Below are 115,251 nucleotides of genomic sequence, written 5' to 3'. Positions count from 1 at the left end.
GCAAACACATTCACAGACAACATTTTATGAAACATTACTGTATTTCTTTCTTAAAAGATAGTGATGAATCAGGACATTTAAGACAAAGACAAGCGTTCATGATGTAGGCACTCTGTGAACAATTTCAACGTATTTGTGCTGTGTTAACTGAGAGACAACTGAGACTGCTGGATACAAAATCTCTCCAAACAAACAAATCAAAGTTACCATTAAAAATAAACGCCACACCAAATACCATGTTGAAAAATGTGTATATTTAAAGGGAAGTAACACAGGATCAGATATATGGTATCTGATTTTGTCATAGTCACTGCATTTGCAAGCTGAAAAATGAAACACAAAAGGTTTCTTATTTTACTTTCTCTTATGTTCTGCAAATGAATAAATACCAATCCAAAGAGTAAATTCTTAGTTTTACTATGAAAAAGATATCACACTGTAAAGTTCAGTGCTGAAGGCAAATGGTTATTTTTACATTTCTGTTACCCAAAAGAAAATTTTATGATCTCCTCCAACTGCACATAATGGAAGAGTTCTGTGCCATGTCAATCCAGATCCTACAGCTGCAGTACCAGTAAGAATGGGCTTAAAGAAAAAAAAAGGGAGAATATCAGTACAGCTTACCATGTACACCACATATACCAAGTTGCATGAACAAACTCCCACTTACGTAATACTCCTTAAAAAAAAATACAGTTAAAATATATCAGAAATGAAACTGAAAAAACTGATTATCGTTTCCCGTGTTCCAGTAGCTGCTTACTATACTCAAGTAAGATGTAGCAACATCTTTCATTATTTTTATGATCATTATTATTTTAAAGGCATGCTTTCAAACCTAGAAATCTTTTTAAATAAATTACTTCCTGCTATTTAAGCATACTCACAACTAACTGGTATGATTGGAGATATCTTTTACTGTAAGCTCTGCAAAAGTATACTAACTTCAGCAAAATCAAAAATACTCCCTAGGCTTGACATGCACTTGATATATTTCCATGAATAATATAGTTAATTCAAAGCTGAAAAATAAACAATCTGATTTTTGCATTTTTAGAATTAAAAATACTGAAAAATTTATTAAATAACAGGCTACATATGTTCCCCCCCCCCCCCCTTTTGCATAAATGAGACAAAGCAAATAAGTAGATCAAGCAGCCTTTTAAATAACAGGTTAAGTATGGTGTGCAGTTTTTCTATAGCATGAACACCAGACAATAAATCAAACCAATAGGCCCAGAAGCGTTTCTGGATGGCTTTGGCTATTTTTTAATTGTAGCTTTTAGCTAGTTATGACTTTGATTTGAAAAGAATAGATGCAATCCCATCCAATAGCTGAATTCAGAAGTTTACCTGGGGATGTCCTAAATGATGAACAAGGAGTTGAGTAGTTGTCTTTCCTGGATATCCAATGGTTGCAAACAGACTTTCATTCACATGGGACCACCTATGAATAAAAAGAGTATACCTTTCAAATATCCCTATCAGACTACCAGAAGCACACACAATCTGGAGATTTCTCACTTGTTAATTGTGTGAAGCCATCAGATATTCCATTGACAACAAAGAAACTCAGAGAAATGGCTTGTAAATGGTTCACTATCAAAACCCCTCTGTGCATGTTATCGTGTAACAGAAAAAAAATCATGGGTCATTCACAAATTCCACAAAGCTTATAGACCAGGTCCCCCTAAAAATTATTTAGGAGGCACAACTGTCCCCAAACTCACAACTACTTGATTATACATAGATTTATATTAAAAAGAAAAATCACACAATAGAGACAACACTTATACCTGAATAATCTGGCTCGATCAACGTGGACAGGTCTCTTATCCTGTGGGTAACTAAAACAGACATTCCATGTAAAAAACTGTTCTGCAAACAACTACAGATCATATTGTAAGTATCAAAACAATTATTTTAAACACGGAAGGGGAATATAGTGTCTACACTTTGTGAAGAAGTTGATGGAAAAGTTGAGCTTTCCTGCAGCTTACATCTCAGTTTGGAGTAGGAAAACTGAAGTAATTAGTGACTTCATGATGTTTCAACAATTATGTATTTATGACTTAGAATGACATGTTAATAAACAAACTTTACTATGAGATGTAAGCAGGAGAGATGCTGTCTCAAATGGACAAAAAGAAACACCATGTTATTTTAACAGATAGAAGCATGAAAAAGAATGGCAGGAACTGACCTGAACTGATTTTGTAATTTCTGATGAATATTTAGTTATTAACTGAATAGGTGATGTAATACATAGTGCAATTAAATGCTATACTAGCAAAGTAGACACATCTCTTCATGTGCTGGTTAAGGAACAAAGAAAGAAATAGCTCCTACCTGGAACGAGCGATATCCCAAATTAGCCAATCACTTCCAGCAACTGCTCCAATTTTAAGAGTATTCTTCAAACACCAGTCTGCTGACATCAGTGGTGCTTGTTCACACTCAAGGGAGATAATGGCCTGGTGTGTAATTAGATCATAGAATCGTATTGTTCCATTTTTCTCTGCTACCATCAGCTGTAAGAGGAAATAACAGAACCTTGTAAACTTAGCATTCTTAATCTTTTCTACTCTATAGTGAATCTAGAATACTTTCAAGGATGTACTAATATTTGGGCTTTAAATAAGCATTTTTAATTATACTCCTATCACACTGTACAGTGATTACATAATTTTATCTATATTTATGTATACATACATACACGTATATATGTTTTGGTGCTTAGAAGCACCAGTTCTCAACCATTTCCTGTTCTGAGTACAAGGAAGTGACTAACAGAGATTTTGCTGTTCAAGGAACAGACACCGATCGACTTAACGGTAATATCTGGATTCACGCTTACTGATTTTGTATACCAACTAAGCTGCCCAATAGCAAACAAAGCAGCAAGCATTCAATTTTGATGCCACCTGAATCAACAGTTCTCCCAGTTTTCTTAGTAAGGACCGTATATTGGTGGAAAGCATAAGGAGAATACAGATTCTTGCTCCCTGTTGCTATTTAACTATTCTGATACCCGATTTGACTGCTTTTTTTTCCCCCTCTGTTAGAAGCGTGTGTTTTCGTGGTAATCTGAAAAACTATGTGTAGCTACTTAAGGCAGTTACTGACACAAAAGAAATCCTAGATTGCAAGGACTAGACCATTAATGAAGCTGAATAATTTGGTATATATCAACAGACTAATCCTCCCTGGTACAATAAACAGATAAGTACAAAATCATAATTTTTTATTTGATTTTTCAGCACGTTTCACATATTCCAAGCAAGAAAAACAAAACAAAAAATCTCTTGGTAATTTCACAGATATTTGGCTTGCTTTACAGGAGCCTGTTATTGGGGAGTCTTGTTACCGTGACTAATGAAAACTTCTCTCTGATAACAGTAAGTTAACATGCAATCAACAGAATAGTAATCAATGAAGTATGTCATCATGAAAGAGTATTTCTGATAAGAGGGAATGAGGGACTGAGGGTAAAACAAGAAGAAGGAACGTGAGAAGTTACTTATAGTGACTTCACATTAGCAGATCCTACCAATACCCGATTATAATCATAGAACCACAGAATCACAAGGTTGGAAAAGACCTACAAGATCATCTAGTCCAGTCATCCTCCTATCACCATTACTACCCGCTAAGCTATTAAATCATATCTCGTAGCACCTCATCCAGATGCCTCTTGAACTCCACGAGGGATGGTAACTCCACCACCTCCCTGGGCAGGCCACTCCAGTGCCTGACCACTCTTTTTCTCTCAAAGGTTTTCTTTATATCTAATCTAAATCTCCCCATGCGCAACTTGTGGCCATTTCCTCGGGTCCTATTTGTTGTCTGGGAGAAGAGGCCGATCCCCTCCTCAAAACAACCTCCCTTCAGGAAGTTGTAGAGTACAGTGAGGTCTCCCCTGAGCCTCCTCTTCTCCAGACTAAACAATCCCAGCTCCCTCAGCCACTCCTCATAAGACTTGTGCTCTAAACGCCTTATAATGTGCACAGGCTCCCCAAACTTAAGCCTTAGCATAGGATAAAAATTCATAGTTTAGAGAAGTACATCCTCCTGCTATTTTAAAGGTGGTAGTGATGAAGAGCTGCAAATCACAACCTTAAAAGCCTCTTCAGGATGCCAACAAACACTCATTCCAGGAGAACGTAAAACAAAACGGGCCTTCTCATTTCCTTCCAAATCCCAGATCCTAAAGAAAAAAAAAAAAGTATTAAACTATGTATTGGACTGCTAATACGTTAAAATTTGTGCCTCAAAACATTCAACAAAAGAAGTGACCAAAACAAATACTGTTTGTGATTTATCACTTCAAGAAGAAAACTATCTGATAGAACATGTAGAATGAAATGTGCAGATGCTTAACACTTGTGCATAAAAGTCAGTAAAAGAAGCCAGTGCTGAAGATAATGTATTTAAAAAAATGATGAACTGGACACACACCCTCTATATGAAAAGCCAGCATTCAAATAATTTGACAAGCTTAGTTGTCTAGGCATGAAAACTAGATGTACTTTCTCTCTTTATTCATAATTCAATATTGCAGCCTTTGTACTATGGCTCAAGTAACAGACAACACCACAAAGTGGGAAGATCACTGTTGGTCTAGCTGATACAAGCAGCCTAGAATTAAGTACCAAGCAACTTAAATCGTCCACATTACCATGAAAAGGATAAGATGATGCACTAAAGTATTTTGCTTATGCAGTACTTGCATTTTCCTTTTTTTCCCTGATAGGACAAGACTGAATAATGGAAATACAAGAAACTGAAAATGAAGCTAAGGCAAGCATAAGGATTTGTGGCAGAGGTATGCTAGACTACAAAAGGCCTTGGCAAGCTTTCAACAAATAAATCATGTAAGTCAGTTTAGTCTTTTCCTTTAGAAGCACCTGTGGTATGTATAAGGTAGAAATATATATATACACACAATATTAAGTAAAACAGACAACAGAAATATGGATTGACAGGGAAGCATATGTTGAAACACCAAAGCTAGATTAGATGACGATTGGATTTTCTTCGGACACATTCCACATGTGCGTCACTGAGCCGTGAAGCTACTGGGTTTATAAAAATGTAACAAAACCATGTAACAGAGACTATTTGCCTCATAGCTACTGCTCAAATGCCTCTTTTCCTACAAAACCAGCATACAGTTGTGTCTGTCAATTTCAAGCACAGGGCTGTACATCATTAAATGCATTTTCACATGCAAATATATACACCTATCCTTCCTCATTAACACACAAAACCTTAGAAATGGTCAAGTTTTGAAGCACAGTGTTCTGCTCAGTCTTCAGAGTTAGATGAGTGGCTATGTACTATTATTGTTGATTCTAAAAGATTTTTGCTGACTTCCTCCAGACTTTTTCAGTTTATACCTCACCAGGGTGCATAGAGCACTATATTTTAGAGATTACAAAAAACTCTTAAGTAATACATCCTAAGTCTAGACAAAATATATGGGAACAAAGTAAGTCTGTTTAACGAACGATGTTATTTTCTTATGCCAAACCACAACAGATCAAATATTTGTTTTCTCTGTAGAAAATACAGTCTCTAATCTTGAAGGATCAGTGTCCTTATTAAAAAAAAGTCAAAACAAAAACCTGACAACTGTTTAAAAACTGAAATATCTACTTGATTAGGTAATTTAGAAACAGACAATACTTTCTTCTATTGCCAGAAATTTTGCCTTGTAGATTTGTCCAAGTCAAATCAACACTTTGCGTGTGTATTTACTGTGCAGGGAGAAAATTATGATATAACAGAAGATGGTGAATCATTTTGGCCAAAGGAGAATGCCATCATGTTTCCTTCCCTGAAGCGATTGAGGTTATTAGGTGCTAAGACAGAAATTTATGCTTTCTACCTCCCTAACTTTGTTATTTATAAAATGCTAAACTAGTATCTCTTTTTGTCAGAATGTTGAGATTGTTAGTAACATTAGAGAAAGAAAGGAAAAAAAAAGAATAAATGCCCCACATATATTTCCTTTTCATTTATTGATAAATAACATGGTATCATTTAGTTTTGGAAAGAAACAGCCAGTACACATTGAAACAGATCCCTGACTGAATCCATCAAGTCTGTGTTGTTATGGAAAATTGCAATTACAAATACATTTAATTCACACTTCAAAAATATTTCTTAGTGACTAACACAAGTTAAAATCTGCAAAGACCAAAAAGTTAGCCAAACTGAGTTTTTGGTTACTTGGTAATAACCAAATCAGCTACAGATGCTATAAAAACCTTCCAGTTTTCTCCACATTCCTATCACATAAATCTATCTGTAAAGACTGAACCTCTTCGTTTCCATTCAAACCCCATGAAACCTCACTAATATTACCATGTTTCATACCAAAACAAACTACTGTCTATTTTTCCCAAAACATTTTTATTTTTTTGTACCTCTGCATTACATCATCCTTGTATTGATCCTACCCACTCCATCAAGTATTATTGAACAGACTTATTATTGGGTTTGTGGGTTTGTTTTTTAATAGATAAAAAATCCAAAATAACTTAAAGAAGAAAAGTTTGAATAACCACTGTTTAAATGAAGACCAAAGCTGGAATAATGGAAAGCCTCAAAAATTACCTATGTATCTGCTCATTAAATTCATTTAATTTTTAACTAAGGACTGAGAAACTATATTCTGCAGCATGCACAGTATTTAAACTAATACAAAACTAGAGATAGTTACAAATGCCATTCAAGAGAACTCTTTGAATCTTTGTTATATTTCTCTTATCACTCACATTCTATGGGTAAATAAATCATAACTGCAGTTATCTCAAAGCATGGAGCTATTCAAACTACTTTGAAACAACGATATCTTATGTAGTATGCATGAATATAGATAATGGCACGCTGCATATGTGCCAAAACTTTAATCACAAAACAGACTTTTTTTTAAAGTTGGAAAGGTATTCATTAGAGCATCTGAAAACCTGCTTTGTGGCAATGGATATTACCCTTATTCTATATTCGAACTTTCCACATACTGAATAACTCTAACTAGAGAGGAAAACCAAGTTCTAAATGAATAAAAGTCATCATAAGGAATAGTATAAGAACAAAAACATACCGTAACGTTTAGGCATTTCTAAAATCCACAGAAGATGGAAGTTTAAAAAAAAAACCACAACAAAAAAACCCCTATATCTTTCAACATAAGGTTTCCTACAATCTCAGTGAACAAGGTGGAACCATGAAATAACAAGTATCATTCAGCGATTCCTTACCTCAAAGCAGCATCAGCTATCCTTGAACTCAGAGATTACTGCCTGACTCTTAGAAATGACCAACAAGAGTTTTCAATTTTTTTTTAATAACAGCTAACTTAAATATCCTTTACTGAAGTTTCTTTGTATCTCCAGCAGACATATCCCATGTGTGAGTAAAGTCTTGTCACTCCTGAAAAGCCAAGAGAACTATGAAGATGGAAGATTCCTCTTCCAGAGATTACACAAAAAAGGTAAAGAGCTAAATCATTCATCATTGTGCAAAAGGAATGAGAAGATCTCAGCGAAGAAAAATGGAACTGCAGAGATTGGCTAACACTGTGGGGAATACAACCAACAATGGCCTTTGTCTCAGGTCTTTTTTCAACTTCTTATGGAGGTTACCAAAGATTGAAAGAAGATTCTGGGTAGGACATGAAATAACAGAAGGCTCAAGAGGAACCATAAAAATTCCCACTTGCTCTTTGTAAGACAAAGGTATAATGGATAACTTCAAGTAATTCAAAATAAAGAATTTAAGTTTTTATAAATGAAGTAATGCACTGCTCAACTAAGAGAATCTGTTGTAGAATTAGGGAGCAGAGGAACCTACTCAGTTAACTGTGCCAAATGTGCCACAAAAACGGTTGCACTGGGAGAAGTGGAAATTCATCTGCGGTGCTTAACACTAGTCCTCTAGGCAGAACTGACCTAACCATCTCCTGACTCAGCATGTAGGATCCTAAATTTGCACCAGTAGGGCATTTCCTCAATTATTTTTGATCTATGAAATAAATGTGTAAATAGTTTATCAGAAAGCTGACCTGGGTTCACCATTTTCTTCTGGTGGCCAAAGGAACTGTCAATGTTATTAAAAAAGTAGAAATGTGAATCCTTCAGATTTTGGCATTACTATCTATGCTTCCTCTACCTTCTTGTAATATTTACTTGGCTATGCAAGCACCGATCAGTTTTTCACCGGTAACTGTGGGATGGAATCCTGATTATGCCTTGTAGTGCTGGGAGAAGCGTGAGAGGTATGGGAACTGTACATGTACTATCTCAGCTGACTGTTCTTCACCTAATACGCATGCTCAGACTAAGAGAATCGTAGAATCACCAAGGTTGGAAAAGACCTACAAGATCATCCAGTCCAACCATCCACCTGCCACCAATAGTTCTCAGTAGACCACGTCCCTCAACACAACGTCTAAACATTCCTTGAACACCTCCAGGGTCGGTGACTCCACTACCTACCTGGGCAGCCCATTCCAGCGCCTGACCACTCTTTTGGAAAAGTATTATTTCCTAACATCCACCTTGAATCTCCCCTGGCACAGCTTGAGGCTATTCCTGCTCATCCTATCACTAGTTACAAGAGAGAAGAGGCCAACCCTCAGCTCACTAGAACCACTCTTCAAATAGTTATAGAGAGCGATAAGGTCTCCCCTGAACCTCCTCTTCTCCAGACTGAACAATCCCAGCTCCCTCAGCCGCTCCTCATAAGGCTCCAGACCCCTCACCAGCTTCGTCACCCTCCTCTGAACACGCTCCAGGGCCTCAATGTCTTTCTTGCAGTGAGGGGCCCAAAACTGGACGCAGTACTCGAGGGGCGGCCTCACCAGTGCTGAGTACAGAGGGACAATGACTTCCCTACTCCTGCTAGCAACACCATTTCTTACACAAGCCAGGATGCCATTGGCCTTCTTGGACACGTGGGCACACTGCTGGCTCATGTTCAGCTGAATATCGACCAACACCCCCAGGTCTGGTTCCTCTACACAGTATTCCAGCATTGCCTGGTGTTGTTGCGACCAAAGTGCAAGACCCAGCACTTGGTCTTGCTGAACCTCATCCCATTGACTTCATCCCAGAGATCCAGCCTGTCCAGATCTCTCTGTAGGGCCTCTCTACCCCCAGGCAGATCGACACTTCCTGCCAACTTGGTGTCATCTGCAAACTTACTGAGGGTGCATTCAATGTCCTCAGTAACGATATTGAAGAGGACAGGCCCCAGCACCGACCCCTGGGGAACGCCACTCGTGACCGGTTGCCAGCTGGACTTTACTCCATTCACCACCACGCTCTGGGCCCAGCCCTCCAGCCAGTTCTTTACTCAAAGGGTGTACCTGTCCAAGCCGTGGGCTGCCAGCTTCTCCAGGAGAATACCGCAGGAGACAGTGTCAAAGGCTTTGCTGAAGTCAAGGTAGCCCACATCAGCAGCCCTTCCTTCATCCACCAGGCGGGTCCATAGAAGGAGATCGAGTTGGTCAAGCAGGACCTGCCCTTCACAAACCCATGCTGGCTAGGCCTGATTTCCCAGTTGTCCCACACATGCCGTGTGATCTCCCTCAAGACAATCTGCTCCAGAACCTTCCCTGGCACTGAGGTCAGGCTGACAGGCCTGTAGTTCCCCAGATCCTCTGTACGACCCTTCTTGTAGATGGGAGTCACACTGGCAAGTCTCCAGTCTTCTGGGACCTCTCCGGTTGACCAGGAACACTGATAGATGATGGAAAGTGGCTTGGCTATCACCTCCACCAGTTCCCTCAGCACTCTCGGATGGATCTTGTCCAGCCCCATGGACTTGTGGCAGTCCAGGTGGAGTAGTAGGTCTCTGACTGTTTCCTCCTGAATCATGGGGAGTTTATTCCGCTTCCCATCTGAGACTTCCTGGTCAGAGAATGGAGTACCCTGAAGATAACTGGCCTGATTTTTAAAGGCAGACGTAAAGAAGGCATTGAGAACCTCAGCCTTTTCCTTATCCTCAGTGGACAAAAGAGAAACTAATGCATGCTAGTATTATTCCTGCAATACCCTTACAGTTACCTAAAGCAAAGGCAGAGTCTAAGCACTATTTTCACAATAACATAAAGCTTCAGTTGTATTTTTTCAACCAATAAAATTAGTTGTTCGGAGTTATCAGTGTAGACCACCTAGAACTAAATGCTTCTGAGGGCTGACCATTACTGGAAACTAAACTATAATTTTGCCAGTGCGTTTCTAGAACATACGGTAACTGCCAAACAAATCAAATGCAATGATTTATATTTAAAACAATTCATATGCTAGACTACATTCTAGGACTGTGTGACCCTTAACATAAGTCATAACATGTCACACAGGAAATTGCTACCATTTCATAAATTTCTCTGAATATTTTTAAGACTTTGTAACTAAAGGCTTATTCATCCATACCTAAGATCAGACTGAAATAACATTCCAAACATTTGATTTGGAAAGTGATTTCTTTTTCTTTTCTTTTTTTATGCTGACTGGATACTATAGTAGGAGACTGGTTAATACTTGTAAAGTGATTGTAAAGCACAACCAAAATTGTTGGTTAATACTTGGCTCACGACTGTAAAGTATAACAGAAATCCTGGATGACTTCATATGGGAAACCTACAGGGATATGTACAAAAAGCATGCAAAGCAAAAGACTAAAGCGCTAAAAATAATCCAAGGCCTTCATTTATTTTCATCAATTATAATGCATAACTATCTTGATAAATGTGATCAGCATACCTCAAAAAAGATGAACATTTTGGTATGACATTTAGAGTATGAAGGGAAACTGGGGAATTCTGCCACAAGAAACACATTAAGATAGAATAACATGGAATAAAATACTCTCTATTTTTCACAATCTATAACTGAGTGCACTAATAGGAAGATACAAACAACAACTTGGTGGAAGAATTAAGTGAGAATGGCAACTTTTCAATATGACCAAAGACTGAATCAAGTTAAGATAGGTGCAATAAGTACAGGCAACATATTAAAAAGCACATGACAAAAAAAATAAACAAACAAAGCAATAAACAAGAGTTATCACTGTTTTTCCTGACTACTGTCTAGTGAATTACCTATGCAATACAACTAAGACATAAGTGTATCATATAAACAAACACACTACAGGTCCAAAAAAAAAAACAAAAAACCACACATAAAAAGCACCACAATAAGTTTTGTGATTCTATAGCTAATTTGGCTTTCAGTGATATCAAACCTTCCCCATGAATGTCTATATAGGAACTAAATCTAACTTTCCAATCACAGAATATCATGTTAGAAGGGACCCACATGGATCTTCGAGTCCAACTCCAGGCTCCACACAGGACCACCCAAAATTCAAACCATATTTCTGAGAGCATTGTCGAAACGCTTTTTGAACTCCAGCAGGTGAGGGGCTACGACCACTTCCACGAAAAGTGACCATGAGAAATTGCCATGCTGCCACTATTAGAGTCCTGACACTGACAGTAAATCTTTTAGTTCAGTAAGGAAGGAGCATGAGGTAGTTACCAATTAGATTCAAAATCCACCTCTGCAGTCTGGCCCAGCAGCTTAACATTCATGTTCATTTTTAGGATGCAGATCAGACTAGTGATTTTTAACAGGATGATATTTTACATGAAATAATTCAAGAAATATTAGATAGTGTCGAGACCAACCAACAGCTAAGTCGTGTCAAGCTCATGTTTCTCAAACATATTCCGTGTACTTTTTACAGGAGCTTTATTAAGTATCAGAAAAAAACGATTTGTACATATGAATCCCTGCAGAACCATATCGTGAAAATATTCAGAGTTCATATATATATATATATTTTAAAGACTGGTGCACAGAGGGCTCCACTCACTGAGTTCTTACTAGTAGATTGGGATGCAGGTGCTCCTACACTTTGTGCCAATGTTCAGTGTATAAAAGAAATGTATGATGCTTTCAGACTTTAAGGCATTAAATTCTCTAAAGCTACCATAAAAGATTTTTTTTTCTTATTCTCTAAACAAGCTCCTATGACACCAAGAAATCAACAAGATTTAAAGGAAAAGAATGAGATTACCATTTCCAGGTGCATGGCTTTCAGAAATGTATAGAAAAAGGCAAATAATATATTTATTTTCACATATTTACTTTTATTTTTACTTTAACTGTGCTCCATGTTAGCACATTTGACTTATCAATAAACCAAATTTACATTTTTAATACTAAATCAATAATTTAACAACTGTTATTTTAGATATTTTCTCTACCAGTGGTATTCAAATTAAAACTTTGCAGTCAAACTTCAAAAATATTTTTTCTATTTTTAATGAAAGTGTAAAGCAATTATGAAATGCTTAAAAAAGTGAAACAGAGGAAACTGTCCTGCGAATTCTTCATTGTTAATTTACATTCAATAAAAGTAAAATGTGAAAATTACAATATTTTGCCAAAAATATACCTTACTACATCCTTGAGCACAGTTTCATTCTTATTGGAATACAGCTACCCTTGGGACACAATCAAGAAGGTAACAAATGATATACAGAACCTGGGGTTTTAATTTTTCAATCAACTTTGCAGATGTAGTTTTTTGCAGCTAAGGGAATTTTGATCACTAATACAAACACAGTTGTGAGTACCCACAACATGGTGGGGGTTTATGAATCTTTCAAAAGTGTCTTATTTCAGAAAAGAAATATTTTCTAACGCTGTATTATTTTTGAGATTGTCAGTGTAGAGAAACGTGAGATTTTTAATTAATTTATGTTTTTAACCTTGAATTTACAAACCAAAACTACTTCTTTTGTCTACGAGTACACTTCTGTTCACAACTACATAGCATAAATGGCTACAGCAATTATTTGTACGCAACAGTATTTTCAGTACTCTTTCATAATCAGTTCTACTTTGCAGCTGGTCTCATGTTACAATACCAATAAAATGACATAAAAGAAGCAACAAGAATCCCTGAACTACATGGTATCAATGTAAGGGTAAGACACTGAATATAATACCACACCCTCTTTTCAACAAGCATCTGACTTACGCTGTCCTCCAACAAGAAGAAAAAAAAGACCAAACTCAGCTACAAAACGTCACTGTTGCAGTAGCTTGTGGCAAGACCATTTAACACCTGAAAACTCATGTCCACAGCAAGTTGCTAAACTTACTGCTGAGTAAAAACAAGGGAAGATCTCAATATGTCCATAACAATGTACGTACTGAGATGTAGTGTTAATTACTTCAAGACACAGAAGTGGAACTCTGACAGAATAATACTGAAATACTTGAAACTCCATGTTCTTATGCTAATTGTTCTAGTACTTCATTTCAAAGGTATTAACAGATGATGTATCCTGAGAAAAAATTCAGGGTAGAAACTAAACACAGACAGAAAAACTATTTGTCTTCTTACATTACTGCTGAAGCAGATTACACAGTAAGTAAGGAATGATTTTGGTAAGTCTGAGGGAATGCATTTTCCATTAGTTTTGAAAGTGTAACCTTTAAATTCAATAAAAAAAAAATGTCTTCATGCTCCACATGCATGAATGGAAAAAAATAAGAACTCAAGTAGCCAAAAAAAAAAAAAAAAAAGTAACTTACTTCCCATGGCTGTTAGCCACAGACTTTACGGTTTACTGCATAATGGCCTTACAAGGTTTCCAAGCTCAACTCTTGACAGTATACATTAATTAAATCAGTTGTATTTCCTTTTAATTTAGTATCAATTAGCCTATTGGTTTTAAAACAGTTGTCTTTCATACCAGGAACACTGATCATTTCATAAAACAAACAAAACATGCCTCATTTTCCAATAGCTCTTTGCTGAATAAACCCAACACCAGTTTAGACTCAGTGAAGAAATCAAGAATATAGAATAAACCAAAACAAGCTAAGAATATAAAGTCATACACATTTCTACTACTCATTCCTAATGATTTTATTGGAAATATGGACAGAGCAGCTCTTAAAAATCTGCCCAGTGGTCAGAGTACTATTTCTGAATTCCCTAGAGGCATTTAAAAATCACAGGCCTTTTAGATTTTAAATTTGAGAACAGAGTAACTCAGCTAAAGCTAATAGACCGTGATTTATACTAGCTGATGATCTGCCCTTTACAAAATCTTGTACACAGAATCATCATCCCAGCAGTTATTCCCTTTTCTCTTAGCAGGTAGCAGATTGCTTCAGACACAAGACCTTTTCCTTTTGAAATTTCCAATTTCAACTAATAAATGGCCTTTTTGTTTTTTTTAACCCGAGTCTTAACTGGTCATTTCTATAGCAATCAATACGGTGATGACTTCACATAATCAGAGAAAAACTAAAATAGTTCCTTAATTGAGACAACTTTTGTATTCTCACAGCTATATCAAGAAAAGTCAAAGCCACTATATGCAATGACTTGTTAAGCCTGCACAGCTGCCAACCTACTCTCTTGAAATCTGAGCTGCGTTGTATGGATGTAGAGCAGCAGCGTTATAGATTCATGTGCATCATCAGAACTGGAGGATGAGGGATGTTTTAACAAGTAGTACAAGTTTTTCCAAAACCTTAACCAGTGTTTTTCCAGAGTATTTAACTATTTTTCGCCTGTATTTCATTATTTGCAATTGGAAATAAATGGATTTGGAATAACTACAATAATTGCATTATAAGCTGTCTGTATGACTGTATTAGTAGGACACTGCCCTTAGGTGACATATTCGCAACTGCCAGTAAGGCTAATAGGTTTGTGTAAGTGGACAAGTTCACAGGGGTATACCGATTTTAAACTTGACTTAGCTGATGACAGAATGGATGGATAGAGTCTGCATGGTTCAGGGCTGAGCTATGCATGCATTATGTCTCCTATTCACAGATTTTTTTTTTTTCTTTCCCAACAGGGGAAATTGACAGCACACATAATCAGAGAGTAACCCAAGCTGGAAGGGACTGCACAGAACATCAAGCCCAACCCCCGGATCCACACAGCACTACCTAAAAATTAAATAGTATGCCTGATAGTAGTGTCCAAATGTTTCTAGAACACTGGCAGCTTGGTGCTGTGACCACAACCCTGTGCAGCCTGTTCCATGCCCACTGCCCCCTGGTGCAGAACCTGTCCCTAACCCCCAGCTGCCCCTCCCCTCACACAGCTCCATGCCATTCCCTTGGGCCCTGTCGCTGTCACCAGAGAGCAGAGCTCAGCGCTCCCTGTGAGGAGCTGAAACACCCATGAAGCCTCTCCTCAGCCTCTTCTCCAGGCTAAACAACCCAAGAGACATCAGCTACTCCTCATTTATCTTGCCCTCTAGAACTCTCTTCACCTACAGAGCCCTCCTCTGGATGCCCTCTAATAGTTTCATGACACCCTCATATTGAGGTGCCCCAAACCGCATCCAGTGCTTGACGTGAGACTGCTCAGTACAGAGCAGAACAGGACAACACCTTCCTTTGCCCAGAGGCAGTGCTGGGCCTGGGGCACCCCAGGGTACACTTGGCCCTTTTGGCTGCCAGGGCACACTGCTGGCTCATGTTCAACTTGTTGTCAATCAGAAACCCCAGATTCATTTTCATGGGGCTGCTCTCCAGCCTCTCATCCCCATCTGTACGTATACCTACGATTCTCCTATACCAGCTACTGAATTCAGCACTTGCTCTTTTTAAACTGCCTGTGTCCGGCGATTGCCCGGCCCTCCAATTCATCAACATTTCTCTGCAAGGCCTCTCTACTACAGAGGGAGTCAACAGCTCCTTCCAGTTTAGTATTATATGCAAATTGCATGTACACTTAACTCCTGCATTCAGATCACTTACGATAACATTAAAGAGAACGAGTCCTAAAGAGGAGCCCTGCAAAACCTCTCTGGTAACTGGCCGCTTGTTGTAACCCACAAAATGTAACCCCATTTACTATAACCCTTCAAGTCTAATCTCTCAGCCAATTGCTCATCCACTGCATTACACTGCATTTTTGTGTAGCTGCATGCTGGACATTTTGTCCAGAAGGATACTGTGAGAAACAGTAGCCAAAGCTTTGCAGGAATCCAAAATGATTAGGGCAACTGGCTTTCCCTGGTCAGTTAGGTGGATAACTTTGTCACATAAAGGAAATCAAGTGAGTTAAACAGGACTTTTCCCCTCATGAACCCATGCTGGCTGTGATCAGTGACCGCACTGTCTTTTAGGTGTTTTTCAATAACCCTTAAAATAATTTTCTCCATAATTCCAAGACAGAACAGTTCTCATTTATCTATTAGGTTCAAAATAGTGCTTTGAAAAACAAACAAACAAAAAAGAAGCCAAAACACAAGAAACAAATGAAAACCCCCATAACCCAGTTAACAATACTCATTTTCCCTTTTAAAATGAAGGCTCAATAAAAATTAAATCAGTGAGCACAAAAAGCACGTAGTAAAAAAAAGTAAGAATGTAAATATATACACAGAAAAAAGCCAATGCTACTATTCAAATGATGTTCTGAACTAAATACATACCTGCAGGTGTGATCATCACTTACACTTGCAACTTCTTGACCTTCTTTAGGAGCAAACACCAGGTCATTAACATAATCTGAGTGGCCATCAAATGTCTGCCAATCAGAAAAAAAGAAATAGCTTTACTTTAGAGTTGACAGTTCCATCCATCAACAATGCATTAAATAGACCCACACAATTCAAACCGTAAAATGTGTGAGTGTAAAATAAAGATATCACTGTACATGGAAGGGAAAAAAATACTCATTAGTAAAACCGGAGATCTTTAAAATCTCTAACTCATGAACATTCATACTGCAGGTGGACAAACCTCTACTACTTAATCCTTTAAGTTATTGTGAAGGTCAGATTGATGCTCTTGTTTGACAGAGTTAAGTGGATTGCACCAGAACTGTTTTCTTAATTTTTAACCACTGAATTTTGAAGGTACAGAAGTCAGACAGAAAGAGGAAAACAGTCAAGAAGTAAACGTACACATGAACTATATATCTTGAAGAACTCTGACTACTTGTACATAACTCTCATCTCTGAATAAGAGTTCTTAATACAAAGTCCTTCGAGTAACAAGAGGTTCCTTTTTCCGAGGGAGCAATAAACCAGTCATTTGTCCAGTATATTCCCTTTCCCAAGCAGTTAGCACAAAAAAAGCTCAAGAGCAGATGGCAAAGGATCAAAAGATGAAAGGCAAAAGAATAAAAAGGTGAAAAGTCTCAACGAAAGAACATGTAACAGAGGATAAAGCATGCTGAAGGCTTTAAGAAAATCGAAAGTGAGGAGCACATGAAAAATAAGCAAGCCACACAACATCATAGCAATTAATCACAATTTCTGTTAAATATTTGAGAAGAACAGACATAGCACCTTGTGCTCTTTGCTTTATACTCTTGTGCTGAAGAATAAGGAAAAGAGGGTATAGCGCAGTCTTACTGTAAAGTTAATAGATCATCCATTCTCACATAATAGGATGTGAGCACCCATGGTGTGAACGTATAGCTAAACTGTCACTAAAACCCAAACATCTATAGTTGTATCAAAAAGGATAAAGCCATTTCAAAGGGAACTATTACTATGTAATTGTTCTCAGATGAAATTATTAATGATGACGTATTTATTTCCAAGTACCAAGAATAGTTCATCTATAATGAAAACCAACATAGCAACACAAGTTCTCTGAATGAAAAGTAGAATGCCAGTTATTAGTAAAAGTTGGTAATTTTTTTTTATATACTTTGAAGGCTTTTCAGCTTTCCAGTGTTTGCCCGTAATACCAAGATGCCTTTTCTTTCTCCATTCTATTAATCATTTCATATGTACCTACAGACATCAGAAATCTTTTAAGCTTTACAATATCTTTAAAACCTACATTAAAGAACAGATATACATATAGCATTAAGCAAGTATGCAAAACGCATCTCACCCAGGGTCCAATCAAAATTTGAAGTACTTTCAAATTCATTCACGTGGTTCCTAGGTACAAATAATTCATCTCTGGTCTCACTAAAACATCTGTAGCTAATAAAGATCAGTTTGGTCAACCTGAGGACTTGTATGTGCTTTCTCTCATTACGGCCTCACTTAAATTCGAGGTCAGCCTGTTCCATCCTCTTCACTCCCAATGAGTAAATCACAAGGCATGGCTGCTTTTGTTTTGCCCAGCAAAGTATCATAAATAAGACAAAAAAAAAATCCACTACATAATGGCATGACATGAAGAGGTTACAAAGGAAAAAAAGGTCAAATGAAAACAATCATCTCTACAGTTTTCTAAAAGGAAAAAAATCAGTCTCTTATGTGTTTGTTACTCAGAATGATCTACACAACTGATTAATAAAAAATGAAAAATAATAAATCTGTAAAGCATGCACAATAACTAAGCTCCCCCTCTAAAAAGTTATGAATGCCTCATCAATTCAATACAAAGCCATTTTCAGCAGTCAACTTTTTTTTCCCCCAATAGGCCATAATTTTAACCAAACCTTGTGGATTTTATAAGAATACATCCTTAGATGATGCTAAACTATTTAGACAGAAATGCAAGTCTTCTAAAAATTTCAGCATTCCGAATTCAAATATCCTACCTCATTTTACATCCACAGTTCTGATGAAATATGCTTTTTATTAAATAAAATTTGAAGCAGAAGGAAGCCACAATTCATTTCCAAATGAAAACCTCAGAACAAGAAAAGATTTCACAAAGATCCATCAGTCGTATTTTACCTTTTGTTTGTTGTTCTGGGATTGATCCAACCCATAAATTTTGGATTAGTAGTGCTGACAAAGTAATGGAAAACTCAGTGTGCTTGAAGTTCATTGTTGATAATTACATCAAGACAGTTTTTCCACTGGGCAAAAAGAGTAAGATTACCCTGTCTATCCCTCCAGAAGCAACACATTAATTGTTTACTATAGAAGACAAAATGTTCAGAGATTACGTTTTGACTGCAATCACATAATTCCTTCAGCCTTCTTGCACATTCTGTACCTGTCTTGAAAATCTCTTGTGTAAAGTGTGCACCATACAATGGATCAAAGTCTTGCATGAGTTCATAAAGCACTCAACCTCAGGCTTATGAAATAGCTTTTCTGAGGTTTCAATTGACTAATGCTATGAAATAATTGTATCAAACTGTTTAGAATTAACTCAGTACAGCTCACAGAGTATTTGGGAACACTTGAGATTTGAAAATACTGTACCATAGGGGTTAGGTGTTACTTTTTTCTTAGCGAGAAATATACAGTTCAGCGGTCATCTGGGTTAAATACATTAAGATGATTACCCAGAGAGAGTATTTTCCCCACTTTTTAATCAAACAAACATGCACAAAAAAATCGGAACATACTCTCATTTAAACACACTACAATGAATTTTTCACTAATAAGATCCTAACTGTTTAGATAACAATCTACACTTCCAGCTGTTTGCTGATTACTTTAAACACTAAATCAAGCCTGATCCAGCAACGGCACCGATTTTCACTTTTTCTTCAGTCTTAGACTAAGAGCTTCACTAAGGAAGTACTAAGTTCAAGTGACAAAATTGGCATAAACAGAATATCTTTATTACTAAATTCTAGTCAACAGTATTTATTTGTATTGCATAAACCCCAAAAGGATGTAAGTATTATGTTGTGTCAAAAATGAAGAAGCATCCATGACATCTTTAGCTGAAAAATAAAATAAAATCAAACTTTATGATCCCTCTAGCTGCATTGGACACTGGAGTAGCTTATTTATCTCAACTGGAGTTCAGTTAAATTACTATGGCTGTTTCATTTTGGGTAAAAATAACCTCTATAATTCTAGAATTTATAGGTGGAGTCTTTCAGTCTAAATACTATATTCTCATATCAACCTCCTGTTGTATTAATACGTTCTCTGTGTTCTCAACATTCACTGTCTGTCATAAAAAATATTCTGATGTGTTAGGCAATGGACTTCTGCATAGAAGTATGCAATGCATACTTCTGCAGTAGAAGCTTATAACTGCAAGTTGTGCAGTTTCTATTAGAAAGAAGTCCTAAGGACGAGAGATTCTGCAAATAATCTTTTTGTATAAAAAATAATTGTTGTCTTAATAGAAATGTAAGTGTGGCAATTTGATTTATTTGTAGGCACCTAGTCAAAGCTACTGTGTAACTAATTGCCCTAAGTGCATGTTTTAAAGTTTCATTTGTGTTGGTCAGACACCAGAAAAAAGTCTCGTCAAAACTAGGAAAACTGTAACCCATCACAGAAATTCTATTCTGAAAAAAAAAACAGGACTCAGACTGTGCTGAGTTGTACCCTTTGCTTCTATGGTTTTAATATTGATAGTAAGCTAGAAAATAATTGTGTCAGGCATATTCAAAATAATTATTTTAGAAGTTTGCTGTTTATAATCTCATTCTAATTAGTAATGAATAGCTTAATAGAATTCCTCTTTAGAATAGACTTGTTTATTTGAACTTGTAATTCAGAAGCTTAAGCTAATGAATTACTAAAGGTGTGTTTATGTGAAGATACATTACTGATTATTTCTCTGGAAGCAATGTGATCTTACTCAGCAAAACAGCATATCCCACTGAGAATTCCTAGTGCTGGACTGGGTTAGATTGTTGCAAACTGAAAGCTAGTACAGCCATGAAGTCTGGTCTGAATGGTCCTTTTGCTAAGGACCAGATGATACACAACAGCTGAATTGAATGAGATTCAACATTCAGAACAGCCCTGCAGAGAAGGACTTGGCGGTTCTGGTGAATGAAAAGCCGGACACGAGCCAGCAGCGTATGCCTGCAGGCTGGAAGGCCAACTGTATCCTGGGTTGCATCAAAAGAGGGGTGGCCAGCAAGGAGAGGGAGGTGGTTGTCTCCCTTTACTCTGTCCTCATGAGGCTCCATGCGGCATCCCCAGCATAGAGAGCTGTTGGAGAGGGTCCAGAGAAGGGTCACAAAGATGATCAAAGGGTTGGAGTAACCCCCCTACCAAGAAAGGCTGTGGGTTTGTTTCACCTAGAGAAGAGAAGGCTCCAGGGAGATCTCATTGCAGCCTTCCAGTATTTAAAGAGAGTTTATAAACAAGATGCAGCATAACTTTTTACACACACTGATAGCGATAGGACAAGGAAGAATGACTTTAAACTAAAAGACAGAAGATTTAGGTTAGATGTTAGGGAGAAATTCTTTACTCATGTTTCAAATTCAAAATTTTAAAGTAGATATCCAAGTGATGTAGGAGTCAGTCATCTATGTCTATCGATGCCTTACAAACGAGAAATCTCAGTATTTAGACCTGACGTCTCTTACATAACTTGTTTAAGAACACTACACTGAAAGAACAGAAAGCGAAAACGCATCTGAAGTAGAAACTTCCTTTATTTTAAAAGTGATGGTCCGTGGACATGTTTTCTGAGCTGTCTGCAGTTATGTACTTAATTCAGTATTCTTTAAATTTTCTACTGTATTAAATAGTATCATTACTACTTTCCAATTCCCAATAAAAGAGAGAGATCAGTAAAGCCACCTTCCATAAGAGAGGAGTCCAGTAACCAATACAACATAATACTTTACAGGTCTCTATGTAAAGGAACCTTTTCCAACACAGTACTTGAAATTCAGCTGTACAATATTCTGATCATGAATATATTTTGGACCACGCATAAGCCTCCTAGAGATGATGGGTCTGCCACAGTTTAGTGCTCTACCTCATCTAGGACATTAAACAAAGTGAGGCAGAAGGGTAATTAGACTCCACTAGAGAATAAAGAAATATTTAAAATGAACTGTGTTGCCCTTACCTTATACTCATTCTTGTCCTGCAGATCAGAAGTAAATAGCCTTAACTTCCTATCAGAAGCTGCTGTACAAAACCTACATTCAAAAAACAAAAAAAAGCCCTTGGGTCAATCAGCACCACAATAACTGACTTTAAACAAACAAATAAGAGTTTCAGCCCAGTTTAAGCCTGTAAAACCACATGAAAAAGAAAATTCAGACTTTTATATAAACAAAAACATAAATTCTAATTTTTCTGCTTTGGCAACAAGCATTCAGAGATATAATCAGAACTTCTCTGTAAAAAAAACTGTATCAAGTACAAAAAAAATATTTTTTATTGGAAAAAAATGCAAAATATTTTACAAATCTAAATCTGAATCAACTATGAATTACCTGAAATCTCTCTCATAATTTCCTCCAAGCTACGTTTCAATGGCAATTAAGAGTCTGACAGTAAAAAAGAACACTTATTACCAGTGTTATAAATATTTAAGCATTAAGTTATTAACCAGTTTCTAACTTGTTTTAGACAGAAGACTGTAAAAGCATGCAGCAGTAGGCAACCATCATAGTTTCAAAGAGACTTACTAGCTACTGAGAACTTTTTAATTCTTGTTAAGTGCATATTTAATAATTAGCCATCTTCCTAGACTAACAGCTTGCCAAGTCTCACAAACAGCATTTGACTTACTCCTAAACACAGTTCTATGGAGAACACTACACGTAACTTTATAAAGAATGAGATTACTAAAATGGCCTACAAGGTATTCTTAAAATTCCTTCTTCAGAGACATACAACAGAAGGACCAACTATATTTTAGGTCCATTAAGTTGATGAATAAGGAAAAAATTGTACTATTCACTGTTGAGTCACTGCAGGGAGAGAAGGGCAAGGAGCTCAGGAAGCAGAACAAATCAAGGATAAGTAAGAACAAAACTGCTGTACTAATGATGTTCAGGGATTTTACTAGCAATTTCTTCAGAGTTAGATTACACGCAAACAGTTTAAACTTAGTTCAATATTAAGGACTCAGGGAAAACAGATAAATGACAAAGATTTGTTGTACTCAATTATTCTAAATACCTTATCTGGGGAGGTAAAGCATCAAGTCTAGTTTCTGGACTCCATGCTATGGCATCAACTCGGATTCCATGATGAAACGTTCTTAGTGTCTTATACTGAATGCCATCCACTTCTGCATCCTCTTCCTACAGAAATATTACAGTTAGCTAATCCAGAATAACATCTTCATGACTTCTAACAATTTGGATCGATATGAAATGGAAAGGCTTTCAAAGTTTGATGTATCTGCTGCAATAAAGAATTTACTGGAAATACGTGAAAAATCCATGAAATGATTCCAGTCTCAAGTCAGAGTCCAATATTGAGCATAAAAATCAAGAGATTTGTGCTACAAATATGAAGTTACTATTTCCAAAGCTATCTGCTTGAGCTCCTAGACAGTATCTCTTGCAAATGCTGGTGACTGCTAAAACTAGGTTATCTTCCAGAAGGGAAGTCCTTCTTTCACTGCATTCAACTCGAAAGGCATACCAGCAGGACAGTATTTTATACTAATTTGTATTTAAGAAATATCCCAGATTCACTAATGTAGTAGTTAATTAATCTAGTAAACAAGTACAGTGCTCCTTGGTAAAATTGGAAGAAGAGAAGACAGGAAAGCAACTTTAGTCAGCTTCGGGCTTTGCCAGAAGTGCTGGCAGAGCTTCAGGAAGAAATGAATAAAATGCACACTAACCTGAAATCTGCATGTCCCAACAACTACATAATTATTGCCACCATATGCAATGAGGGAGCATGCATCTCCACTATCAAAAGGATTGAATTTTATCACATGCACATAATCTTCACAGTCCACAGTGTAAGCAGCATTTCTAAGAGAATCTTGCTTCATTTTCAGGGAACTATATCGAGGTATCACAGAAGTGATGTCTTTTCCAGGATGAAAGTCTACATTCCTATATGGAAAGTATTAAAAACACGTATTACACATTCACATAAAGAAAAAAAAAGTACTTGTGGCACAACAAATCAAAATTACCTATAATGCTGTATTTATGGACCCAAAAGGTCAAATTAAGCTCACTATTTATAGATTTAGCACATCAATTCCAACAGTCAAGGAATTAACTAGGCTAATTAACCTAAATAACTAGCATATATTCAAAGCTGCTTCTAGAGACTTCCTCAGTAACTGCAGATTTTGTGCTACTGCTGGCAACCTAACAGCAAGATGAGGTTAACTTTACACACCAGAGAAGTCACATTCAGAATGCTTAAGTTTTCAACTAGACGACAGAAAATGATGCATTGTTACCTTTAAATTCTCTACTCTGTTGTACCTCTTTTAAAGGACAGCGGGTATCCAACTAAAAGCAGAATTAAGACTGCAAAATTGCAAGTGAGAACACTGTCTTGCAGAATATTTAAACATGGTTTCATGAATTCAGTCAACTCATCTGCATACTGAGCAGAGCCCCTGTGCTTCTGTACTTGAACAAAAGTAGTTAGTTTTCATATGGAGCTAAAGTATACCTCAGAATTAGTGCTTTCCAGTATTCAAGCACTTTTCAAATCTGTTAGGCTCCTGTGCTGGCACCAAAGCAGCTTAGATACACAACAGATTCTGGAACCATTCCCCTTAATCCCAGTGAATATTTTATATTGGTTTATGCCTTTTAGAAAATCACATTTTTTTTCTGTAGCAACATGGAAAAATAGTTTTAAATTTCTCGGTGTATTTTGCTGTGTTAATGACCTGAAGGTCTCAGCGTCCAAGTCAGAACGTTTTGCTTGGGTGCTACCACGGTTTGACTTGGACATCACATAGACACAGAGAGGCTCCCCATATCTGCAATGCTTATTTATTAATTAGCATGATATGCTACCCCATTAACATATATGCTGCAGTCATACAACTTGCATAGATTCGGTCCTAACACAACTTTTACTAACCCAATCTGTAATTGTCTTCCTTAAAGCCTTCCCAACGACACAGAATCTAGATATAGCGTTGAGAGACATGGTTTAGTGGGGTTACTGGTGGTAGGTGGATGGTTGGACTGGATGATCTTGTAGGTCTTTTCCAACCTAGCTAATTCTATGATTCTATGATTCTAATTGTAGAATCACATCAGTTCGAAGGGACCGTTAAAGGCCATCTGGTCCAACTCCCCTGCAATGAACAGGGGCACCACAGCTAGATCAGATGCTCAGAGCCCCTCCAGCCTGACCTTGGATGTTTCCAGGGATGGAGCATCTATCACCTCTCTGGGCAACCTGTGCCAGTGCCTCACCACTCTTAATTTTTCCATTACGACCAACCTAAATCTCCTCTCTTCCAGTCTGAGATCATTTTGTCTTGCTCTATCGCAACACACCCAATAGAGTTCATCCCCTTTTCTTACAGACCCCCCTCTAGATACAGAGAGACCACTGCCAAGTTTCCCAGAGCCTTGCCTTCTCCAGGCTGCACAGCTCCAGCTCCCTCAGCCTGGGAATACCAACTTGAGACCAACTTTAACTAAAAATCCCCCCGATGCTGCTAGCTTCATTCTTTAAGGAATCACCACTCGGACAACTGCACCGCGCAGGTGCTCATTAACCACCCCCCTCACACATACATCTCCTTGCTCTTCCCTTCAGGGCTCATCAAGGCTCGCTGAGACCGTGCGGCCCCACAACGCTACAGGCGCTCAGGAGACGTCCCAACCCCCTCCCCGCGGCCACGCCAACCCCGCTCCCGGGCCGGCCCGAGCAAAGCTCTGCTCTCCCTCCCCCCCTCCCGCTGCAGGCCATCCCGCACGCACCTCCGCAGCCCCGGCCGCCCCGCACACGCTACTCCCGCCACCCGGCACCTCCCGCCCAGGGGCCGCCGTGCGCTTCCGGGTCAGGCGAGCGCTCCCCATTGGGCGGCTGCCGAGGGTTTAAACGAAAACCGCCGATAAAGGCGGCTGGGACTGCTGAGCGGATGGTGGAGCGCTGGGTCTTATCCCCCGGTTGTGCAGGTAGTGGCTACAGGCGAGCCCCAGCCGGCTGAGAGGGGCTTGGGTACGGAGTACAGCAGCTTGACTCACTCAAAAGGGGAGCGACTCTAGAGATGTATAGCAATAGAATGATTTTATATCGAGAGAGGGGAGATTGGGATTAGAGGGTAGAGGGAAATTTTTCACTCAGAGGGTGGTAAGACACTGCCTAGAGAAGCTGTGGGTTTCCCGGCCCTGGAGGTGTTCAGGGCTGGGTGGGATGGGCCATGGGCAGCCTGAGCTGGTGGGTGGCAACTGAAACTGGTACAGAAACTCGCTGCCAAAGGGAATACGATGACTTAGGGAAGGGAATTTTAAAAAAAGAAAACTTTGTATTTAGGTAGCAAATATATTCAGAGGTGTCTTCATCACCGAGTTTTGGAAACAATAGTGAATCTCTTGCTTAAGTGTGGAAACCATTCTAATAGATGCTGGTCTGAAGATATGGTGAATGGGGGAGATGCTCTCTGGGGGCATTCAGGCTGTCTCTTTGTAGAGACAAAAGACTGTCCAGTCAAATAACTGATATTCTTTCAAGTTGGTAAATATACAAGGAGAATAAGAGGTCTTTATAAACATGTCACTCATAAGCACATTCTGCTCCTTCTCCTTGAAGTTATTCCATTGTTAGTGAGGTGGGTCTTGCTAGACTATGCCTTTGTGGGAAGAGTTTACGTTGTGGACTTGATACAGAAGAAGAAACAGTAGCATATGCACAACTTAACAGAAGGTGAACACATGCATAGGCCTCTTGTGTATTTACATTTACTTCTCTTAATTATGTGTTCTACTCCAGGCAATGAATTCTTTCCAGCAAAAGATCTTAAACTTAATCAAATATTTCAGAAGACAATGGCCCTTATTTTCAAACTCGGAAAGGACTACTATATGTGGAGCAGATTGCATGCTGACAGCATTACAACTGTCCATGGCTGAAGTCAATAAACAGGTTAGCATCCTTTTTGTATGTTCTTGGGGCTTACAGCATCTTAAACTTGGTTTGCTTACTAAGCTTATGGTTAAACATCTATTTAAAACAGTTGTTTTGGTCATTTCAGTGCTGTTTTTGGTCTGAGGGTTAGATGCAGCAAGATGCTGTAGAATAGCAATTAAGCAAGTACTTTATCAAATCAGAGCTTACAGAAAGAACACTGAGGTGGGAGAATAGAAGTGCTTTAAGTTTTTTTTGTCAATCCTCAACTGTAATGGTGAATGCTAGTGTACTTTGTTTGACTGCATAACTTCAATTCTGCAGCAGAGTAGGGGATTGAGATGTGCTGGGTGGGGCGGTTATTCTATAGTCAGGGAGTCCCTAGAGTGAGGAGAAAGCTGCTGGGAGCCCCCAGCCCTTGTAAGAGCAGCACAGGAGACATGGGTGGCTGCTACTGCTCCTGGCCCCACACATGTACATACAAAGGCATGTACATACTACAGGGAGTACAAACAAACAGAGGTGGTTTAGGGCTGGAGGGTGCCTGCTCTCTCTCTGGGAGTAGCCTCTATTGGAAGAAACTTGGTGACCACATGCTGCAATGGCTGGGCAGAGGTTGAAAGAGGATTCCTTGATGAGAGGCACTGAATTACCCATTTGGTGTTGGGATAACCTCTCCACAGAGGTTTGCTGCCTGCCCAGGGGCCTGCATTTGCAATATCAGGATGAGGCCACTGTGCCCAGTAAAGCTGGAGAGCTACTGTCTATAGCTGCTCTTTTGAGACTGGTTGCATGAGGCTGCAGTGAAGAGATGACAAGATCTCAGAAGAGACTTTATCACTCAGAAAGATGTTGAAGGGTCCAGGAGTGCAGATAATATCCTCCTTTATCCTCTCAGTTGGAGGTTGAAACCCAGGAAGAAGGGAGTGAAGGGATCAGGTGAATGATTGGCTTTGTGGATGGTGCCACTTCCAGGGTTTCATGTTCTGTGATCTCAGTTGCACCTTCAAGAGACTGGGTATATTGATGCTAGATGGAACACCAGAACCAGGCAGTGCAGGACTGTTTTGTCCAGCATGTTGGCTGGACCAATTAGCAGAGCTTTTAGCTAGATTTGATGGAAGAAGGGGAGGTACTGTGAATGATGGAGAATCATAGAATCAACAAGGTTGGAAAAGACCTCTAAGATCATCCAGTCCAACAATCCATCTATCACCAGTATTTCCCACTAAACCATGTCCCTCAGTACAACACCTAAACATTTTTTGAACATTTCCAGGGTCGATGACTCCACCATCTCCCTGGGCAGGAAAGCCAGGAGACACTGTCACCTTATGAAGCAGCAGGAAAAAAAACCTCAGAGTTGTCCTAAAGGAGCTAAGGAAGTCTTTTCAAAGAGGGCAACACAGCTGATAGCCCAGCTGAAATGCCTCTACACCAATGCATGTGTCATAGGAAATAAGAGGAATTAGAAAACTATGGCTTAATTGTTATCACAGAAACATGGTGGGGAGTATCATGCAATTGGAATACTGCAATCAACAATTACAACCTTTGTAGAGGAGATAAGCTGGGATGGAGGGGAGTGGGTGTTGCCCTTTGTGTTGAAAAACTGACAGACTGCAAAAAGCTGTCCTGATTTTGTTCCTTCCCAGCTTTCCCCCCTCCCCTCTCCCAGCCTTTTGAAGAGAATGGCTCTGTACAACATTGCTTAGAAGCAACTAAACATCAGTGAGTTATCAACATTGTTTTTCTCTTAGAAAAAAAAAATGCCTCATACCAGAGGCTCTGAAGAAAGCAATTATGTCCCAGCTGAAACTCAGACACCGTGAAACATAACACTGTGATGTCCATCATGGAATGAAAGTCCAGAACTTTTTGAACTTCCTTTGTGTATTAGTCAGCTGGCATATACTTACTGCAAACCATCATTTTTATTAACTTTCCCTTTAAAACCAGATACTCTAGACAATTGACCGTGTAAGTAATAGAATGCACTATCACAGTGAGTGCCTGATGGTGGAAGGCAATATCTGGAGTGCAATTCTACTTGAATTTCAAGAATTTTTGCAGAGCTAATATAAACTTAACTAATCTCTGCAGGTCCTTGGTCTTGCAAGAAAAGGTTTTGCTTTATTAGGTACCATATTAAAGCTATACTGTAACTTAGCTTGAAAAATTCTTTCAGAACTAACAAAATAGTGAGACAACTTTTTTCCTCCAACCTGCTATTGTTTTGATTTTCTTGAAGGTGGTTACAATATGGTTACAAATTTAGTTTTCGGAGAAGTTGGAGCAGAAAACAGGACACTAGTTTTCATGCAGTCTCTGGAATAGCAGGCATGTTCATGGTATTGAATTATGTTAAAAACCACATGCAAATTCAAAGATAGGGCCAAGTTTCAAATTGCAGAGGTTAGAAATACGTACATAGTCCTGCATCCCAAGCCTTATTTTTGTCTCTCTTACCTTAGCTCAATCTAACTAGTAGCAAATGTCTCTACTACTATGTAGTTTCACTTAAATGCAACATCTTGGTGCAATTTTTTTTTGGTGTATGCAGTTTGGGTTGCAAGGATTGAAACAGATGTTCTGACATTTTCAGTGTTGTAGTCTTCAGCCTTTGACAATATTCCTCTCCTTTGCTGGTAGCCATGATGGATGGGTGCTGTCACTAACATGGGCTGCCCCCGACACCGTACTGGAGAGCTTAATTAAATGTCTAATGATCCATGATTTGATGGATGTAGATTTTTTTCTCCCACTCACACCTGTAAAGCACTTGCTTTAAAGAAGTGATACTCCTACTGACAGCAGAAAAGACAGCAACAGAAATGAAATAAACAGGGTTATATACTGTACCTAATTACTTAAAGTGCAGTATTAACTAACCTCTCCTCTGGCTTCTTTCTGACATGACTGGGTTGCATCCTACAACCTTCAGTAATATTTTAGCAGGAAATACTGATGATAGGTGGATGGTTGGACTGGATGATCTCAGAGGTCTATTGCAACCTGGGTGATTCTATGATCATTCAGTTTTACTCACGTAACAGGGCTTTGTCACTTTATTTAGTCTTAAAATTCAGTGAATTCCTAGTCTACTATCTGTTCCTACCTGCTGTCTCTCTTTCATCTTGTTGCTATTTGTGCCTTCATGATGTTTTGTAACTCCCTGTAACGCAATGGAAAGTAGAGCAATAATAGCAGAGTGGCACAATCCTAGGCTACAGCAAGTAAGATCAAGCCCAAATGCAGCAGCTATGGATACAGAAACAAAGGGGGGAAAAAAAACTGCTTACCTTTCAGAGACCTCCAGTAGGTAGGGATCTCCAATAAGATACACTCACCTCCACTGCCAATCCTTAAATGAGGTCTGAAAAGGGGTGGATCCTGGCTCCACCCCTTCTGGTCACTCAGGTGCATTGTATGCACCTGAGCTCCCCTGGGTTGGCCTTGCCTTCCTTCAATCACTGGTTCAGGCCGTGACTTATCATTTCTGCTATGCTTCCTAACTATTCTACCTTTGCTAACAACTTGTCTCTGTAGTTTTCTTCTTTGTAAGTGAGATTAAATGTAGCATTATAGGCTACACACAGTTTCTTAATCTTAGTCTCTTCTGTTTTTTTTTCATGTAACAGTAGTGTAATTAGTAGTTTTTCATGCAATAGTACAGTAATAGCAGGTTCCCTTAATGTAAGTCAGTTAAAAATATGTAAATTAAATATTATTTTAGTCCTTTCTCTAGATGTTTTCTGCTCCTCTGGTCAACCGAGAACTCTTTTCTCACGAGTAGGAAAGGGACTACTGCTGTTATTTTCTGGTAATTTGAGTTTCTCTTTTTGCCTAGAAGAGGAAAAGGTTCTTCTGTTGCTGATAAAATGCTGTTATTTATTGTGCTACACGTTTTGCTATCTTTTGCCCACTTTATATGTACTTTCAGCTTAACTCTGTTAATTACTATCAAATCTCCTAATTGACTGCTAAGTTTTAATTCTTTTCATTTTGATGGTCAAAGAAAGGGATGCATGGGAATGTAATTTAATTGTTCTGTCATGGCCAGAAGATTGTAAGATTGTTTTATACTATATAGTTAATTTTAATTACGATACTGGATCGGCCCAAAAGTAATGCCTCCTATTTATGTCTATGGAAACTATGACAGATACAAAGAGCACAATAACACTATTTGATAGAGTAAATTCTCAGCTTCAAAACATTATTTTTCAACATAGTCACCACCATTAGCTATGCTTTTTCATGAGTGATAAACAAGAGCCTGCATGCTGCACTAGTAAAAATCTATACCAGCAGTGGTGATCCACTGTTACCACCACCAAAATGCACCGCCTACTGCCTCACTGTGCTCACATCCATTCAAGTCAGAGTGCAATTTTTTCCACGAGGAGTAATTCAATTGCAGACCTTTGCTTCATCCTCACTTCCATGTCAGACTGCCCTTCTGCTGCTATGTCACACAGAAACAACATGTAACAGATTACTGGTTGGAAGGTTCAGCCTCTGCTGCCATACCACTGACATCCGCCTATGATGTCGTGGGCCAACAAAATGAAATAGGAGGCATTACTTCCGGACCTGCCCATGTGCTTAGGTGTGTGTTGCTTTAATGCATTCATTAGATCAATAGAACTATCTAACTATTCATTAGATTTGATAGAATGCTATCAACATTATGCAAGAGTAGAAGCGTATTAACATTGGGGAAAAAAAGCTTGTTTTTGATTAGGAAATGACACGTTTTCTCAGGTCACTACTTGAAGCAAGTTAGTAGGCTCTATTTACTACTTTCAGAGTGTAAACATCTGTCATGATGAAAACTCTTTCTGCAAATAATTGATTTTATGTATGTAATAGTCCTGTGAAAGTCAATGTCTGATCCTGTCAGTGAGTTTCAAAATACGTGCCTGGTATTTTGAAGATCAGGAACGAGGACTGCAAATTCCAAAAAGTCAACTGCAAGGCAAAAACAGTGGAAGAACTTCAGTTATAAGTAACACTTCATTCACTACAAATGCGAATGTTTAGATTATAATAGGTTTTCTTTGAGGATATGCATGCAATGCGTTTTAAAGTAATTTTTAAAACTACGAAGTACAAAACATTAACTTTTTTGTTGTTGTTCTATTAGCACCATGGAGATTTCTCAGTATCATTCAGTGATGTGATGGAGACTTGGAAATATTTGTTACACGACAAACTAGGATTATCATATGAAAGCATGGAAGAACCTGAAAATTATGCTGACTTTAAAAAGGCCTATCATACCTTCTTAGCAAGCAGCAATATGTTAGATATAATAGACATATATCAAAAGTGCTGTGCTCTTGCACTTGTATCTGAAGATGAAAGCATAGCCCCTGTAAGTATTTTGTTTGATTAATCTCTGATATTGTTTTGACATTTCTGATAATGGTTATAGATTTACAATGCTTCTAAAATATGTGCACAAGTCCTGAATAATTCACAAGTTACTTGTTTTTTCGGTGGGGAAACAAATATATTTAAATTATTAAATCTTTTAAAGAATCTTAAGACTATTCAAAAATTACATCCTGCTGGATGTGTAGATCACTTCTCCAGAAGTTTTTCTGCCAGAAAAAGAAAAGCTGAACTGTAGAGATTTGATATGACTGGATCAAATCTTAGTGATTAATGTGTTATGGAATTTTGGATATATGTTGCTACGCAGTCCAAATATTTTTTTGTTATAAAAATAACACACTTCTAAAAGCAAAAAGCCCTCCATATACTACATGTAGTTTTATCTGATGTTTTTCGAGAAACCAGAAGAGATTCCACGTCATCTACTCAGTCAAGCATCTGTTGCGGTTTATTGCAATTCAGATATTATAACTCTGCACATAAGGCCATGCTCTAGGCTAGAGAAGTTGTAGTGTGTATTCCAATCTGACTATGCAAATAACACAAATTTGATTTATCTTTACCAGATTGAAATATATTGAATCGCATAGTAGCTGTTGGAAGGTACCTACAAAAATTGAGTCCAACTGTTATGCTACTTTGGGACTGATCCAAAGTTAAAACATGTCATTAATTATCTAAATTATTAGACATTATTATCTAAATTATCTAAATGCCTCTTAAATACAGACAGGCATGGAATGTCAGCCACCTCTTTAGGATTCCCATTCCAATGTCTAAGTAATCTCTCAGTAATGAAATTGTCATAATGTCTAGTCAGAACCTACCCTGTTGCAGCCTTGAACCATTCTCATGTGCCCTGTCTCTTGATACCAGGGAGAAAAGATGAGCAACTCCCTCTCCATTTCTCCTCCTCAGGAAATTGTAGAGTAATCAGATCATTCCTCAACCTCCTTTTCACCAAGTTTAGCAAACCCAGAGTTCACAGTTGTTCCTCATAGGACATGCCTTCCAGCTCTTCTAACCGACTTTGTTGCCCTTCTCTGCGCACCTTCAATTATCTTAATATCCTTTTTAGTATGTAGAGCCCAGAATAGAACATTTGAGTTGAGGTGGCAGCAGTGCTAAATATAATTGGAGAATCACCTCTTTTGATCGGCTGGCTATGCTGTGTTTAATGTACCCCAAAATGCTGCTTGCCCTCCTGGCTGCCAGGGCATGTTGCTGACTCATGTTGAGCCAGCTGTCAGCCAGAACCCCCAGATCCTTTTCTGCAGGACTCCTGTCCAGCCACTTGTCTCCCAGGCTGTACGTACGTCTGGCATTACTCAATCTCAAAAGCAGAATCCGACCTTTGTTCTTGTTAAATTTCATGCTGTTGCTAATGGCCCAGTGTTCTGATCAGCGTAGATCCCTTTATAAAGCCTCTTGTCTCTTCAGTGAGTCAACAGCACCTCCCAGTTTAGTATCATCAATAAATTTCAGAAAGATGCAGTTAACTTCATACAAAGCATTGATGAAAATGTTGAAAAGAACTGGTGTCAAGATGGAGCCTTGGGTAATGCTACTAGAGACTAGCCACCAGCCAAATGTATTCCTGTCTTTACTGCAACACTTTGAGCCCTACTGTTCAGCCAGTTTTTCACCCAGTGTACTATATGCCTGTTTGTCTCACAATTGGACAATTTATCCAGAAAGAGAGTGAGGGATAATATCAGAAGCCTTGCTAAAATCCAGAAAAACTAAATCTAGTGTCTTCCTTTTGTCCACGGGGGGGTCTTATCGTAGAAGGCTATCAGATTAGTGAGATGAAGCTTCCTTATTCTGAACCCATTTTGGCTGGGCCGATGATTGGGTTGTATTAGCAGCAACTAAAAAAGTTTGAAATACAAGCATGCCACATGAGTTTGATTTTTGTGCTCTCTAGAGCATGGAAAGGTCAAAGACAAAGGATGCTGATAATGGAAAAAAAAAAAATAAACTTTGGATTTAGATTCAACTATTTCTGGTTTGTATGAAAAATAACAGAGAAGAGCGACCAACTGCTTGCAGGAAGGCAAACTAAAGTATTAGAGAAAAATTAGAAAATAAAGGATAAAATATTTCAGTTGCTTTGAGGAACTCTTCCTACTGAGTCAGGAATAAAGCTGTGTATGTGAAAAAGTAGTCAAATACTGGAACAGGTTCCTGAGAGAAGATGTGGAAAAATTAAAGATTTGGCTCAGAAAGTTGTCACTGAGCAAACTGGTCTAACTGGTCCTCCTTGCAGCATGGACTGGTACTAGATGATCTCAAAAGATCTTTTTAAACCCATATTGTAATAAGATTCGATAACAGGTATGTCTGTAACAAGTTTGCCTGCTTCCTAAAACTCAGAGAACATCCACTCAAACATTCCAATTACTGGATAGAAAAGAAATTACAAGGAGGACTGAAGTTCAGGAAGCTCCAATTTTCTTATCTCTTTTTTCAATGTAAAGGAACTTGAGAGCATTAATGGGCTTTTCATATCCATGGTGTAATGCTATTTTTTCTATGAAAGATGAGCAGCTGCTTTTAGTGCAAGTATCTTACAAATGTGTACAAGATCTCTAAGTTGATTTGAATCTTACACCTCATTTCTCTCAAAACAGTTGTACTTCTAAAGACTAAAGAAAAAGTAAGTTTTGGGGCTCAGAACACTAGCAAACTGTAGGAAATCATAGTTTCACTTGGTTTTAATACTACTTCTGCTGTTTAGTCACCTTCATATTTAAATTTATTCAATTCTTTTTATTGAAGGTTCAACTGCTAGAATTTCTTTCTGGTGCAATGAACGTATCAGAAAATAATGGTGCTGTTCTTCCTTCTACACCAGTCAACAGACAGGATCAGTGCAATGTGAAGGTAAAAATTATTTCTATCTTTTTTGTAATGTTCTGTAGATATAGGAAACTTAAGGTGAAATGTAACATAGTTTCCTTTTGCAATTATTGCTATTAAAATATTGTTGGTTTAAAAATAATAAACAAGTGTATTCAGACTGTATCACTTCAGTGTGAGTGTGTGTATGGGGCAAGTACACAAACTTGTACTCTGAAAGACAGTGCTCTTATGGCAGGCACTTGATATGTAGATGTAATCTGCCTTCAAATATGATTCTATGATTAAACACCTTTAAACATTTTTCTGCAAGTATACTTGCAGAAGTAGTCTTTACCGAGAGTCAAATGATTTGTCTGATGCTGCCAAGTGAAGTGCTAAGTGATGTAAACTTATTAGGTTTCATCACCTTGTTTTCATTCGCTCATATTTACTTCCTTACAGAAGAAATCTGAACGCCAACTATAGTGGTAGCTGTAGCAAAGCAAGCGAGTCTTGTCTGTCCCAGTAGATGACTGGAGACTTCCTGGGAATGCTTGATTCAACCCCACAAGCAAGAATCCGAGAATACTGTATAGCAGTACTTGAAATGCCGGAGCTTTTGTCATTTCCAGGCTTACCTTCCTCATCATAAGTAGCAATTTCAATACAGTGTATAGGTACAACTCAGAAAATAGTTCTCAACATGTGAGCAAACGTTGTCCCAGCAATATGATACCAGGCTGAAAGAATGCATTAGTGAAATGCGGTTTGATGCTTTTCTGTTTTTCACTACAGTTCTTTCCTAGATAACACTCCTACTAAGCTAATGTCTTGCTTGACTTTGGCATGTGTAGTGAAAATATTCCTTGCCCTTTTTTCCTTCTCCTGAATCTGCCCTCTTAAACTGCTACATCTACATATTTTTGAATTCCTATTGAATAAGAAAAAAATCCGTAGCAAGTAAAGGTTTTGTCATTAGCTTTCTTTTCATGAATGGTCTTTTTTAGTCTTTTTTTTTTTTGCTTATGATAAAACTAAATTCTTCAGTTCTGGGACTGTTGTTCTTACAGGATCCTGAACAGTGCTGCAGTATAAGTAATTACACTGATATAATTTGGTTATGTGGGTGGAGTTGGATATAAAATTTTAATTCTTCAATCTTCTATGATTGATATCCCTGGGAGTCGAGTGAAAATTAGTGAATCTGAGGTGGAGCTGGTGAGGTGATGAAAATTCTAGCCTGTTTGAAATTAATGCAAATCCTTTATGTGATTTCTCATTGTTAGAATTTTACCTTGGGATATAAAAGGAATATGTGTGAGGGGATTTCAAAGCAGAAGTAGATATACAATTTTAATAGCTAGAGATCATAGAATCATAGAATGGCTTGATTTGGAAAGAACATTAGAGGTCATCTAGTTCCAATCCCTGCCACCCACCAGATCAGACTGCCCAGGGCCTCATCCAACCTGGCCTGAAACACCTTCAGTGATGGGGCATCCACAGCTTCTCTGGGCAACCTGTTTCAGTATGAATATTGAAGTATAATACATGTAACTTTAATGCATACTAATCATGCTTGCTTTTGTCAGTGCTTCCAGAATCCCAATATATGGAGTAATAATTTGAAATTATGCAAGTTGAGACACTTTTATAAAAAAAAAGTCTTATAATTAGCAGACATGTAATTTAGCAGCAGGGTGACTCATTAATGTTGGTGCTTTCTTATACAGGTGACCCTCTTGGCAAAGAAGTGTTTTTATTCATATTTAAGCCTGTTGGTGAATTCTAAGGATGATCTGGCATTGGCTCGTATTCTAAATGTTCCTGACAGAGGACTTGGTAGAGAAGCCTTCACTAAATTAAAACATGCCTCACAGGAGAGAAAAATGTCAATTTTCCTGGTACGTGAATCCAATGAAACTTGCTGTAGATCAGAGATAGTGCAATAGATTTATAAACATGAAATGTTGCTTTAGTCTGATCTACAAGACTGACATTTGCAAGCCAAGTCAAATACCACCATAAAGAGAGTTTCAAGGCTTAAAAACATAAAATAAAGCCAACACAACAGATTTCATCTGACAAAATGGATGATTCATTGGTCATGAGATCTAAAGATGCAGAATTTTTTTTTCTGTGCATGTGTACCTCTAGAATGCTAAAATGTGATCTAGTAAAAACAGGAATCTCTTGACGAAAAGAATCCATTAATAATATTTTTAGAGTGCTGCAAGTACATACTTCGGTGAAATGGAAAAACACATTTTTTCTGTGCATTTGTTAAACTGTAACCTAACATTTCTTCGCAAAAAATGCCTTTTGTAGGGCAATCGGAAGAAAAAAATCCTGTGTTAGATACGTTGATAAAAGAGACCAAAATTTGGAGGAGCAATATTGCAGCTTTTTCTGCTTTGACTCAGAATTTTTGGAGCGTAATTCTTGCCATGCATTTACAGCTTGATCAGTCTTGAAACATTCTCCAAGATGTGATTGATATGGGATATTCTTGCTCATGTTGTTCTCAAAGGCACAGAGCTGGAGAGAAAAAAAAGGATGGTGTTCTCCCTTATGTAGGAACACAAAAAACTACAGCATCAATATACAGTACTCAGAGGCTTGGAGCTAAAGAATCTAGTTCAGTATGTGAGGTGAATTTATATTTAGAGCAGTTATAGCCAGCACAGAGCCATCTCAAGAATAGATGAATAAGATTTTTCCCTGAAGAAGCACTGTGGTCTCTCATATTCAAATAATCAAATTTTGCATACACAGTAGGATCTGTGCAGACAACAGTAGACTAGGGAAAAGTAGTATGGGTATGTAAAAGTCACTGAAGCAGCTGCAGTGCTGCTTCAGATTTTATGGTTGAAAAATATGGAAAATTTGTGAAATCTTAGTTCCAGGATTAATTATTTGAGCTCCTAACGCTCTGTTAAAATTGTATATTAAAAAAAAAAGTTGTGTTTGGACTGGATTTACTGCTTCTTCCTCTCAGCTGCCAGAGGGGAAACTTCTCTACTGTATAAAGAAGTTGTCTTTTCTGGCATCTGTGCCTTGTAGAAGTCCTGCAAAGCCAGAATACTTTCCACTGGAAGGCAAGGTCCTATGAACCATGCTTTATCCAGAAGAAATTTTTAGTGCAAAAGCAGGAATACTGGCAGCATTATTTTCTTTGCTAGAGTAATTCCAGTTGTATTCTTTACAGTCCCAAGAGCTTTATGATGAACCGTGTAGTCTGAAATTAAATTGTGTAAGTAGAATTAATATTACTGTATCTGTCAAGTCTTTTAGGTTCTTACCTTTAACTTTTATGGAGAAATTTATTTTATTTTAACTGATGCCTTAAAATTTGAGAGGTTACACTCTCAAGTGTACTGCTGTTGTGGTTTTACCTGGCAGACAGCTCAGCACCACGCAGCTGTTTGCTCACTCCCTTTGCCTCCCAGTGGGATGGAGGAGAGAATCAGGAAAAAAAAAAAAAGAGTAGATCTCATAGGTTGAGATAATAGCTATTTACTAAGACAGAAAAGGACGAGAGAAATAATAGTAATTATAAGAATATTTATATATGCAAGTGATGCACAATACAATTGCTCACCACCCACTGACTGATGCTCAGCCAGAGCAGCAGCAGCTCCCCCACCCCAACTTCCCCCAGTTTCATGTTTGCATGATGCCATATGGTATGGAATATCCCTTTGGCCAGTGTAGGTCAGCTGTCGTGGTTCTGTCCCCTCCCAGCTTCTTGTGCAACCCCAGCCCTCTCACTGAAGAAGCTGAAACATCCTTGGCTCTACGCAGCACTACTCAGCAGCAGCTTAAACATCAGTATGTTATCAATGTTGTTTTTCTCCTAAAGCTAAAACATAGCATCATAGCAGACACTATGAAGAAAATAAATTCTGTCCCAGCTGAAACCAGGACAATATATACTTCTTATTCTATATAATTTATGTAATGCTCAAGTCCCACACTTTCCAATACATCCCAATTAATTACCATCACCTTTCCTGCCTTTTTATATATTCACACAGATATCATTCCCATAGTCTTTAGGCCATCCCTCCAAATTGTCCGTGGAGTTCATTCAATCTGTGACTTTGGGCTCCATCTGTCTTAACAGTCCTTCAGGATGGGAGGATTGTTGGATGTTGTATGCATCTACCAGAAACTATAAAGAAAATCAACTCCGTCCCAGTTGAAACCAGGAAAACTGCTGCTGGGACATCTCTTATTTTCGGTGTCTTTACTGTATATAAAATATACAGAAACTTTCAGAACTGAGTATCTGTGATGCTAGAACCTTTAACTATCATAATTTTTTAGAAGCTTTGAGTATTCATAGCATTTATTTCTACCTCTGAAAAATAAATATAATTATCAAGTCAATTTTTATGTGTTTGTATTAAACGTTCCTAGGCTATAAACAACACTCTAAATGTAAGATTTGTTTATGTTATGTCGGCACAGGCATTTAAAAAGCAGCAACAACAACCAAACTACGCTAGTTTAATAAAACAAAAGTTTTTTTCCAAGCTATCAATGTAAATATCAAATCAGTTGGGTCATTTTCATTTAGCTTCTGGCACCATTTAACTACTGGTCTCGCAAGTATATATGGTGAGATGATAAGAGCTTGCAATGAAAAGGTATTCTGCTGATTTCAATTAGATTTCTGCTATTATCCAGCTGTTACACAGTTTGCAAATCTGTAGGAAATCACTTCAAAATATGTGCATTTTCTAAATGTTTCTCCTAATAGATGGCAACATCTTTTATCCGAACAGTAGAACATGGAGGAAAAGGCTGTGGAGCTTCATTATTTGGTCCACTAAGAGTCCATGTCAAGGGACTTACTAACTTTGTTAATCTTATTGACAAGCTGGGAGAAATTGTTGGTGAAATCTCAGATCCAAGGTAATAGAATTTCAGTTATATTTCTGTCTTTTTGAGCAACTTTTTATTTTTCTTGTTTGTCTGTCTTGAGGAGGGGGAACAAAGATCACTTATTTCATTGTAAATGTCTAAATCTTTAATTTTTCGCTAGAAAAATACAAATATTTGGAAAAACAGCTGGGATAAGCTTTTAGGTTTTGAGGCTATTATTTGAATTACATTTTTACTAGATCAGTGCATGTATGTCTATTTGTTTAGTTCCCTAATTGTAAATGAATTTCCAAAAGGCTGAAATCCTGTGGTTCTGATGAAGGCATACTGATCTTTTACTTTTTCTTCCTCATTTGTTACTCCTATTTTGTTACCTTACTGTATTTGCTTTTCTATAAAGGACTCCATTTTCACTCATTTCTTTGATATTGAGAACTGATAGATAACGACATCCATTATTTAGCCTTTCTGTTCTCTTTAGTAAGTGCTCGCATTAGGACAAGTGCTGGCAGTTTTTTTAATAGTAGATGTTAGCAACATTTTTCATTTATAATCAGTAACTTTTTATGCAGAGTTTTAGCCAGTTACCTATTATAGTTCTATCCTCAAAAATCTCTGTTAGTTTAAGTAGCCTAATTTATGCAGTTGTGAAGACAAAATGTTATAAGGCAACAATAAGCCTTATTTAAATTACTGTTCATATTCCATTGAAGTTGGAAGTATTTCTAAAGGCTTGTTTTTTTCCCTTCTGTTTTTGTTTCATTTCTCAGTGGTGCTTCTTGGTTCTTTCATCTGAACATCCTAGATGCCAGTGACACTGTCTATGTCTGTAATCATTAAAGAAAACTTCTGACTCAACTTCTAATGTATGCTTTTTTCTTTATTTAAGTCATGTCTGGCATTATACATTCATAAAAATGAGGAAAGGAAAAACACTTGTGTCTACCAACTTATCTTTTAGGGTGGAAAGACCACTTTCTGAATATGTATGATTCAGCAAATTGTAACATAGAATGGTATCTCTTGTTAATTACCCTTCTGTTTAAAACATGAGAAAAAGCAGTAGTTGCTTGGGAATGCTGGAATTTCTAATTGGGAGAATTATCTAGAGCTTGGAAATTATTTTCAACATTCATCTGTTTATTCTATTTCTTTCTCTTTTATTCCTGTTGCTGTATCTCCTGTCCTTTTCAGCATTCTAGTTCCTATTACCATCTATTCAGAATTATATAAGAATCTATATCATTTTTGGACATAAATCTTGCTAATATCAGATTCTGGCATGTTCAGTAGATTACATGTATGTATGTAGTTGTCGTTGTTTCTATCACTTGCCAAGAACAAAAGCTAGCTGTACTGTATCTTTTTCTGTTCTCTCTCCTTGCACTCTAAATGGGTTTTATAACTGCAAGATGTAAAATACCACTATTGTGTTTATATGTTTCTATACCTGTTAGCTAAGTATTTGTAGGACAATTTATACAATTATATACCAATTTGTTGACTGTCTTCAAAAGCATATTCATTAGAATGCCAAAATTCTCAAACTTAAGGATCACAACGTTTGTGAACAAAAGGAAACTACTCCATTTTCCTTTTGCAAGTGTTTATTAAACCATGTGAGTGGGGGTAGTCTGCATGTCGTGCCTGTAATTTTACAGTTATGAATTCCAAAAGAAACAGTTTAACAAAAGACATTTCTCTAATTCTGTTACTACTGCAGAATGAAGAACAGGAAAAAAGTAATAATAAAGCAACAGTGCAGCAGAAGTTTCGAGTTGCTTAGTTTTTAGGAGACTGCTCAAAAATCTGGGAGGAAACTGAGCCATCTATCTGTGGCATTGCTATTTCTCTGCTGTAAAGGTCTCAGTATTTTCTATGCTACAAGATACATAAGATGTTTTTCTCATCCTCAAGTCATTCAGTTAAGAAAGAAACTAAATAGTAGATGAGATGAGTGAAAGAGTGCAGAACAGCACTCTTTGGTTTGATTGATGTTCAAATGATGATTTGATTCAGGTAAGACACAAAGTTTAAGGAGATCTGATAGCAGAAGATACTAAAAAATATTTTCAAGGAGTATTCACTGAACAGAATGAACGTTCTTACAAATCTGTGAAATTTTCTTCTCGTTCTCTAGTTGTGTAACATTAGAAGACATTGCTAAACTTTCAACAAACAATAGCAATATGAACATTTGGTAAAGTTTGGGGATGCTGTCAAGTTTGTAACCCTAAAACTATTTACAGGTTGGGTACATCTTGGGCCAAGTTTATGAAGTAATTGGAGAATTTGCATGATATACTTGTTTCTCTCTCTTGACAAGAAACATATAAATGTTGCATTTGCCAGTAAAGTGGATGATTATTATACACCTGGTTAACTGGAGGCTCTTTTATGATGATATAAATTAAAACTTGCAGTACTCATCTATTATTTTTAAATCCTCCTCATTTAGACCAAACAGTAAAATGCTGCTTGCATCCTGATAGAACTTTTCTTCTATTTCTGGAAAGAGATTTTTCAACTTCATAAAACCTTTGTATGACTCAAAACTGAGTGATGGAAAAGAATTTGTATTATTGGTTGCTGCAATTGTTGCTTCATAGGCATATGTATATATATATGAAGTTTAAAAGTCCGTACTGATTTGATAGAGTAGTACAGTTGGTAGACAGACAGCAGATTTTTCTTCTTGAATTGGGCCCTGACTTTGTTGTAAGTACTGTCCACTAGGTGACACTATTGCACAGCTCACAGTAGTAGCAGTTTAAACCAAACAACTGTAGTTAAGTGTTCCATTCATCACCTTTGAGCAAGTGTGATGCTTTGGACTGGATCTTCATATCAAGTCCATGAGCAGCCTTCTACAGTTGATTTACAATTTGACTTGATCACGCATGTGTGTTAGTGCATTGAGCTTTCTCTTGGTAGGGAAATACTGTTTCTCATGTTGCCTTTGTAAAGCTGTGATTCCATCCTAAAATACAGTAGTATTTAGAAGAGAATGCATATGAAACGTTATCTGATCTTTTCCTGAATGTTTGGGTTAATTGGATAACTTTCACATAGCTCTGGAGTTTTGCATTCTAAACTTGTGGGAAAGTTGTGCAAGCATGTGCAAAGCACTGTCTAAGGAATCGTAGGATCATTAATGTTGGGAAAGACCTCTAAAATCATCTAGGCCAACCATCAACGCATCCCCACCATCTCCACTAACCATGTCCCTCCGTGCCACATCCACACAGATCTTGAGCACCTCCAGGGACAGTGACTCCAGCACCTCCCTGGGCAGCCTGTTCTAGTGTATCACCACTCTTTCTGAGAAGAATTTTTTCCTAATATCCAACCTGAACCTCCCCTGGCACAACTTAAGGCCATTTCCTCTTGTCCTCCCACTAGTTACCTGGGAGAAGAAACTGACACCCCACCTCACTACAATCTCCTTTCAGGTAATTGTGGAGAGCAATAAGGTCTCCCTGAGCGTCCTCTCCTCCAGACTAACTAATCCCAGTTCCCTCAGTCACTCCTCATGAGACTTGTTCTCCAGACGCTTTATCTGCTTTGTTGTTCTTTTTTAGACACCTTGAACTTAAGATCATGAAATAATTCTTATGGAAGGAGCTTCAGGAAGCTTTTGGTTCAACATCCTGCTCAAAGCAGGTCAATTATGAGGTCAGCGTAGGATAGTTAGGGCTTTATCCGGTTAAGTTTTGAGAACCTTCAAGGATGGAGACTGCAGCATCTTTCTCAGCAACTTGTTCCACTGCTTGAGTGTCCTCATGAGCTTTTTTCTTACATCCAGTTGGGACCTCTCTTATTTCAATTTATGCCTGTTGTCTCTTTTCTGTCCACTAACTGCCAGCAGCCTGTCTTCATCGTCTTGATCACTTCCTTGTAGGTATCAGAAGGCTGCTGGTGGATCTCCCAGAAGCCTTCTCTTCTCCAGTCTGAACAATCTGTTCCCTTAACTTTTTGGATGACATGTCTCCCTGACCATCTTGGCAGCTATTTTCTAAACTTGCTCCAGTTTATCAGTGTCTGTCCTGGACTGGGGGGCCAAAAACTGGATGCAGCATTCTAAGTTCAGTCCAGCAAGTGCTGATTAGAGAAGGATAATCACATTCCTTAGACTACTGGCTACGCTACTGTAGATGCAGCCAAAGATACTGTTTGTCTTCTTTGTTGCCAAGGCACACTCCTGGCTTGTTTAGCTTGCTGAACGTGCACCAAGACTCTCAAGTTTTTTCCACAGAGTTTCTGCCCAGCCAGTATCGTTGCAAGGGCAAATCTCTTTCCAAGATTTTGCATTTCCTGTTGATTTTTTTTATGGTTCCTGTCAGCCTTTTTCTCCATTCTGTCTAGGTACCACTCTGCATGGCAGCGCTGCTCTCCAGCATATTGACTGTTCCATCCAGTTTTATGTCATCTGCAAATGTGATAAGCATATATTTTATCACCACATCTAGTTCACCAACAAAGATATACATACATACATAGATACACATACACATATGTATATTTAATTATAATGAAAAAACAAGTTCTGGGATAGACCCCTATGATTTTCCATTTGTTTCTGCACTTTGGATACAGTATATGTTAACTACTACCCTCCAAGTCTAATCATCCAAATAGCCTTTTAATGCATCTAGTCAATTCATTCAGACTGTAACAACCAAACTTGTCTATCCATTAAGACTGAAACATCCAAAGTTGCATTTGACAGCATTGTCTGACAGTGAAAGCTTTCCTGCAGTCAAGGTGAATATCATTCACCATTCTCCTGTCTGTAAAACCAGTCATTTTTTATAGGGAGCAAACAGGTTTACCCTTGTTGAATCCATGCTTACAGTTATCAGTCACCACCTTCTTCATGTACTCAGAAATGATTTCCAAGAAGATTTGCTCTGTGATTTTCCCCAGGACCAAAGTGAGGCTGATGAACCTGTGATTTTCTGAATTGCCCTTTTTGGTCTTTTTTTTTTTTTTTTTTTCAGACATTATGTTTTCCTTCCATTGTGAGGGACCTCTGATTTCTGTGACTTTTCAAAGATGGTATAGGATGGTCTTAAGTGAGCACCAGCTAATTCAATTAGTTCTCTTGGATGCAGGCCATCTAGTTCTATGGACTTACATCAACTGAGTTCTGCCAAGTAAACCCTGAAATAGGTGCTCCACTGCTGGTAGCTCTTCTCTGAAAACTTTCTTTAGCCATAGCAGGCCTCGGAGAACTTTGCTGGTGAAGACTGAGGCAAAGAAGGTATTGAATACCTCCATTTTATCTGTCCTTCATTTTCTTTGTTCGTCGTTTTAATACAAAAGTGGCAGGAGAAGATCCTTTGACATTCCTTGTTCAGTCTCAACTACTTTGACCTTTGGTTTTCCTGACACCATCCCTAAATGCCCAGGTAATAATTCTAAATTCTTTCTTTGTAGCCTGTACCTATTTCACCACCCAGTGTAAAGCCTTTTTGCATTGGAGCTCTGTTATCCGTTCACTGTTGAGCCATGCTGTTCTACTGGTATTTCTGCATGTTTTCCCGAGTAGTATGATGTTTGCATGCTTGTAATATGCTGTCATTAATAACTTTCCTGAGTGCCTTTGCTCCTCAGCTGTCTCACATAGGGTCCGTGTACCAGTTCACTGAGTAAGCTGAAGTCTGGATTTCATTGAAAGAACTTGTGCTTATGCCATTATACAGATATTAAACTACAAGTTTAGCTATTTCTGAGGCCTTCCTTTAATCCAGATTTGAGAAGCAATTTGTCAGTTTCTTGCACAATTACAATCCTGAAAACTTTGAGTAAAGTGCAGGATAGTGTGATTATGTATAAGACTAACTATTAAGTTGGATATGTTACAGTGGAGCAATGAAACCATAACACAGAGTGTGCATGCTCGTCTAGAATCTTATTCCCAAAGAATATTTGTTTAGTCTTATAATAGCTTTGTCACAGGATTTGAGGAGTGTTGTTTGGTATGGAGAATCATCCATATTACTCTTGGTGCATGAACGCACTGACAGAACACAAAGTATGTTTTTGGCAGTAAGTTCTTGAGAAGAGTCCAGATGTTTTAGATGGTGGCATCTCCTGAGGGAGGGTCATTTTTAGCTTTGTGGAAGAAAGCAGAGGTGGACATTTTTGGCAGCGCAGCATAAGTGTTGGTGGCAACATGGAAAAATACTTCGCAATGGGATTATTTTTTCTGCTGTGCTTTTATTATGGATCTACTAAACTGCAACAAAGGGTTTAAAGTAGTGTCTTCACCATATATATTGTTCTGAATGATTTTAAAAAAATCAGTGATAAGGGACAGATGCTTAAGTTCATTCTTTGGGGTGAAGTTTTTGAGTACTGGCTTTTGATATAGTTAATTCTTTCTTTCACAGATATTTTTAAAATATGGATAAGTCCACTGATAACATTTTATTGTTGAAATTTTATTGAAGCTAAGATGAACTGCTATTTTTTTCATTTTTATGCAAATAACATAACTACCAAAAATGGATTTACTTTAAAGGCACAGTCACTACTATGTTAAGAGCAATTATACTTTGTATTGTTTCTTACTTCTATTTTCTCCAACTCTTCTCCTCTGGTAGGATGAAACTAGTTGAAATCCTGTTCTGTTTTGTTTTGTTTTGCATTTGAGAATAGAACGAAATTGCTATTCTCTTTGTTTAATTTCAAATTTAAAAAATGGATATCTGTTCAGTTCCTAAGTTCTGAAATATTTTCCTAAATCTGTCATAAACAAAAAGGCTGTGATTTCTAGCCCCTGACCCATGACTATGTCTTTATAACCTATTTCAGTATGTTTTGTCTGACTACATAAGTTACATTTGTCATCTCCTTTTTCCTCAGTCAGACATTCTTATCTTAATGTAGACATTTGTTTTCTTTTTTATGGCAACAGGGCATATGGGAGGAATCCTGTGTGAACAGTATACTCTTTTAGTGCTGGTTCATTCTGACAGTAGTAAGCCATTCCTTCTGTCAATTCTTATCAAATCTTAAATGTCATAGGTCTTTTGTGTTAAACTTCACTGAAAAGCTGGATACTGAAAAAAGATCACACAGCATCACTGAGCTTGTAAGGGTTTGGAAGGGACCACAAGGGATCATTGAGTCCAACTCCCCTGCTAAAGCAGGTTCCCTACAGCAGGTCACCCAGAAAAGAGTCCAGACAGGTCTTTAATGTCACCGGAGAAGAAGACTCTGCACCCACTCTGAGCAGCTTGTTCCAGTGCTCCGTCACTCTTACAGTGAAGAAGTTATTCCTTGTTTTAGTATGGAACATCCATTCCAGTTTCTGCCTGTTGCCCCTTCTTCTAATGTTGCTCACTAAAAAGAGTCCACCCCATCAACTTGGCTCCTACACTTTAGATGTTTATAAACAGTGATGAGATTCCCTATCAGCCTTCTCTTCTCCAGACTGATGAGCCGCAATCTGAAATCTTCTAGAAGGTAGAATTTAGAAGGTAAGAACAGTCTTGTTTCAGAGCCTTGTTTACTTCTTGGATTGTTTTTCCTAAGCAGACTTACTAAACAGTCATCTTGGCATGATAAAATTGTAACAGGATGGCGATCTCCTAGACTGAGGGAGCTTATCGAGAATCCCTGTAAGAAGGAAGATGGGAATTTTATAAGGGAATAGGGAAATATACTAAGTTTCTGGTGTATGTTTTACTCACTGCTGTCAGAAACTTCAGAAATAATAAATTAACACACTTCTGTGATTATGATCTGGAGCTGTTCATGATAAAAAATCAAATTTATTATTTAGTTCGCTTTCGTAAGTCTTTCTTGTTAAACATCTGATGAAAGGATAAACAAAGGTAAAAAGTGGCCAATAGGTGACAGTGATCAACTGATCTAAAGTATCTGGGGACTTGTTCATTTAAAAAAATGTTAACAAGACATTAATTTTAAAATTAAACACAGAGCCTGCCTGTGAAGTCTTAAGTTCAGTCACCTAAGATGCTTATAGATTGCTCTGAAAGTAATGCCTCCTATTTATTTCCATGGACATTACAACAGACACAAAGAGCTCAGTAACACTGTTATAGAGCTATGCAGTCCATGTTTCAGTGGTCCAAACAGATGGAATTCAGAAGGTACAAAATCTGGACAATACAGTGGGTATGGTAGGATGGTCTAGCCAAAATTGGTAGTGTGCTCCGTGGTCTTAAAACTAGTAAGGCACCTGGCATTATTGTGTTGCAAAATAAAGGTTATCTTCTTCTTGGGCCTGACTATAGAAGTTTGAGCCTTCAGATTAGTCAGTGTCTTGATGTAGCAGGCAGAGTTGATGGTTTGTCCATGTTCCAAGAAATCCAGAAGGATCACCCCTTTCCTATCCCAAAAAACAGTGCACTTGACTTTACCTGCTGAGGGCTGTGTCTTGAAGTCTTTCTTCAATGGGGAATTCACTTGTTGCCACTCCATGAACTGCCGTTTGATAGGTCCTCACAAACTTGCGCAGTGTTCTTTCTGTTCTTATGTAAGCATTTGTTTAACCCATGTGGCACACATTTTGCCATAGTCCAAAGTTGCCACAATTGTTTCCAGTGTGTTGAAGCCAATATTCAGCTCTGTACACAGCTCTCTGGTCACAATCTGCCAGTTCGCACAGATGAGCTGGTTGAGATACCCTTCACTTCATAGTGTGACAGCGGTGTATGGCCATCTGGAACATGCCTTGTCTTTCACGTTGCTGTCACCACTGCTGAAATGCATCACCTACCACCTCACTGTGCTCACATCCACTGTTTGGTCTCCATAAATGTTCAGCAAGAGTCAATGAATGTCAGTGGGTGTCATTTTTTTCCACATGGAGGAATTTGATTTCACACCTTTGCTTCAGATGCAATTCCACGTCATGTGCCATTTTGTCAGACTGCCTCTCTGCTGCTATCTGTTGCACAACAGCAAAATGTAATGGGATATTGGTGGGAAGGTTCAAACTCAACTGCCATACCATCAACATCTGTCTCTGATGTCATGGAACAATGTGATAAAATAGGAGGCTTTACATTCAGAGCACCCTTGTATCAACATAGCCCTGAATCGTGTAATTGCATACTTTCCCCTCACTCGCTTGCCCAGCAGTCTCAACTATTTGGGGCAGGAAATAAAGGAATTAATTGGAACCGTGTTATGAAAGACAGTGGTGCTTGTGGGACCCTTACTTCATGTTTCAGCAGCTAGGAGGATGCAGCCCATCAAGGGCTCCCCTGGCACAACTGGAGGCCATTCCCTTTCATCCTATTGCTAGTTACGTGGGAGAAGAGGCCAAACCCCACCTCACCACAACCTCTCTTCAGGTTGTTGTAGAGAGCGATAAGGTCACCTCTGAGCCTCCTCTTCTCCAGACTAAATAATCCCAGCTCCCTCAGCTGCTCCTCATAAGGCCTGTGCTCCAGACCCCTCACCAGCCTTGCTGCCCTTCTCTGAACATGCTCCAGGGCCTCCATGTCTTATTGCAGTGAGGGGCCCAAAACTGAACACAGCACTTGAGATGCGGCCTCATCAGTGCTGAGTACAGAGGGATGGTCACCTCCCTGCTCCTGCTGGCAGCACCATTTCTGATACAAACCAGGATGCCATTGCTCTTCTTGGCTATGTGGGCACACTGCTGACTCATGTTCATTTGAGCATTGACCAGTACCCCAGGTCTGTTTCCTCTACACAGAACAAAGAAATCTTGTTGCATGTGACTCTGATGACAAAATCATATTATTAGGGTCCTTAAAAAAATTGCTATCTTACAATATCTGTCATAGTGGTAACTGACAGATGTTTGCTGTTAACTAGATTTGATAGGAGTCCTCACATAATATGCTCGTGCTCAGCTGGTGAAGGAGTCAACAAGGGGAAGAAAAATCCTGGACCTGCTGTTTGTTAACAGAGAAGGCCTTGTGGGGGATGTAAAGGTTGGAGGCCATCTGGGGCAAAGTGATCACAAAATAATAGACTTCTCAATCCTTGTTGAACCTCAGAGGGGTGTCAGCAAAACTGCTACCTTGGACTTCTGGAGGGCAGACTTTGGCCTCTTTCAGAGCATGGTTGAAAGAGTCCCTTGGGAGGCAGTTCTGGAGGGCATGGGAGCCCAGGAAAGCTGGGAATACTTTAAGGAAGTTATTTTAAAGGTGCAGGAGCTAACCATCCCCAAATCATGGAAGATATGCCGTCAGGGTAGAAGACTGGTCTGGCTGAACAGAGACCTTAAACTGGAACTCAGGAACAAAAGGAAAGTTTATGGACTTTGGAAGACGGGGCAAGCAACTTATGAGGATTACAAGTACCTAGTGAAGCTGTGCAGGGAGAAAATTAGAAAAGCCAAAGCCCAGCTAGAACTGAACTTGGCCACTAAGGTGAAGAACAACAATAAATATTTCTATAAATACATCAGCAGTAAAAGGAGGGCTAGGGAGAATCTCCATCCCTTGTTGGACACTGAGGGCAACATGGTGACCAAGGATCAGGATAAGGCTGAGGTACTTAATGCCTTCTTTGCCTCAGTCTTTAATAGTAAGACTAGTTGCGCCCTGGACACGCTGCCCCTTGAGCTGGCAGATGAGGATAGGGAACAGAATAGGCCGTGCACAATCCACGATGAGATGGTTTTGGACCAGGAGACCTGCTTGGTGGATGAAGGCAAGGCTGTCGATGTAGTCTATCTGGACTCAGTAAGGCCTTTGACACTGTCCCCCACAGCATCCTTGTGGAGAAGCTGGCTGCCCATGGTTCGGATGGGCATACGCTCTGCTGGGTGAAACGCTGGATGGCCGGGCCCAGAGAGCTGTGATCAGTGGAGTTAAATCCAGCTGGCGGCCAGTAACGAACGGTGTCCTGCAGGGCTTGGTGCTGGGGCCTCTTCTATTCAACATCTTTATCAATGATCTTGATGATGGGATTGAGTGCACCCTCCGTAAGTTTGCAGGAGACACCAAGCTGGGAGGTAGTGTTGATCTGCCAGAGAAGAAAGGCACAACAGAGGGACCTGGATAGACTGCATCAATGGGCCAAAGTACACCGTATGAGTTTCAACAGGGCCAAGTGTCGGGTCCTGCACTTTGGTCACAACAACCCCAGGCAACCCTACAGGCTTGGGAAGGAGTGGCTGGAAAGCTACCTAACGGAAAGGGACCTTGGTGTGCTGATGGACAGTTGGCTGAATATGAGCCAGCAGTGTGCCCAGGTGGCCAAGAAGGCCAATGACATCCTGGCTTGGATCCGGAATGGTGTGGTGAGCAGGAGTAGGGAAGTCATCCTGCCCCTGTACTCGGCATTGGTGAGGCCCCACCTTGAGTACTGTGTTCAGTTTTGGGCGCATCAGTACAGAAAGGACATTGAGGTGCTGGAGCAGGTCCAAAGAAGGGCAACAAGGCTGGTGAAGGGCTTGGAGAATATGCCCTACAAGGAGTGACTAAAGGAACTGGAGCTGTTTAGTCTGGGGAAGAGGAGTCTGGGGGGAGACCTTATTGCTCTCTTCAAATACCTGAAACGTGATTGCAGTGAGAGCGGGGCTGGTCTCTTCTCACTGGTGACAGGTGACAGGACAAGGGGAAATGGCCTCAAGTTGCGCCGGGGAGGTTTAAGTTGGGTATCAGGAAAAACTTCTTTACAGAAGGGGTTGTTAAGCACTGGAACAGGCTCCCCAGGGAGGTGGTTGAGTCACCATCCCTGAACGTGTTTAAAATCCATGTGGATGTGGTGCTCAGGGACATGATTTAGTGGTGGGTTGTTAGGGTAGTATGGTTAGGTTGTGGTTGAACTTGATGATCTTGAAGGTCTTTTCCAACCTGAGCAATTCTATGATTCTATGACTTAAAAGACCAAGAATGTGAGACTGAAGCACCTTATTTTAGAATATTTCATGTCAGCAGGCTGAGATCTGAGAATTGTTAGCTGGCACCCTGACTGGAAAGGACAAGGTTTCTCAAGTTCTGTTTTACCTTAGGCAAATGACATTACCTGGTTTAATGTTTGTTCTTGAATTCAATTGGGTTTTGCCCTTTCAGCATTAAGAATTAAAATTCTTAACATCTGCTGATGCAAAAAAATGATTTTAAGACAGGTAACTTGGTTGATATAATTCCATATTGAAAACAAGCTTTTGCTGGTAGGAATTGCAAGGTGGGTAATAGTTTTCTACCTCATTTAATTCATATAAACATTTACTATCTAGTACTATGCCAGATATTTTACAGTCCATTTACATTCAACTGGTTTTCTAGGAAATACGTATGAGAGTAATCTGGCATTCAGTCTCCTTTTTCAATAAACAAAACAAAAACCACCACAACCCAAAAAAGTTGCATTTTTACTATGTTTTCCTTTTATTTTCATGCTTTTGGGTAAACCTTCCTTGAATGTCAGTAGCAGTGAAATCTTCCTAGCGGATCTAGAGATTCTTATTATTTATTACTCTAATTAGAAGTATTGCATTTGTTGCTTGATTTATAAATCCATCTTCAAGATTATTGCTTTTTGAAACATTTTTGATCCAATGAGTTGTCTTTTCTGATGGACAGATGATAATCTTCTACCACAGAAGGGACTGCTTAAATTTGGACAGTGCCCTAATCATCTCAATCTATGCTATAGATAACATAAATAACTGCCAAAAGAATGCCTTTACTTGCTTTTCTATCTCAGGCTAGCCTGATCATACATTATGAGACTATAGGACTTGGTCAATTAGGGCTTTCTGTAGTAAGCTTATGAAATAGCAGCAATGAGAGGTGTATACAGCATTCTATAAATTTATTCAATACTTTAATTAAACAAAATTCATAGCATAACTTTGTATTCAATATCATTTCCTGTTGTAAAACGCATAAGCTGTGGCACAGTGTTTCAGTAACTAATCCTCACACATTAGATGAATATTTCATGTCTTGACTCATTTATATAAATTCTCATTAAAGTATGAGTAAACTTTTCCTTTTCTTTGCTCCAATAAGTACTGTGTATGTCAGATGGAGGACTGGAACTCTTTCCTGGAAAAGAAGAGGGAATATAGGGTGAAAAAGAGGTTAAATGAGCTTTACATATAATAGCAAATATCCTTTAGTTGGCATTGAGTAGTAGAAGCAAAAAAATACCAAACAAACACAAAATATTTTTATCACCTTTTTTTTTTCCTTGGAGAAAAACTACAAGGTAATCAAGAATTACATACGATGCATAGCATGTAAGTTAAGGGCACAGTTATCTTTTTTACTGGATGTCCAGTGTTACATATAGAATAATCCTTTTTCTTCCAGCATATACACACATACGCACATTATATATATATGTATATGTATACACTCATATACATATACATACATGTACATGTATATGTAAAATATGTGGGAACTATAATGATACTGGTATGTTCAAAACTTCCCTGGGCAGAAAGGTCTGCACTTTCAAACACAGCTTCAGCCAATCACTTCACCTGCTTGTTTGTTCTAGAGTTCTAGGTTCCATACAGTATTTATGGAGCAGATACTACTCAGTTAATGCAACGCTTTTCTCATTTGAGTTTATTGTTTTGGAAAATACCAGTTTAGCCCTGAGGAAATAAAACAGTTTGGCAAGAAGTTTCAGGAGGCTTGGCTAGAGTTCCTATATGTATCTCTGAGACAGAATTTTCTTCAACAGTACTCTCTTACCTCTTGACAACTTGCACTGAATGATTTTCATTTTTTTCCTCCCCTTGAGCTTTTCATTCTCTTGTGGTTAGACTGAACTGTGTTTTTTGGAGCAGTGGTACGGAAGCATCATTCCCCGTCCCCCCCCCCCCCCCCCTTTTTTTTTTTCAAATCTCTTTAAGATCTGATATGGTTCTTGAGCTTTGTGCTGAGGGACTTCACCTGGTGACTTTCCTTTGGGCTGAGTTCTTACATTGTGCTTAAAATTCTGGAAATCTAATGTTTATCTGTTTAAACAAGCCTGCAAATCCTAATGTGAATTAAATAATCTTTAATCTGTAAAAGTTAAAGCTGAGAACTGTGTGGAAATAGTTATTTCTGACCTGGAAAAAAGCCAAAAATGTTTCACATTAACTTCAGGGCTTCTAAGTTATTTACCAGGAATTTTGTTCAGCCAGAATAATCCAAAACAGCAAGATGCCTGGCTCCATTCCTTCCATGTATTTTAACAGGAAACAGTATAAACAAACTTGTTTTCCTCTGGCTCAGTCCGCGTTCTTCCTTAGCCCCACACGTTTATTTTATATTTTGGATTATGAGTCTAGACAGGTAGAATTTCACTTGATGGAGGTGTTCCTAGCAGGAATTCTGAAATTTCTCTTTTGGATTTAATGTGTGCAAAATATGGCTGTCTTTGTATTTGCAAGGTATCCTTTTAGGTGAATTAGGTAGGATCTGTTACGTGTGGAGGAAGTTGAAAAGCTGGCCATCACCTTGCTCTTGGCTACAGCAAAACATATATTTTGGCATTCAATTATTTATATTTTTTATGTCAAACTTCATGGCTGCTTCTGGACTTTGCATAATTATACCCTATTTTTTCTCTTGATGATAAAGATGATTCATACTGTGTGCCTTTACGTTAAAAAATAATGTTCGTCTCGTCTAATTACTAACTACTTAAACAAAATTGAAAGCAGATTGATATTTTGAAGAACCTTCATGAGGCTCATAATGCTCAAAATCCTAATAGGATGTTAAATTGGAATCCATGTTCCAGTGAAACATTTTATTCACTTAACAGCTTATGAGTGAAACAGTAACCATAGGTTTAAAGAAAGTGCTTTTCTTTGAACTTTATGGAAAAGTTAGTTTTGTGTTGCAGGTCAGTGCAGTTCTAAATGCTGAATTCATTACCTTTTCTTATAATCTCTGTTTTTCTTAAGCAGGCTATTATGTTGGACAATGCTCTTTGATTTGAAAGATCAAAGCTGTTCTCTGAAGAGTTTTGATTAACTGTGAAGACTAGCTATGTTCAACACTAATAGGTATACTAAAGTGCTGCCAAGATTAATGTGGAGATGACCCTGTGCCTATTTTCAGAGTCGCAGGGGGGCAAATTCTGTCAACAGTGAAGATGCATTTGATGAAAGGCCGAAGCAATGGGGATTCTTTCTATCAGGCAGTAGAGGAAGTTGTACAAGATTTGGATTTGAAGATTAAAAATATTATCGATTCACAACATGAAGTCTTGACTGCTAGCACCACTGGAGTCAGTCCAGCACGGGTAATGGGACTTCTTTTGTTCTTTTTACTATTTAGCTTTACAAGAAAGCAAATGTCCTTCTCCTGGTTTTGTTGTTGTTCTGTGTGGGTTTTTTTTTAAGACTTTTATATAGAGTATTATCTTTTCCTAATAATAGAGCAGTGTCATTTCCTCTACACTGTGGGTTTAAACTTGTTGAAAGACTTATACTTTAGGATTACAGTGTGGATTTCAAAAAGCTGATTTATTTAAACTTCTTACATCGAAATAGTAAATTAAATGCTCTTCAAAATGTATTTTGTTCTTGCAGCAGTTCTAAATGTAAATACTTGTAACTGTTAGATTTGCCAGTAATTTCAAAGCAGTGGAGCTATAACATTTCCAAGCGGAAAAATAGCCCTCTTGAAAGTGGAGTTAAGATTTGAGAACATGTATCTGCATTTTGATTAAAAAACACAGATTTTAATTAGCTCTAAATCAAGTGTTATTGAGGGTAAGAAGCTCAAAATAAGGTTAAATATGAAAGAAATCCAGAATATGGTGAAACCTTGGCAGGAGTGAGGAATAGAAACCCAAATATTCTGTGTAAGTTTTTCTCTTTTAGGGTTTCAAGATGCTACCAAAGATACTAATGTTTCTGTGTGAGAAAACTTGAGTATATATCAGAGAGTGATGGGCTTTAAGACAATCCTTTTTACTGTATGCACCACAGAACATCCATACGCATAATATGTATGTACAGATATAGCTAACAGCCATGAGAGATGACTGTGGTCTGAGTGTGGCTGATATGCTGGTTGGCTTGAGAAATCTCGTGCTTGTTAAGAAAGCACAGGCAAATGTTAAGAAGTGATATCAAACTTCAGGCTTCAGTGGAGCTTTCAATAGAAAGACATTTTACTAAACACGTGGGTGGGCAGGTTGTGATTATGGATTTTGAAAATAAAAAATTTCCATAAATTTTCCAAATGAATTTGAACAGTAAAGAAAAATTTGAGTGTCTGTGTTGCTCCATTAATACATCAGGACAGCAAAGGTTAATGCTCTATGCTGAGTTTCATATGTATCTCATTTTGTTTTGTTTTCTTTAAAAAGAATGCTATATATATTTTTTTACTAATGCTGTAATTTTTCAGAAAAAAAAAATCTGTATTCAGAGTAAGTTCTGCTTTTGATGGGATGTTATGTTTTTCCATACATAAGTAATTGACTTGTTACTTTGTGTACAAATTGTAAATTTGAACTTAACTGTAGAGCCGAAAATGATGCCTCTAGCAGCTCTTGGAAAGACTGCTACTAAATAAAATATACCTGAAAAGAGTCATTTTGTTCGAAAAATATTTGCTTTTCTCCTAGCAGTCTTCTTACATCATTGCTCAATTTTCCTGTGAATATCTGTTTTATAAGAAACTAACTGTATTTAGAATCTAAGCAGTAGAAAAAGTCAGTATTTTATGCAGAAGGAAGGACTACTTTTTGTTGAAGACTTCATGAGTGACTGATAGGAATTGTGATTAATTTCTTCCTTAGAAACTTACTGCTGTAAATCGAATTCAGTTGGCATTTCTGGAACTAGCTAGAATAGTCTGGAGTAGTTAACGATTTCTACCCTTGAAAGATTAACAAATAATTGACTTGAAAAAATATTTAGAGTCATTATTTTTAATAATGAACAAGATTTTTGTGGCAGGGATTTTTGTCTTGCCTGAAGTTCCTATTGTTTTTTTGACAATAGTATTTTACTCCATGGTTAGTACGCCAAGCTACTGTTGTAGTAGTAGGTGAGATTTCTGAAGGTCATCTTTTGGCAGTTAGGAAGTTATGCTATATTCTACATGTTGTTATTATTACATTTTCTTTGTATATAATCAGTTGTGCTGTTGTCAAACTCATACTTTTTTCATTAAGATAAATTTACTGTGACACACATGACATTTTATAAAAATCTATGATGTGGATGATGTGATGATGTAATGACTGAAGAGGTTCAGAATAAATTTTGAGGAAATTAAATGTTACTGAAATAGACCAATTTTGTAAAATCAAGTATAACAACAATTTCTGTAATTGCTATTTCTAGCTATTGATGATAACTTATAGTAACTGACTGACGCGTTACTATAGCTTCTTGAAAGCTACATACACTAATTGATGTAATCAATAGGGAGAGAAATAGAATTTGATCCTTTCAAGACTGTGTTGAAAGCAATTAACTGATTAGAGAAATGCAGTTTGTTGCCTGTCCTGTCCTAAACAAAGTTAGGCTACTGTATGTTTCTCTGTATTGGTAAATAAGGAAGTCTGTGGTTTTAAAACCCTAATACTATGTATTTAGCACTATATTTGTTTCAAAATCCCCTAGAACTTTACAGAGCAATGTTATAAACTTGCAACTCCAGCAATCCTATGAAGTTCTGCATCTGCTGGCTATAGCATTGAACTCTTCCAGATGTGAATTGTTATTTTCTTTAAGTACTTTTTAATTCTTGTGGAAAACTGAGGAATTCATCCTGTTCCAAACAAGAGGGGATTGTACCTCTTGTCAAATCTTGGTGGAAACCTCTCTTTTAACCAGCTGCTTTTGCAGATTCAGTTACAGGAGTTGGACTTCACTAGAATGTTTGTGTGGCACTCAATTTGGCTGTAAGGAAATAATATGTTAGTTTCTGTAGCATGGTTTCATCACAGATTTGAATATTTGTGTGACTTGCTTTTCAGTGTATGCCTCTAGCTGGTGATTATCTAAATTCTACTAACTGCTTGGGATGAAAAAGAACCTTCCATGTAGTCATGTTACCTGATAGATGCTTACTGGGAAAGGGGAGGAGGAGATTCTTGCATCTTCTGCTGTTATTAGTTGCTTTTGGAGGTGAGCTATTGATCTCACTTTTTGACCTTTCCTGCAGTATGTTCTCTTTAATTTTATTTGCTTTCAGCCAAAATTGCATTCCATAAACCATGGCACTGTGTATTGTGGAAGAGATACTATAAAAGTCTTACTGGTTCTTCTGGATGAAGAAGCAGTCAGTGCTCCTACCCAGAACAAAGCAGAATTATTATATGATGATGTAAACTTAAATATGTTTGGAATCACCTCTGTTTTGACACTTTTCAGGTGAGTACTAGAAGTCTTTTTGTTTGTTTTTAAAGACTTTATACTAACTGATTTAAAGCACTGACATTTCGTACACTAAATTTGCAGTCTTTGGGGAGCATAGGTGTAAAAGGAAAGCATTCTTAGGACAGCATCAAGTTCTCAAAAGTATTCTACCTCCTCATCTTCATTTACTGTTATTTTCAACATGCTTTTCTAAGACAGACTTTCTGGGCTAGTATGTTCCTGGGCTGCACAAGACCCATGAAGGGAGTATCCTTTGCACATAGTCTTCCAAATACTCGTCTATATTCTTAAGTTCAGATACTGCGTGTTCAGTAGCTGACTGCATTTATATTCAGTTTGAAAATTCCTCCTTCATCTAGCTTTAGTACAAGAAATTTTGGGATGACAATCTGTTTTCTTCCTACATAGTAATTATTTTGTAGAGACTTTTTAAAATGGTTAAGTAGATTTTCATATTGTGATACACCAATCAGTATTATACAAAGGATGCTGAAACAAATTCATGTGCATGAATATTTATTGGTGGTGTCTGTAGCTCGTGGCATACATTGACTCTAATGGTGAAATTGAGAGAAAGAAGGAGTGGAGAGGAAATAGAAAAATTTCTCATCCATCAGCTGGGAAGTAAAGCAGCCTGGGTTCCCAGACAAGCATCCTCTGCAGTATAGCAGTTGGTTTCACAATATTTTTCCCATAAATATACTGTTGTCATAAGGACCTGCTAAAACCCACTGTTGATTGTCCCTGCTTTTTGATGCCATTAGAGATTATTTGAACATCTGTTCGTTAGGGCCAGGGCTGCATGACCAGTTGTTTCTTATGCTTTTTGCCTGCACATTGGGTTCCCTAACATAAAAGAAGAGCTACAACGAAAGACTGTGAAAAGTGGGGAATTAGAGGTGTTTTATATACTGGTGGCAGTTGCTTTACATGGGTACCCATCATTACAACACTCCCAAAGTGTGTTGGTGCAAGACTCTAAGAATAACAGAATAGGAAAAGAACAAGGTAAAAACCTGGGCAAAAGGATGCAGAGCTGTGAGTAGAAAGCAAGCAACAAAGTTCCAGATACATGTTCCTTAGCAATATAGGAGACAGAGGCACCTAAGACACCCTGAAGCTGTTGGTTACTGATTTTCTTTATTGATCTTTAATGTAAGAACTTTCTCACCTTTGAGTCCTAAATTGGAAGACAGAGGATCTTAAAATAAGGATAATTTGGTGCTTCCACCAGATTTATAGTTCAATCTCTTTTGTGAAACCAGCCAAACAATCCCATTCTAATAACATTAAGAAAAATTATTTTTCCATTATTTTTGATTCAGGAAAATTTGTTCATGTTACTTTTAAAACTGTTTTGTTAAATTAACAAACCTCAGCCAGGATGTATTTTTATCAAAATGAATAGGAGCTTAATCAAATTTAGATTAGTGCTCAATGTGAGTGCAATCAAGGCTTAACTGAATTCTTCTGAATTAAGCATTGCTATTATTCAGAGCTAGAAATCTTTATTTGTTTTCTTAAGCAACTCTTTAATTTAAAACTGAATGATAGCCACTTATTTCTGTGTCCACTGAGTGAAGATGTAAAGCATTCATTTGACTTGAAATCTTCTCCTTATAAGTGCAAGGAAGTGCTGCTGTTTAGGTATTTATATGGCAATCTACACAAAATTATTGTGTTTTCTTTAATATTTTCTGGTGATCAGCTTGTTTTAGATTTTATTTTCCAGTATATAAAATTTTAAATATGATTTGAGTACATAACATCTAAACAGAAATAATTGTGGAAGCACACAAAATATTGAATTAATAATCTTAAATTATTGTTTCAGGAATACAAAACTTTGCAAAGCCCAAGAAGAAATATGGAAACTTGCAAACAACATCTGTTCTCAATTTTTGTTTAAATCTTTGTGTTCTACCTTTTTATAATAGCTGTACTGTTAACCTCCAATTGCTTTGCAAATGCTGAACATATTAATATTACCTAGGATAGTAACTAAGATATCTGATTTTCATCATTGTACAGGCACCTATACGGTACGACCCTTTTTGGTAACACTTCTCAAACATTTAATCAACAGTGTTTACAGTCTTTTGCTGGTCCATATAGTTAATAGTAAGTCTGAAATAGTAATAAATGGCAGTAGACTTGACAGTAAACTTCACTGTAGTGAAAATTATTTTTGCTAATCTGATTCTATCAATCAGATTGTCACCTCATATGGTAGTTCTATGGATTTAGATCAAATGGTAGTTTTTATTTTGAGGATTTTCACAATATTTTTGTTATCTCTAGAGATTTTACTACTGAAGAATCCCAAAATATGTTTAAAACTTTTGGGTGTTTTCGTCTAGGATCTAATAATTTTAAGAGAACACTGTTACTTTTCAGTTGAATGATGAAGATAAACGAAAGCATCTCCTTGTCATAACTTCAGCATTCCAGGAATTTTACTGTCTTTGATATACTCTTGTTTTAATAAACTTTGAGACTAAATTAATTGGGTAGACTTATCTGTCAACTTTTAAATCTTGTAAGAAAGCAATGGCTGAAATGCAGCTACTGGGTATTGTTCAAATTTTTCTTTAGCTTTCTTTACTTGAAAATTATATGTTTGTAATTTGTAAAATGTATACATATTTTGGAATGGAAAATATAAGCAATGACGATACAACCTCATTATTTTAGAACATCCAAACCAAGCTGAAGTTTTTCTTAGATAATGGGTCCTTTAGTACGCACCTCAAATATTTTCCTTCCATAAGAACCTCATTTTCGTCTTCTTGAGAATAATCCTTTTGAATATGCATTATAGAAGTGTGATAAAGTTCCCTTACTTATTTTTGTCTTCATTTTTAAATTTTATTTTGAACCTTTTTACAAGGCAAGTGTGATGATTTCCCCTCAGTGTTTCTAAAATTTGTAAGTAAACATAAATGTAGTGATCATATTGAAATCAAAGTAAGGTGATTATGATGCAATTAATTTTACTATTTACATTTAGAATTGAATTTTGCATTAATATGGATTAAGCATTTTCATAAGTCTTTGCAATAATTTTTTTTCCGGTTCTGCTGGTTCACCAAGTCTATAGGGTTAAGGGCAATTTTATATTTGCTGTGGTTTTTCATATAATGCCTGACATCTTCCCATCCCATTGGTGCTAAAGCAAGTCTTTCTTTTCAGTATGGGTGACGGAGCATTGGAACAGGTTGCCCAGAGAGGTCGTGGAGTCTCCTTCTAGGAGAAATTCAAGACACGTTAGGACACTTACCTGTGTGACTTGTTGTAGTGTACTTGCTTCAGCAGGGGGGTTGGACTTGATGATCTCTTGAGGTCTCTTCCAATCCTTGCAATTCTGTGATTCTGTGATCTACTCCTTGCTAATTTTCTTTTTTTTTTAATTTAAATGTTAAACCTGTATAAAGTATATGCAAGTTGATGTGATCCACAAAGGAACAAATCTCTTGCAAACCAATTTTTGTTGGAAAAAAAAGCTAACATATCCATACAGAGGAGAAGCAGTAGTGATTTAACCAATTGCTTATCCTGAGGAAGCATCAGGTGTTAGAAAAGTGGGACACTGAGGATTTTGTCACTATGGATTACAAGGAGACCACATGAGCCATGAAAATGGAGTAGATGGGAACATGCTGAAACTACATATTTTGGCAATTTAAATACATTGCAAAGGCAGGCAGAAATGTAGTGCCACTTAAAAATGGAACTAAAAAGAAGAATGAGCTAAACAAAATAAATTTTATTTATGGAACAATTAAATAACAGAGTAATTGAACAGAATGAGCAAAATAAATGAAATAAAGAATGAGTTCTTTTGGAAATAAACAACTGTCTACATGCACAGGACTGCCATATACATAAACTGAGAAATAATTATTTACATGTGCACAGATTAATTATTATTACTTTTTGAACAAGAGCAAAAATAATTATCTTATACAGAGGATTTATTTACTTATTTTTGTATTTTAAACATCAAATTTTGTCATTCACTTATGTAACTATTCACATAGTGGAAGCGTTTTGATTGAGTTCTTCTAATGAAAAGTATGTAAAGAGGAAGAAAATTTTTCTGGATGTCAACCACATATTCAAGGAGGTGGAAGGTGAATGGTAACTTGGTAACTCACCAGCAGCATTACAAATAATACAGTTCTCACCAAACTACAATACTGTAAATACACTGCAAGAGGATAGTAGAAATAGAAGCTGCAAGTCTGATTTCATTATGGTGTCTTCAGTAGTCACAGTACATGTAGTTACTTAGGAAGGGAAAAAACAAAGTAAGATTTGGAAAGAGAAAATGTTTGGCTTCCTGTTTCTGAGGAAAAGCATATGATAATTATTTTTCTTAACTGGTTGAATTCATGAGTTCTGAATACTTCATACCTCTGTTTAACACAGATCTCCAGCACAGTCCAAAGAATCTTCTCCAAAACCTCTTAGACAGCGTATTCAGAAATCTATGGATGAAAAAATAATTAAGGTACTGTACGAGAAGTGCTATGTGCATATGGATGCATTGAAATAGTAATGCTAAAATGAAAACAATAGTGTTAAAATTTTCAGATACTTGTCTGAAAGGTATTCCATGCTAAATAATTGGCTACCTTGTGTTTAATGGCTAACTCGAACCATGTTGAATGAGAACATACAACACTCCAGAAAAGTCTTTAACTTTACTAAAAATTTTTCCTAGTGAAGATCTCTTAATGCCAATGTATTGGATTAATCTGTATCTCCTCATTTAGCTATCTGTGTATCCCAAGACTATAGAAATAAAACTGAAGTTATATGAAAGCAAAAATAACATTGAACAGAGGGATCTGATTTCAATTCTAAAATAATAATAAATAGTGATTACTTGTATTTTTTTTTTCAGAATGGTTTTTATTTGTAGCATTTCATGGATGTTTCCCTTATTGTATACACTAAAGTACATGCAAGAAAGCATACTAATGCTTGCTATTTTGTAGATGAAATCGAACATTACAATGCATCTGTGTTGTAAGTGGCTCTATTTAGTAGAACAACCTCAGAGTTTCTGAAAATTGCAGCCTTCCTAAAATTGCATTTTACACAGTCTCTTTTTTCTCAAAATTGTCAAATTTTAATGTTGGACCTATGGAAAGAGACAGACTATGTATCTTCCATGGCATTTCAACGGAGAACTAAATGAAAGTACTGACTTAGTATTTTTTACAAACTTAGTTATGACAACAGATGAAAACATAAATATAATTACTGTGTAAAGAAGGGAACAGAAGTTTTATAGGCCATCAGAATTAGTTTTGGAACAGGACAATGGAAAATATATCTCTGCCAATGAAGATGAAGGGAATTTTAACATATTACGTGTATGAGAAATAGAAAGTCATTAAATGGAATTAGAATGAAAATTACTGTCAATATTTCCAACAAGTGCTTTAAGTATACTTTGATTCCACACAAAGTATGTTTTTTGGAGAGATGGAGGAGTGAGATGGTTGTTTTAGATGCATGCACTAATTAAGGTGAAATCGAGCTTGAAACTTATAGGAAAATATTTGAAAAAATTGGAGCTGATAAATGATCTTCATGATATTTTTACTATAAATAACATATTTAAATCGCAGCTTTATTCATCAAACACCAAAAATATAGTATACTGTTTACACAATACATTGAAATAGACAGGTTTTTGTCTAAACTGAGGTTTTGTAATTGAATTCATGAAATTATGTTCAGTGTTAGAGTACAAAAAAAATCTAAAATTAATTGCATTTCACATTTGGGATCTTTACCAGGAACATACAAAATTTCTCACACAAACTATCAGAAGTATGAAACTTGAGATTGATTCCTGTTATGAAAACATTCTCATTTTTTTGGAAAATGCTTTTTTTGCTAATCAAAAACATGAGATTAGCTACTATAGAGAATTTCTATGTAAATTGTAGTTCTCATCAAAGCTATCTGATCATGACAATCTCCTGTGCTGATTCTATATTGCCTAAGAAGGATATTGTGATTCCTATATTCCCTGTTAATGTGGGATAAGGAGTAACTTTTTCTCTGTGACTTTTGTACCAGCCTTGTTTTCACTGTGATTGATGACACAGAATGTATCTATAGCAGAATAGACTGAAATATCTATTATTTTTAGCCAGTCTTTGTTGAATTCTTTCAATCTACTTCTAAAACTGATTTTGACACTCATAATGTGCCATTATAAATGAGGATGACTATGTTGAAATATAAATTACCTTTTACCTTAAGGAAACCAAAATACATGGGGAACAAGCAACAGGTATAAAGTCTGTGGTTTATCCTTCTAAACTTTCTTTGGTGTCTTCAACTGTAAAGATTGCTTGTAGTGTTTTGTAGATTAAACCTGTAAAAGTTGACTCTCTTCTACTTCAGCAAAATGGATGCTAAGGTGTATGTGACTAATTTTAAACTAAAAGACCACTTGGAACTACACATCTCATGTCTTAAAGTAATATTGGGGCTGCTGAACTGTCTCTTGTAGTCATAAGCAGTCTTCTTCATGGCTTTCTTCCAGCGTATCCTATTGTATCAGCAAGAAAAAGCACTGCATGGAACTGAGGCCAACTATCTTGAGATGTTTTTCCATATTGAAAAAACATAAGTAAAAAATAATAGTGTTCAAAATGTAAATGGGCTGCAAATGTGTATCAGTACAGTCTTCTTACTCAGACTGTTTCACATTGCCTGAATGTTTCACATTGCTTGCAATTTTGTTTTATATGTATTAGCCAAACATTTACCATCCAAACTGTACTATATGCTTGTAAAGTCTGAAATCATTCTTTTGCTATTCCTATGCTCACTTTAGTCTTCTTCTTTCAGTCAACCGAAATTGCTGTTGCCAAAACAGCTAATGACTTTTCCAGATGAAACTCATAGATAATTCTCCGACCTTCATCTTTGATCTCCGTTCTCTCACAGAAGATCCAGATTTTCTTTATTCTTCTTTTGTCTGTTCTTGGTAGCCTTTCTACAACTCTAACAATTTCTACAGGGTTTCTTTTGCATATTTCTCCCTCTTTCTTTTCTTACTTAGAAGACTTTTGGGATTATGTCTCTCCTTATCTTTCTGTACCTTATTTGTGGAGGAATACATCTACAAACAAGTTCATCTATCAGCCATATATGAACAATTCGTAAACCTGTATGTAACCTAAGTATCTCTTTCATCAAAACTAACATTTTTTGTAACTTCTTCTATACAGTTCTCTGAGTATCCACATGTTCATGTTAAGTGTATATCTGTTTGTCTTGGTATATTTAACCTTGAGGACAGTACCCTATCTGCTACTTTTTTGTATTGTAGCAACTGTAGAATATATTCTTCTTTATCCATACATCCAGTATCCAATAATAATTCATTAAAGATTCAGCTTGCATTTTGATCATAGTAGTATATTTTTCTTGGACTTGATAGATGATATATGCAGCTTTTGCCTATCTTCACCAAGACTGACAGCTATTGAACAGCAAAGCGTTTAGAAGCTAAATGTCTTCTGTTTGCATATCAACCTATTCCTCTAAGTTGCAGGAGATACAAGCTACTTGCTTTAACCTCTCCTAGCCACACTGATTATTTCTAAGTTGCTGCTCTGAGATATATGTTCTTTCTTACATTCAGCCTACAATACCAATTTTCATTGTTGGTTTGTTAATTTTCAGTCTGTCTCTTTCAGGTTTTTTGCTTTGTACTATTACGGCTGATGAGATTTCCTATGGGTACCTGCAGAACTCATTATCCTCTTTTAAAAGATTTTCAGTACCTTTAAATCAACCTCTCCTCAAAGTTTAGCAGTTTTATGTATTGAGGGAGATGCCCATTACAATGACTAATTTGGGTTCCTTTCCCTATGAATCCATATATTTCTTGTCTTAGATTGTAATGTCCCTTGATAGAAATATTTTTTGTCCTGTCCTTACTGTGCAGCACATAGTACAATGAATTCCTTGTCCATGACCATGGATCTCAAGTGCTGTATTAGTATTTATCACCTTCTTATGCTGAATATCAGTTTTCACATTCCAGGGTGGTTGTTTGAAATAATAATTTACAGGTTGCCTGTAAAATTCACACTTGTGAATTCTGCTATGCATAATGCACAGATTTCAGAATTGACTCAGAAGAGATAATGTACACGTATTCTGAATAAGACAGTAGAAATATGATGCTATTTCAATTTCAGTGATTATTCTGAGAAATTTCTTATGTGACGGTAGCATTAATTCCATAATATTGTCCTAAGGACTCTTTTTCCATGCTGCCTCTTTTGACGTTGTTAGATTGTTAGTCTGCAGTACTAACTCACCATCAGTCATTTGGTTTTGTAGCAATTTGTGATAAAAGTTTTCTTTACTGTGATAATTGAGAAGGAAAGTAAAACACAGTAGTGATGATTAGCTTGGTTATATGCTGAGCCCCGTCATGAATTGTATATTGAATAAGGAAGTCTGGGAAAATCCAGTAAGTGAAGGGAAAAAGGGACACTTCACTAAATTAAAAGTAGTAAAAACACAAATAAAAATGATATCCTCTCCTTCCATAACAGGAAGTGATTTTTCACATGTGTAGAATTGTGGAGAACTGCAGATCAATATTTAAACCTGTGGCACAATGTGGTGCACATGTGTTTTGTATCTAAGAATATAGAGAGTGGGAAAAGTAGGCAGGTAGCTATGAATTGTAATATGTTTAAAAATAAGATAACTCTATGAGTATTTCCATTTTGCCAAAACCAGTTCCTGGCAACAGTGAAAAAGAAATATTTCCTCTTGCAGTCCTCATTAAATACTGGAATAGATGCAAAAATATTGTCTAACTATAAAGGCATTTGTTAGAAGACAATGCTAGTGCTCAATTCCATGAAGAGGAAGAAGTTTGGAGAACTAGTATGTTGCACCAGCAGAAACAAGGAAGAGTAATAATGAGAAACTCAATTTCGTCTTCCAATGAGAGGTGATTAAGAAATGAGTTGTGTTTCAAATTTGCTATCTTGTTATTTGCTATCTTTGTTAAAGAGAAGTATCTTAATGATGAGTGGTATTTTATGGAAAAAATCTTTAATTCAGAAAGGGCCACAGAATATCTATTCACTTATGTCTCTTGCAGCCAGTTTTTCTTGCACTCATTTTCTGCTTCATAAAAGAAATTAGACCGTTTAACTTGACGAGAGAGAGCTACTTTGTCTAAAGAGTTAATCCAACCTTATGTCTGGTACTTTGAATTATACTTAGATTAATTTTAAACCCCACTATTTAACAATTTATTTTGTTGAATGCAGTGGGGTTATTTAAGTAGTACTTACTTGCGTGTGAGAGGAATAGAATGACTGTAGTAATCACCTCCTTTGATTATGTTAAAAATCAACTTAGGGCAATAAACAGATTGCATAATAAAGATTTAATCTTTTCTCTGCACCTCAAATGATAAATTGGAGTTTCAAGTAAAACATTGTACTGGAACTAATGACTTTGGGTGCGAACATTGGCAATTGCGAAGGAAGGAACAAAAGCTAATAGGCCATAAGCATACAATATGTGTAAGAGTAACAGATTTTTATATTATTTTGGAAAGTCAAGATTGTTTCAGCCTCTAATGCTTGTGTTAAAAATCCTGCTGCACTGTTAACACATTTAGCCCATGACAGCTGCAAGAACTTTCAGTAGTTTCGCATGTTTTTTTTTTCTTAATGTAGCTGGAGACAACCTTTCCTATCAGAGACACTGTTTTCCTCCAACTGGGAACATAACTGTAGTTTTAGTTTTAAAACAATCTGTGGCTGAAGAAAACTCGAACAAATGTTGGCATGTTTGAAATTCATTGTAATTTTACTGTGTATAGAAATCCTTCCAAGGAAAATGCTCCACAAAGCAAACAATTCCAGTCTGCCTTTCTCATGTGACTTGTTCAAGCCTATACAAAATGACTTAATTTCTAGATTCATGCACTGATGTTATTCTTCATTTCTTAGTTCCCTAAATGCTGTTACTTGAGAAAATTGTTTTGCCTGTTTGTGATTCCAGTACAAATAAACTGTAACTTGGAAAACTGTCAACAGGAAGTTATCAAGAGTTTTCTGCATGCCCACTCTAACTATGAGGAGAAAAGACATGGCAATAGAGAAAATAATCCACCTCAGGTAGATGTCTTATCTACTGTAAAAATAAAATTTCTGACTGGAATATAATTATGGTATGTGAATTGATTAGTAGTTTCCATAGTTATGAAGTGTGCTAAAAAACAAGTGCCTGAAGGAGAGCGGGAGAGGGGAGCTATAGGTTATATTCAATACAAGATCTCAAGACAGGCTTTTTTTTCTTAGTCAGGTACTTGATAAACTATACTTGTGGTGGAAATACCATTATTATTTCTACACAACCCCTAAACAACTTTCTAAGGATCCCTAGCTGTGAATTCTGAGCACTCTTGAAACCGTTATGTGATAATTTGTGACTGAATGTTTTCAAAACAGTAATAAGTTAGTTTAGGATAGCAAAAGATCGGTACATTGTCATGCTAAAAAATGGTCAGATTTGGTAAAATAAAAGCTTGCTATTACCTGAGCTATTAGCCAGGGTGATTTTTTTGTGGTTGAATACCATGATGCATTTGATGATGGCATTCACCATTTTTTGTTTTTGTTTTTTTTTAAATATTTTCTTACTCTTCCCTTTGCATTCCCTTTTCTTCTTTCAGCTTACCTTCACTACATTTTCCAAAAGAAAACAAGTAATGATGCAGAGAATACATTTTTCTCTACTTTTTATCTCTCTCTTCCTCTTCCAAATCGTATTCTAATTGTTTGGCTGGAAAATAAAAACATGTGTTTGTTGTTACTGATGTAGGTTTTCAAATTCTATTATGCTATTCCAGCGTATAAAACCCAAATCTCAACATTCTTACTGACTAACTATTGGCAGTACTGACTGTATGCAGATGGTGGAAGGAGATCTGGAATAGATTATCAACTAATGTTTAGAAATAAATAGACCACACATCATTAATTTTTTGTATAATTGTGAATGTTTTGTATTGGCATCTCAATGAACTGAAAAACTTTAGGTACAGAAGTTAAGGTGGGAGAATATTCTATGTGTTCTGTTTGTTAGGACTACTATCTGACGTACATGTGCTAAGCACAGGATGCCTTACGTTCTGTTGTAGTTTCTTCCAGCTGAACAATGGTAACAGTAAACCCCTATATCTGAAATTCATCAGAATTTCTTTCTACGTATAGGTATAACAGCAGCATCCCTCTTGCTTGTGAAGAGGAACAGGGACAGCAAGCCTGAGTTCATTTCACACTACTTATGTGCAGCTACTTGCTTAGGAAATTGAATTCCCAACATCTTTTCCCTCTCCCAGAGCTGTGGGTTACTGAATTGGTGATGTGGGTTCCCTCAAAGCAGTGGAGTTCAGGGAATTTAATGTACAAAACCTCTCATTTCGAAGACTATTCCAAATTGTTGAAAGGCTTCATTATGTGTACCTCAATCAAATTTGAAGTTAGTCGTCTTCTTTTTTTTAAGGAACATTCCAGAAGAGCTTTACTTCTTGATTCAGCTGTAGACTTGTGCTGTTTTGTTCTGCCTTCAGAAAGGCAAAATTCGCTTGTTTCTAACTCAATGTAGTACAGTAGTTGTACTAGCAAATTTATATTCCTAGACCAACTGGGATATTTGACTGCTTCAACAAGTCTAGTTTTGCAATCTTGATTCATATATACCTTCTAGCTTAGTACTAGGATCAAATGAAACAGTTATATTTGATAGAGTTTTATGTACTGCTTGTAAATGACTAAATAGCATGTGATGTGACAAAAAATTTTGAGGCATATTTCATGGTTCAGTGCAGTTGAAATAAAGACAGATGAGTTTGTGAAATTTTTTAGTATTTGGTCCTTTGATTCCAGATATTCTAATCCCTGAAAACTAAATTCACTAAGTGTCTGGTGGGAGTGGTAAAATCAAACCCTGATGTCTCCAAAAATAACTCAATTCATTGCTTATAGAATGGTAACTATCAAGCTTTCTTGACTGTTTTACGGTTTGTTTTGGTTTTGGTGCTGTATTTATTATATCTTCATTAGCTCAGCACAAAATGCATCTTATTTGCCTCTTGCAATATGAATGTGATAGCATTTTGTGTGCAAGTCATTGCTGTATAACATTTAATTTAATGAACAATTGAGGATTGAGTGAATTTTAAAAGATTGTCATGAAACACTGAAGAAACAGCAAAACCAGGAAACATAATAATACAGTAATATTAAAGTAAAAAAATTTAAGCCACGTATATTCTGAACATTATATAGATAGGATGTTACGTTTAGTTAAACAAGATTTGACATGCATTTTTTGCAGTTTCAAATTCTTCTTCTGAGTCTTTGGGGGATAATTTCTTTATTCTTCTCTACTGGGTTTGTATGGCAAGGTTTGGGTAGCAGGAGGGCTACTGGTGACCTCTATGAGAAAAGATTAGGAGGTGCCTGCATGCTGGACAGAGTCAGTACCAAAAGAGACCAACCGCTGGCCAGCGCTAACCTCATCAGTGATTCTGGTGGTAGCTGTGTTATAACATATTTGAGAAAGGTTAAGCACGGTAGCTGTAAGAAATGAATGAGAAAAATGAGAGGAAGATCTCTGCAAACATCAAAGTCAATGAAGAGGGGTAGGAGGTGTTTTGGATGGTGGAGCAGAAATTCCCCTGTGGCACGTGGAGAAGACCATAATGAGTCTTTAAATGAGACTATATAGATATGGGCACATTAAGTAAGAAAGATCCAAGTTTACGTAAATAAATTTGGTATTTTTTTCAAAAAGACAGCAAGTATATTCACCTGACCAACTGCAATATCGTGCAGAGATACTTAGGCTGCATCTCAGTGACAAAAAGCTAGAGACTGTTAGTTTATGTGGATGAAAGCAGTATGTGATGAAAGTGGCATAAACTGACTGAATTTTGTGGTTCCTGTGAAAGGAGCTTTCCAGCCATGTATCCTTCTCTGTTATTCTGTTTGAATTTGTAAGTTTGAATTGGAACTAAAACTTCTATAGGAGTGAAGCTGGAAATAGAGTATTTAAACATGCTTGTGCTAAGTAGGAAAGTAGACTTGTATAATGCAAACTTTTAAATCCTGAAAGTATCTGTAAACCTTCTACTCAACAAAACCAATCAAAAAAAAGTATTTATTTTTGACTGTTTCTCATATTTTCTTTTTCCTGATATTTGCACAGCATCGCTCATTCAGCTCATGTTTATTGGAATTCACTTGTGACATTGTAACAGATTTATTAGCTAGAAATCCTAACCCCTGCTATACATTTCAATGTATTTTATATAATTTAGTAGACTTTCAAAAGGAAGCGAGGTTAGAAATTGTCTTGCAGACTCTATAGCACTTCTGATAAACAGGCCAGCAAGTACGAAGTTTGGCCCTGAAATTCGAAGTGATAGTCAGAGAAACTGTAGCCTAAGTGTAAACTGAGGAATCTTGACCTGGAATCACTGACTCCAGTAAATATAATTCTATTGACTATATTAAAATTTTCACATAATTTTTGTAGTTGAACTACATATTTTGATTTGCCTGTGCTATAAGACTAGATTACCTGCTTCCAAAACTAGGAGAGGGAGATGAAAATAGAGAACCGGGTACGGTAGTGTTCTTCACTGTTGTAGCTTTATGGCAACATCGGTTGTGCATGTTTTGACAAATGTGGCGTTCGACATCAGCATTCAGTGTGCCTGTATTTTGAGATTAAATGGAAAATCTGAAGTTTAACATAGAAAGATCAGAAATAATATTTTATACTGAAGTTTTAGACATACCTATGTTGAAGCCTAATTTATATTACTTTTTCAGTGTTTCAGTATTATTGTTGTAAGCATTCTTGAAAGCTTGTATATTTTGTAATTGAATATTTCATATAAATACCTTTTTATGTGAGCACATTCATTTTTTAGTAGAACTTTTGAGACAACAAAATGGAAACAGTATTTTACTAGTCTTGCAGGTGTCGTATTTTACTTCTGTAAATAAAGCTAATACAAATTATTATTAGTAGATGAAGCAATCTTCAATCAAATCTCAGTTTGCATGTACATACAAAAATGAATTGAGTAAAATAAAGGGTCAGCATTTCCTCAGCGGTAGCCAAATGCCAGCCTGCATAACTCCTGCACCTAAGCAATGTTTACAAGGTAAATATTTCACAGGTAAGCCATAGTAGAATTGAATATGTGAATGTGATAGCTTATATTTCAAGAATTATCAAAGAAAGCCATAGTAAAATTCATGTATACAAATGTTTTCAGGAAAAAAATAGATGTCTCATTACTTTGTGTATACTGTGATCAGTTAAATGACTTTGCATTAAAATTTTAAAGCTAATATTTTAAAAATTCAAATTTGTTTGAAACACATCTACTGATGCTATCTTAAGTTAAAAAAAATGATACATTTTTTGTAATGTTACTTCTTATTTGACATAAGCAAGCTAAGTGAAATTTATATCTTTGCCATTAAAAAAATAATCATTTGGGTTATTCCCCTATAAGCCATATCATATAGATGTATATTCTAAACCCTTTAAGCATATTTTCTAATATTTTAAAGTTTTAAATTCATTTCCCTAATTTAGTTGCCTTAGCTTATTTTTGAGCAAAGTCTTTTTAAAATATCAGTGTAATTAACATGTAGGAAATGTAAGTGCAATGACCAGAATAGTTTTGTTCTGCTTTGTAAAGAAATTGTTTTGATTAAAAATCACATGATAATTCTGATAGAAAACAGATGAATAAACCTAGGTAACTTCTATTTCTTCACATGTGTTTTTGATATTCTTACATGACAGAAGGTATGAATTCATGTCTTGACATACCAGTGCTTGGAACTATTTCTGAAAATGTTCATCAGAATAGAAATTATAGAGAAATGGGGAAATTGAGTTGTCAGCCAAGAAACAAGAACTCCAAGAATGAACAGATGGATTTGAATAATGACAGAGTTATCTGTGAGGAGGAAAGTGAAACATCTTTGCCAAAAAATGCTAAGAAACCTAAGACTTCAAACAACCCTCAGAAGGAATTGGACGGCAAAAATGATGGAAAAAGAAAAAAAAACAGAACTGCAAGCAAGAATAAATTGATTGTCGGTCAGGCAAAATTAACTCAATTTTTTAAACTGTAATTTTTTATTTTGACCATGCATGGTCTGTTGACCACTTCAGAAGTTGTAAAATTTTGTGAGAAAAAGCTGAAATTCATGAATTGCTTTCCTTCATACTCAAATAAATGAAAATAGCTTTTGTGTGTTGTTAGACAAATACTTACAAAGTCTGATTATGCAGAAATATTTTATTTTTGATAATAATACATTGATTATTACAACTATGTTCTGTTTTGGTAATGAATAATGTTTCACTCAGCATTGCGATGTGAAAATAATTTTAGATGCATATGTATAGCAATACTAAGACACAATAGCTTCCAATCATGTTAAACTCATAATAAAATGTTTAATCTTTCTCAGAGAAGGTGCTGTAAGTCAGTAGTTTTCAGACTTGCCAACAAGGTCGATAGACTCTTCCCAGCATACATCTGAGCACTACAGGAATATAAAGTAAACATTTAAAATATCAAAGAACTGGAATTCTGTATGGCCTGCAAATGCCTACACCCCCACCCCCCCAGTCTATTTACAATAGAGGTAAGTTGGAATTGCAGGATTTAAGTAGCACTAACAAATCCTGGATATTACATGGAGTTTCTAACTGAGCTTTTAACAGACGGTTTCAGAAACACTGCAGTGTAACTTACCAGAATTAATCTAAAAAATATATATATATATATATATATACTTACTGTCAAAATCTCTCCTTCCTATAGGGAATTTAGCTGAATTCTCTTCATCCGCAGTCTCTCGTTTCTGTATTGATTCAATATTATGAATTTCAGTGTCAGCTGGAAAAGCAATGGCTCCCTTCAGTGCAAAATAAGGTAGTTGTTTTCTTCCTGTGCTGACTGATACACCATGATTTAAGAAGTCATGTCTGGAACCAGTGTCCTGTTTTAAGGAAAAACAAGAGTATCAGTTTATCTTTGAAAAAATAATTACATGATGAAACATTGGCTTTTTTCCCCCAAATTTTTTGACTCTATTTTTTTTTTTTTAAATTCAACTGCCCAGGTTAAACATTTAAAAGCTGGAAATTACAAAATTCAAAGTGGAAATTGCAGTGGAAAATTTCATCCTTGAGTGTATTGTGCTAAACTGACTTTTTCCTGTATCCACCAAGTTATTACTTTAAATTATTGTACTTGTCTTCTAAAGGGCTATAAAGAGAATTTCAATTTACACTTAAGCAATAAAAAATGCAAAACTGAAAACTCACAAAAAACTTTAATTTTCTGTCGTCGTCTTCATCCAAGAAGCTTTCCTCAATCTTATAATGTTTCAGCAAAGGCATAGCTTCTCTCTTTTCAGTTCTATCTCCATTTCGAAGGGTTTTTCCTAGATTGAATGCAGTTAGCAACGTATCTTCATCTTCTATTTTTTGCAGAGATTTTGAATCTGAGATTAGGAAACCTTGAGAAAAAAGAGAGAGTATTAACATATACGATGAGATGCACATTCTTACTTACTTAATGCTTTCATATAAGGTAAGCGGTTTTCAAGCTCTAAGCTTTTCAGGTGTAAATTAACATGTTCTCCATCTGTGCCCACTTTATATATTTTACAGACTGAATGGAAACTACTTCAATGAGTGATGAGTTCAGTCTTTTAAATGAGTCACATTAAGGAGTAACCTTTTGTATATGCCTTCTAATCCCATCTATTGTTTAGAACTACTTAAACATTTCTTTAGCATGGATAATTTGTTTATTTCGATCTTTTTAGAACAGCAAGATAGCTCCTTTGAAGGATCATAATAGCAAAGCTCAAATAAAACAGTGATGTCCGTTTGTGGTGCTTAATAAGCTTTGCATTCATTTAAGGCAATTGGAGAAAAGGAACTAATTTACATAAGTAAGAAGGACTTTTGTGAAGGTGTGATTTATCATAGTTGAACAAAAGTGATTTACTAAAGAGTTGAAAAACTTGGAATTTAACAATAGCTTAGACTGCTACTGTGTTTGAGTTGAAGTAACTAATCTGTCCATTCTCTTTACTCAGTCAAAGAGCTTGTGTTAGAAATATTTTTTAATACTTAAGTGATTTTCTGCATTTTCTTTTTGAAAGTGAATATTTCCCAAGCAAATACAAAATAATCAGATTTGCTTGCTAGGAAAGTAGAAAGAAAATGAAATTTCATTTTTAAATTAAAAAAAAAATCTTTGAAGTCTGTCTACTATTCTGTGGGAAAGAAGGCAGGAGTTTGTGTATAATATTTTTTACTTCATCTGGAAAGCAAATGCGGATTTAGGTAATCTCTTAATGTCAATGACAGAAACCATCTATTCAGTGACTGTGTACCATCCCATAAATTCATGCTTCTTTTAACCTTCAGGGTAGGGCATAGAACCAAATATCATCCTAGATAAAGCAAACCAATAGGAAATTGACCAAGAAACTGAGAAGGTTAGGATTAAGTCTCTAAGTAGGAGGCTTGTAATGACGGGGGTACCCCAAGGATCAATACTGTGTGCAGTCCTGTTTAACATCTTCATTAATGATCTGGATGATGGGTAAACCACATTCAGTAAACTTGTTGTCAGTACTAAACTGACTCACCAGAGGGCCGTGCGGCCACCCAGAGGGACCTGGGGAGGCGGGTTAACTTGAATTTCATGAAGGTCAACAAGATGTAGAGTCCTGCACCTGAGTAAGAGCAACTCTAGGCACCAGTAAATGCTGGGGGGCCACCCGGCTGGAGAGCAGCTTTGCAGAAAAGGTTGTGAGCATCCTGGTGGATACCTAGTTGAACATTAGCATACTAGCAATGCGCCCTTACTGTTAAGAAGGCTAACACTGTTGGCTGCATCTGACAAAGTATTGCCAGCAGGTCAAAAGAGTTGATCCTTCTACACTGCTCAGAATTGGTAAGGCTGCATCTGGAGTTCTGTGCCCAGTTCAACCCCCTCCCCAACAAGTGCCAGAGAGACATGGACATACTGGAGAAGGTCCAACAAATTGCCACCAAGATGATGAGGGTACAGGGTACCGATGCACCTCTCCTGTGAGGAGAGGCTGAGAAAGCTGAGAGTTTTACCTGGAGAAGAGAAGACTGAGGGGGATTTCATCGGTGTGTATAAATACCTGAAGTGAGAGTGCAAAGATGACAGAGCCAGGACAAGAGGCAGTAGGCACAAACTGGAACACAGGATGTTCCATCTGAATATCAGGAAGCACTTATTTACTGTCAAAACTGCCTGGACAAGGCCCAGGGTAGCCTACCCTAGTTAACTTTGCTTGAGCAAGGGGGGGTGGATCCAGTGACCTCCAGAAGTTCTGTCCAACCTTAACCTTTCTGTGATTGGCCTTAAGTAATCATAACTGTTCATGCCTTAAAACCAAAGTCTGCATGAAGCATTTCCCCACTGTTGCAAGTGAAAGAAATAAGGGAGTACAGAATAGAAAGAACTATGTGAACAGATACAAAAAAAAAAAAAGAATTAAGCAATATTGCCTTTTTAAAACAAAGGTAATTAACAGAATACCTAAGGTCTGAAGACTGGCTGGCTAGCATCTAATGCGGCACATTTTTGCAAGATTTGTGTATGAGGAGGCATCAGTGGTCTGGAATTTGTCCCATACTCATGCATGAATAATTCTCATGTGAGAGCTTTTGAGCCTAATATTTAGTATTAACTATTGAGCAATAAATAAAACAGCTATAAAGCTTAAAACCTTAAAAAATAATTTTGCTGAATTTTAGAATAGCACAAAAATACAACGTCAGTCTTGATTTGCTCTGGAAGGTACCACTTTTGGTTTAAAAGGTGGCTTTGTATTTTAATTTCAATTTTGTAATGTTTATTTTAGACAAAAAAAAATTAGACAATTGTTTTGCAGTCCTTTTTGAGTGCATTTAGAAAATATCTATCATTTTAACTGAGAGTTTAAAAACATAAACCCTTCATAATGCACTTGTTCATTTGTGTGATCCTCTAGTAGTGGAGAAGAAAAAAAACAAAAAACAATACAACAAAACACGTATTTATATGTATGTGACCAATGAGGGCAATTAAAACATTTGGTTAGTTCTGAGTAACAACATAGCGTATTCTTAGCATGAGAAGTAACTAAATATGTTAGATTTAAAACCAGACAAACCCATAAAACAAACCAAACCAAACCAAAATGCAATTAAAAAAAATCAAAACCAAATTGAAATCTGTGACATTTTTAATTAAAGACTCATTTTGCCAATAGAGCTTATGATATACCTATGTACAAAGTTTCTGCTCGTGATCATACGAACCATTATTTTACTGGCTATTTTCTGTTATGTATTGTAAGAAAGAACATGAAGATCTTATTAAAGTCAAGAGTTGTATCTGTTACTTTTCTATATTCACAAGATATATGCATTTCAGAGTTGTTGACAGTTTGTTGTTGACAAATCCACACGAACTGTTGCTCATCAGCATGTTTTTGTATAGGTGCTTTCAGATTGTTGATTACTTTATTCAGTATTTCTCTCAGCAGAAATGATTGCTTTCTGTGTTGTTTTTTCCACCACAATTAATCCCAGTATCTTTGACCTTCTCAAAGTAAATGTTAGCTATAGTCTATTTGATCCTATTATCTTTACCTTAGCAAAAAGATGTGGATTTGTTTTTTTCTGTCAGTCTTTGTAAAGTGATGTAAAATACAGCCTCTCCTTGATTAAAGTTTAAGCTGATATGTCACACAAAATTCTTCAGGTTTGTGATTCTTCTTTTCTTTATTTTATTATTATTATTTATTTTATTTATTAGACTAGATATCAGGAAGAAATTCTTTATTGTGAGGGTGGTGAGACACTGGCACAGGTTGCCCAGTGAGGCTGTGGGTGTCCCCTCCCTGGAGGCATTCAAGGTCAGGCTGGATGGGGCTTTGAGCAACCTGGTCTAGAGAGAAGTGTCCCTGCCTATAGCAGGGGGTTGGAACTAGATGGTCTTCAAGGTCCCTTCCAACCCAAACCATTCCATGATTCTATGATTCTATATTATGATTGTGAATAACTTCAATGTTAATGCCTAAATTGTGTCTCAATGAGTCTAATGATCAAACTTAGTCTTTTCAAAGTCATTCTGCTGGACTTTGCAGGTGCGTCCCTCGGAGTCAATGCTGTGTGTGTATTTTTAGGTATTCTGACAAGCCTTTACTATGAGAATGGATATTTTTTCAATTAAAATTTGTTTAGAGATAGACCAGGACAAGAGTGTGGGTGTGTAGTAGCAGTTTTCCCATCCTGAAATTTGAAAGAAAAGACACACTGACCAATATTCCTTTCACTATAATCAGAGGCATCTAGAGAGTCCAATTACTTCTTACAAACTTTATCTAAACTTTTAGCATAAAGTACACACGGAATTAAAAATCTTTCTCTGCTTTTTATTTCTTTGAAAGGTCACAATTTCAGAACGCATAACCTTTTTTTAACTCACCCTCCAAAAATTAAGGTCTAAATTTCAGTAAGAGGCAAATTACCTTATTCAGTAAGAGGCAACTTTATTAAGACCTGGTGGTACTATTCTTGCCACGAAGACAGGCTTTTAAACATAAGCTAGGCTTTTACCAGCCTTTAAGAACAATTATGCTGCATAGGTTATGAAAAATTCCTAAATCTCTATGCAATAAAATTGCAAAGAAAACTTTCAGTAAAAATGTAATCACTTAAATATCTTTTCAATCTTATTTGAGCAACATCTAACTCTGGTCAAACAAAGGAGCAGTAGCTGGGGAACATGGCAATATATTTTATCACTATGTACAGTCATTATACCAAATCTAAGGGGACATGATGCTTCTTCAGCATTTCTATATTTAAGAATATAATGCATATACACATACCTACCAAATTTTAGACAACTTTATTTAAGAAGAAATTGGACCCAGTGATTTTGATTATAATGAGATGTGTATTTGTCACTGAGTCCTTTTTTAGGATTCTTCCTGCCTAATAAAACTGTGTAGTCTCTTCAGGGTAATATCAATACACTGTTTAACACTAATGGAATATTTCTTTTCTCTGTTTAAAAACCAACAACAGAAAACAAACCAATCTTCTCCCTTCCCCCAACTAAGTTTCTTATTCTGACAGACCTTCTGCAAAATAGTCCATTGTTGATATGGTGATAGAGGTAAATAAGAATGAATGAGAAAGGTGGAAAGAAGAGGAAAAAATTCACCAGCAGTATGGTCTTATAATTGGAGAAGAAAGGAGTTGTGATGGTGAACATGCTGTATAAAAGCTACACTATTGGGCCACAGGTGAAAAGCAGAATTATAAATATTGTCTTGTTGATTTCAGAAAATTCAACTTTTTTTCCCCCTGCTGTTAGATTCAAGATAAATCTGTAACCAGAGAAGTTTATTAGTCTCATAACCCAAGGAGCAGCTTTGGACTTCAGAGAAGAGATTACAATTTTACACCATTTTCTTAGTTTTCTTAACCTCAATCTGCCTTTAGAAGACTTTGCTGTCTGCCAGGATACCTAGCCTTTGTGCATGTCTTTTAGACTATTTGGTTTCTCTTCAGCCAACTGTACCTCATAAAGAAAACTGCATTTTATATGTCCACCCTTGCACTTACATTCTTATTTTGTTAAAAAGTTTAAAGCGGGCTGTTCTGATGGTAAGTATCCATATTTCTGATAGAAGTCCCTGGTGCACAGTCATTCCGGATGAGCCACAGTTAATCTGTCTGAAACAACCAACAGAAGGAGCTTCCTTGTAAGCATAATAAAAAGTCTGAAGAAGACTGGGGCCCCTTTTCTTTGCAGAGAGGTGAAAAGATTTAAGCTAAGGAAAAACTAAGAAGAAAATAGGAGATGCAACTGAGAATATGAACTACCTTTGAATACATGGTGTCCTGTCTGCCACTAGGCTGACAATCCTGTGCAAGTCTGCTAGAATTCCTGCAGTTTTTACTCTTCGCCATTACCATTGGCACAGTATTGACAGGGCTGAGGTGAGTCATTTGTTTTGTATAACTATCACTGAGGCAGGAGAATTTCTTTAGAAGTTTTTCCTCTTGAAAATGCTGAACTGGGGCTACTGAGACCAATAGTGGATCGAGTCCTATAAAGGGTAGTGAGTACTATTGTTGATAGTGATCCTAAGACTGACCATAGCTTGGATTTGAGAGCAGCAGCAGTTCCTCTATTTCCCACTATGTATGAAAGAAATCCAGTTAAGGTAAAAGAATTTTATTACCAATATTGTCACAGGTCTTTTACTTATCCATAAATTCTACTAAAGGTGTATTTATGTTCCATGTATGTGAGTACAAATAGTTTCAGTGAGCTGAATCCTCTGAGTCTGTTTGCATGATGAGAGATGACATACTGCTCACATGGGTGCTATCAGATGAATGAGCCCAGTTCTGCCACAGTCCCTTTTCACAGACCAGGCACATAGTAAACCAGCACTTTGTTTAAAAAAATAAATAAATCCAAACACTTGGCTGTTTGTTACCTGAAAACTTTATCAGTTGTGTTAATTACTGATATAATAATATATACATTTTTTGTAAATGTATTAATTTCATTCCCCTTTAAAAAAAATTGCATTTTTGTCTGATTTTTTTTCAAATAATTCTTTTTTTTTTTACAACAGAGGTTTTAAGAATCATGGTGCTTGTGAAGCAATAACATTAAGAGACCACAAAGTATTTTTACAGTGCTTTGGATGCAAGGTACATTCTTGAGATGTGCTATTTTGTAAGTAATTCCTGACAAAGGTCAGAGGTGTTTACAAGAAGCTGTGATGCCTAAAAAGATCGAAGAAATGCTCTCAAAATTTTCATGTGTTAGGCTGAGTCGTATACCTAAGGCATGCTTCTGGGATTCTCCTGATGGGTCCTGATATTAGGAATCAGATATTTTTTTGTGTTGTTATTGTGAAGTGAAATTCAAAACCTCAAAATACCCAGTTGATATTCTGTCTGCTGTTTTCCATTCCAGTTCTCTATATTGATGATTCTACTGTTTATTCCTTATCCATTCGTGTGCTACTAGCTCTATTATGACCAGAACCTTCCAATACTTGTAATCTCTTCATTACTGTGGTAGGGTACTATTCGAATGCTAACAATTGCTATCCAAGATCTAGGATTCACATTATGATTTAGGAATTACTCCATCCTTGCAGCACTTTCTCTTGAATGGTATCTCTAACAGCAATCTAGTCAAATTGTACCAGTTTCTGTTATCTCAATTACATTCAGGCCCTTTTCATCCCAAACATATGAACTTTGATTGAAGCATGCCTCACAGTCTCTCAGTCACATAGTTTCTACACAGTATTACCTTTGTCTGCAGATGAGACTGTACTAACACTGATACTCAAAAGCAGAGCCAAATAAAAGTTTCCAGGACTTACTGCACAGAAAGGCAGTCACACTGGCGATTCCAGTGGAAACAGTCCAGGAGAAATCACGTAAGTTTCTGGACGTAGTAGGTGCCTCCATGCCAGCATGCCTTGTAATTCCCATAAATGTGGGCCTTTTGGAGTCAGCCAAATTACTCTGGCAGATGTCTGCTTTTTTATTATTGACAATCCAGGTGGGTGGATTGATGTTAACAATGCTATCAGCAAGCTTTGATCAAGTCTATAAACACTAGTGCTGGATTGTTAACTGCAGCATCATTCCATTAATGGGACAGGTGAGCACCAAGGTCTGCAAAGATCCATGCCATGAGATATGGAATTACACAAAACTTTAGTTAAACAGAAGTGAAACCAACCTACTTTTCAATTATTTTCTTTTAGTTATGAACTACTGCTGTTTTAATCAAGGATTTTTTTCATGGAATTTAAAACTGTTGTCAGTGAAATATTAAAAAAAATATTGATAAAGAATTGTGAAAGTTTTGCCTCAGCTAGAGTTATATTTTGTAAGACTTGGTTAATTTCCCTGCAAGAAATAAATGTGGTTATCTTAATACATCCCTGTGTTTAGTGTTTGTTTGAACTCTGAGGGTCATTTTGTCCAAAGGCAAGCAATATCAGCTGTCTTCTTTGAGAAATATACTGCTGCAATTACCTTTGCTAAACATTATTATTTCAACTGGATCCCGAATTTTGGATAACAGTATGGTTTGCAGCTGAAACTACGCTGTCTCACCATTTTGGGAGATGCAGTCAGCCATTCATAGTTGAATCTCCATTGTTTCACATTCAAATAATTACTTGCTGATGGTACATATGATTCTCTGAGATGTTATCAGCGTACACCACACAACATAATTTGTTTTTTTCTTCTTCTTCTTCTTTTTTTCTTTTTTTTTTTTTTTTCTGGGACTGCCTGCTATGGACACTGAATTGTGACATTGAAGGGTGCAAGGGTTCCATGCTCTTTATGCATGTACAAGAGACACAAAGAATAGAACTGATACAGATTACAGCTTCAGCTGGAAGTCTTGGTGCTGCTTCACCTGTGCAGTGATTATTATTGGATGTATAATGGTTTGCAAGTGTTCTTCCACTTGGGATCTGAACTCAGTGATAGATTGCACTCTACACAGTCTGTTGAATCATTTGCTCACTGCATTGCACTTTAAACCAACTTACTGTTCAAAACAACCTTCCTATTAAAAAAAGTATAAAATCATATATATAAAATATAGAAGGGCTGCTCCAAAAGTAATGCCTCCTATTTTATGATGTTGGCCCATGACATCAGAGGTGGATGTTGGTGGTACGGCAGTAGAGGCTGGACCTTCCCACAAACATTTCATTACATTTTGTTGCTTTGTGACAGATGGCAGCAGCAGGGCATTCTGACAAAATGGCATGTGACATGCAAGTGCATATGAAGCAAAGATCTGGAATTGAATTCTGCCATGCTAAAAAAATGGCACCCATTGATATTCACTGATGCTTACTAAACTTCTATGGAGAATAATCAGTGGATGTGAGCACAGTGAGGTTGTTGGTAGTGCATTTCAGCAGTGGTGACTGTAACATGAAAGACAAGCCATGTTTCAGATGGTCATACAGTTTATTATGAGCATGGCATGCAGGCTGTTGTTCATCACTGGCAAATGTGCACAGGTAATGGTGGTGACTGTGCTGAAAAATACCGTTTTGTAGCTGAGAATTTGCTCTACCAAATAGTGTTATTGCATCCTTTGTATCTGTTGCATTTTCCATGGAAATAAATAGGAAGCATTACTTTATATAAAGTAAAGCAAGATGACCTGGTGAGAAAGGCTTCCTGAAACTAACTCTTCAGCCTAAATTACAGACTTTTTCAAGGAATGTGATTGAGTGTCTTCTCTACATCTTGCCTTCTGTGCATGAAGGAAGAGCCTTTTCTCCAGCCTTATCAAAATTACTGTGAATACTAACAGTGATGCCTTTAAAAAATTCAGCAGCTGCCTGATAAAGGAATAGGATTAGACCAAAAGTTCTGGCAAGGAGCAGTCAGGTTTTGAGAATTAGATTGCAAAATCAATACATTTTCTGCCAACTGGAAGGCCAATACAGCAGGGCAAAATCAGTCCAAGAGATATTTGGAGTGCGCTGATAACAACTTCTTGACATTGATGACTGAGGACCTGATGAGAAGAAGCACTGTGGTGGACATAATACTATTAATGAAGAATTGCATCTGAAGGTCAAGATGATCTTGGCTGCAGTGATCTTGAAATAGTAGGTAGTAAATAAGACAGACTCTTTTCATTAGTGTCCAGTGAATTGAAAGGAGTCAAGGGGCACAGTGTGGTACACTAGAAATTGCACTTAAACACAAGACAAAAAAAACAATGTAAAGGTGGTGACTAAATACTGGAATAGCCTGGCTAAAGAGATGGTGGAATCACCAATCTTGGAGGCATTCACATCTGAAAGGACAAGACCCTCAGCAATGGGATGTAGCTGATCCTGCTTTGATGAGGGCCGGACTAAAAGACTGCCTGAGGTCCCATCCAACCTCAACCATTGTGTGATTTGTAATTCCCAGTCCATTTTTACATCTTCATGTAATCTGTAATGGTTATGGTTGCTAAATTTACATTTTCCTAAGCATTAATTCATTTCTCCAACTCCAGCAGATGTGTAATTAACTTGGATTGTCTGATTTATTAGTTCATCTAACAAAAAATCTGGACTACTCAGCAAAAATGCTTTCTCCAGAATATAAAAATGAGTAAAAACAAGTTTAATAGTGTGACCTTTAAGTAATAGTAGTGTAAGGGAACTATTATGTCACAGCCTGAACTGATGATTGAGCACCTGGTGAAGGGGGTTGGCTGGCCCAGGAAGCACAGGTGCAAGCAATTCCCCTGTGTTTCCCACCTAACTGGAAGGGGGTGGACCCTGGGTCCACCCCTCTCTGGGCTTATTTAAGGGCTAACCTTCAAGGGGGAGTTGTCTTTTGGATGGAGGCTGTTTCTGGAGGAGGAATGTTCTGTGGGTAGAGACTCTATCACCAGTTGGGTAAGTCAACTTTTTCCTATGTATGATTATTGATATTCCTAACAGCACTTTGCCTGGTATCATGAGGATCTTATTGGAAGTAATTTTGTCACTTCTGTGGACCAACAGTAGCAAGCTGGTTTTCTTTTTGATCTTTTCTAATGAGTTAATTTTCTTGTTCATTTGCTTAATAAATAAATGTCTGAATTAAACATATAGTGTAAGTATTTTTAACTTGAAGTAATGAACTTGTTCTTTCTGTCTTGTAAGTCAAAAAACAGTGATATTGCACAGATTTTTGGGAGAACAACTATTAATACTTAAGAACTTAGTTCTAAGTGTTACTATTTATGTTGTCTACTTCATGCATATTTATCATGACACCTAATCTTAGGGTGAAATTGCATGGATGTGTTTTACAGTATATGGGGTTATAGACAGTTCCAGGGAACATCTTACCAGGAGTTTAAACACTGAAACTTTGTTTATTGGTGGCATGTAATACGTAAGTGGTGGAGAGTGATTTTCTTGTTGCTCATTTGTTAAGCGTGAACAAATGCATGTTCAATACATTCTATAGAATCATTACACTGAGAGAGAAACAGAAGTAAGAGAAAATGTAGAGAAGTCAACCCATGTGGTACAGTTCCACATTTCCTCTCAATTTGGTATGAAGAATGTGACTTCTGAATCTGACTTAATTTCTGATTGATGCATAATACATAACACTGGCTCTAAACTCTACATGTATGCCATAGAAAACATAGTTTAATATGTTGTAGCGATCAGAAGGACCAACACTATGGAAAAGGTGTCACAAAAGAGGTGGAAGGACCGGCATGGTAGCAAGGTGCTACAAGGGAAGGGAAGTAGATTGCTCACCTATGTCAGAAGATTCTGGGTTCACAGGGAAAACCTTCTCCCAAGGAGGGATCTCCAGAAAGAGATCTTTCCTCAATGGCAGACAGCCCTTAAATGAGGCCTAAGAGGGGTGGAGCCAGGCTTCTGGTCACAGAGGTGAATTGCCTTCACTTGTGCTTCCAGGGCTGACTGGGTCTTTTCTCCAAGTGCTCAATCAGGCCATGACTTGCGGTTCCCATACATATGTGAAGAACTGTATGGTAAGATACAAAGATATCTGGGATAGATGTTTGTTTGCCTCCTCACGTGTTTTGTAGTAAACTAGTGCTTAAGAGCACTGGTGAGCTGGCCCCTATTTGGCACTCTTCTTGCAGCATCATTTCTGGTTACATAATCTCTTGAATATTTTGTAGATGAAGTTCATAGGTAATCTTAAAATGTTAGCGTTTTGGTGTAACAAAATGTATCAATTAACAATCATCTGGATTTTTTCCTGTGGCTGAATTTTCCTTTCCATAAAAAGGCAAACACTTCTTGAATGGTTAAGGGAATTATTTATCATCAGCATACTAAAATGGGTACAAAAGCTAAATAGTTATGTATGACATTGAATATATTGATTAAGACTGTCCCTGTCCCTGCAGTATTTGCCACATGATGACTGTAAAATCCTGCTTCTGATGATGTACTTAATTGCAGTTCTTTAAATATTTTTTAATTGGAAAAAGGCAAGCTGTGCTAGGTATTGTCACTAGCTTTACATATTTCTATGAGATCTGTAGTGCTTAATGAAAGCTTGGTTTTAATTATCAAGGGATCCTTACATGACACTTTCTTCTCACTTTAAATGCTGGCTACTTCTTAGAGATAAGATATCATTAAACATTTGATAACCAAAAGAGATCTCTGAAGTATTTCTAATTGGTCTTAGACTTGCACCTATTTTAGGAAACAGCAGGATTTGGCTATCAGATAATGATCTAGAACAGTGAGAGTAAAATGGAAAGTGAGTTGTTTTTATCAGAAGTCTTGAAGTATAGTTTTAAATACAGGCCAAACAGTTTATATAGATAATGTATTCCATTAGTTATTTTGAAAAGAATTAGATATGTTGGATTCAACTTACAAATGAATGATGACATGTTTAGTTACCTCTGTGTGTGACTAAATATGCAACCTAATGCATCTCTGTTGCACAGAAATTACATCTATTTGAGACAAATGGCACTCTTAAGTGGTGTTGCTGAATATATTGTGGACACATGACCTACTAAAATACAATTCTTTTATGAACTAAAAAGTCTGAATGCAAATTTCTGCATTCCCCCCCCCCCCCCAAAAAAAAAAAAGCCAGAACTTCTAGCTGCTGCTGATCTCAGCCTAGAATTCTTCATAGGTAGAACAGAACAAATATAAATGCAAAGCACTTATTTTATTGACTATCAAAAGCTTTTCATTAAAGAAAAAGTATGTAAGAGTATGTAAGTCAGATGACTCTGAACTGGGAGGAGTGGCTGAGGGCCCCGGCTTTGCTCAGCACAGAGGAGAGGCCTCATGGCGGCTGCAGCTCCTCACAGGGAGAGGAGGGGCAGCACTGAGCTCTACCCTCAGTGACAGGGCCCGAGGGAACTGCATGGAGCTGCACTGGGGAAGGTCAGGCAAATCACTATGACATATGATCATATATAGTATGATATATAAAGTTATCTTGTATGATGCTTAGGCAGTCACAAAACTGTCTAATGAAAGATCAACTCTCCTGAGTCTTTTATGAACTACCTGAACTTTAGCCAGGCTTTGAGCAGAATCCTATAGCCTCATCCTTTTAAGCATCACTTACCTGATGTGTATTGGTAACTTGGTATCTCAGTGAGGTAAACAACATAATCAGAATTTGTGTAATTTATTCATGGGTTTCATTCATCACTTTCAGAAGAGAAACTTGAGTCAAGTACATAATATGAGCATTGAAATAAAGCCTGTCTGAAGTTTTCACTGGTATACTGTTACCACATTTTAACTAGAACAGTTGTGAAAGTGTGACACTCATGTAAAACACATACGTACACAGCTATAAAAATAGCTTGTTATGAATTTATTCTGTGGAAGTATATTTTTGCAAGTGCTTCTGAAAGTGAGAGACTACTGGTAGCAGGAATACTATTCATGGAAGGTGTGATGAAGCCCTGCTGTAAATGAGACTTGGTAAATAATTATATTTATCTTCTAGAAAATAAAAAGTGGATTGATATGAACACAGCACTTTGTTGAAATTAGAAATGAGACAGTGAGGGTGGTGAGGCACTGGAACAGGTTGCCCAGAGATGTGATGGATACCCTGTCCCTGGAGACTTTCAAGGTGAGGCATCTAGCTGTGGTGTCCCTGTTCATGGCAGAGGAGTTGGACTAGATGACCTCTAAACATCCCTTCCTTCCATAAGGATTCTAAGTTGACAGCCTAGGATGTGATTAACTCGGGGAAACTCTTGCGTCTTGCAGTGCTGTCCCTGTGTTATAGTTACACTGGTCTATTGTCCTCAGTGTTCCTGCAGTGCTTTAATGTCACTACATATCTATTCACTGACTGCTGTTGCACAACTGGGCAGGTAGAACACTGCAGTTAGAATGCCAGTAACATTATAACAGCTCTTTCTTGGTTCCATTTGGGTGATTTCATGTGTAATGATAAATTTGCTAAGATGATGGTATCAGCTCTCATTGTTAAGGATTGCTGAGGATTATTTACCAGCATTTAGGGGAATAAGTACTTCTCTCTGACATGCCTTAGGCCATTCAGTTTTATATCTGACTGGTTCCAGGAACTGATGGAAAGTAAGACTATTTGAACCGTGTAACTAGCACGTGCTTCTCAAGCCTTAAGTAATTTTTCCTCTTGCAGGTTATTCACTGAGAGATATACTTGTGTATCTGAACAGAAGCTGAATTTGTTACCTAACCATGTCTGATCAAGAAATAAGTGTCTATAGGGGGAATTCAAAAATTAATCATGATGCTTATCTTCTATTCCATGGCCAATAATCTGAATATTTGTATGCAATTTTTTATTGACAGAATATCATTTTTTCACCAGATGAAGACTAACTTGAGGTTGAGCATAAGAAGGATGTTCCACAAGTAATTTACTGTCTACTAACCCAAAAATAGAATGTTAAAATTTCTGCCGTACACCTAGTTATTTTTAAGGTTATCTCTGTAAAATTTTATAAGAGTGTTGTCAGCTTCTGCTTCCCCTCTAATTTCAGCAAAACTTATTCAGAGAATAGAGGAGAGGTAGGGATGTTACAGATAAATAACTTCTCATCATTTTCATTAAAGTTGCTAGAACAAGGGGGACCCATTAATTTTCCCATCTGAATGACAAGCTTTTGTCTGAGCTCAGATTTATTCAGACTGCAGGGAATGAGTTTGGATGTTCTACCTACAGGAAAAGCTTTAACTTGAGCCCATAATAATGACACAAGTTTGAAGCAAACTAAGTGTTGTTAGTTCCAATAGAAAATGAGTACCAGTTGATTCAGCACAGTTCAGAAAAAATGAGCATGAGGTAGTGTCTGACTGTTGTGGTTTAAGCTGGCACATGGCTCAGCAGCACACAGTTGTTTTCTCAGTCCCCCTCTTCCCAGTGGCATGGGGGAGAGAATAAAAAAAGAAGTAGAACTCAAAGGCTGAGATAAAGCTGTTTAGTAAGATAAAGAAAACACTTATAACTATATATATGGATGTATATAACAAGTGATGAACAACCAATTGTTCACCATCCCCCAACCGATGCCCAGCTAGTGCCACAAGCGGTGGAATAGCAACAGATGAACTCCCACCTCCTTCAAAACTCCTTTCACTTGATATCATATGGTATGGAGTATCCCTTTGGCTAGTTTTAGTCAGCTATCCTAGTTCTGTTCCCTCCTAGCTTCTTGGGCCCTTTGCTGCAAGTGCCCTTGGCTCTATAAAACACTGCTTAGCAAGTAACTGTAAGTATTGGTGTGTTATCAACATTGTTTTGGTTCTAGGAGAAAAACAGTCATACCAAGTGCTCTGAAGAAAACAGTCTATCCCAGCTGAAAGTAAGAGAGGTAGAGATTTAATCCTGTCATGGAAATTAAATTCTTCATATTGAGTGTGTTCATGTGTTGGGTTCAGGGCTGCCCAGCCCCAAGGATTTTTTCTCAACTGGAGGCTATGTTTTCTTTCCTGTAGACCTTCTTGAAAGTATGAAGGTCACAAAAACTAATAGTTTTTTCATGAGAGTAAAGGTGACACAGGAGAACAAGCATAAATTGGCTCTTACGGAATACAGGAGGTTTGGGAAGATGCCTCTAACCTGGAGCTGGAACAATAAATAGCCATTACTCTTGGAAAGAAACTCCTTTTTATTTGGATTTGAGAAGGATTGGTTAGAGGAGAAAGATTTCCTGTTTTTCTGCAGACAGGAATTGTTCAGGAACAGGGCAGCAGATCTATCAGTTACCAAACAAACTGTTGGTTCTTTGTGAGGAGATGGCTTGGAAATAAACTGCAGGGATAAGTCCTTGGGCTTCCTTCTCATTGAGAACCCATCTAAGAAGCCAAAATAGTGTTATGAATGTCTTTTGATGGTTTGGATTTGATGATCTGATGGTTAGACTTGATGAAATTGGAGATCTTTTTCCAACTTAGATCTATCCTACCTCTCCCAGTGATTCATTGTGTGGCACTGGATAGTTTCTTTTCCTGATTCAACTTTTTTTCCTGTTTAAGGCAGTAATATAGCTATCAACATCAAACGGACCTTTATCTAGAAGACCTGGTAAGGGAGTCTCTGAGGTAAATTTGAAAATATTAAATCAATTTAATATTTAATGAAGAGTTGTTCTCTTTGTGAGGAGAACTGTGATAGGTTTGCATAAATTAATGATTTTGAAATAGATTATACTAAGCTTCATCATTAAGCAACTATTTTCAAAGTGTTTTCCACTTGCCTTATGTTGGAAGTCTGTTAGCAAGGCAGGCTGAACAAGTGGATGAGAATATTTCTGTGTGGAAGCTGCCTATGCTACCGTCCAGGATGAATACTGTAATTTTTTCTATTGTTTCAGAATGAAAATATTAGCGGATCTAAGTAGTGTACAGTAGAACTCACTTCATATTACAGAGGCTACCATAATAAAAGAAACAAGAGAAATATTTTCCATTTTTTTATGGATGTGGAAAAAAACAACCCCAAACGCTGTCATTCATATTAGAGAAACTGTGTGTTTGAGAACCTATTCCATATCTTTTGTCACCTGGGCATCTGCTCCATTCAGCAATGGGTTGTATGTTCTGTGGTCTTACTTCTGCTGCTTCTGTGCTTTCAGAAGCCCTTCTAGTTGCCTTCAACATACCTCACCAAATTCAGTTCCAGCTGGGCTTTGGCTTTCCTAACTTTTGTCTCTCCGTGTTTGAACACTTTCTCTATATTTCTCCCAGGCTACTTGTCCCTGTTTCAAACTTGTTTATTATTACCTTTGTTGCTTGTAGTTAGGTAAGTATTATGAAACAGTGAAGTCTTAAAAATAATTGGAAATGCACTATAGAAAAAGGGAGGATTTTTACTGTTCTGTTGATACCCATTCAAATGCATAAAAAGTATGTTAACTTTGTGAAGTAGTGTACCATATGCAAGAGTACAACTATTTTCCAAATGTTACATCATATCTATCCAGTATGAGAGTAGCTTTAGGCATGAAATAAAGCTTTGATTGCCATTATTTTAAACTTACGTGGGAGAATGTTTATGGTACTCCTGGAAATGCTGCATTGAATTGCACATATTTCCCAGATTTATATTGGTCTAAGAGAAGTCATTAGCAATTTGCATTTTGAGAGCATTGTTGGTACAATAGGATGGTGTGAGTCACCAAAAGCTTAGTGACATAAGGAGTTAGAGCTGAAAGGAAAAGAAGTATATAGCTTGCTCAGAGTACTGCATCTGAATTAGCATATTATGATCACGGACTTAAATTGCCTTTTTATGTTTTGTTGTTCAAAATGTGATCTTAGTGAAAGTACTGACTGAGAACTCTGAAATGATTCCTCTCTGTCCTTGAACAGATATGATAGTAGGAAAGGCTGCTACAAACAACTGATGCTGAGAGGCCTTGTCCACTAAAATTAGCTCTGTAGTTTAGATGTTGTAGATTTGATGGTGTTAACGTTGGGTCTACGTATCTGTTGGTGCTGTTGTATTCTATAAGCACGTAATACAACAGTATTCTACTTATAATGATGCTACTTTGTATTTTACACTGATAATTGACTAATGTATTTTCATAAATATAAACATTTTATGGAGGAAGAATGTACATTTGGATAGCTTTATCTTTTTTTGCCAGAGCGTGCACATGGCTAGAAGATGAATAGAAACACCTAACATGCAGGTGTAGAAATGAGAACTCATAAGATTCATCTGGCAAAAGGACATGACAAGATTGCTTTGTATACTTCTGCAGGGTCTGAATACCAGGAAAAGATGCGCTTAGCGTAAACACTTAAAATTAATTTAAGTTTCTTTTTAAAACTTTTATGTTTGGTTTCATTTAAAAATATTTTTAATTGCTTAAAGCACCAAAAGGAAGCAAAACCATAAAACCCACAAAAAATTCAGTCCTTACTAAATCAGTGTACATTTGGAAGGCTTAAACATAAATTTAGACTGGATCTAAATTGGGCTCCTAATCTCTTTAAAGAGTACATAATTATAGCACAAAAATATGTCCTGGATCTTGTTTGTTAAACTCATGGCATTTGGAAGCATAAACTGTGTCTGGCTATTTTATAGTAAGTAGAATACTTTATTGGGTTTTCAGAGTTTTCTGGATTTCACTCTGAGTGTGATACAAAAGCACTGGAAAAGATTAAAAGGGAAGGCTACAGAATTACTGTCACTGGCAATCTCTAAGTCAGTAATTGTTATAAATGTGTCTTATTTTTGCATGATACTGCATTAACAAAATAAGACTTTAATCCCGCAATTTTAAATTCTTTAGAACAAGAGGCATTTCTGTCTCTTTTCTGGATGAATGTATGGGTTTGGCAATTCAGTAACAAATGATGTATTGAGTCATTTAGCTTTGGAGTGGATATGCTAGAATTATAACCAATTGCCTGTGTGATAAACTTTACTAAGCACTCTTCCTAATTTTTAAAAGCATAAAAATCATCTAAAGCAGTAAATAATTCCAGACATGGTAAGAGTGACTTTTGAATCAATGTCTTCTCTATGTAAGTTTTGACTCTTATGAAAATGTAGTAATAAATGTAGGGAAACACATCAAAGCATTTTAAAGCAGAGCATCATAAGGGAAAAGTATCTTTTGACTGATTTTATTTCCAGAGTTGTTGTGTAGAACACTGTCAGCATCATGGCATGTTTTCAATATTTCTGCTGAGGGTTATCTAGCTGCTTCTACATGATCTAGTTCTGTCTGGAGGCATGTGAACAGTCATGGGGCAAGAGGAAGGCAAGTTATTCACTCATACTACATTTAAGAAAGAATTGTATAGAAAGGCTAAGTAGAGAGAAGCAAGCAGGGGAAGAGTTTAAAAATCTGGGTTTAACTGCTAACCAGCTCTTTTACTTTCTTTCTTGAGGAAATAGCCAACTTCCTGGCTAGTGAAGAAGGGTAGTCAGCAAGAGATGTTGTGCTTTGAAACCCTTCAGCTGGTGGTAACTGTAAATGCCAAGACAGAATTTTCCTGAGTGCAGCAACATTATTTAGGTCCACTAAAGTTTTACTGCATTTCTTATATCTTAAAGCAGATTGGGGGGGGGGGGGGGGGGGGAATTGTAAGGAAAATTGTAACTTAAGGTCAAGTGTGCTATCAAAGACTTTCTAGTGTAAATTGATGGGCAACTACAGTCCTTACAGCCAAGAGGTGAAATGAAGTTTTAAGGCCTTAAATCTGCCTGCATCTGGCAAGATTTGTATAAAGGCTGGCAGTGCCTTTGACCTTGAAGATTGCCAAAGGATACCTCCAGACCCTGCAAAAACGATCTTATTTTGGGAAACTCCTGTAATATTACCTATGAGAAACTAGACATATAGCACAGAGAAGTGATATTTGGCTCAATTACACAGTACAGCTGTTTCAGGTTGTCAGTGATTTCCAAACAGCATTTCCAACAATGTTGGAAAATCATTGCTTTTCCATTTTACCTGCTTGATTCTGATTAAGAGTTTTACACTCAGTGATGATGTTGTTTAGTTATGCATCTTATCCTAGCATTTCTGAGTAATATTAGCTAGGTTAAATATATGAAAATGAAAAATTCTATTTTGTTCCAGCTGTGCTTGTAAACTTGATAAGATGAAGAGTTTCCAAGTTCTAGATTTCTTCAGAGGATTGTCACATAAAGAAGCAGCATGAATACCTAACTGCATATTAATATTATACAGATGTGAATAATTCTGAGACACTATGACATACTGGTGGTATGGCAGTAGAGGCTGAACCTTCCTGTCAATATTCCATTGCATTTTGTTGCCATGTGGCAGATGGCAGCAGTGGGGCAGTCTGACAAAATGTCCTCTGATATGGATGTGCATATGAAGCAAAGGTGTGGAATTCCTCCATGTGGAAAAAATGCCACCCACTGACATTCACTGATGCTTGCTGAACATTTATGGAGGCCAATCAGTGGATATGAGCAGAGTGAGGTGATGGGTGGTGTGTCTCAGCTGTTTTGACAATGATGTGAAAGACAAGCCATATTCCAGATGGCCATGCACAGCTGTCATACCATGAGTTGAAGGGCATCTTGATCAGCTCATCTGTGCAAATTAGTGGATTATGACTAGAAAACTGTGTGTGGAGCTGAAAACTGGCTTAAATGAGTTGGAAATGATGGTGGCAATGTTTGAATATTGCAAGTGTTGTGGGTTTCACAAATGCTCACACAGGATTGAAAAGAATGCTACTTGCAAGTTCATTAGGACCTACTGAACAAATACAAGGCTGAAGGTGACAATTTCAAGAGTCAGGCCTGAGATGAAGACGGTCTCTGTTTTGTGACACAGTAGTGCCAGGCACCATACCAGCTTGAAAGACTGTGGAGCACATTGCCAATCTTGGCTGGAGTGTCCTACCACATCTACTGTACAGTTGAGATTTGGCATCTTCTGACTTCCACCTGTTTGAGCCAATGAAAGGTGGACTACGTGGCTAATGTCTTTCTAGCAACAATTATGTCAGAGCAGCTGTGAAACAGTGGATCACCTTTGCTGGTGCAGATTTTTGAGCACAGCGTGCAGGTTCTTTTTCTTTGCTAGTGAAAATACATAGCTAGTAATGATGACTGTGTTGAAAAACAGTGTTCCGTAGATGAGATTTGGCTCTATCAAATGTTATTGTACTCCTTGTATCTGTTGTAGTTTCCATGGAAATAAATGGGAGGCATTACTTTTGAAGTGAACTACCTATATTTTAAACAAAATGGACAATCCTGTGAGAACATGGGAATTTAGCTTTCTTTAAAAGTGAGATCTTAGCTGTTGCTGGAAGTTTGTGTCAAGAAGCAGATATTAAGGAAATAAAGTAAACTTACTAAATTATCTTGATTTTAAGAAATTTGCACTTAAATGTTGTCTTATTGCAATTCCTATTTCCTACTAGTTAACTGAAAGCTTTATGTAATTTCCAATAACACATGAATTTCAGCTCGTATTGTTTGGCCCTTAGCTGGATTTCTTCTAATTTCTTTTCAATGTCAGGAACCCTGTAGGCATTTCAAGAGATTTGCAATTTGTACTAGTCTTATTATACAGAACAAGAGGAAGAGTCTGTGCTTGGTCTTCTGTTTAACAGGAAGGCTGTCTTCAACAGAAATGCTCCACTGCTATTGCCTTTGAAACATATCATTACAATCAGTATCATTTGTTCCATGCTTTTTCAGCATCTGTGAAGCGGCAGCTGGTTACTGCTTTCTTCACCATCAAAGTGCTTTCAAGGACATTGGGCTAGAAACTTCTAGGAGAATTTTATTAATTTTAAAAACACAAAAATAGAGTATTTCAGTTTTGTTTTCAAATGTAGGTCAATTAAGACATTAAAAATATTGGAAAAGGCTTGTCCACCACAGGAATATGTGTTGATAAAATATGAAACATATTTGAAGGGATGAAATTCTTCTCATAATTCTGGTGACTCTTCGTTATTTTGATAGTTTTGGTTGTAGTCTTCATTATTTCATTTTACTTTGCTTTTTGCCCCTTTAAACCTTCATGTCTGACAATCAACACTTACATTTAGTACACTTAACTCCTGAAATTTTAGTTTTAACACAAAAAAATCTTGAAACAGGAATCTAGAGACATTCTAGCTACCTCTAATCTGTCAGCAACATTAAAAATGGAAAAACTGGACTTAAATGTAGGCTAGTGTGGCTATCAGTTTACTTACATGGAACTTGGCATCAAAAGCAAAAAAGTGAATATTTAAGTTTATAAGGCGTCAAGCTGTAGGAGTGTCCTTTATTTTTCTCAGGTAATAAAATGAGATTCAGTTTTTTACAGTAAATTATCAATATATCATGAAGAGGTTGCTCAACTTCATCTTAGTTATGATTCAACTTAACTTTAGGAAATGGAAGAGCCAGAATGATCAGCTATTAAATGCTTCCCAGTAGGTAAGAAGTAGTGGCACAGGCACTATGGTACGTAAAGAGCTAAGATGATCTAATGTTCTTGCCACATTCTGCATTTAACTTAGGCCATACAACTGCAAATAATACCAACAATAGTGACAATCTGATAAAATCAAGTATACAACTAAATTAGTAATACTTTAAAATGGCATTTTTGTTATACATAGAGATGCAAATTCTTTCTTTTTTAAGTCTTCTGAATGGGTGAGATTGATGACTTTGGCAAGAGGCGTATAAGACATTTGCTGTTCAGATTTTTCCAATTAAAACCATAATGCTAAAAGATCTGTAACTTCATTGTCCCTTCTTTGGCAGCTGTAAATTTAAGTAGTTTATCTGGCTGTAATTTTCCCTTGAGAAAATACCTTATTTTACTTAATTCTGTTATGATATCCTAGGAAGTGTGTATGGCTTTAGGCCAGCCAGGCAGAGAGTCTGATTGGAGCCAGCCAGAGAATGTGCCCTCCATCCAGCCGGAGTCATTTAAATAACTGCTCTTTGCCAGTAATATGTGCATGCAAAAACTTAGTTACTATAATTACTGGCCAGTCATGACCATGTCCCTGTCAAAACTAGGCGTGTCACAACCTACCAGAAGGGCGATGAAGTAGTTCCTTATGAAGGTACAGCACTCTGTGGATTCACTATGGCTCCATTGTCCCAGCAGAATACCAGCATGTTACCGTGGTGTCCATCTGTAACAGGCAAAGGCAGCCTCCTGGCTGGGACAGGGCCCCTTGATGGTTACTGATGCAGGTCAAGGCACATAGTCAGAACTCACTGGGCTGGACAGCACCAGTGCTGCTGTGCCTTATGTGGAAGCATGCAGCATGAGGCACTATGTGTACCCCCTCAAAACCCCAAAGCCCTCTGCTGCCCCTCATGGCAACTCCTCCATGCAGCTTCATCCTCAAGGCTGGTGTTTATGCAAGAGATGAGGGCATACAGGAGTGCCTGGGGTGAAGGAACTGAAGTTCTGCTGAGGCATTCACATTGCTTGTGACACTGTCTAAACCCAGCATGTAATAAACATTGCTGTGTTATGTGAGTACATAAAAATCGTGTTTCAGAAAGAATGGTGACATGTGAGAAGCTGGGAAACTTAAGTACTAAAGTCTACAGCTGCAATTACTCCATCCTGCCTGTGTTTCTGTTCAACCCAAAGCCATCCAGTTCTTGTAGCAGATGCCATGGTCCCGTTAGAAACTGTGGGAAGTTCAATATCCATTTGGATGATGCTCTCAGAAATATGACTTGAATTGTGTGTTCCTGTATGGAGCCAGAAGTTGGACTCGATGGTCCTTGCGGGACTCTTCCAACTCAGTATGTTCTGTGATTCTATGACTCTTTGGAACACTGGTGGAGGGGGCCCCTATAGCACATATACTCAGCTACAGCACTTTGCTCAGGATTGCATCCATTTGGGTTTGATTATGTCCAAGAGTGGAGCCTTCACTGCCTTCCTGTCAGCCTGTTCCAGTGTTCTAGTACCCTTACTTTAAGGTGATTTTTGTTACCTTTTGGAAGGTAACAAAACTCCTTTTGGAGTGAAAATTCCTTTTTTTTTTTTCTCCATGTTATACCTTGTCTTTTTTCCTTTCACTAGATACCACCCAAGAGCGACTGTCTTCTTTACTGCCTGCTTTGCATCTGATTTCCATTTGATAAAATCTCTCTTGTACTATTCTTCTGGAGACTGAAGTGTCCTGACTCTCTCACCTCTGTTTGTATATTATAAAATGGAAATTATTGAGTAATTGCAGAAACCATTTCTAATATTTCTTTGGAGTAAAATTCTATTTTTCTGAAGTCCATGGGAATGCCTGATCTTAACATCACATTCTTCCAATTTCCCCATGCATAAATTATCTCATATGGCTTCTGAATGTCTCTTTAGTATGTAAAGTGAAAAGAATTGTCTAACTATCAAATATTTCTGATTGTGGTTTGAAAAATTAATTTATAGTGTGTACCTACATTAAGTTCTAGTGATTGAAATAATATTGTGGAATATTTTTCTACTCTGCTTTTGATGACTGCCACTAGGAGGTGAAAGTGGTTCTTTAAAATAATCAGCACTTGTAAACTTTGTCTTACTCAGTGTGTTTACTTCCCCTCTACCATTTTTTTTGAGAGCAGGAATGGGATGTGCTTGGTTTTCTGTCAACGGTTTACGGGCGTTCGGCCCGGTTCCATGACAAAGGGGACGGGGGATCCATGGGCCCACGCCCTGGGAAAAGGGAAAAGGGGAAAAGGGTAAGGAGATGGCCCTTAGAGCAAAGAACAGCGGCAACAATCTGAGGAGAAACAAACTAATTTACTAAATACGATAGTAGAATGCAAAACAACACACTATAATACAATATAATTACAATTTAAGCTGATAAATCCAATACAAAGAGAGAGAATGTCCAAAAATCAAGGTAGGCCTTACTCTACTACCGACGATAAGACAGCTGGAGAGTGAGGTGCTGCCAAGATAAGAGACGGCGGAAAAAGGGATGAGGTCTCGTGATCTGCAAGTTTTTATACTGCGAGCTTTTATCTTTTCCCTCTGGCTGGAAATGGTAACAGAGGAGCTAAGTGCCGTGGGGAATGTAGTAGTCCTTCTCTTCTGAGAACCAGGTACATTCACTACATGATGTTATGATGTAGAGTATCAGTAACCGAAAATCATAAAACCATGACATTTTCCTTCAGTGTTTTTGTAATAATTCTTTATTATTTATGGCTCACTCTGTTCACAGAACCATTTCCTCTTTGTTGATCATCTATTCTTCCCTTCCTTAAAATGGGCTAAAAGCATTTTCTGCTTTTACTCTTTCCAGCAAATCTGCCAGACTTAAATATAATAATAAGAATAATAAAGTCATCAAGCTAGCCTTTCCACAATGGGAGCCTGGTCTCTGTAAAGCCAAATGGCTTAAGATCAGTTGAATACAGAGGACTGAAGGTGTTCAGTAGACCTCCAGAACTAGGGCTATTCAGAATGGTCCTAGGAATTGGACTCCTTCATAAAAGACTTTGTGAGTACATCACCTCATCAATCCTCAGCCCTTTGATTTGTTGCTGTTGGTTAATGTATAATATGAAAATGCTCTTTTATTTAGGTGCTTTAAAATTCCAGCAAAATCACTGACAGAATCTATACACTTTTTTCCCTAAATTCCAGTTTCAATAATGTTGTATTATTTCTAACAAGCCTTTCATCTTCAAAACTGCTGGCCCCTGACTTATTTGTAACTTCTCAGGATAAATGTTCCCTCACTATATTAGGAATGCAAACTTGTGGCTTTTAACTGCTGTCCTCTTTGCACTATCATTCAACAGGTAAAGGTCAGCGAGTGACAAGAAATATAACCTTAAATGAAAAGGACCTGGCAAAAAGCATTGCTTGGAGCTTCCATATAGTAGCAAGTGCTAAGAATTTTACTCTCTTTAATTCATGTGCTTCTTTTGGAGATGTATCATTCTGGTCAAGAACCTTAGTATCATCCTGAAGAAATAAGATTATTTCAATCTATTTCTTGCAAGTTTATACACCCAGCAATAAAAACAGAAAGCCTTTTATTATTGTTACTGAAGTATTTCTTAAAAGAATAATTCTGCTATACAAATAAAGTAAATATATGATTGCAAAATAAATCAAGGTATGGTGATGTTCTTGCTATTTAAGCATAGGGATGCTGCATTTTTTTCTTCTCAAATTAAAAATGAAGATATATGAATTCCACCTTTTCATTGTTACATTCCCCTGCATTCTGACAGTAACTGAAAGGATGCCAGTTAACAATAACCCTGCCGTATACTGTCAGGGGACACAGTAAGGACAAAATAATATAAGAACTTTATTTTCTCATTCTTGGTTCAGCGTAAAATATTTGCCACATCATTAGAATTTATCCTCTTTCTTACTCTAGTTTTTTTGCATCAATTACACTTATCCTTTTGCTAAAGTGCTTGAAGTAAATGTCTCAACTGCACCAAAGCAACTTTTTTTTCTTTTACAACGTATCTTAAATTTCATAGTATCTCTCCATGACAGTGAAGGGATTTCTTGTCCTTACTATTTTATTTATAGTTTTATAAGAATGATTACCAGTTGTTTTTTTAATTAAGCAAATTTATCTATGCAGGTAGTGGTGTTTTTTAATTAAAATGTTCTTGTTTTCTGCCATTTGATGTTCTTCATATTACATTGAAAATACCACCTTCATTTAACGAATAAGTGTTTGAGTTCTGTTAATGAGGGGAATGCGATAATAGCATTAATCATAACTTTTTTTCTCAGCTAGATAATACCTCAGATCTGCCTTCCATCAATGACATTGAGCCAAAATCTATGATTTCTAATTAGTAAAGTTCTTGACCTTACTGGAAGTTTTGCTCAATTGAAGACCTGCAGCATTTGGCCTGTAGACTTCAGTTTTTCCCATAGCAGAGCATCTCAACATGTTTCCATGAAGTAAACCTAGTATTCCTTTCTATTTTTTCTACTCGTTCTCCTTTCCAGGTTCCAATTTCCTTCAAAACACATGACACATAATATGGGCTGACAAAGTGTTGCCTAGTGCATGAACTTTGTTATGGATCCCTAAAACTCAGTGCCATTTCGTTCCTGACATGAGAAACATACATGATGAGTTTCCAGTTCATTCTTGTGCACAGACTCAGGATTTGTCTTTTAACAGTACCTTGATCAGTTGTTGCTTGGAGAATATAAATCTCTAGCTGGTAATCTACACAGAGAAATAACTCGTTCAATTAATCAGTTTTAAAACAGTACACCAAAATTGAAATGTTTTGTTTACACTTGGGACTGAATTACGTGAATGCATTCAGAATGACTGTAGAGTATTTTTCCCTTACTTGTAGTGGTACTTCTGTGTTAAGAGGATGATGGACTGCAAAAATGCTTGCTTGGCAAAACAGACTTATTTCCTGTCCTCATAAAACAAAACTGAACCCCAGTCAACCTAAGAACATCTTTACTTTCGTTAATATCAAAAGAGAGGTTCTCATTGATCATAGTAGGTATTGCATAGCTCCTGTGCAGGTTTATAGCTGAGCTGTTTTTAGTGTTCTGATAGATGTAGTGTACATTCGAAATATTCTGAGCTGCTGTCACCTACTGCACATTGCATATAGGAGTGGTGTTATTCTGTTAGTCAGATTTGCATCACATTTGAGCTGTCATACATTCAGCTATACTAAAGTCAGGGATCTGCAGCTCCTCTTGAAACTCTCTCAAAGTTCTGCATCTGTCATATTAGACAGTCAGGTAAGTGCCAAATTCACTGAAGTTTACAAAGGTGAATATATTGCGGCTCCAGTTGCTGCGACAAGTTAAGAGAAATAAAGCCACAGAATAAGTGGGGGAAATGGAGAGGAGCAAAATTAGATGGTAGAGCAGAAAGTGAGCAAGCAAAGAGGGATTTGTTCTTTTAGGGGAAGAAGCACTTAAGCTTCCTTAGATGGTCAGCCATCTCCCAAATATGCTTTCCCTGTGCATCAGGTGCTTTCTCCCTAGTATCACTGTTACTCTTCCTTGATCATAGCAGCTCTGACTATTTTTTTTAAAAATCAATTTAAAACTTTTACCTATTTACTGAATGGCAGTGTCCAAAGCACAGCCTTGCTGATAGAACAAGTGTTGAGAGATATGGGGTAGCGGCCCGTTTCTCCCAACTTAATATCACTTGGTTGCTTATGTGAAGTAGATTCTTGAGTTCATTCCATCTAGCTGCTGATTTCTCAGGAGATTATTAAAGAGAGACAGAAACCCTCTACCGTCTCATGGTTGCTGAATTTCTGCATATGCTTTTTCTAGGAGACCAATGAGACTGCATTTTGTCAGAAGAATAACAAAAGTCAGCAGGTTCAGGAATATGTATACAGTCCCAATTGCAGCCCAAAAAGAAGAATGTAAATGTTTATCATGTTTATAAAAACCTGTGAATGTTTTTGTTTATAGTACAGTCTTCAGCTGTCATTGATTTCTAAAATGTTCTATCTGGTGATTTCAGTATGACTGCAAAGTTCATGTCAGAACACCAGTTTATTGCCTTTTGAATCCTAGATTTGCAGTCTCATAGATTCTGATGTCTGAGACTTCATGCTTAAATTTTATGATGGCATTTTAAAAGTAGCATAAATATATTCCCTATATAAATATAAATTGTTTTTATATATGTAAACATGTGTATAAATAACACTGCTCAAATGAATGTAATAGCTTAGTTTTTCTTTGAAGTTACTCTGAGAAGTCTGGGTTAACTATGTATTTTAGTACACGTGTTAAATTCTTTATTGCCAAAACATTTGAAACTGTGGCTATGAACTATTAAAAGGATCATATAAACTTTATATATATCTATATATGTGTGCATATATATATATAAACTTAAACAGGTAGCCAATCTAAATGTATAAAGTTGCATTGTCTCATAATACAGAAAGATTAATAATCTATTTATAACTGGTAAAAGATGTCATAAACACTTCAAAGGCCTTGACATAAATTCCTATTGATTTCAGTAGCATTCTCATCAGAACTATCCTACATTTAAGACTTCATTTTTCAAGTCTAGAGTAATAGAATGCATGTGGCAAGATACTTGTTTTTAACAGTTGGAATTCTCAAGTGCTGCTCTTGGTTCTGTTATGGACTACCTACATATTTTTGGACATGTTAGCTAGAATTTTGTCTTTGGCTTTCCTCTCATGCAAAATGAAGATAATTCTGCTTCATTTTCTTTTGAAAAACACTAATGTTCTTAATTAGAAAGAATTATTCATTCATGATCTCATAATGTAATTATCTGTACTAGTTGCTGTCATTTTTTCTAAGTTAGGTTCAAATTCTATGGCATATCACCTTGTTAATATGTTCAGTCTTCAGTAATTTGAGGAACCACATGACACATTTCTAAACTGAGAGTTTTAGAGGGACCTTCATTGTAGGGTACTATGTAATTACTGTTATGCTTCAGCTTCTATAGTCTTCAGTTCAGTCTTTCAGTTTCCTGAAACTGCTGAGGTTAAAACTTTTCAGATTTATTCTTTTCCCAAGTATCTGTAGTTAGTTGTATACTCAAATTGGTTAAGTAGTTGCTATTTCTGTGTTAGTGTGTGAGCTGGGTAGTTAAGAATCCAACATATTATTAGAAATTCTTGAATACTCTGCTTAGCCAAATACTGAACAGAGTATTTTAGAGTTGGAGAGAACTTCCAAATGGAAGTTTCATTTGATTGTTCTGTTCTTCACTTGATAGTTTTATGAACCTTTCAAAATTTTATCTTGCGTGCCACATTTTTACTAGCCTTCAGTGCTGCTGCATGATCCCTCATCTACGTAAAACTGTACTGCATACATCCATGTTGTTCTAATAATCTGTTAACTTTTACAGTCTCTTGGATTACTCTCTAGAGTTCAGAATCTGTTAGTCTATCAGAAAACAGGAGCAAGTTAAAGGAGTTATGTCTTCATGTTATGCTCTCTTAAAATGGAATGAACACAGGACTGTAAATTTTATTCCTATTGCTTTTATTGCCAGACTGTAGTTCCTCTGCAGTCAAGCTCCATGAAGGTTTGAAATGTTTCCTTAACACAAAAGCATTAACACTTTCAGATATTAGCTAGATACTTTCGGATACAAGAACTTTAGAATCTTGTCTGAAGTAATAAGAATTTTGTGGTGGGAAAAGAGCAGAGACTTTCGTATCTTCACCAATTTTATCTAGAAACTCTAGTGATTTTCAGGAAAACCATTCCAGATCTTAATATAAAGTTGCCTTTAAAGAGAAGGTATGTATTCTTGTTTTTGCAACTCATTGTATAGATAATGGGAAAAAATCTCTGTAATGAAGGACAGTAGGATAGAACCTGTGGGCTACTTGCACTATGCAGGAAGGAAAGGAGGCTTAATATGCATCTGAAAATTCTCTGGTCTTTTGCTGTGGAGAAAATGTGAACAAGGCGGAAGTATAAGTCAACCCTCTTTCCCTGCTAATGTTCTAGTTAGAGTTATCTGGAATTACTGCTAAGCAACAGAGAAAGCACTGTGGTGGCATGAATTGCTCTGAGCTAATCAGGTTACCAGGGACAATCTGACACCAGTGGGGTGCATGATATTGAGGAATTTATTTTGTCTGCCACAAAATAAAATAGAGACATTGTCATTTATTTCCCATTGAGGATGTGAAAGTCACAATGAGGGAGTTTTGATTATATTCTTTGGAAATTTTGAGCTTTAAGCAAATAAATTACTATTTTTATGTGATCCTGGGAAGCTTGATGGAGTGGTGGACACTACAAAGAGAAGGATAAAGGTTCTTCCTCATGGCCTAGACTTAATGTCTCACACAGAAGCCAAATAGCATGGAAAATGATCTCTTGAGGGGTTCCCTGGATGTACAATTACTAGAGCATGAGGGATGGGGAAAGAATGTTTGGCACTAGTATTTTGCACAAATAAACATGTGCAAACATGAATCCTGTTTCAAAAATCAGAAAATAAGTGGGACTGATGTTTTTTGCACTGGGTAAGGGAATAGAAAAGAAGAAGAAATAAAGGAACAGGGAAAAGAAAGGCGACAACATACATTAAAATGGTAACTAGCAAAAAAAAATGAAATCGAGGAATTTGAATCCTTGCAAGGCAAAGAAATATTTCCTCTGTTTCACAGTTTCTATTAAGTTTATAATTCATTATTTCTTTGAAAGGCATACAGTAATTTAATATCATTAATTAAAATGAGGGTTGAATGTATTATTAAATATTGTTGAAAAATATTAGGAAGTAAAAAGAGTAACTACAGAGAGAAATTAGAGTAAAATACATTGCATAGGTTTCTGTTGAAGTAGCAAAGGGCATAGCATAGAATGGCTTGGGTTGTAAGGGACCCCAAGGGCCATGGAATTCCAACACCCCTGCCACAGGCAGGGCCACCAACCTCCAGATCTGGTACTAGACCAGATTGCCTAGGGCCCCATCCAACCTGGTCTTGAACACCTCCAGGGTTGGAGCATCTACAACCTCTCTGGGCAGCCTGTTCCAGCACCTCACCACTCCCTCTGTAAAGAACTTCCCCCTGACATCCAGTATAAGTGTCAAAAGGTTTACGGGCGTTCAGCCCGGCTCTGTGATGAATGGGAAGGGGGACCCATGCCCTGGGAAAAGGGAAAAAAGGGTAGGGAGATGGGCCTGAGAGCAAAAACAGCAACAATCTGAGGAGAAACAAACTAATTTACTAAATAAGATATTGGAATGCAAAATAACACACTATAATACAATATAATTACAATTTAAGCTGATAAATCCAATACAAAGAGAGAGAATGTCCAAAAATCAAGGTAGGCCTTACTCTAATACCGACGATAAGACGGCTGGGGAGAGCAATGCTGCCAGGATGAGAGACAGGCGGAAAGAGAGCAAGGTCTCGTGATATGCGAGTTTTTTCTTTCCCTCTAACCGGAAAATGGTAATGGAAGAGCAAAGTCCCCTGGGGAATGTAGTCGTCCTTCTCTTCTGAGAACCAGGTACATACACTACATGATGTTATGATGTGGAATACCAGTAACTGAAAATCATAAAACCATGACAGTAAGCCTTTCCTCCTTGAGCTTAAAACCATTCCCCATGTCCTGTCACTATCTACCCTCATAAAAAGTTGATTCCCCTCCTTTTTAGAGTCCCTTTTTAAATACTGGAAGGCTGCAGTGTGGTCTCCTTGCAGCCTTCTCTTCTCCAGGCTGAACAACCCCCGCTCCCTCAGCCTATCTTAGTAGGGGATGCACTCCAGTCCTCTGATCATCATGAATTAATGTTATAGTATATGTAAATAGACTTAAAATTCATTACACAGGCAAATACTCATGGAGGTATAGTTATAATAATATAGATTTTATTTAAAAACTGTTTTAAAGGAAACTAATTTAAAACAACAAAATCCCTTGCCTCACTGGAGTCCCTGGGGAGTGACAGGATTAGTAAACTGCAAGTTCAGCTATTATTAAATCACCTTGTTTTTGTGATTACAGACAGTATAGACACTAAAATAAATAGAGAAAAAAGTGAATCTAGGGTTAAGAGGAAGTGTTCCTAAGTTAACTGAAGCTGTTGGTGTTCTGGCTGGCATGCCACAGAACAGTCAGTATTTGAACTAAGTTAAAAAGGTGTGTTAAGAAAAAAACAACAAAACCCTAAATGTTATTTAGATAGAACAAGAGCATCAGGAAACGTGTTTAATCATAAGTTACGTATGTTTAATAAAGCTGTGAAAGACAATGCTCAGCATGTTAGATTACCAGGAAATTTACTGACTGATTTGGCTTTAAGAGCTAGGAATGTGTTATGTGTACTAAAATATATTTGAAGCTGAGAAGCACCAGCAATGATACACAGATGAAGATCTGTGCAAAAGGCAATAATATAAAGTATATTCAGGAAAGCAGGGATTTGAAGAATGTTAAATAAAAGTATCTCTGTTGCACCATGTGAATACAGATTATGATAGGAATTCTGCAGTCCAAAGTAGCTTCCATAAAATCTGTGTTTGCAAACAATATGTCTGCAATGTGAACTAGAATACAAATAATGGAGGTGAAGGAAACAAATTATTTGCAAGAATTAAAGAAAATAAATATCTGAAATACCAACACCTAGACCAAAACTGATTTAAAAAAAAAAAATCAGCAACTTCCTTGTGGCCTGCTGAAGGTGGAAAAAACTGAATTTCCCTGCTCTAGATGCTTTTAACCTGAAAGACCTGTAAGTGATGAAGAACTGTGTGGTGTGTTGTATGTCTAGAGCTGTTCTGTCTCAAGAATTAAAATATCCCTCTCACCTGTACGCTACACAGGGATCTGGAAACCATCCTATACAGTATTTAAGTCTTCAAAGGGATTGCTGTTATTGAAAGGCTGAGTGTATGCTAAATGATGTAATATCAGCAACACGAAAATGCTAGTATGTTGCTTTTTTTTTTTTCTCCAAATTACAAGGTCATTACAATATACATTGAAGATGGGAAGTCTGGTTTGATTCTGTTTTCAGCCTGAAGGTGTTGAAACCTTTTATGAGAGAGAGCCCAAATCAGTAGACTTAATCAGTTTTAATTTTGTTCTTGGAAGGACTGGCAAGGCATTTGCTGCACTTGCTGCTTTTCCAATTGAAGTGATTCGCTGCGTAAGAAGAATACATGATATATAGTACAAAAGGAAAAAAAAAAAACAGAGTGAAAACATTATGTAGTGGATAGTGCGCATGCTGAGAAGGAGAGTCCTGGAGGGCTTGGTGGCTGGTCCAAAGACATTTTAACTGAAATTAGTATTAGGGTTAAGACCACACACTCCCCAAACAAAAGCAACCCAATGGTAAACTGGAAATCCTGCTTTCATCTTTGTTTAATCTCAGTTTAACTAACACATCTCTTCAAGTTCTGTTCAATTTTTTCTGTACATTTTGGTTGTCAAAATACAGAAATGGCAAATGACTTCAGAAAGCCAGTAAAAAAACTGTTTATCATTAATACATAGCATAGCATGTGCAAGCTGTTATAAATATTAATAGCTCTGTCACCTTCTCGGTAAAACATACTTCTCTGAGTTAACTCCTTTTCACTGAGATAGACTGGCTTAGAATCATCACTAGTCAACTTTAAAAAGAATTTAACAAAGAATAAGTAAAAACATAAATTCTTACGCCACAGTGAGGGAAATGTGCTAATTAAGGTATTTTTAACCAAACATCACTAGTAAGAAAACACTGTAAGAAAATAAAGGAAACAGCCACATGTAACTGAATGAAGTTTTCCAAGGGGGTGGAGGGCAGGGGGGCAATTCAGTTTAAATTCACATACAGTATCAGCTTTGCACTTATATGATAAGAATTTCTTCCATGACATTTTTAGCAGCTGCTGTTGATAGTCCTGATTCTTTCCAAGCTTATGGAAGTCCTTTGGCCGCCAAGCAGCAACTAATTTGTAGATTGATTTTTATCTTTAGCTGTGACCCCAAATCAGTTCAAGTTAAGGCAATAAATAAGGTGATTTCCTTGTAAGCCAATATCCAGGCTTAGTTAATTTGCAATAACTCTTTGATCAGAAATTGTGTTAGTTAAACTGCCTTCATCTGAGGAAAAGCCGAACTGAAGAGAATAGCTGGCCACTAAGGTTTAGATATTTGTGAACTGTTACTCATTTCTTAGACATTTTCTTTATCCCTGGCAAGTGTTTTTGTTTTGATTGTGTTAGCATATCTTGCCATACAATTGTATTTGTTAACAAGTATATGCAGTTGATGCATGATTGGAATCTTATGGTAATGTATGTAATACATACAATCAATTTTTTTTTTTATAAATTGACTAAATCTGCAGACAAATGTATTCTAAAAATGTTTTATGGCCACACTGCCAAATCCACCAGTTGTTGTGATCTCTGATAATTGCATCTTGTCATCAGGTGGTAGAGAATACTTTTTAAACTGAAATCTCTATACATTTCTCAAGTATTATGATAAAACAGTATAGGTTTAAAAATTGTTTGCGAATGTTAAATATAAATAATGTTAAATATAAAATTGTGTGAATGTTATTGTTATAGGGGTTGTGCACTTAGATTCTAGAGTGGCTACTATGCCAGCAGGGTTAAAACATAAGAATATGAGAAGTTAGAGTGAAGATGAGTTAGGGAAATGAGTCCCGGAAACTGTTTCGCACTGTAGCCAAGATGAATGTCCAGGGAAAAACACTAGAAGGCAGTATGTAGTGAAACTTTCCTACTCTTGATTGTTTCATAATTCAGGAAATTCTTGAGTCAGTCTCTTTTGTTGTATCTATTTATGTTCATAGTGGTTAGGCTATCCACAAGCCTCCCAGAACCATTAGTCTACTGTCAGAGTCTGTGTGTGTAAAGCATTGCCCTCAATAAAGAAAGACAGAATTACAGACTACTTAAGTCAAATAGAGATATCCAAGTTCTTGTGACCAGATAAGGTACATACAAAGATGTTACACGTAGCTCTCGTATAGCAAGAAGCTTTGGGGTGAGAGGTTATACATTGGAATTCAGCTACCAATTTGTTCCTGGTCTTTCCATGACTGTCCATTTTATCTATAGATTTCATAATTCCTTCTACTGACGCTTCATTTTTTTTCAAGACTCATGAGCAAGTTGTTAACTTTCTATGTCAGTTTTATCTTTGTAATGAGGCCTCCTCATGTTGTTGCTGTGTGACCTGGTTTCAGTATATTCTGAGAATTGAAATTTATATGCCAGGGAAGAGAAAAGAAGAATGCAAATTACTGCAAAATCTGTGTGGATGAGGAATTTTCAACACATTTTTTATTAACCATAATCCTTTATTAGACCTCACAGAGGTGTAAGCTATACATACAAATACATTAGAAAGATACCCTCTTAACAGTAATGCTTCACATTTTGGACCTGATTCCAAGAGGGCTGCAAACATTTCAGTACGTTCTACAAACCAAAGGGTGCGTTAGCCTTTATGTATACAGAGTGACAAAGCCCTTTACTGAAGTCAAAGTAGATAAAAGTGAAAAATCAGTCAACTACCTCTTCCAACCTTTACCTACCATAAAAGCATATAAAAGCCTTTAAAAGCATGAATACACTATTATTTATGGAACAAAGTTTTGAGTTGTAGAAAGCTTGTAGAGAATGGTCAAGATGACATTACATGAACTGCAAACTAGCAAAAATTCTTGATTCTTTTTTAAGTTTATGCATATGAGGAGCTGTGTTTTTTGATTTATTGGTCATTACTAGAAAAGCTTTTAAGTGCTAAATGGGGAGAATAGCGCAACAAAGACATTGTTGAGGTATTTGGGGGATTCTGCAACACAATGATGTTACATACACAGTATGAAATATTATTTGTCATCAAGTAGTGACATTGTATTATGAGTAAGCACAAGAAAATTAAAAAAGAATAAATCCAGTTAGAACTTTAATAGAGAGTTTAAATCGTTTTTAGTTAACGAACACATAACAATTGTCACTGTTTCATTTTAATGACTTGAAATGTTAATAGTAGCATTATTCAGTAGTGAAATCAGAAATTCATGTGTCCACATTCATGCCTGCATCATTGAAACTGCAGTTTTAATCAGGATACCAATGGAAGTCCAACAGCTAAGAAAGGGAAGGTAGTTGATGTTTCTATTTGAAAGGGTGATCTCCTGAAAAATAAGTGCCATTGATCTCTTCATTTAGCACTTTTGGGTGTCTTGTGCAGATAATTTGGTGGGAGAGAAAGCCCATGTATAATTTGATGATTAGGAGCAGGTGGTGCTGCTGCTTCTAGTTTAATTGTTTCCTAAAATTCTGAGGATTGATAAATGTTTATTATTCAACCCATAGACTCCAAGAACTAAGAAACTGTAAAACAGGACTATCACATTTTGACAAAAGCAACATGAAGTATCATATGAGAGGTAAAGGTGTTCAGAACATTATCATAATCGGTATGCTTTCAGGGGAGCACTTTATGACGCTAATTTGATTAGACAGTTTAGTCAGGCAACTATTATGATTACACAATTTTAACAATCCTTTATTTTTTCTTCTTGTACTGGATTTCTATAATTCAGTTGAACTAATTCCTTAGAAATGGTTATAAATCAAAAGGTAAGATTTATCTACTGTATCATGCAGTGTAGCTTGCATGTGCTTTATTATATTCAAACTTGTTTCTAAGTGGAAATAGTGAAGACTATCATACTTATGTAGTATTTATATCAAGTCAATTTTAAATTCTAATCTAAAATTTTTAAAAAGAGTTATATTTAAGACAGAATATGACTCTGTGGATGAAAAAGGCCGTTGCATCTCTTTAATTGGCAGCACTTCATTGGTCTTCTATTCTTTGCCTTTGATCACTGCTGAAGGGGATTTTTCATACCACAGACCAGGTTAATGCCAGTAAACCAGAAATAATGGAATATTCATTTGGTTTTAAAATTTATGAAGTTAAACATTTCACTATAAATATAATTTTCACATAATCAGTTACATTTATAGTTATCTGGTTAAACTTTTTCTTTAACACGAGAGTACATGAAGCATGATCTTATTTACCAAGATAGATGACAGTCCTGTTTGTTCTGCATGTATTTTGTTGTTATTTCCCAAGCAATGGGGTGGTATTAACAAATGTAAAATACAGTGAGGTGGAATGTCTTTAATTTCATTTAAAAATGGTTCATACCTTTACAATGTGAAGAAAAAATCTTCCAACTATGTTTGTGCTGTTTTTAAGCTATTCTATCAAGTATGAATGTAAATATTGTAAATGGATATTTAGAATGTTTGTTGGAAAGAATATTTAGCAGCAGAAGTATAACGTTGATGATTTTATGACTTTTGTGAGCCAGGGTGGCAAAATAAGGAGTTATTGAAGTATGTAGAGATATCAAAAAAGATATAAAAAATTTCAGATATATGAATTTATAGTACTAAGTCTTTTCCACTTCTGAAATCGCTAAGGGTAATATATAGAAACATATATTCTACTTGTTAAGATCATCTAATTGATGAATAATAGAGGTGATAATATTAAATGACAGAAATTTTCATTCTTCTCTGTATTACATATTATTCTTACTTTAAAAGGATGCATACACTTAAAAAAAAAACAAACAAAAAAAACCTCACCGAACAGAAGTCATCCAGAGAAGGATGAAATAAAATTCTTAAGTTGATATTTTCAAAATAAGGTACTCAGAGTTAATATTTTACACCCATACTTAAACAGATAAATATATTTGCTTAATGACAGTAGAGAAGTGTCTCATGATATAAAAATCAAGTGATTTCTTGAGGTGTGAAAAAAAATAAATGTTGGAGCTAGCTTGTGACACCCATATTATACAATGTTCTTCTAAAATTAGATTCCAATTGGATTATTGAATATAATCCATGAGAAATAATACGTAAAAAACCAAGAAATTCAAATTTTACTTGAGAGGAAAAAGAATAAAAGCATAATATACATGCACGCACACATACACATACGCACATTATAACAACTTATATATACATATATAATATATATATGTATATATATGTACACACAAGTACACACACCCTTTATGTTACTAATGTAAGATTTCCTAATGTAATATAAGCATCAGGGAGGTCCTTCTTGTTTTGGTCTCTGCTAGACTGGTATCTCTTTACTGTACTATATGTAATCAAGTTTCAGATATTCTTATAACACCCTTCATGTAAAAAAAATCAAAGAAGATTTATATCAGATACTGTGCGTTTGGACAGTTTAAGTCCAGTAGAATATTACGATGCTGTGACAAGCAAAATGTATAGTGTAGGATTAGAATGAGTAAAAACTTTGTGTTAATGACTGCTTTACTTAATGTTACTTCCATGCATGAATTAGATAATTAGTAATCTCATCAAGGCAAATTCTTTATTTTTGTGGATTGTACCCAAGAGGAATAATCTCAGTCACTCAAAGGCCTCATCTCCTCCTCCTTACCCCTGCTCCCCAAATAAAAACAAAGTGAAGCAAAGCAAAACAATCCCCCAAACTAACAGACAAATAATAAAAATTATGTTGCAATGGCATTTTAATTAGATTTACTGGGAAAGGAGGAGGGAGGAATGAATGTTGTTTTTGAATATAAGAATGGCATTTGGAAGGCTTGTTTTTACTGAACAGTATCTTTAAAAGAGGGACCAGTATAGGTTGAGTCCCCAAATAAATTATTACTATTCCTTTTAAAACCAAAAATAAAACATTTTAAATATATTGATTTTACCTTCATCAGAAACTCAGTACTCTATCTAGCCTACAGGTTCCAAGAATCTCTACTTGGGCTTAATTTACCATCATTTAAAAAACAAACAAAACAATGAAATGTGTAATTTTGCACATTAGGATGCTCATAGTGACCACATAAACTTTAAAAAAAAAAAAATCACAGACTGTTAGCCATGTATTTCAACTTTTTTTCACAGTTTGAAAACAGTGAAAATTAAAAATAGCAACAGTTTCATTTAGGAATATATTGTTTCTTCATTCCTTTGAAAGATCAAGTTCTTTTTATGTCCTGGTTTTAAAAAATACTGAATCCGAAGGGGCATGCCATGAAAAGTAATCAGGTATAAGAGAAAGGAATCAGGTATAAACGAAAACTTGTGTTCAATAAGAATCTCAATTATATAATGCCACTGACTTTAAGCCAAACTCAACTCTGATTTCAGTCTAGAGTGTGTCTTAAAAATCTTTGGTATAGTACAGGGTTTTCAGTAATCTGAATAGATTTTCAGTCATACCTACTGTTCCGTGATGTTAAGTGCTTTTCTTCATATGTGTTTCAGATTAGGAGAAAAGATTCAGAACTGCAATCCAAGTCTATGAATTTTTATAGAATTTTTACTCTTTCTTTTCCAGCTCCATCCCCATTGATTTAGGATTTCTTTGCCTTTTTGGAGTGAAAAAAAGTTGAAAAGCTATGGCTAGTTGTATTTCTATTTCAATAACCATACCTATATAGTTGTCATCTTCATACATTAAAAAAATATTTATGCTTTCTTTTATATTTTAGTCAAGTACTTTCTTAAACAAAACAATAGCACCACTTTGGCATTGTTGGCCGAATCAGTAATAGGTAAAGCAAATATACATGCATTTTTCTGATCTTGTCTTATCATATACTTGCTTATTAAAATGGAGAGCCAGGAGGACACAATGCTTGACCTAGAATCTTCATCAGTCACTGTTTAGCACTGATGCTGACTCAACACCTACTTTATGGAGTAGCTGGAAATGGCTGCTAGTTATGAATGGAATTCACTTTTGTTAAGAAGGCTTTGATTTTCTTGCCTCTTTAGGTTAAATAATTCAAATAAGCCTCATACTAGTATTTTGTACAGATGTGTGTGTATATGTAAGTACACTTAGAGCAGAATATTTATTCATTTTCTATTTAAGCTCTTAATGATCCTTGTTTTTGTGGCTCAAATTTTTCTACCTTGAAAAAGATATATTAACTTCAGAGGGTTTAGATGTGAAGTCTTTTTTGAATAACTGAAAATAATGAGGCTTAATTCACTTTGTTACGTCTGCACTTTAGTGACATTCAGTATAGTAATTGGAGTTTTATGTCAATTCTAGAACATAAAAATCTGTGACTTCTGTCATATGTTTTCCATGACACGGAAGGATGGGGAGTGGGATTTTCTTTATCACTTAAGTGACTTATGAGAATAAATCATATGCAGTAGGAGCACTGTTCCTAAATATCTGGAGTGCTTTTGAAAATCTCTAATTAAGAAGTTTTTCAAGTCAGACTACTTGGTACATTTGGGAGGGAGATGTTTTGGCTTATGCTTCAGCTTCTTTAAGTAGTGGATTTATTGAGATTATTAAGCTAATGCAGTCCTTTTTCTTTCACACTGACTGGCATATCATGTGCTCACTGCCTTGTGACTGGAGAATTCTTATGCAAGTATGCATTCCTCATCTATGCATTTTTCACCTCTACAGTGGTAGATCTAGTCTCCATTTTGTGTTTTTTTTCTCTAGCAATCCCAAGTGGTACCTTTGAAGTTTGTAACTATTCATTATTAAATATATTCCTTCAAGAATTGTTGTGATTTGTTTAGACAGTTGTCAAATTATAATATTAGATATCACTGTCTATGAGAAACATTTAAATTATAATTTCTCAACTGGAGAAATATGGTGACACGAATATGACTGCATGAATCCCAAGATGAACACAAAATTTGGATTAATTTACTGGAATTAAATGATGAAATGACCTATTTTTGGAGGGGAAACTTATTAGCTCTACATCAGCAAGATATTATTTATGAACAAACTTGCCAACCACAAATTGTT

General features: G+C 36.8%; 3 protein-coding genes across 10 annotated transcripts; 1 reads left to right on the top strand and 2 right to left on the bottom strand.

Moving 5' to 3' along the window:
* Positions 233 to 25,703, bottom strand: NUP37 (nucleoporin 37). The gene is made up of 10 exons (XM_021387500.1): positions 25,585 to 25,703; positions 23,514 to 23,733; positions 22,838 to 22,962; positions 21,774 to 21,846; positions 16,502 to 16,596; positions 4,117 to 4,207; positions 2,350 to 2,531; positions 1,797 to 1,847; positions 1,354 to 1,447; positions 233 to 585 (listed from the first exon to the last, which is right to left on the bottom strand). The coding sequence occupies exons 2-10, from the start codon at positions 23,667 to 23,669 to the stop codon at positions 472 to 474; spliced, it is 981 nt and encodes a 326-aa protein (XP_021243175.1). The 5' UTR covers positions 23,670 to 23,733; positions 25,585 to 25,703; the 3' UTR covers positions 233 to 471.
* PARPBP (PARP1 binding protein) lies at positions 25,660 to 78,103 on the top strand. Of its 7 annotated transcripts, XR_002435275.1 has the most exons (12): positions 25,660 to 25,782; positions 26,597 to 26,749; positions 31,881 to 32,111; positions 34,916 to 35,020; positions 36,712 to 36,882; positions 39,744 to 39,898; positions 54,904 to 55,087; positions 58,003 to 58,181; positions 62,619 to 62,700; positions 72,309 to 72,459; positions 73,098 to 74,241; positions 74,805 to 78,103. XR_002435275.1 is itself a non-coding variant. In XM_021387462.1 (11 exons), the coding sequence occupies exons 2-11, from the start codon at positions 26,600 to 26,602 to the stop codon at positions 73,430 to 73,432; spliced, it is 1,728 nt and encodes a 575-aa protein (XP_021243137.1). In that variant the 5' UTR covers positions 25,660 to 25,782; positions 26,597 to 26,599; the 3' UTR covers positions 73,433 to 74,308. The 7 variants fall into 7 exon arrangements, 6 of the variants coding, with proteins under 6 accessions (XP_021243137.1, XP_021243117.1, XP_021243153.1 ...); XM_021387462.1 differs by lacking the exon at positions 74,805 to 78,103 and having other exon boundaries at positions 72,309 to 72,444; positions 73,098 to 74,308; XM_021387442.1 differs by lacking the exon at positions 74,805 to 78,103 and having other exon boundaries at positions 73,098 to 74,308.
* PMCH (pro-melanin concentrating hormone) lies at positions 69,014 to 74,905 on the bottom strand. 2 transcript variants are annotated; one of them, XM_021387512.1, is made up of 3 exons: positions 74,637 to 74,905; positions 74,107 to 74,308; positions 69,014 to 71,988 (listed from the first exon to the last, which is right to left on the bottom strand). In XM_021387512.1, exons 1-3 carry the CDS (start codon positions 74,874 to 74,876, stop codon positions 71,849 to 71,851), a joined length of 582 nt encoding a protein of 193 aa, XP_021243187.1. In that variant the 5' UTR covers positions 74,877 to 74,905; the 3' UTR covers positions 69,014 to 71,848. The 2 variants fall into 2 exon arrangements, with proteins under 2 accessions (XP_021243187.1, XP_021243195.1); XM_021387520.1 differs by lacking the exon at positions 69,014 to 71,988 and adding an exon at positions 73,759 to 73,849.

The sequence above is a fragment of the Numida meleagris genome, chromosome 1, assembly GCF_002078875.1.
Source record: "Numida meleagris isolate 19003 breed g44 Domestic line chromosome 1, NumMel1.0, whole genome shotgun sequence".
Taxonomy (NCBI): Eukaryota; Metazoa; Chordata; class Aves; order Galliformes; family Numididae; genus Numida; species Numida meleagris.
This window is presented reverse-complemented; position numbering and strand designations above follow the sequence as displayed.

What these genes read in the sequence shown, in the direction of transcription:
- NUP37 (XM_021387500.1), bottom strand. Translation starts at nt 23,669, where the DNA reads ATGAAGCAAGATTCTCTTAGAAATGCTGCTTACACTGTGGACTGTGAA. An exon ending in GCTTTACCTCCCCAGATAAG is followed by an intron (nt 21,847 to 22,837) that starts GTATTTAGAATA and finishes TTTTGAATGTAG; the next exon opens with GTTTTGTACAGCAGCTTCTG. An exon ending in TGGGATATCGCTCGTTCCAG is followed by an intron (nt 1,848 to 2,349) that starts GTAGGAGCTATT and finishes TGTCTGTTTTAG; the next exon opens with TTACCCACAGGATAAGAGAC.
- PARPBP (XM_021387442.1), top strand. Translation starts at nt 26,600, where the DNA reads ATGAATTCTTTCCAGCAAAAGATCTTAAACTTAATCAAATATTTCAGA. An exon ending in AGGATCAGTGCAATGTGAAG is followed by an intron (nt 35,021 to 36,711) that starts GTAAAAATTATT and finishes TTTCTTATACAG; the next exon opens with GTGACCCTCTTGGCAAAGAA. An exon ending in ACAAGGTAAATATTTCACAG is followed by an intron (nt 72,460 to 73,097) that starts GTAAGCCATAGT and finishes CTTACATGACAG; the next exon opens with AAGGTATGAATTCATGTCTT.
- PMCH (XM_021387512.1), bottom strand. Translation starts at nt 74,876, where the DNA reads ATGTGCATCTCATCGTATATGTTAATACTCTCTCTTTTTTCTCAAGGT. An exon ending in ACAGAAAATTAAAGTTTTTT is followed by an intron (nt 74,309 to 74,636) that starts GTGAGTTTTCAG and finishes TCCTTAAAACAG; the next exon opens with GACACTGGTTCCAGACATGA. An exon ending in AGGAAGGAGAGATTTTGACA is followed by an intron (nt 71,989 to 74,106) that starts GTAAGTATATAT and finishes CTCAAAATACAG; the next exon opens with GCACACTGAATGCTGATGTC.